The sequence below is a fragment of the Protopterus annectens genome, chromosome 1.part1 (genome assembly GCF_019279795.1).
Source record: "Protopterus annectens isolate FY-2018-M chromosome 1.part1, PAN1.0, whole genome shotgun sequence".
Classification (NCBI taxonomy): domain Eukaryota; kingdom Metazoa; phylum Chordata; order Ceratodontiformes; family Protopteridae; genus Protopterus; species Protopterus annectens.
In genome coordinates this window covers 1,231,552,750-1,231,696,928 of record NC_056726.1, presented here as the reverse complement: position 1 = coordinate 1,231,696,928, position 144,179 = coordinate 1,231,552,750, and positions in this window count along the sequence as shown.

Sequence of the window (144,179 nt, the reverse complement as noted above, 5' to 3'; positions counted from 1 at the left end):
TAGTCTTAGCTCCTTTAGGTCCCTGTGTAATGACCTTTGGGTCTGCAGCAGGATTTCTGTACAGGTATTTGTGCGAATCCAGTACTCTGTAGCACCTGTCAGGTTTACTGGGAGCAGGAGGGAGGGCATCAGGGGCTAAGTTGGATTCATGGAAAACATCATCCACCACTTCTAAAAATACAGGGGATGGCCAGGGGTCTGTGCTGGGGCAGGTCCAGAAACTCTCTAAGTCTTTTCTTAAACTGTGGGAAGTCCTGAGATTCCTATTGGAAATGTTCCCTGAGGGAGTGAAGGGTTTCCCCAAAGGAAAGGTCCTCTGGAGGGGAGGCAGAAGGGATGGATTCCTCTGCATCTGAATCCTCATAAGCAGTTAAGGGATGCTGTTCCTTCTCAAAAACTGAATAGTCAGATTCCTCAGAATCCTGTTCTGTCATAATTTCTGCAGAAGGATGCCTTTTCCTTTTAGAACTTGTGGCCTGACTACCACGGATAAGGGAGATGAGATCCTCCTTCATTTTAAGCATTTGTGCTTGGAGTGGTGGAGCAGTAGCAAAATGGTGGCTATAAGCAGACTTCCTAGGAGTGGCCTGGCTTCTAGGCCTGAGAGAATCCCTCAGTCTGAGAGAAATGGTAGTCGGATGCAAAGACGTCATTTTTCTGTCTAGATTTGGTAGTGTGAAAAGCCTCCTCAGAAGCCGGTGCCTGTGTCGGGGTTCCGGACCCAACCGAGGCAGAGACAGCCAAAGGCTCGGAAGATGAAGAAGACTTCTGTGGCATACCAGACTCTGAAAGGGTCTCGGTAGAGGCCTGCGTAAATATCAAATTGGGGATCAGGGGCTGCGAAAGCGCCTCACTGAATTCTGGAGAACTGACGACTTGCTTAGCAGTAGAGTCACTGGAAGGCTTAGCCTTGTGTGGTCTGTCTCTATCTTTATCTCTACATTTTTTTCAGAATGTCCACAGATTGTTGGCTGATGGATGCCATATCAGAAAGTGAAGACGGAATACTAAATAACTGTCTACAAAAGGAGCTCTATGGCAAATGGTTCTTTCATGGCACAGAACTGGTAACAGGGAACATCGTGGTCTAGGCCTAAACAAGTGATGCAGTAAGAATGGAAGTCTCAGTGTGGGATCTGCTTTCCACAGGAGAGACAACTATTAACTTTTTTGGACATCGGTTAGTGCAAGAAAAAAGGATCCCCAATGGGGTACTTAACTTTAGACGTTTTCAGCTGAAATTCAACTTCTGGTAGCAACCGACTGGCAATCATGCGAACTGCTTCTGCTACGGGCTCCACGGCAAGAAAGACTGGTATAATGATGTCGGCTGCCTTGCTTTATAGCACTGATGACCTGACGTCAGACTACAGGTGATGGCAGCCGACGCAAAAAAAATTGACTCTGGTATTCGGGCCAGCCGAGGGCTACCACAGCAGGGATAACCCAAAGGTGATGACTGCAACAGTGAAACACTAAGAACATCTTCCAGATGAGGGACACCCAGATGACAGACACAAGAAAGATGCCCATCGGAAATGGGCATCTTTCTGCCACAGTCCTTACACTGCTTAAACCTGGAGGTTTCCTTTTGCTTCTCTGCCATGTCATCCAGTCAAAGCACACAGAACGCCCACAAACTCGCTCGTAGAAACAAAAAGGTGGAAGAAAAAATTGTTTATAATAATAAAGGCCTTTTTTTTGAATATACCAACGATGGTATATGTAGACTAACAACACGGGTAAAGGAAAGAATGAAGGAGAAGAAAGATACCAACAATGGTATCAAGAGAGTTACCAACCGTAAGAGGGAAGGAGGCGCCTAATACCAGCAATGGTAAAGGAGAAATACCCTAAGGTAAAAATGTGGTAGAATGTTTCAGACACACACACACACACACACACACACACACACACACACACACACACACACACACACACACACACACACAAAGAGATAAACAACAATAAGAAATAAAGGAATTAAGGAATTTAAAGTAGAATAATAGACCAATTAGAAAAAAATCTTTGTGCACTTGGCTGAGAGCAATGGCTAACGCGTCCAATTTGCTATGCAGCAAACGAGATCTGAGGTAATGGGAAGAGAGGCAGTATGCGTAGAGTCTTAGCTCCAGAGTATTTGGCTGGAGTGAGCTTTGTGTAACAACCGAGTTGAGTTTAGAACTGAACCCATCAGTCAAGAATGAATGAAGACTGACAACATCAGATCAAACATTGTAGAGTAGATGCCTTTACCCCTTTGACCTAAAGGCACTGGTAGATTTCCTGATTGTGTAAAGATTAAAGAATCTGAAGAAAAAAACAGGTTTTGTTTCCCCTGAACACTGCATCCGTAAACCTCCTGCCTCACTTTCAACACCCATGAGTCTGAAAAAATCTTTTGCCAAATGTGAATGTTGAAGACAAGTTTTTGGGATAGATATGAAGAGGTACTGGCTGGAAAGAGGCATGGTCCTTTCTGAACTGGTAGTCTGCCCTTTTTTCCTGAAAAGGCTCATTTTTTGTTGTTTTCACCCTCTGACCATCTATTTTTTTTTGTATTTTGTTTTCCAGAAAAGAAGCTTGTTTTGTTTATTTGGCTTTTTCGTGCATTAGAGGGAAGACCCTAAGATCTGTATTGGGGTGCATGAAAAATCTTAGAAAGTCCCCGAATCAGTTTCCCTCTTTCTTCATATTGTTTGAGAACCTGGGTAGCAGAAGAAACCAACAATACCTCCTCTGGTAAACTAGAATTCTGATGGCTAAAATGGAAGAAGAAAACACATAAATGGTCCAAGACTTGTTCTTTATCACCAGGTCTAAAGTTAGTATTAAAGACCAGAATGTTGCCATCCAGAGACACTAGAGATAGCTGGTGGAACAGATGTACGCTGAGAGAAAAGAAATGTAGTAATCTGAGGTATACAGCTTATTTTTTATCTCTGCCCAAATTCTACAGGAATAACATTCTAGTGGTTGCCAATCTGTAAAGGCTTCTATGTATCAGGATTTACTGCCTATAATGCTTGTTTAGACAAAGTGAGGAACTCATCTTTTTAACAGTAATCATCTGAAGAATGATCTTTAACTTTTTTTTCTTAACAGGAGTTCCAGCAAAAAAATGACCAACCTGAAGGAGGTATATCTGCCTGGTCTAATGATCTCTTGTTCCAGTTGTCCCAAGAAGACTCTTCTGAAGATTCTCCCAGACCTGGAGAAGAGGGGTTCTCCTATGCCCATCTCAGACACTGGAAGAGTTGAGGAGGACATGGCTGACCTCTGGTTCATGTTGACTGAAAGGACTACAACAGAGGAATCTGATGAGGTAAGTGAATGGTCTGAGAAACAATCGATAAGCAGTGCAGGTTCACCCACTATCAGCTGAGGAATAGAGTCTACAGCAACGGCAAAAACCCCTTAGTAAGCAATTTTTTTTCTAGGTACTGCGGGAGAAAGCTAGAGTGGAGTGAGCATCCATCCTGTAACTCGAGAAGAAGCACCAAAAGCAGTAAGCACTGTTGGAGCAAGTATGACGGAAAGTAAGTTGTGATGAAGTATTCACAAACAGCGCACTTCTACTTGCATCTTCCCTAGTCCCTTAAGTTATTAAAAGCAAAAATATAGAACTTCTGTTAGTACTGTTAACACACACACAATCAAAATGGCAGGTATTTTGTCATGAAGTAATCATAAGCACTACAGTAACACTCAAAAACCTGTCCATTTCTCCATCTGTTCCACAAAGGTCAACGTTTACATTAACAGTATATAACTTTTCACAGAATTAGACCAAAACACAAACATTTTAAATGGCAACAGTGGTCCCTGACAGGCAATTTGAGATACTGTGAAAAATACAGTGTTTCTTAAAGGGGAAATACCACTTATGTCAAAAATTAGAAAATCTATGAGTAGATGGGTTCTCCAATGGTTACTTCTCTGCCAGCAGCGAAGCTCTTACATGATTGCTGTTCCTGTGAATCCAGACAGATGTTTTCTGTCGACAGGGCAAGAAATTAATGAAGAAAACTTCACAATGACTGCTGATTTTCCCATCAGCAGAGTGAATGAGTAGGGGAGCCTGAGCTTTTTGAACCTGGCTGGTTGTTACTCATTGAGCAGGAAGCAACCTGTACTACCTTCAGGCTTACTGCAGCAGTGGGAATGATGAACACTTTTACAGTTTTATTCTCTGAAAAAGGGAGATTGTAACTTAACTTCTTCACCTTTTCAAAGAAAGTCAGCAAAATCTTTTACCATGTGAACCTGGCAGATTACAATATTCAGATTGTATAGATGAGTACTATAGTGGCTAGCTCCCCTTGTAGACCATTTTGAGCCTAATTTCCTTTTCTGTGCTCAAAATAATCTGCCCTATTTGAGGGGACTCATGCATGGGATAAAGCATTTAAAAGCTAACTCTGCCCATCTGTGGTACAGGGACAGTTTGGGGGTGAACTGTAACATGAAGCAGAAAAGTAAACTTTTTTCCCCAAATCTATGTAAATTGTTGCCATCCTTATCAGGAAGAATGCAACTGGCATTTACACACTGTTCAATAGCAGAAGGTTTTGTCATAGAAACTGTTGCAGGGGCATATTTGGGATTAGAAAATATCTAGAAGTCTGATGAACTTTATATAAACTACCAAACTGACTGTTACACAAACTGCAAGCTGTCAGTATTTTCTTATGCTAGTAAAACAGGAGGAACAGCTGCAGGCTGAGGAAAGTCTAGCTGTAATAAATCATACTATTTTCCTGGGATAATGGAATTTCATTCTGTTTTCACTAAAACAATTTCATATTGGAAATGGTTTCAGAAACAGAGGACTCTTCTGCCTGGAGTTGGGGGTTAAAGTATCACTTTACTCAGAATCAGACTCTTAATTCTAGAGAATTCACAGACAAAATCCCTACCACAGCTCTCAACCAATAAGGGACATTTTTCAACAGAATCTAGGACAAATCCAGAAAAAAAAAAGGGACAATCAGGGACACTTTTAAAATATTGGTGCTAGTAACTTGAGACACTGACAGAATCAGGGCATATGAATTAATATACATTTTCTGAAATAAAAGAAAGTCTATAATTCTTAATGCATTATTCATTAAGTGTAATGCACTATCTTTCCTCCAAAAGTCACTAGTTTTAGGAGGGATTAAGAGGGACAGAGCTAAAATTAGAGTCAAAATCAGGAACAGTTGATGAGAGATATACCTACCAGTTAAACCTCTGCTCTTCTGAGTGGAAATCAGAGTAAGAAAGAGAGGGAAATCTTTATGTTCATCATTCTTACTGGTGCAGTAGCCAATTTTATTGATTTTAAGTAAATATATATAGACATTCACATGGTCTTTTAACACCAAAAATTTGTAACTCAAAAGGTGTTCACCTAGACATTCAAATAATATTTAACAAATAAAATGAAATTACTAAAACTATTTACAAAGACATCCATTGATTATCATTGTAATGACTAGTATCTGATTTGTCCATATATATAACACATAAAGAGGCTGAAATTTAATTTATATGATATCATTATCAATCTCTTTTCAACCGATTCTGTAAATTGACCCATAAATGATAAGTTTTTCTAGTTGTTCTAGATGTCATAGCTGCAATCTGTAATTGTCAAACTTCCATTAGAATTTTCTTAAAATCATTATAGGATGGAGAGGATTCAGATATCCAGTTCCTTGTTATAGTTTTCCTGGCTACTGACAGTATTGCCCAGAGTAAGGAATGTTTAACTTTTTTTACACAGCAAGGTATGGGCATACTGAAGAGTATTAAAGATTTGGTCAAAGTGAAATTGTCTGTGAATATTGCTTGTAGAAGTTCATTGATACTTTTCCAAAATAAACTTTTTGCAGGGCAGTCATAAAACATATGGGTCCAGTCAATGTTTATATTTGACTTACATCTGTTACATATGTTTTGTTTTCCATTAATTTTGTTCATTAGTTGAGGGATGTAGAAACATCTATATAAAAATCTCCAGGAATATATTTTCCATTTAAGTGAAAGTGTTGTTTTCCCTGCAGATTCTAATATATTTGTTTTATCTAGATTCCTTGGAAGTGTGTTACTTGTTATATAAAAGTAGTTCCAGAAATTAGCTGGACAACAATATATTTCTTCTCTAATAAGTCTGTATATAAATGATATTTTGTATGAATAAGTTTGTTTATGTTGGATAACTGAATTAAAAAAAAAGCTAGTAGCATGCTAGTGTCATGTTTGTTAGCTGGGTAATCAGGTTTATCTTATTTTGCAAGAATAATCTGAGGGATTGTATATTAAACCAAAGGGATTTGTCTAACTGTAATTCACTTATTATCTGATTTACGTCCTTAACCCTTTCATCTGTGATTAGTTGGAACCAATACAAAAGACCCTTTTGTTTAAACAAGGTGATTTTATCTATATCTGAGGATTGTAAGGATTCTTGAGTAAAGGCTATTGGGAAAATTATAAAGAAAAGTTCTTTGTATCTAGAGTGTTTATATATAAAATTTCTAAAATGTATTAATATTTTGTGTAAGTAGCTAAATTAATGTTTGGGTATGCTGTGTGTAGTGAAGTAATCTTTAAGTATTCATAATATTGGGTTATTTATTAATTCTAATTTGTAACGTTGTGGTTTCAATATTAGTAGTATAGCTGAAGATTCCCAGAATATTTTCCATTTGGCCTGATATAAGGTATCTAAGCGTTGTGCTATGGGTCTAAAAATAGCGGCGTTAGACTAAAGGTTCAATATTATTTTTTTGTTATTTGTTTGTTTTGTTCCAACTATAAAGATGGTGTTTGAGTTATATTCTAGGTTTCCTGGGAAACCAAAAAAATTTTAATAACAGGGAATTGAACTTGTTAATGAATACTTTATTGGGAAGTATTAAAATAGATTGTATAATATAGAGAATCTTAGGTAGAATTATCATTTTAATGATGGTTAATCTTTCCTCAGTTATAAATATAATTGTATTCCATTTCATTAATAAGGTTTGAATAGTTACATAACATTTATTATAGTTTAGTTTTGTGATTAATTTAATAGCTTTAGCAAGGATGATACCCAAGTATGTAATTTGATCTGTGATGAATTTGTTTGTATCATTGTTAATGTTTCTCTTATTATTGTTTGAATAAATAGGTAGGATCTTAGTTTTATCATCATTAAATGTCAGTCCAGATATATTTTGAAATGTGTTAACGGCTTCAAATAAGGCTGTTATGGAGGAATTATCTCCCTTAGTGGTGATGAGCACATCATCAGCAAATAACTGAATTTTAGAAGTTATTTTATCATTTATTTCCAAACCTCCTATATCATTAGCCCATGGTTCCATTATAAGTGTAAACCGTAAGGGGCGTAGGGGGCCTACTTGTTTTGCTCCCTTAGTGATGGGTATTTGAGTTGATGTGTATGTTCCAATTTTTATATAAGCCAGGATCCCTTTATAAAGATGTATTAGTAGGTTAATAAAATTATCTGAAAAGTTTAAACACTAATAATGTGAATAGATAATCCCAATGTATTGAGTCAAATACTGAATTAATGTCAAGACTAACCAGTGACAAGTATTTTTTCTTTCTGTGTGAACAATCAATTAAAATAAGAGACTGTTTAATGTTATCATAAGTACTTCTATTAGTTACAAAACCTGTCTGGTTATCATTAATTAACTGAGGTAATAATTTTTTAAATCTATCAGCATATATATTCATAAACATTTTATAACTAATATTTAAAAGAGATATGGGTCTATATGAAGTACATAATTTAGGGTCCTTACTAGATTTTTAGAATGGGCGATATAAATGTATATTTCTAGGATGGAGGCAATACCATGTCATTCTGGGCTATAGTAAATAAATTATGGAGTAAAGAAATAGCTATTTTAAGCATAATTTTATATAGTTCATGTATGATACCGTCATTGCCTGGTGCTTTGTTCTGTTTAAGCTTATTAATTTGAGTTTGTATGTTAACTAGAGAGATTTGTTTATCTATAATTTTCAACGGTTGTTTGTTGAGTTTGACATACAAGTTTTTTTTAATGTATTCTTTTATTTTATCTATAGGTTGAACGATATGTGAAGTTTGATTAATCATGCGAAAATTATGTCTGAATTAATCTATTATGTCTTGTATATTATAAATCTTTTTCTTCTTTCTCAACGAGCATATTTCTTTAATATGATTAGGTTTATTGATTCTTTTGGTTTTATTTGCAAGGTTAGTTAAATGTTTAGGGTTTGCTGAATAGGCACGGAATTTAAATTTTTCTAAGGAAATCATAGTCTTATGATGTAAGATACCACTATATTCCTCCTTAGTTTTGTTTATTTCATCTCTAATATTCTTAGGAGTGAACTTGTCGTAAATTTTGAGGTGTAACCTATCTAGTTTGTCTTGTATTTTTTTAAAATCTTCATCCCAGGACTGTCTTTTGTTATAATACCATTTATTTATTTGTCTGTATAAGTAAGCTTTTAATGCATCCCATACATATATATCATGAGAGTTGGATGTGAAGTTGATTTTTATAAAATTTTGTGTTTCTTCTTCAAAAAATGTTTGAAATTCTTTTGAGTTATGTATGCAGGAATTCTTCTTATATGAGTAATTGGGGTATCATTTAAGTTAAGCTCAAATATGATTGTATTATGATCTGTAATAGGGCAAGACACAATCTTGGTGTTTATTAAATCATTTATTATTTGCGTGGATATAATTATCCTATCTATTCTGGAGTATGTTTTGAATCTATTGGAATAGAATGTGAATTGAAGTGAGCTCAAATCTGTATAGTCATGTATATCTTTTAGATGATATGTATCCATGAATTGTATTAGTTGTTTAGCTTGTGAGGTTATCTTCCTTTTCCCTAAAGTACTAGAGTCTTTTTCGTTTAAAACACAGTTAAAATCTCCTGCCATAACAATATTACCCTCAGATTGAGATACAATTTGGTTCAATTGTTGTTTAATAGTGCTAATTCCAATGCCCGGTAACCAATAGTTGTTTACTAAAGTGAAAAGTTTTGTATTTATTTTGATTATCATGAAGCAAATCATCCCTTTATCATCCTGATAAGATTTAATAATTCTAGGTAAAGGGAGTTCTGTTCCAAATAATTGCTACTCCTCTTTTCTTTTTAGAATGTTCAGAACTAGCAATAACTATATATTTATTAGTATTTAAAAGAATAATATTTTCTTTTAATAAATGTGTTTCTTGTAAAAATATTATGTTTGGTTTGTGTATAGTTAAGTATTTAAATAAATTTCCTCTTTTAATAGGACTATTCAGACCATTTATGTTGATTGATAAACCTTTTAATGTGGTCATAATAGCATTATAATTGAGTAAGAAATTTTTGTGTTTTGTGTGTTGTCTTGTATATGTTTTATGTAATCCTCTCCAAAATATTTATTTAAATTACAGTCAATGTCTGTTACTATAAAATACACAGTATGTGTTACACAATTCTTGCAACTTACAATTATATATATTTGAATTATAATGGCTGTCAGGAAGAACTTAAGAAAATGTAGCAGATATGTCAAAAAACAATGGGGCAGCTACCCGTCTGGAGTTGTAAACTCCTTGTCCCAGTGACATCTGTCACTCGGATCAAACCCCTAAACAGCAGCAACAGAACACAGCCTCCACTATATATAAATGTTAAACAGACAAAACAGTAACTCTATATATGACTACATATTCATTAAAACAGGTAAAACAGAGTTGTAATCAGTGTAACTCATCTGGTATTGCTTTTACCATAGTCATGTTTCATGAGAATTATATAACTAAATATATCCTAGAATAGTATGACATTTGTTAGAAATCCTTTATTAATGAAGTCATTCTTTACGCTTGCAAACAATCCATATGAAAAAAAGGCACTTTAACTTCTATTGAACCACATGTTGTTAGATATAGTGAAAATTGCTGTTGCAATAGTTAATTTGCTAATACTCTCTGTTGAAATCAGAAGAACACATGACCCTTCGAGGGAATTAAACTAAGTTGGCATACAAATCTATTGTTATATTATTCTTGGTATAATTCAGAAGGAAGGATTCTGATATCTAAAATAAGCAACATTCTTATAAAGAAAAATGTCATTTGAAGTAACTGCTAGCCTTGTTAAAACAAATGCTATATATCAATATAGTATTCAAAACAGATTAATATATGTATCTTTAGAATGAAAGCTCAAATGACAGTTTAAGCACCAGAAGTAGAATATGCCATCATATCTTAAATGATCTTACTTTAACCCATGCTATTTTCATATCGATTATCAGCCTCTGAATGAAAATTAGTTATAATTTATAATAAAACTAATTTTATCAGGTTAAGCAAGGTACAGCAATATATATAGTATGACATTCATTAGTTAAAGTAAATGCACACTGACTTTTCCTTTTTTTTCTTCTAACAGAGACATGAATAAAAAGACACAGTTAAAAAATGATTTCCTTTCTTTAAAATCAAGATTTGTACAAACATTGTATTAAGCAGGCTTAAAAAACATTTCTAAAGTATATACTGCTGTTTTCAACATTTCTGAAGATTTTCGACGAAATTACATGTAATGACTTCCTGGTTAGGCTGGGCGACTAGCTCTGACGTCACCAAATCGCATAGCGATGTTGTGAAGCTCATTCGCGGTTGTACAGAGGATTTTTTGTGAAGATTCCCTCTATAACCTCTACTTAATTTAAACTAACAGCATTCAGATTAAATACAGTTTACATAGACATTAGTAAATAAGAGCTTACAACACATACATATATATAATTCTCTATCTTCCTTATTGGATACTGTTTTTTATCTCATAGTTTATATCTTAATAATTAATTTAAAGCTTTTATATATGTTAAATTCTTATGGTGATATTATGAAATAATAAGTTCTCTTGCAGTTTTAAATATAGTTTTTTTTTTGTTATGAGTTATGTGAATGTAAAATGGATTAATGGGGTTTTGTGATTTATTTAAATGCTTTTTGCTACAACAGAAGTTGTGTGGTACTGTTTAATAATAATGGGCAACACAAGCATTAGCTATACACTTGTGTAGGCTATAAAAAGCTTACAGATCTCACACACATGAACTTTCCCCATACTTAATGAAAACAAGTACATACAAGTTATTTTTGGCATTTTTTTCATGTAAAACGGTGAAACACAACTTCTAGTGAGTCTGTGAAGCTCGAGCTTGTTGTCCACGAACTTATTTCATCTTGAATTGCCTTTGACTGTTTTGATTGCTTACTACCTAGTAAGCAACACCTAGCCTGTTGGCTCCTTCCCTCTGGCTGGTGATTGGCCAGCACCAATCAGACAAACAGCAGTCAGAAGGAAGTGATTTCAGTACTTTCTTATATCACAGAAAGCATCAGGAGCAGCAGTCAGTCTACAGCTTCATTTTTGGCAGATAATTCCCTTTTGAGGAATCCTTCCACACACAATTCATTATTCCTTTTAAGATTAGAGTATGTTTTTTCTAAATTTTGACCAAAAACTGCTATTTTTCTTTAAGAAATACAGTATAATGTCTTTTCTTAGGGGCATTTTTTTGTATTACAAATGTACAGAGTCAGCAATTTTAGGTGTTACTGTTTTACTTAAATGAAGTGTTAAAACTATTGACATTGTAGTGTTTGTGTACTTCGTGAAGACACAGTTGGGATAACAGGTAATGTCTTTGCCTCCTATGCACAAGGTACAACGTTCAATCCTGGCCTCTTTCCAATGCCTGTATGGAATCTGCGTGTATTCCCTATGTCTCTGTGGGGTTACTTCCATCTTCCAAAACATGTTGAGTGTTTCTACCTCAAACCTACCCAAGAATGGAGTTGTAGACAGCAGCTTAGACTCTAGATTGTACCTATGGAGGAAGAGCTGTATACACTATTGCTTATGGCATCAACTCTGGTGCATAGACAGCAGAACATGGATCCACAGACAGTGCACAGTACCACAGGTAAATACTCATCAGTGCAAAAATTCACTCTAGGTGATTTGGTTTTGTTGACTCATGTTGACAGAAATGGGCATGGGTATTTGCTGAGGATAGGGTGTTGAGGACTCTGCCTGCTCTGATCTATGCCAGGGACACATGCTAAAGGTGGGAGGGTCTGTGTACCTCTACCTGGCCAATGTGTGCCCACCATAACTGCCAGCAACCCTGGCCAATAAGCTACTGGCTGGCTGATGTCCTGTTGCCCAGCGTAGGCTGCCTGAGATAGCTTTACGTGAAAGCAGGACATAAAACCAATCAACTTACCAAACTTGAAATAAAGACTGCTACACTCAGAACAGGTTTACTGACAGGGCACAGCTTGGAAGTGGATGGCATGAGGACAAGGCTGGACATCCTCTGTATCCAGGAGACTAGACGGAAGGGCAATGCAGCAAAGCCTTCTACTACTCAGGAGTAGGACAGACTAGAAAAGGTGTAGAGATTGCGGTGAGGGACAGGCTTAAGACGACAGTGAGGTATATCATAAGAATTAGAGAAAGTCTCATACCAATCAAACTCCAGTATAAGGCAGGGTAGTATTCATAATCTCAGCCTATGCCCCACAGCATGGTTGTGATAGTGAGGACAAGACTGCATTTAGGCAGCAGTCGCAGGACAACATGTGGAGGTGTTAATAATGGGGGACCTGAATACACACATCAGGATAGACAGAACAGGATATGAGGACTGGCCGGGTCCATGTGGGTGGAGAACAGGTATAAAGAAGCAGAGGTCATGCTAGACTTCTGTCTGGCAAATAGCGTGATGGTCTCTAACACATGACTCAACAAGACAGTCACAAGATCACTTATAAGAGTGGCCCACATGCAACTCAGGTAGACTTGCTCCTAGTAAGGAAAGGGTACTGGGGTAGAATCAGCGATTGCAAAGCCATGCCCAGTCAAAACGTCAGTCCACAGCATAAACCACTCACAATCAGCTGCAAGCAGTGATCAGAGAAGGTTGTAAAGTTAACAGAGATTAGGCTGAAGATGTGGAAGCTGACATGACAAAAAGCACAATAGTTCAAGGAAATACTCTGCGATCTATCAGCTTAGAAAAAGAGGAAATAGGTGGCACTGAAGAAGAATGGCATCATTTCATAAAAAGCTTGTATTAGGACTATAGAACAGATATGGAGATGAGCCAGGTATGGAAATATAGTACATAAAGAAACCTAGTGGAATGCAAAAGTCCAGGTAGTCATCAAAAAGGGGAATGCAAGAAAAAGTGGGAGATATCCTAGTTTGTCTTTTCCAAGAATTAATACTGGTTGGCTAACAAAGAGGCTTAAGGAGAAGTTGCAATGGCAAAGAACAAAGCATCAGAGGTACTCTACCAGCTTTTGGAAAGTGAATCAATAGATGCCCCCTCCCAAAAAACTATCAAGTTGCAAGAGAAAGACAGAAAGATAAAGATAGTTACCAGGCACCCTTTATACTGGATACCAGCAACAGCCTGTTTACCAGTCCACAGGACATCAAAGGCAAATGGAAGGAGAACTTTTAACAGCTTCTGAATGAAGAAACGTCACAAAAGCTGTACTGCCCCAGACATAGTCCACGATGAAAGAACAGCAGCCCACTCTACAAAGAATAGAGTTCAGAAAAGCAGCAGACTCAGATGAGGTCACAGCAGATATCATCAAGAAGTTGGATGAGATAGGGGAGAAATGGCTCTTGGGGGTACCAGTAACAGTATGGAGAGAAAGGCATATCATAAATGGGTGGAGAATAAGCATACTAGTGACATTGTATAAGAACATAGGGGAAATTCACAACTGTGGGCATTATAGAGGTATTAAACACCTGTCACGATGCATGAAAGTTCTGGTCAGGGTGATTGACACAAATATGCACAGTAGTAGAAAGTAAGATGGGAAAGGAGTAGTCTGGATTAAGATCAGAATGTAGCACAACCAACCCAATGGTTGCAGTGAGACAGTTCAGAATAAGCTAGAGGTGAGGAATGTCTCCAACTGGGCATTCCCATACTTGGTGAAACCATATGACAAGTTTCCAAACAACTGATGTGAGCAGGGCTGAATTGTCACAGAAACATTTAAAAAAGTTAGTGAATTATCACTTTTGGCACAGGCAAAGTAAAATTTAAATAAAAGTAATCAGACCATGTTAAGTTTACATTTACAAACATCATAAGAATAAATGTACTCACAGCAACATTAATTAGATGAATTGTTAAATCCCTGCTTCTCTTAAACCTTGTTTCTTTTCCAAAACATACTTCTGCATGCATTGTTTCCACAATTTCCATTTTTTCGATGTAATTTACTAATACCCTTTTGTAAGGACTCACTTCCTCTACTTTACCTCCGTTATAATATTCACTACTTCCCATTTTTCCATTTTTCTAGTAATTGCTTTTTCTTGGCAGCCACCAAATTTAAACCTAACAATGCCTCACCATGTCTAGGCAATCCAGATCCTGTATCCCAGCTAAAAAAAAAAAAAAACTAATTTCCTTAGTTACACGCATTTGTTTGCCCAGTATTTCTGATAGAGTACTCAGTAGGGATTTTTTAAAGGATGACAACTCATTACACTCTTATAACATATGCTCCCAGGCATCTCTTTCATCCAAATTATACCTCCAAAATTTCCCATCTACTTGAAGAAAAAGTCTTTGGAGTCTTCTTGAGCTTTAAGAATTTATGCAGACACTTCCAGGGAAAAAAAATCCTAAATCTTCTAGACTTTGTTGCATATTTGAGAATACATATACAATTAACAAATAAACAATGGGAGGGCATATCTAATCTCTCTCCTCAATCTTTTTCGACCGCTTCTGATGGATTCCTATAGTTACTGTGCAATATTGTATATACTCTACTAATTATGTCTTTAACAGTAGCTTCTGTTCTAGATTCAATTAAAAACTCAACCAGTGGGGAAGCATGACCAAGATGGCTAACAGAGCAGTATCTGGTGAAAGCTCTGTGAATGCAAACTTTTCTCTGACAGAAAACTTAATAAAAAATAGAATATGGGGTACTATTATTGAATATAAATAGTTATCAAATAAGAGAAAATATTTATACCTTTAAGTTTTTAAAACGGTGTAATTTTCCAGTCAGTTTCATCTGTTTGATTGAGACAGAAGAGACTTCAACATATGCCACTCAACCGGATTCTTCTGTTATAAAAAGATATCCATTCACTAACATCTAGCACACAGGATTTATTACTAAAACAGACAAAAAAGATTTAGAAATTCTTATGAAATAGTGTACAAATCAGAAGTATGGAAGTTTTAAATAACCATGAAGGGAGAATAACTGAAGAGGAGTCTCAGACTGAATTACTTTTAAAACAAAATAAAATGTTTATAAAGTTGATGACTTAGAAAATAGACTGCCATGAAATAATATCAAAATTTATGGCATACCTGAAAAATACGAGACATATAAAATAATAAACCTCTTAACCTAGCTACATAAAATGTTACCTGAAACTTTACTGTTTGGGATTGAAAGGGCACACAGATCCTTGAGAACACCTTCAAAGAATGAAAACTTACCTCCACATTCAATAATTAAAACAGCACAGTACAGCCCACATATTAAAACAGGTGAGCATGTAATCATATTTGACAATGACTATTCCAGTATAGTAATGAGTGAAAGGAAACCCTACTTGCCACTGATTAAAGAACTTAAAAGAACAATATAAAAGCTACATTGGTGTTTCCTGCAAAGATCAAAACTATTTCTTTCAGAAGGAATTAAACTATTTGATACACTGGAAGAGGCATCTACATTTGTCAATAAAAATAAAAACCTTAATAATGAAAAAAATGGACTGGAAGACCCTTAAAAGACAAAGTGAACTGAAATCATGGAAAACTGCTTTCTAAAGTTAAAAACTTAAAAACAAGTGACATTTATTTTCTGACTGCAGGACCTTTATTTTCTGAAACAATACATTTACCCACTAGTAAAGCATTTTAATTTTAAGCTTTAAACCACATGTTGTTTATGAAGGAATTAGCATTTAAAATAAGCTCAAGATCAAAAGAATGTTTTAGTTGTGTGAAACCTCGATTTTTACTTGCTTTATTTTCTGCCTGCTTAAGCTGTTTTGATGAAAATCCAGGTCCCAGAAGAGTTCAGAGTTCATCACTGATGTTTGTGAAAGCAGGAAGTGCCTGAATAGTGGCCATGATGGTAAGAGATTTGAACTTCTTTTCAAGAGTCTATTTGAGGAATCTGCTCAAAACATTTTAAAAAATATTTATTTAGAAGTGAAAACATTATAAACACAAAAGCTATAGTTATGTTTTACATTGTGCTGTCTTTGATGTATAATTTACTTGCATTTTACTGAATGTTAATAGCTTATGCCTCAGTGGTATTAACCCCTACTGTATATATTAATGGGAAAAAGTAAAATTAGATGTTTGTGACAGGTTAGAAGATTTTAGAGAAATTAAGAAGAATGAGAAACTTACAGAAGAGATTAGCAGCTGCTGTATGTTGTAAGTTGTCATTTTTCACATGCTGTAATCAAATATTAATGTCAGGATTTGAAACTCAGACCAGAACAGCAGTACACGATTGCTAAAAGACATCTAAATTACACATGCATAAATTCTTATATATATATATATATATATATATATATATATATAGATATATAGAGAGAGAGAGAGAATCAAAACTATATAGACTACTGGAATTAATAAGAAGCTTAAACACCATATGTATAATATTCAAATACACAAGAAAAAAGAAGTTATGTACTCACCACAATGTTCCATGTGAGTTGTTCATCTTGCCTTCATTCTTACTGATGGGTTCAGAGCCAAGTCGGCCAAATGCAAAAGCTCGAGATCTTCACCCAGCTCGTGGCCTACTCCCTATCCCATGATGCACTAATGCTTCCCTCAGATCTTGTTTGCTGCCAACTAAGGGGACTAGATAATTTCCCAATAGTAGTATCAAAGGACACACTAGATAAGGACTAAATACAACCAAGACTTGTCTCAACTTCTCGGTCCCCAAGAAAAACTGGTAGGGGGTTTGGAGGGTGGGACGCAAGAATGAAGGCGAGATGAACAACTCACATGGAACATTATGGTGAGAACATAACTTTTTATGTGAAGTTGTTCTATCTCGCCTTCATTCTTACTGATGGGTTAGCATCCCAAGCACCATCTTTTCTCGGGTGGCTCGTGGGAGTATATTCCTCAGGACAGTGGAACCAAAGGAAGCCCTGTCCCTGGAGGCCCTATCTACTTTGTAATGAGTGATAACGTATGCGGCCTTGACCAAGTAGCTGCTGCACAAATGGTATCTATTGGTAATTTAGCCAAAAAGGCTGAAGAAGTGAAGACAGCTCTAGCTGAATGGGCATTTATTTTGTGTTGTAATGGCACATTGACTGAACTGTAAATAAAGGGGATACAGTCTGATAACCATTTCGATAAAGTGGTTTTCACCACTGGAGCACCTTTCTTTGAATCTGAGAAGGAAATGAAGAGCTGTTCAGATTTTCTAAAATCCTTGGTTCTATCTAAATAAAAACGAAGCTGCCTGTGGACATCAAGCTTGTGCATCATATACTCCATCTTATTGCTATATTTAGGGAAGAATACAGGCAACTCTACAGCCCAATTGAGACTTGTGTCTGAGCATACTTTTGGTAAAAATGAGGGATTTGCCAAAGAGAAACTCTATCATTATGAAAAATCAAATATGGAGGTTTAATGGACAAGGCCTGTAACTCTGAAACCCTCCGAGCGGAAGTAATGGCTACTAGAAATATGTTTTTTCATGAGAGATATTTCAGGTCACAAGAGGAGGCTGGTTCAAATGGGAGTAGGATGATCCCTGAAAGAACAAGATTTAGATTCCATGGAGTAAGCGGGGGATTTAATGGGTGGTCTTAGATGTATGGTACCTTTGAGAAAAGCCTTGGGGAGTCTATGTGACATATTAGACCCTTGATCACCAAGATGAAAGTTTGAAATTGCCGCCAACTGAACTCAAATGGTTGCTGCAGCTGCCCCTTCACTGAACAGCTTAGTCAAAAACTCTAAAATGGATGACACTGAAGCCAGATAAGGAACAATATTTTTGAGACACACATATTGAGAACCTTTTCCATTTACTGCAATACAACTTCCTGGTAGATGATTTGTGAGAGGATGTTAAAATATGCTGAGCTGCAGCAGAAAGATTCTGAAACCTGGCTATATTTGGAATTGGAGCAGCCAAGCTGTCAATTTGAGGGACTTAAGTGCCCTCGATGAATGAACCAGAAGGTCTGGAACTGGGTCCAGGATCCAAGGTTCTTCAATAGATGAGGCCGGAGGAAGGGGAACCAAATCTGACGAGGCCAGTCAGGGGCTATTAAAATGATGGTCCTTCCCAGGGCACTGGGTTTCTGTAAAACTTTGGGCATCAGTGGTACAGGTAGAAAGGCATACAGGAGACCTGGGGGCCAATTGTGTACAAGTGCATCCTTTGGGGCATTTAGTGTCTGTGGGAGTTTCAAAGAGATTTCAACAAGGCTGGCCCCATCTGCGGAATATCCTTTCCACTACTTCTTTCTTCAGGGACCACTCGTGAGGCAATAGAATTGCCTTGCTTAGTTTGTCTGCTATCACGTTGGACCTCCCCAGCATGTGCATTGCTATCAGAAAGCGCTGGGTAATGTCGCCCACTGCCATACCCTCAGGGCCTCTCGACATAGGGGGTAAGATTTTGTCCCTCCTTGTTTATGTACCAGACTACTAACATATTGTCAGTCTGTATCGCAATAGTCCCTAGAGGAAGAGAGTCTTGAAAGGACTGCAATGCTAGAAGTACCGCTCTCGTCTCTAGTATGTTGATATGCAGGTTGGCCTCATGGTGTTTCCATGTGCCTTGGGCTATTCTTCCCTGATAATGTTCCTCCCACCCTATCAGGGAAGTGTCCATGGTCACTGTGGCAATCGGTGTAGGTAAAACAAAGGGACGGCCTATTGTCACCCAATGCAATGTTAGCCACCACTGAAGGTCCTTCTTGCAGGAGTTTGTAATCATAATGTGATGAGACATTGGGAGATCTTGAAAGGTCCATTACATGAAAAGGAGCCATTGTAGTATGCGCATGTGCATCCGACCCAATGGGATTGCAATGACTGCTGCTGCCATTGTCCAAACAATTTGAGAACCATAGACGCTGGGGCTTTTTTTTTGTTTTAACAGAAGAGTTTGAACCTGCTGACGAAGAGTAGACACGCTTTCTGGCAGAAGTTTTAAGGTCAGAGTGCTGGTATCTAAGTCTGCTCCTACAAAAATGGTATGCTGCGATGGCAATAAACCAGACTTTTTTAAATTTATGGTAATCCCCAACTGGTTGGATAGATTCATAGTGGTGTCCCTTGCTTGAATGAGTTGATGCCTGGTGGTTGCGGTAAGGAGCCAGTCATCTAGGTATGGAAACACCTGGAATCCTAAATGTCTCAGATGAGCTGTGACTACTGCCATGCATTTGAACAGTCTGGGGGCTGTAGTGAGACCAAAAGGCAGTGCTCAAAACTGGTAATGTCTGGCCCACAGCCAAAAGCGCAGATGATTCCTGCATGTTTTGGCCATTTTTATGTGGTAGTATGCATCCTAGAGATCTATCGAGCATATCCAATTGTCTTTCCCAGAAATGGGAGTATCGACTGTGGCATGACCATCTGGAACTTTGTCTTTTTCACTGATTTGTTCAGTCTGCTGAGATCCAGTATGGGCCTCCAGTCCCCTGTTTTCTTTGGAATTAAAAAATCTTGAGTAAGTTCTGGATCCCATTTGGTCTGCTGGGACTGGTTGGATGACTCTTTTTTTCCAGCAACCTTTGAATCTCTATGGTTGCTTGTTCCCTGTGACTGGGTGGAACGTCTGGGATTTTTCTTATTGAGGGAGGTGGGGTGGAAAAGGGAACAGAATAACATTTGGATATGATGCTTTGTACCCAGCTATCTTTTGTTATTTTTAGCCAGGTGTGTGGGTACAACGATAAGCATCCCCCGACTGCCTCCAGAGCTGGACAGACGGGCTTCCTCTCAGGAGCAATGATAGGGCTTCCCAAAGAACTGATCTCTGTCACCCTGGTTCTGTGGACCTCCTCTGCCGCATGGACGGCGTCTTCCATTATTACCCCCCTCCTCTGCCTCTGGAGGGCGGGGGGGGGGGGTTCACCACAAATGTCCTGAAAGGCTCTTTGAGTTTTATGGAACCACATCTTTCCTCCCTTCTGACCTTTGGGGTAAGGTCTGGTAGGTGTGGAAAAAAGGACTTCAATGGCAGACAAAGTTTTTCCATCTTGTTCACTCCTGGTAAGCGTTTCTTTCACTTTGGGTCCAAAAAGGGATGAGCCATTGAAAGGGGTGTTGATAAGGGCTCCACAAAGGGACATAAGCACATCCAGGAATGTTTCCTAAGGGCAATTCTTGTACCCGCTGCTCTGCTCGCTCCATCAGTTGCATACGAAAGCAGATGCATGGACGAGTTTGTTAGGGAATTGAGGGTAGAGAGTTGTGAGGATATTTTCTGTGAGACCCTCGCAGCTACTGTACCCTGTAGAGTATCTCCTAGCTCTTTTAGGAGATCTCTCTGCAATCTAGTGAAATGCATCAGATAATTCAGCGATCTAAGAGCAAAAGTCGCTGAAGTAAACATGCACTTTCCATATCTATCCATAATCCTAGAATCTTTATTAGGTGGATGGACAGACGTTAAAGTTTCGGATAACTCCTTTTTGGTGGCTGCTGCCACCATCATGGCATCAACGGGAACTCCTTTTGTTAGAAAAGCCTTGTCCTGGGACGAGGTAATAAACTTATTAGGCCTCCGAGGGACAGGTTCCATGGTATCTGGGGACTCCCACGACTTTTGACAAACCATTTCCATTAGCTAATCAAAAGGCGGAGACACCCAAGTGGTGGAGGGCTAAGACCCGAAAGCCTTCAGGTAGACTGACTCATCATCAGTAGGGTTGATGGGCTGCCAGCCACCCCTCTGTTTAAGAATTTCCAAGATATCTCCGAAAGAGATATCCTCAGAGGGGGACCGTGGGGACCCTTCTGACTCATCTAAGTCATTGTTTAAAGTGACAGATTATTGTGAGGAGTCCATATGCTTCCTCTTGCAAAGTCTCTTTCTGGGAACCTTCTCAAGTGGGAGCTTCTGGTGAGGTCGCGGAAGAAGCAGGACTCGCCCAATAGGGTGTCCTGAGGCTCTGGGTGTCTATGCTTTTGTGAAACCAGTGAAGCAGAGGTAGACACAGGCACTTTAGGGGAGGAGGTTGCTGATTCCAATGATATTGGTGCCGAGGGGACAACACCCTCCTCATGACATCGAAAGCCCCCTGGCTCTGATGTGAAGGAACCCCTGGATCCGAAGAAGCAGGTGATTCCCCCGGCACCAAAGTGGTGGGCTCCGAGCCAGAGGTAGGCAGCGTACTCACCCATGCCAAAGCCCTGAGAGGCAAATTCGGAATTAAAAGGTCGATTTGACTATCCTCCTCGGACCCGACCGGTTGGCACCGAGGAGGTCTGAGTAGTCGGAACCGACAGACCTGAAACAGGTGCCAGCTAAGACGGTTCCACGATAATCAGCTCCAAGCACTCCAGCTCCGAAGCCTCGAGTCGGATCAGAGGAGGAACGGAAGTAGCAGGCTGGGTCCTGGTCGGTTCTGAAGCTCCAAGGGATGGCCCCGACAACAGTTTGGCCAGCACTGGTGTCTGCAGAAGCCTCTGCACCACACGATCCACATCCATGTCAGAAAGTCTTGAGGCTCGAGAAGAAGCTACAGAAGAAGCCACCGATTGAAGAATGGGCAACTTAAGGGTAGGAGATACTGGCACCAAAACCAGGGACTGGCTCCTACCAACAAGCACAACCATCGGCTCCAATATTTGTGGCGCCAAGGTAGATGATTTGTCTTTGACTTTAGTAGTCGATGAGCTTTTCTTCAGCTCCGACTCAGAAGAAGAAATTTTTGAAGATTTTGGTTGTTTGTCCTGGGTATTGTCTTTATCTACCAACTCTTGAAAGGAGGACTTTACCAGACCTCTAGCAACCAATTTTCTCTTCCTTTCATGTAACACCCTAGTACTGAAAGAGTGGTATATCGAGCAGTCCTCTTGAAGGTGAACCTCACCCAAACAATACACACACTCAGAGTGTCCATCTGTGATGGACATCTTCTGCCCACATTTTGGACATTTTTTAAACCCAGATTTAGATTTTTCTTGCTGAGACACGTCTACAATTCGCAAGCAAAATTCACACACACGCAGTTTTATATATATATATATATATATATATATATATATATATATATATATATATGGATTCACTATACAATCTCGAAATACTGAAATGTCGAATTTTTGTATTTCGAGACTGAATAGTCGAAAAACCACATACACGAAAACCCACAATCACGAATACTACAATCACGACCATTCACAGACACACAAAAACCAGGACATAAACACACACACACACATACACATACACCTACCTAACTAAACAAACATAACAACACACACAAACACACCTAACTTACCTATAAGCAGGGGGGCAAGTCCACCTGTGCCCCCCACACCCCCCCCTACTTATATAATCTAACTCCGAGGTCACACTAAACACACAAAAAACACCACCGCACACACTCACAGACACTAAAATCCCTACTCATTATCCTCAAATACACAACACTTACCTGAAACCCCAGATAAATTCACAAACCGCACTACACATCACGAATGTGACACCACGATAGCGGCGGATTCGACATTTGCAGATTCGGCATACTGTAATTTTGGTTAACTGCACTTTCCACTATTCGGTCTCGACGTACTGAATTTCGACATTTCAGTACGTAGAGATTGTCTAGTGTATCTACATATATATATATATATATATATATATATATATATATATATATATATATATATATATATATGCATTAGATACCTAAAAAAAATACGGGCTTAAGAAAAACAATTATCCTACGGTCACTGAGTGAAGCAGCAACCAACAAATTTAATAGAAGACCAAATAAAATCTTTTAGCGTAAGTACCTGACTTCTTCAGAACAAACATACAGTAGATTGAAACATACCATTTTTTGGTATGGTATGTTTCAATCTACTGTATGTTTGTTCTGAAGAAGTCAGGTACTTACGCTGACGAAAAAGCGCTTTTAAAAGATTTTATTTGGTCTTCTATTAAATTTGTTGGTTGCTGCTTTACTCGGTTTCGTTTTTTCTTGGTTTGTCTGCCTTTCGTGGTTTGTGATCCTAAGGTCACCGCTATAACCATACACACAATAACAAATATTAGAAATTAAAGAATAAAGCCTTCTAATTTAACAGTCTATAACACTTAGCAAAACAGCCCTAAATAAACATGGGCTTAAGAAAGAAAGAAAGGGATAAGCCTTCTATCTTCAGGCTATCAAAACACTGTAATAACAAACATTAGCACACTAGGAAAAGGGTGTTAAACTAGGCCTAATTAAAGAAATGGCCACAAAGGAGAGAAGGTGTTTACTAACAAAAAAAGTGCACAAGCACATATGGATAACTCTCTTAACTAACTAAACTAAACCAAGCAACTGCTATATAAAAAATTTTTTTTCAATAAGAAGTAATAATTATCGAAATACTTATATTTCACTGGCCAGAGCTGGTGAAACGCCGATCTGTTGCAGGGGCAAACAAGATCTGAGGGAAGCACTAGTGCATCATGGGATAGGGAGTAGGCCACGAGCTGGTTGAAGACCTAGAGCTTTTACATTTGGCCGAGTCGGAGCCGAGGATCGGCTCCAAACCCATCAGTAAGAATGAAGGTGAGATAGAACAACTTCACATCATCTTTTATGTATTATTAAGACAATAATATTTTATTGGCCTACATGTATCCATAAAGATTTGAAAAGAAAAAGTAAAAGCATGAACATGCAGAAGTCATGCAGGTGAAACATTTGATATCCTTAAGGAGTCATTTGTATATATACCATGGGCCTATATTACAGGAGATTTAAGGTATCACACAGTGAAAATTCTAGCTTGGCTAGGTTTTTCTCGAATTTGAGGGGGAAAAGGACACCTCTGCCTCATTCCTCTGTTCAGACTCAACTTATCAGGGAGGAACCCTCCCACTTTGATTTTTGCATCAGATCCCTCATATATCATTCAAATTAACATTATTGTATCACAGAATGCAAATGCTTCCATTTCCCTACTCAAAATCCCAGATTATCTCTCAAATGCTTTCTCTGCATCAAGTCCCACCAACAACAATGGTATTTTCCTACATGCAGCCGCCCTCTGGTTAATCATTCTTCTACTAAAGTTGTGAAGATATTTGTTCCCTCCACACCACCACACTGGTCCACATCTGTCAATGATGGTATCCCCTTTGCCATTATTAGCCATTATAAACATAAACACTTTATAAGGACATTTTTTAATTATTGCTCTTACCAACTTAAAAGTAGATACAATAATGGGTTTTGCAGTAGTATGAATTTTAAGAAGGGTATAAAGTCTGACCCTCAAATGTCATTCTCTAACTTCAGTCTTTAATAATTTGCCACTAATTTGGCAGAAAACCACTATTTTATGAAAAGCAGATCAAAATATGAAATGGAAATCTTGACATTCTGTAAAAATCTGTATAGTTTAGACGTATGCTCTAACAGGATCTCTGGTTATTTTTGATAAAGGCTCCCCAAGTCTGGCAACAATCCTTTCTACTTTCTGTTCTTGATGTGTGACAGTGTAAAAGTTGCTTGTGCTCTGGAGTTATCAGAAAAGAGTTGCATAACAGCAGTCTTTCTAAAATCATGCCAATAAAACCATCCAAGTACTAGCTCATTTTCCCTACAGCTCCACCTCTTCTTGTTCTGTAGATGATTCTTTATTTTGTAATACTTTAACCTTTGTCAGCCCCTCTAAATAATTATTCTTACTTCTTAACCAGATCTTTTTCTTTTGTTTCTACCCTATTTTAAAAATGCACTTTCATTTTATCCCATTCACTAGCTATAACTTCCAAAATACTCTCTATAGTCCCTAATAACTCCCGGATAACGTCAACTAATTCCTTAAAATCATCTCTTTTTTTAAAGTTAGGTGGGAAAGTGCCAGTGTTTCATATTTACTTCACTACCTTTCATTTTTATCTTTTTTTTTTACATACCTTTACCGAATCACTTGTTACATAGGCACATTTGCATTTATAAAAAAGTAATCAAATTGTATTAAGTTAAAAATTAACAAATATTATGCTTCACATATATTGCTATACATCATATAACCTAAATGACATTACATAAATTATTCAATTCCAGCCACTTTTTTTTAAACAAGAAACATCTTTATTAAACCATTACTTACAACATAAGCAATCATACATTTATATAAATGAAACCAAACCACATTGACAATCTTAGTTGCAAGCATTTTACATCACAAACCATACTGACACGCTCCCAGTTGCAATTATACATCACTTATCAATCCAGCCGTTTTCAGTCAAACATTACATACCTCATTAAGTCCTTCCTTCTTTTAAACCTTATTCCTCCCCTGTATGTATTGTTCCCACAATTCCCATTTTTTCCTATGTAGTTTGCTCTTACCTTTTTCTAAAGATCTCAACTTCTAGTTTTATTTCTGTTACTATATTCACTATTCTACTATATTTGGTTTAGCTTTTGATTTCAATTTTCTAGTAGTTGCTTTTCTGGCAGCCACCATAGTTTGAGACAGAAAGGCCTTACCATGTTCTAGGCAATTCCAATTCTGTATCATAGTTCAGAAAAATCACCTCCCTCATCACATCAATCTGTCCACCCAGCATCTTGGACATTGCATCCCGCAGGGAATCCTTAAAGACTGCCAACTAACTGCACTCCCAGAAAATATATTCCCAATTACCTCCTATTTCCCCATCACACCTCCAACATTTGCTGTCTACCACAGTAAAATTTCTCTGGAGTCTACTTGGGGTATAAACATATCTATGTAACATTTCCAAGCAAAAATCTTAAATCTTCTATATTTTGTTGCATATTTGGGAAACATACATATATCCTCCTATTGTTTCTTTGTAAATTGGTTATCCAAATCTTCTAGATTTTGTTGCATATTTGGGAGACATACATATCTCCTCCTATTGTTTCTTTGTGAATTGGTTATCCAAACTCCCTTCCCAGGCCTTTCTAACCTTCTATGTTTGATCCTTATAGTCATGCAATATTTATATACTTTACTAATTATTTTTTTTAATGGCAGCTTCTGTTCTAGATTCTAATAAAAACTCTACCAGTGCTGGTCTTTCATTTAGAACCCCTCTATTTCTTTCCCTTTGCCTATACTCCAATATCAATCCTTGATAGGGAAAGCAATCTCTAACCTGCAATCCAAATAAATTCTTGACATTTTCACATTCTATCATCTCTAGTTATTTGTTCCCAATACCTTGGTTCCTTTGCCAGTTTTCTCCAATAAGGTTCAGCTCCCTCTTGCCTACTGTCAATATCCCTAACTGCAGTCAAACTTATCAGCAGAATCTCCTTTCTCCATTCCTGTGTTGGCTTAGTTCTTAGAATACTTTCTGCTACTTTACCCTTCATTTTATATTGGTAATTACTGGCACATGATCTGAAATAGTTAACTGACATGTGTCAAAGTTCTCAAATGCACATGTTCCTTTAAAATGTAATTTTGTCTAGCCCAGTTATTATATCTTGGGGAATAATATGTAAATTCTTTCCAACTTTCTACTACTTAATTCAGGTCTTTTATGCCAACTATTTTCATAAATTTCTTCAGAAATCTACCTTCGTGTGTTATATTTTCCCTTCTACGCCCCCCCCCGATACATACTCATTGGTGCAAATCAAAGTCTTGTCCTCACCAGTAACATTCCCTGTTAAAAGCCAATCACTTTTCCCAAATTTTAAGCTCCATAATAGCAGTTTTAGGTGAATATAAACATATGCCATCATAATCTTCATCCCTTGCCAGTAGCCCCTTACTGTCACAAATATGCAACTATATCGTCTCCTCTTCAGTCACTACAGGAGCGCCTCTAACAAGTAATATAAGTACTTCTATTTTCCTTTGTCCATGATATTCTGCAGAATATCCATCCTGAAATCCTATCAAATCAAATTCACATGCTCAGTTCATTCCAAACGTTTTTTCCTGTAGCACTGCTACTTGTACTCTGCATTTCTTAATATAAACATTATTTCCTTGTTATCTATATTTGCGAGACCATTCAAATTCCAAGATAATATTGGAAGTGTCACTATAAGGAAGTCATTATTCACACGTATTATATATGGCAGTTTTTTTAAATGTCTACTTTCATGTTTTGTGATACATACAGCAATTAATGTTTGGCAGGTTAATCCTTTATATGGTTTTGTTTTCTTATAATCAATATTGGAACCCATGTCACATTTTACAAGACATTTTGTTTTAATAAAAGTCTTCAAAAAACACCCCCATAACCTATTAAATTAATACAAACACACAGCTAGGTACATTTTCAAATAATGAAGTTTAACCCTCCTAATAGGAATATTTGTGCCAAACAGATAGCTGCTGGCAGAGGCCTTAACTAACCTGAAACTGAGGTTATCCATACTAAGATGCAGGTTACTGCCTGTGCTTCTACTTACATGAATTAACTGTTTATTTTTTTATCTTTATTCCCCCCAGAAATGAAAATAATTTGCATGCTTTCAGAAATAATTAACTTTTAGCCTTGAAGAAACTAGTGTTCTGTCTATTATTTCCCTATTATCAGCTTTCGTCCATGGCAATTTATGAGAAAAAAAATGTAGTCCTCTGCTGCAGCCTGAAAGACGAGCTGAAACATTTATTGTTAAAGGAAAACTTTTCATTATATTCTCTCTTCTCATATTTACTTGTTTCCACTTAAATGTGTTATTAGATTATGTCAGGGGTCTTAATTCAGACATTCACCTATGGAAAAGTAAGAAGAAAACATATCAGCTCCATGTTTATAATAATCTGTGTACTTTTACACCATACCTCAACAGCCACATATTACAGCTTATTAAATTAAACATGGTTTTGCCTAGCTCTTCTTTTTTTTGCACCCTAATGCCTACATTTCCTAATACCAAAGAAGAAAGAGAAATAAAAAGGGCATCTGTTTACTTTAACTTTATCACGTACAAATACTATAAAATTTGCAATTCATGATGTGAAGTGTTTCACAGAAATATTGTTAACAGAAATTGTTTTATTTACAGTTAACTTTTTCCTCCCCCTTTCCCTCCCCTCAGAGTCCTTCCAAACAATGACATGAAGTGGGGCAAATGCTTTTTTGTTCTAGTCCACTCTTTCCAGTTACTCTTATACAGCCATATTTCACAAAAGTTATTTATGCTTTGCAGTCTCAATTATTCACTAATTTCTGTGTTGCTTGCCTTCTTCCTATTCACCTCCATCTACCAACTCCACATTCAACTGAAAGGTACTTCAGATTCCTCTGGACAACTCCTGTGCTTTTTTCTCTCTCAAGCATTTTTCTTTGGACCAGTGGAATAGGTTTCACTGGTGGTTTCCCAGTGTGCTTTATTATCAGAATAATGAAAAGCAGAGTTTCCCTCTGCTTGACAGTTTACTTTTTGGACAAACTTCTGCATTTCCTCCTTAGCAGATTCTGGATAAAAAAATGGCTTTGATCCTCCAGGAAAAAAGTATTCTGAAAACAGCTGGATAGAGTAGCTTTAATCTCACACCTGCCTCTCGACACTCCCCGATTAACTGGAATACATTTGTTTCTCTTCTGCCTGGTATACAGTGAATAATCATTTTCCTCAAACACTCTGCTGTCTCCAATAACTGCCTTGCTCTTCTGTCATAATTTTATCAAGATCAACTCCTTCAGTTGGCATGTTTACATTTTTGCTCATAAATGTCTTGGCTGCTTTTTCATGGTCAGATTTGGAACATACATACAGAGTACCCTTTAAATTCAGAGCCCTTACAACAGAATACCAGTCCAGTTGCTTATTTGTGCTTTCATAATATCAGTACAGTCTGTTCCTTCTAGTTTCTCTGGTGCAGCAGGAAATCTCATTTTCTCTACATGCTCTGTCCTTTAATTCCACCATTTCTAAAACATTTCTTCTTGAGCAGTCTCATACTCTGCCAGCCTTTTCTTCATTTCAGTCTATGATTACTGCAGTTTTATTAGTTTATCTTAACATCTGTTTAAAGCTTCTTCCATTTTTACAGTCTTTTGAGTTAATATACTCCTTCAGTGTTTAGCACACTGACTTATTTTTCCTCTGGATTAATGGAAGCCATATCTTGCACCAAAGCTGGAGCTTGAACTGCTTTTTGCTGAACTGCTGCAGGATTCTCCCCAGTCAGATTCCTGTTCATCTTTTTTAGTTGATTTTCTTTCAGGCTCTCTTAGTTTCCTGAAATTCACAAACACCAACAACAAACTGTAAAATCCAGAATAAAAAGTGGCAGGACCCAGAAATGGCAACTAGTCCAACTTTACTCACTAAAATACGGTGATTCAGATCATAACCTGCTACAGGTCTCCAACCATGTCCAAAGACTTTCTCTCTACATTCCTAAGCACCCTGGAAACTACTAAGATCCAACCCAACATTCGCATACTAGGTGACTTCAGCTACCCCTCCAACGCTTCCTGGAATTCATCAATTCCAATGCCCTGGACCAGCTCATTCTTAGCTCCACTGGAGGAAGCAACATCCTCGACCTGGTTATTACTAACATGGGGAACCATAGCTCTATACCAATAGTCAATTCCTCCCTGGTTAGATCTGACCACAAACTAATCACCATGGAAATACACATCTCACCCACAGCCCCCTCAAAGGTATCCACCATGAAAAACTTCTCCCAAGCTGACTTTGGACTCCTAAAAACAGAGGTGGCTAACTTCACTGCACCCATGGCCGGCCTTAGGTATAGGCGAACTAGGCGACCGCCTAGGGCACCATACAGGTTGGCCTTGTAAAGGGCGCGCTTTTATTTATTTATTTTTCTTAATCCATAAGATAAAGTTTGTGCTCCTCTCAGCGCCTTGTCTCTGAGTCCGTCCCAACTGTACTGTTGCATTTGTGCCCTCCTCCCACTTCTGTAATCCTGCCCATTAAAGTTGCCAGAACCATAGGGTGAGGGGGTGGCGGGGGCTTTCACAGTTGCAGGTTGGCCAGCTTCAACAATTAAAAAAAGAAAACCCTTCTTCACGCCACAGTGCAAGCGTCTTCTCCTTTCAGGAGGACCATGAGTGTGATGCACGTCCACATGCCAAAGCGGGTGTAAATACATTCCACACTCGTACACGAAATATGAAGTTGGCAGATCGGTAAAGACCAAATTTGTGTGGGTGCGTGTGGCTGTTCAGTTGGGAAAGGTTAGTGTGCGTGTGTCGGTGTGTAATTCCTGAATCCCATCCATGTCCCGAACACAAAATAAGCTGGCTATGATCAGTAAACCGATCATAATTGTCTGTGTTAGACTTATTGATTTTGAATTTTCTTTTAGATCTTTCATAGTTTGGATTTGCTGCCTTACATTTAAAATTCTGGTGCCTTGGCATACTGTTTGACTTTAAAGTGATTTTACATTTGTTGTAGATTTACATTCCCTTAAACATATTTAAGAAGCCATGTTAAGTGCTCATTTAATATTGGATGCCACAAGTTAAAGAAAGAAGCAGCTTTTTGTTATTGTAGGGTTTGGGAATGGGGTCCTGTATCATTACAGTTTTGGTTCCTTTACTTCTATTTATTTTAACTTTTGAAGTGATGTTTAAGGCAAAAAAGCAGCCAAATTGCGTGCATGTAGATTATCTGCTAGTGTATTGCTAGCTTTTAAGTGTTTGTGTGCTGTTAACGTCTAGGTTTGAAGAGTAATGTGTACACATATATATATATATATATATATTTAGATATATATAAATATATATATATTTAGATATATATAAATATATATACACACACACACACACACACACACACACACACACACACACACACAGAGAGAACACCATTTGGAATGCAGACCTACATATGCTTTTTTTAGTTTTATATTTTACTTTGGAGGACAACGGATAATGTTAAAGTAGATGGAGTCCTGCTACTTAAAGCAGGTAAATATGGTATGATAGACCTAGCTCAGACCTGATAAATGGAAAAATACATGAAAAAGACCGTTTTACGTGGTTTTCAAGTGACTCTAATTTTGCTTTAACGATGATTTTTGACAGTTGTAGAGTAATGTTTTTGTGGTACAGCAGTAATTAAGTAAATACCACTAATAATTATTTTATGGTTTAGAAAATACACTTGAATGCAAATGATTAATAATATTGGTAGACATACTAAGAGTAATGGGGAAGGGAAATGACATTGGGGTGAAAGTAAAGCAGAATAGGGAAACCAGAGTGGACATAGGAGGATTAAGAGTCTTGAAGGAAAACCAGGGAAGCAGTTAATTCCAGAGACACAGATGAATTTAAAATCCTTCAAATTACTTGCATTACATGTTTGCTTTGTATGTGTGCATTGTATGATACTGTTGGCTTAGCTGGGATTAGTTTCTCTGCTGTGCACCCACTGAGCTTTGGTATTAGCCTCTGGCTTCTCTGTAGGTAGTGTTCTGTCCCTCCTTCCTACCCACTGATATCTTCTGTTGCTTTCCTTCCGACTGAGGAGTCTTACTTAAATTGTTTTTTCCTTTTTCCCTTCCTGGTTGTAAATGTTATTGCTTTCTTCTGGGACACTTCAGTTGTGAGGATTAGGTACTCGTATGTCATATACTTACTTTGCAGTTTGCATGTAGAACATAGCTTGATGTACATTGCCCAGAAGGTGTAAAGGCTTTGGTACACTGGTCAAACTTATGGCTATCCTCTGCAGGATATCCCAAGAATTAAGACTACTGCATTTTTTTAATTTCTCCAAATCTTTAAATTAAGAATACTGCAACTTTTTAATTTCTCCAAATCTTTTGGGTTTCTAATACCATGACAGGAATGGACCCCATTCCTAAGTCAAAGTACGATTAACGTTCATGAAATTAGCATGGTTTCAATCTTTGCCAGCCAAAAGTGCTCTTAGCAGCACCAGCAATGTGGCCAGTAATGACTCCTCCTGCAGTTCGTACAGGGTTACATGTATTGGTAACATATCTGAACACGATTGTAGGTTTAGGTTCTTTTTATTAAGACTTGTTGTTCCTACTACTATTGGAACTGTCTGGGCATCTTTATTCCACATTGCTCTCGTTTCTGCCTGCAGATCCTGATATTTTATGACTTTGTGTCTCTGTACACAAGACACTGTAGTCAGTGGGTGTGGTGATTTTCACTGATCAATACTACTGTTGTCTTCTTTTCATGGACCATTATATCCAGTTTCCTAGCATCTGTCTTTTGAAATATTGGTAATAGGCGATCCCATGTGATGTAAACTTCATCATTTTCTATGATGCTTTGTGGCTCATGTTTCCATCGTTTTTCAGCCACCTCAGTACCATAATGTTTGCACCATCCCCAGTGCAACAGCCTTGCCACATTACTATGCTTTTCAGTAGACAGTCCTTCTGCCATTAGTATGTTACAACCAGCAACGAGGTGTGTGACTGTTTCCAATTTGGTTTTACAAAACCTACATTTCTCTGTTCCTCCCACATGTTCAATTGACTTTGTAAACAAATGTGTACGTAGCCCACTATGTTGGGCTGCCAATATTAACCTTTCATCCCTTGGTTTGAATTTGCCTCTCCTTAACCATTCCTGCATTTGTTCCTGATCAACATGAGGTTCTTCCAGAAATGTTCTATACTTGCAACTATATTTATGCATCTTCTACATTTTTTGCCTTCTCATCTGGTCCTTCACTGTATATTCTTTCTTTTGTTTTTTGGGACATTCATTTCCTGCCTGACTTTTATTTACTTCTGGTTTGATTTCCATTCCTGCTTGACGCCGATAACTTCTCTGCTTAATGTAGCAGAAGCATATCTTTGATTTATCTGCGCATGTTGCAAAACTTTCACCATGTTTGGATCTTGTGATGTCAGCAGATATGTGTGGAGTTCCACGATTGCAGATCTGTACAAGTAATCAATTTCAAGGAGGCCCATCCCCCCTTTGGAACGGGGAATATATAATCTTGGTATGCACTGATTTTTTATAAATCATTTGGTGAGCATGAAGCATCCTTCTTGTTTTCCTATCTAATCTATTCAACACATTTTGGGGCCAGTCAGTCACTCTAAACTTTTAGTTATGTACTCACCATAACTTCAGATGTTTGGGATCCATCTCGCCTACATTCTGACTGATGGGTTCGGAGCAGATCCCTCGGCTCCGACTCGGCACGCTTATGCCAAAGAGCGAAGTCTTTTATTGGCTGAGCTTACTATATCCCAGGATGCACCACTACCAGTCCCCCAGATCTAGTTTGTCCGCATACATACACAGACACACACGCTGCTTATATAACATCGTCAGATGAAACAAGATAAAAAACAGTAGAACTCAAAACCGTTCAATCTCTTCTGATCTCCAAGGCAGGGGGAAGGAGGGTGGGTATTAGGAATGTAAGGCGAGATGGATCCCAAACATCTGAAGTTATGGTGAGTACATAACTAAAAGATGTTATGTGATCCTATCTCGCCTACATTCTGACTGATGGGACAGCGTCCCTAGTACCTGAATCCTGGGTGGCTCACTGGAAAACACTCCTGAGTACCGTGGAACCAAATGATGCTCGCCCTTTAGATGCCACATCCAATTTATAGTGGGAAATGAAAGTGTGCGGGTTGGACCAAGTAGCAGCACAAATCTCAGAGATAGCGAGCTTGGAATGAAAAGCAATAGAAGTAGCCATAGCTCTGGTAGAGTGAGCTTTGATAGATGTTGTAAGTTGCTTATTTGAAGAGGAATAAGCCTGAGTTATGCAATCTCTAATCCATTTGGAAATAGTAGCTTTCGTGATGGTTTGACCCAATTTATTATCTGAAAAGGACACAAACAACTGGTCTGTTTTTCGAATTTGTTGAGTCCTGTCTAGATAGAAGCGCAATTGCCTGTGAACATCCAATTTATGGAAGGTGTATTCTGCTTCATTTGAGAATTTTGGAAAGAAAACTGGTAGCTCTAGAGATTGTTGGAGGCAGAGATTAGAACAAACCTTTGGAACAAAGGATGGATTAGGCCTAAGTGATACTCTATCCTTGTGAAAAATCAAATGCGGTGGTTTGATAGATAGGGCTTGAAGCTCTGAAACTCTTCTTGCAGAGGTAATTGCAACTAAGAAGGCAGTTTTCCAAGACAGATATTTTAACTCACATGTAGCAGCCGGTTCGAAAGGTGAAGATGTTAAGGCACAAGTACCAAATCAAGATCCATGGGCAGGATGAAAAACTGGGGTCTTCACAGCACAGCACCTTTAATGAAAGTTTTGCATAATCTGCTACTCATCAACGGTGGATCCATGGATTCGTGAAATTTGGAGATAGCTGCTAGTTGGACTTTAATAGTAGAGACTGAAGATCCTTGAGTAAACAAGGATGTTAAAAATTTCAAGACCTCTGGTATCGGGGCAGTGATAGGGTCTAAGCCCCTGAGTTGAGCCCAGATAGCAAACCTCTTCCACTTACTGAGGTACAATTTCTTAGTGGCGGGTTTGTGGGCCGAAGATAAAATGTGAATAACTTCCGGGTCTAAGTTGTGATTTCTGACTAAAGTCGGAAGTGGAGGAGCCAAGCTGTTAATTTCAAAGTGTGAAGGAACTGGTGTTGTCGTCCCGACTGATGAATCAGCAGGTCCGGAGTTAGATCCATGTGATAATAGGCGTCCTTGAGATCTATGTAGCACATCCAAACATCCTTCTCCAACAATGGGAGAATGGATTGTAAAGTGACCATTCGGAATTTGGACTTCATGACGGACTGGTTTAGTTTGCTGAGATCCAATATTGGTCTCAGGTCCCCTGTCTTTTTTGGCACTAAAAAGAACCTTGAGTAATTTCCGGATCCGATCTGGTCTGTGGGGACCGGTTGGATGACTCCTTTTTCTAGCAGCTTTGAAGCTTCTGCAGCTGCAATTTCCCTTTGACTGGGTGGTGGGTCCGGGATTTTTTTGGACGGTGGGGGTGAGTGTGTGAAGGGAATGGTGTAACCTCCGGCAATAATCCGAAGCACCCATCTGTCCTGAGTGATAGACTCCCAGGCTTTTAGGTGCTTGGCAACACGGCACCCGACTGGCTCCGGAGCAGCACAGCCGGGCAATCCCTCATGAAGTGTGGGAGGCTGAAGAGCCACGAAAGGACTCGCGGTCTCCAGAATTGCGGGGCCCTCTGCCGCCTCTGGGACGGCGTCTCCCAGAAAAATTTCCCGTCCTCTGCCTCTGGAAGGGGAATCTTCCTGCTGTTGAGGAAAAACTTCCGTGATTTGGAACCACATCTTCCCTCCTCCTTTAGCCTTGGGATAAGGCCGAAGGGAGTGGAATAACGTGCACCTACGGCAGATAAAGTTTTTCCTCTTGCTCACAGCGGGTAAGAGTGTCTTTTACCTTAGGTCCGAACAAAGAGGACCCATCAAAGGGAGCGTCGGCGAAGGAAGACTTGAAGGCCTCTGCGAAATGACACAAACGGAGCCAGGCTTGTCTCCGTAGAGCTACGCCTGTGCCTGCCGCTCTGCCCGCCCCTTCGGCCGCATATGAAATGAGCCTCATGGACGAGTTAGAAATCGAGGTAAGGATAGCCAACTGAGAGCTAACCGACTGGGCTAGCTGCTCAGGTAGGTTACCTGAGAGGGAATCTGACAGCTCCTTGACCAGATCCCTCTGTAGCCTGGTAAAATGTGCCAAATAGTTCAGGGACCTTAGTGTAAAGGCCGCTGAAGTCAGGGTGCGCTTCCCGTATTGGTCCATGCTCCTAGACTCCTTATTAGGAGGATGGACGGACGTTGAAGCCTCTGCCACGTCCTGTTGTGTAGCAGATGCCACCACCATGGCATCTACAGCCACGCCTTTTGTCAAGAACTCCTTCTCGGGTGGGGCAGACAAAAATTTGTTAGGGCGAGAAGGCACTGGTTCCACAGTATCTGGATGTTCCCACGCCCTCCGACAAACTAAGTCCAGGAGCTCATCGAAGGGCGGAGACACCCAGGAGGCGGAGGGCTGAGCCCCAAAGGCCTTGAGAAGCACTGACTCATCAGCAGAGGGGGGTTTGGATATCCAGCCGCCTCGTTGTTTAAGGATCTCTAAAATGTCTGCGAATGAGACATCATCCGAGGACGACTTTGGGGACCCCTCCGCATCATCAAGATCAGTGTCCGATGTAAGAGACTCGGGGGAGTCCACGTGCTTCCTCTTGCACGATCTCTTCCTTGGGGGCTCCTCCGAAGACAACTCCGAAGAACCCTCAGGAGGAGGGGAACCCCCAGTGGGGGTAACCTCAGGCGCCGGGGCTCCGCTGCCTAGGGACAGGGGAACTGCCAAAGACCCAGTCTCCACGCCCAGGGAAGGTGCCGGTAAAGCCGTAGAGATGGCCGAAGAAGACTTGGCCAAGGCACTCCTCATAGCTCTGAAAGCCGGACCCCCAGAATCCTGGGAGTGTCCGGTCCCCGGAGCCATGACAGCAGACGGAAGTCCCGCAGCCGAAGCACCGAGAGGGAGGCTCGGAACCGACAACATTGGTCCCGAAACGTCACCCCTGGGTCCGGCCGAAGAAGTCCGCGTGCCAAACTCGGACCCGAAGGCCGGGGTTGGAGTAAGGGTCGGAGCCGACCCTAGGATCTCCACCGGCTCCAACAGCACCTGCTCCGACAGAGCCGAAGCGGTCGGAGGAGGAATGGCAATGGAATGGGCTATCGGCTCCAAAGCCAATTGGGTCGGAGCCGAAACAAATTTTTGAAAGACTGGGGACTGGAACAGTCTTTGGAGCACCCTGTCTATGTCCGAATCTGACATCCTCGATGACCTAGAGGAGACTGAACGGGTTCGAGTTGGCCTCTCCAACGGCCCCAAGGGGCTAGGGGACCGGCTCCGAGGCGACTCGATAACTATCGGCGCCGAAGGAATGCACAAACCAGTTTCCATCGGTGCCGAGGAGGACTTAGGCGCCGAGGAGGAAGTGTCTGAGTGGACAACCTTCATCGGCTCCGAGATCAGTGGAGCCGATGAAGGTGACCCGCCTCTCGATGCCCCAGCCATCGGCTCCGAAACCAGGGGAGTCGAGACTGGAGGCATCGAGGCAGACCGTTCCGCCCTCGGCTCCGAAGTCCTTGGAGCCGAAGGAGAAGCCTGTCTATGTCTTTTGGCGGTCGGGTCCGACGGACTGGTTGGAGCCGACGCCCTTTTCTTTTTAGCAGGAGAAGGAGAGGATGCTAAAGCTTCTTCAAAAGAGGGTTTTATAAGGCCTTTCAATATAAGCTTATTTTTCCTCTCCTGGAGGACCCTCGAGGAAAAAGCGTGACACACGCTGCAGGACTCCTGCAAATGTTTGGCGCCCAAACAATATACACAGAGAGAGTGGTCATCCGTGATAGACATTTTAAAACTACATTTAGAGCACTTTTTAAAGCCCGAAGGCCTAGGAGCCTGAGACATTATAAGTAGAACTGAGTAACTCTCTCACAGACAAAACTCTAAATGTAATAGACTGACACTACAATGATTAACTTGCCTTTAAGAATGACAGCCCGCAATAAAACTAAGGCCAACTGAAGACATACAATCAGTAAATATATCTAAGGGAATCCAAGAACCCCTAAAGGTTCAAAGGGATTGACTGACAGGGAAGGCCCTACAGATCAAGGGGGCCTGTAGCCAGAACAAACACCAATCACACACAAATTTTTCACAAAAAATTTTCAAAACACACACAACAGCACAGAGTAGCCGTTAAAACAGCTTTTGTTAAAGAATTAGCACATTTCTGACAGAAAAAGTTAGTGAAAAGACACTACTTAGCTCAGCCAGCTCGAGACCACGTCTTTGCTAGTTAGCGGCAAACGAGATCTGGGGGACTGGTAGTGGTGCATCCTGGGATATAGTAAGCTCAGCCAATAAGAGACTTCGCTCTTTGGCATAAGCGTGCCGAGTCGGAACCGAGGGATCGGCTCCGAACCCATCAGTCAGAATGTAGGCGAGATAGGATCACATAACATCTGTAAGTTACGACAGGAAGAGCAAAACTGGTTTATAGCCTGTATTTTGTTCCTCAATGTCAATGCTGTTTTCAGGATTAATTTAAGTCTTCTAAAGTATTCCTTACTAAGTTTTATATACATTTGTTCATGTTTTATTTTTGACCCTTCATCAATTCCCAAATATTTATACGTTCCCTCTTGCTCAAGTTCTTTTATATGACATTCTTGTTTCAAACTGGTGCTGCAGTTTTCCTGCTTTAAAGGTTGCTTTTGCACATTTATCAAGACCAAATGACATTCTTATATCACCTGAAAAAGCTTTGACAACTTGCAGTTGTACATTCAGTTCCTCATCTTATGAGCTATACAGTTTTAAATCACCAGCAAAGAGAAGATGAGAAGTATTTACATTTTGCTAAGTCAGTTTTCAGGGTAAAACTAACTGTTTTGTTTAGCAAATGATACACTGTGTTGTAGAATTTGAAAGTAGTGTTAGTAGCATAATTGTTTTTGATGCAGAAGGCTATGGATTCTGCTCCCACACCATGTAGATGGAGTATTGATAGTGCAGTGCCCATTTGATTGCTAATTATTTGGTGCATTTTATGGGTGGATAAGGGTTCTACACTCCTAAGTATGTCCTCCTTTGTATGAGATGCCTAGCAACTATGAACTTGTCAGTTTTAGTCATTTCCTATTGCAATATTACCAGTTTACCAATTTTTAATGTAATACAGGCAATTAATTCTTCAAGGGCAACAGGCACTGAATTTGTAGATGAAACATTGAGACGTAAAGTTGTTTGCCAGTGGCAATCTCTTCATTAGTTACAGATTTCTTTAATGTGGAATTGTTCAGATGATTTCTCTTCTGCAGTGATTGTTTATATTGAGTGATATTGGTGGATTGCAATGACAGAAGTCTGAGTGGACTTTTATGGTTGAAATTTTCTGAAATGGGTAGTTTTGTCATTATTGGTTTATACATTTTGTTTCTTTGCTTATTAAAAGAATGTTTAAAACACATTCTAACAAGTGGTGCTATATGACATAAATATAATTTAATGCAATCAGGAAGTTAAATCAAAGAACAAATATATGTATGCATGGCTGTAAAAATGTGTGTAAGGAGTCGCTTCTGAAAACAGCCCAAATGTACACTTAATCCTCCAATGACCGGATGCATTTTCTATAAATATGGGTTTTCATGCAGTTTCAGTGGCAGAGAATTGAACCGTTCATGCAAAGCCTATTTTCATTGTACTGTTTAGCAAATGGCTATCTGTGTTTGTGCTATTCTATCTTAAGCTTCTGTACACATGGAGGAGGGAGGTTGCTATTCTACTTTCACTGAGCTGTAAGGCTTGCTCTCGTACCCCAGCGTAAATTAAACTGTTTAGATTAACCTAAGCAACCTTTTGAACCAAGGCACATGGGCTTCTATTTCCTGAAGATATGACTTTTATAGTAAAGTATGTGTGAAGGAGAAGCAGATTAAAGCAGGTTTATTAAAGGAAATTTCCACCTTCACTTGCAGTTTAATCTACATTACAAGGTATTCTTTCTTCTATGCATTTAAATAATTAAAGGAAATGACTGGACTGGCTTTCTTGGAGTGAATGACTGGACTGGCTTTTCTGGGGAGTGACCTACCTGTGGGCATGGCTTGTAGGGGTGTTTCATGAGTATGGTGTGGGTGGAGCTTAAGGGGTGCCGGAGCACTACTTCGCCTAGGGCGCCATATCAGCTAAGGCCGGCCCTGACTGCACCCACACCAACGGAAAATAGATGCACAACTGCCGAATCATACACCAATACACTGTGCAAACACGTACATAAATGCATGGAACTAGCCATACCCAACAGAACCAAGACGCTCTCCTCCAAAATAAGGCAGCTAATCTGGTGGTCCCCTGCCATTAATAAACTTTACAACAGAAGAAAGAAACTGTTACAGAAAAAGGTGGAGTCCCAGAACTGGAAAAATTCCCTTATTAGCCTCAACAAAAAGTTGAGATCCCTCATCAAAACCTCCAAAGCCAGCTATGAAGGCAGAATTGCCACAGTTATATCAAGAATGTTCATGGCAACGCCTAGATTTACTCTGAGTTACTGCACAATGGTACCTCCTATACTGAGCCAACAGATATTGCCAACATACTGGCTGACAGATTCAGTGCCAACTTTACCCCTCTCTCCCCCCCTAAAGGACCAATCTCAATACTGGAAGAATGGCAGGCACCCAGCATTATTGCAGCAAGGCCAAGAATACAGCTTTCATGGGACATAACAATATCCCTGGCTGTGTTCTACATGAATTACAGAGTGAACTGGCACCACATCTGTGTGTCCTGTTCACTCACAGCCTCACCTCAAGCTTTGGTCCTATCGAATGGCGCACTCCTACAGTCATCCCTCTCCATAAAGGAGGAGAGACTACAGACCCTGGAAATTATAGCCCCATTAGCCTGACAAGTATGATATGTAAGGCTACGGAGCGCATCATCATCATGGACCTAATTAACAAGGATATAGGGAATCTCCAAACTCTAGATCTCACGAAATTTGGTTTTGTGAAAGGAAGATCATGCCTACTCAACCTGGTTGACTTCTTTGAGTCAGTCACCAGAGCTGTGGATGAAGGTAAGGCAGTTCATACAGCCTACCTCGATCTGGCCAAGGCTTGTGATACCATTCCTCACTCAGGAATTATTGATAAACTCACAAAACTAGGCATCAACCCCTACATTGTTAGGTGGGTTGCAAACTAGCTCACAGATAAAACCCACAGTGTGAAAGTAGCAGACTCCAAGTCAGACTGTCGACCAGTCACAAGCGGAGTCCCACAGGGATCAGTCCTGGGTCCTCTACTGTTTGGCATCTACTTCTCAGAAGTCCAGGCCAACATGGTGTCATTCAAAGGGGATCCAATGTCTGTCTGCCTGGGATGACATGCTGGACAAGCCACGCTGCTTCGCAAGGGACGGCTTGCACTTGTCACCCCTGGGATTCCGGATTTTGGCAAAGGCTCTTGCCACCCCCATAGTGCCTTTTTTAGGCAAGGCTCAAATTCTAAACCTACCACCCTAGAACAAAACAAAGAAAACAAACTAAGGGTAATGCTGCTCAATGCCAGAAGTCTCAACCTCAAGATGCACGCACTCGAGGCCCTCCTCAGTATGGAGAACATCGATGTCTGTGCTGTGACAGAAACCTGGTTCAAGGCTCCTGAGAGCACCCCAGCACTATCAGGTTTTACCTCATATCATGCGTTCCGGCCCCAAAACCAGGACAATACCAAGAAAGGAGGAGGGGTATCCATATTCATCAAGGACACCCACACCTCAAGATTGGTGGCATCGCACGATGCATCGAAAACCATCCAGGTGCAATTAACCATAGGCAAGACTGCTCTGCAATTTGTAGCATGTTACAGGCCACCCTCGCAAACTCAGGAACCTCATATGGCCATTCTGAAAACACTGGAGGGGATAAATGTATCTCCGAACACCATCATACTAGGTGACTTCAACTACCCTAATATAGACTGGGAACACTACTCAAGCCCAAACACTCTAGCCCAAAAGTTCCTGGAATTCATAAACTCAAATGCCATGGAACAACTAGTCACCATCCCCACAAGAGGAGAAAACATACTTGATCTCATCATCACGAACATGGGAGCACAATGTTCAACGCCGAAGTATACCCTCACTGGTGAGATCTGATCACAAACTAATCTCGCTGGAGGTCCTCATCCCGCCCCCACCGAAATGAAAAAGACCACAGTAAAGAACTTCTCGAAAGCCGACTTCACACTTCTAAAGACTAGTGTGGTCTCCTTTAAGGCCCCTGAGCCGGTGGTTAACATTACTCAAACCGCTGAATCACTTACAAATGCCTTCTACCAGCACCTGCAGGGCTGCATGGATCAGGCAATCCCAAGCAAAACAAAGACTCTTTGTACCAAAGGCAAGCGTCCAGTCTGGTGGACCCCAGCCATAAACAAACTCTACAACAAAAGGAGAAAGCTACTACAAGATAGAGCAAAATCCTTAAAAGGTAAGATACCGCTGATCACTATAAGTAAAAAGCTAAGAGCTCTCATAAAATCATCCAAAGCTAATTTTGAGAAAAAAATAGCTAAGGACTCTAAAGACAACCATAAGGCATTCTTTACCTATGTCAGAAACCTAGGAGGAAACTCCCAGATATGCTCAGAATTAGTTCAAAATGATGTGAAGATTACTGATCCCACAGACATTGTCAACATACTGGCTGACAGGTTCAGTGCAAACTTCTCCCCCCCCTCCCCCCCTAAAGGAGAGATATCTATACCAAATGATTGTAGCCCCCTAAACATCTCTAACGCCCAGGTGAGAACTGCTCTCTCCAAGGCAAAGAACACAGCATCCATGGGACCTGATGGTGTCCCCGGCTGTGTGCTCCATGAACTCAACGAGGAATTAAACCCACAGTTAGGACAGCTGTTTAATCTTAGTCTCACCTCCGGATACGTACCCAGGGAGTGGCGCACAGCGACTGTGGTCCCACTCCACAAAGGCGGTGCCTCCACCGACCCTGGAAATTACCGTCCCATTAGCTTGACAAGCCTTATCTGCAAAGCCATGGAGAGGATCATAATGGATCTCATAAATAAAGACATAGGGAACTTGCAGACTTTGGATCCAACCCAGTTTGGCTTTGTCAAAGGCAGATCATGCCTTCTAAACTTGGTTGACTTTTTTGAAACAGTCACCAAGGCCATTGACGAGGAAAGGCAGTCCATACAGCCTACCTAGACCTGGCGAAGGCTTTTGATACAATACCTCACTCGGGTATCATTGAAAAACTCATCAACTTAAATGTAAACCCATACATTACAAGATGGGTTGCAAACTGGCTGAGTGACAGAACCCACAGGGTCAGAGTTGCTGGCGCCATGTCAGACTCAAAGCCTGTCACAAGTGGTGTTCCACAGGGCTCAGTCCTGGGCCCACTCTTGTTTGGCATCTACTTTTCTGAAGTACAAGCAAACACAGGAGGGTTATGGCTGACAAAGTTTGCAGATGACTGCAAACTGGGCCGTAGTTGAAAACACATCCAACACAGATATCCTTCAGAAGGGTCTCACAGAAACGGACAACTGGTGCCAGAGCCATGGCCTAAAGTTAAATGCCAAGAAATGCATAGTCATACCCTTCGGGAAAAATAAGGTTACCCCTAGCTACCATATAGGTGGCAATCCCCCGAACACAGAAGAAGTTATTAGGGACCTGGGAACCCAGGTTGACAGTAGCCTTTCATTCGACACTCATATTGCTAAAGTAGTTAGGAAGACCTTCTACATTGCCCACCTTATCATGAAGGGATTCACATCTAGATCAAGGGAAGTCATAGTCTCCCTATACTCATCACTCATCAGACCAATGATCGAGTACAATGCCCCATTCGGAATGTAACTGACCCGACACTTGCAGCAGCTGGAGAGGCCACAAAAGTTCCTCACCAAAAGGATAAAGGGTCTCAAAAATCTGTCTTATGCTGCCCGACTGAAAGAACTCCAGTTATATTCAGTTGCTTACCGCTTGCTCAGAGGTGACCTATGCCTGACATACAAGGCCATGTCAAACCCAGATTTGATGAACATGCTTCATCTCAAAAATCTAGATCCCTCAGAGCCACAAGGGCGGAGACTTAAACCTCGACACGGTTATTAATAGGACGTGCTGGAGGGATAGATTCATCACCCAAAGACTCCCTATGCTGTGGAACAAAATCCCGGTTTATGTGAGGCAGAGCACCTCGCTGGCCTTGTTCAAGAGGAATCTTGACCAATGGATGGGAGATCGCAGATACACCCCAGGGGTTACCTCAGTGTCACTGCTCGACAGAGGCACAGCAAAATAATGGGCATAGTTTCTCCAAACTAAAGGGGTGGCGTAAGCCACAAAACTATGGACTAGGCTTATAAATGCCCTCGGGCAGATAGCCTAGTATGAACCTATGAACCTATGACTCTGGCTGACCAACTTCACAGATGACTGCAAGCTGGGAGCCATTATTAACTCCCCAAGTGATGCAGACATTCTACAGAAAGGCTTCACTGAGACCGATGACTGGTGTCGAAACCATGGCCTTAAGCTTAATGCCAAAAAATGTGTCATCCCCTTTGGAAAAATCTCGTTCCCACTAATTACCACATCGAAGAGAGCCCACTGAAGGTATTATAAGAGATTTGGGGACACAGGTTGACAGCAACCTCTCCTTTGACCACTATGTGGCACATCTCATTACCAGGGGTTCTGCATCCAGGCAAGAAATAGGTCATCATTTCTCTCTACTCTTCCCTCATTAGACCAGTCATAGAGTATAATGCCTTATTTGGCATGTACCTCACTAGACACATGCAACAGCTGGAAAGGCCACAAAAGTACCTCACAAAGAGGATCCCAGGCATTAAACACATGTCCTACATGGACAGACTAAAAAAACTCCAGCTATTCTCTGTCTCATATCGTCTACTACGAGCCGATCTCTGCTTGACTTACAAAGCAATGTCTGACCCAGCTCTGTTAGAAATGCTACATCTAAAGAAATCCCAGTCCCTCCACACCATACACTCCAGAGACCTCAACCTCATTATCACAATCAACAGAACATGCTGGAGGAACAGGTTCATAACCCAGAGACTGCCCATGCTCTGGAATAGACTTCCCATACATGTCAAGCAGAGCACCTCAATGGCTCTCTTCAAGAGAAATCTTGATGAGTGGATCTGAAATAGAAAGTTCACCCCGGGGATCACTCCAGTGGCTCTACTTGATAGAGGCACTGGGAACTAACGTCAGGCGGCACGATGCCAGGACACTTCTATGGGCTAGACTTGTAAAGGCTCCAGGGTCATTAGCCTTGTATACACCTATGAACCTATGAAAATAACCATGATTAGCGCTTTCGTCAGATAAACAGACTCCATCAGATCTCTCTTAGTTTCTTCTTTGCTAGCATCCAAGCAGTGTACTTACTAGGCAGTAAATGAATTTTACCCAAGTTGACAATATCACGGGCTGTTATTTCTCAGTTTCTGTTTTCATGCTGGGAGAGCTGAACTTAAGCTATTCAGTGTGCAGCCATCCAGGAAGTCCTCGAAGTCTAAGGAACTTTGGGAGAATTAAATCATGCTATGTACAAAAACCCAGTGACACAAGTGAAAAAAGAAGTAATGTACTTAACACAACATTTCATGTGTGTTGCCCATTTTCAGCTTTTCCTCACGGATGGGCTTGGATCCTACCCTCAGATTCAACTATGCCATTACTAAAGCTCATGGTCACAAACTTTGCTATTGGGCATCTCCCCTTTACCCAGAATGCACCTTACACATTACCTCAGATCTTGTTTACTACCTATACATAAAAGGAAAAAAGTAGGACCCACCAGAAAAAGGGAAAACATAGTCTTCAGAAATGAGATGAAGCCATTACAAGGTTATATCAAGTTAAAAGGAATGTATAATCCAGGATATCCCAATCCATCAGAAGCTTGGCTAGGGGGATGGAGGGTGAGTTGTGAGGAAAAGATGAAAATGGACCACACACATGGAACGTTATGGTAAGTACATAACTTTATGTGATGTCAGTTTTCACCTTATCCTCACTGATAGGACACAGTCCCTAACATCCTTTACTTTGGGTGGCTCATGGGATAATATTCCTTAGGACCATATACCCAAATGCAGTTCTACCCCTGGAAACCAAATCCAATTTTCAATGAGCAATAAGAGTATAGTCATTGGTCCATGTGGCTGCAACACACATGCTGCCCATTGAAACTCTAATGCAGAAGTAGCAGCTATGGCCTAGCAGAATGAGCTTTAGCAGGCCTGGGTAACAGTTTATTCTGTGAATGGTAAATGGAAGTAATGCACTGTGAGCTAAGTCACTTTAGACACAGGAAGACCTTTTCTAGTGTCTGAAAAGGCTACAAATAACTGCTCAGTTTTGTTCTATAAAGATAGAAACATAATTGTGAACATCTAGCAAATGTAAAGAATATTCCCACTTATTTTGAAAAATGGTAATTCAGTAGACTAATTCAACGTATTTTCTGCTTCCACTTTGGCTAAAAAGGAAAGGTTCGTATGGAGGGTGACCCTATCCTTATGAAATATCAAATAAGGTAGGTGAGACGACCCAAATGAAAATCTGATCTGGGATTCAGGTTACTAGCTAAGGCTCTTGCCACCTCTATAGTGCCTTTTTAAGGCAAAGTTCAAAGGACAAAACCACCATCATAACAGGTACAAGAAGCATGCAATATCTGAAGGTAATGCTGCTCAATGCTAGACGTCTAAACCTCAAAATGCACTCTCTCGAGGCATTCCTAAAAATGGAGAACATCGATATCTGTGCAGTAACTGAGACCTGGTTCAAGGCTCCAGAGAGCACCCCTGCAATATCAGGCTACAACTCTTACCACACTTTTCGGCCGCCAAACCAGGACCGAAACACTAAAGGTGGAGGAGTATCCATATTCACCAAGGATATTTACACCACCAGGCTAGTTGCCCAACACAATGCATTAGAAATTCTCCAGGTGCAACTAACACTAGGTAAGACTGCAATCCAAATTGTAGCTTGCTACCGATCCCCCACCATGCCCCAAGATTCTCACTACACCTTTCTAAACATACTAGAAATTATTAAGATGCAACCAAACACCCTAATACTGGGTGATTTCAACTACCCTGCCATTAACTGGGAAAACTACTCATGTACCAACACCTTTGCCCAACGGTTCTTGGAATTCATAAATTCCAGCACCCTGGATCAACTAATCCATAGTCCCACCAGGGGCTCCAATATCCTAGACCTGGCATTACCAACATGGGAAATCAAAGCTCCAAACCTATGGTCAACCCCCTCGTTGGTCAGGTCTGACCATAAGCTAATCACCCTTGACATCCACATCCAATCCCCCAGTAAGGAAACTTCCATAAAAAAACTCTCCAAAGCCAACTTCATGCTACTCAAGTCAGAAGTGACAAACTTCATGACACCCATGCAGACAGGAACTGAAAGTTCGACTGCTGAATCCTACACTAAGGCACTGTACGAGCACATCCACTCGTGAATCGTGCCATCCCAAATGGAACCAAGATGTTCTCCTCCAAAAAAGGAAGTCAATCTTGTGGTCCTCTGCCATAAACAAACTTTACAACAAAAGGAAGAAACTGTTGCAGAAAAGAGGAATATCACAGGATGCAAAAAACTCCCTTACCAGCCTCAGTAAAAAGCTGGGATCCCTCATAAAATCCTCCAAAGCTAGTTACGAAAATAAAAATTCCCAAAGATTCCAAAGACAGCCACAAGGCATTCTATAGCTATGTCAAGAATCTAAACGGCAATGCTCAGACCTGCTCTGAGCTACAACAGAATGGCATTAAATATACTGATCCCAAGGATATTGCCGATATCCTGGCAGATCAGTTCAGTGCCAACTTCACCCCCCTCTCACCCCCTAAAGGGCCCATCTCAGTACCGAAAGATTGCCAAATTCCAGTAATAACTGCCACACAAGTAAAAAACGCACTCTTCAAAGCTAAGAATACAGCAACCATGGGACCAGACGACATCCCGGGCCGTGTACTACATGAACTACAAAATGAACTGGCACCTCACCTAAGTGTCATGTTTAATCATAGCCTCACCTCAGGCTTTGTGCCCACTGAGTGGTGCACAGCTACAGTTATCCCACTCCACAAGGGGGGGATCCACCTTGGATCCTGGGAACTACCGCCCCATCAGTCTGACAAGCCTGATCTGCAAGGCCATGGAATGCATTACCATGGAATTTACAAACAAACTTTACTTTCCCGGTCAACAAATGTTAAATAAAAAAAAAATAAATAAAAAATAAAACAAAGACACTGGCAACCTTCAAACACTGGACCCCACCCAATTTGGGTTTGTGAAGGGCCAATCTTGTCTCCTGAACCTGACTTCTTCAAATCAGTCTCCAGAGCTGTGGACGAGGGTAAGGCGGTCCACACAGCCTATCTGGACTTCGCCAAGGCCTTTGACACCATCCCCCACTCTGGAATCACAGATAAACTTAATAAGCTGGGCATTAATCCCTACGTCACTCAATGGGTTGTCAACTGGCTTACTGACAGAACCCACACTGTAAACGTAGCAGACTCCAAATCCAGCTCCAGACAAGTGACAAAAGGAGTACCTCAAGGTTCAGTCCTGGGACCTCTCTTGTTTGGCATCTACTTCTCTGAAGTACAGGCCAACATTAAGGGACTCTGGCTAACAAAGTTCGCAGATGACTGCAAACTGGGAGCCATTACTGAATCCCCACATGATGTGGATATTCTACAAAAGGGCCTTACAGAAACAGATGCTTGGTGCCAGAGCCATGGGCTCAAGCTCAATGCCAAGAAATGTATAGTTATCCCCTTTAGGAAAAAACATGTGCCCGTGGATTACCACATAGGTGGCAGTACAATAAACACTAAAAGTGTGATAAGAGACTTAGGGACACAGGTGGACAGTGGTCTCACCTTCAATAACCACATCGCCACAACAGTCAGGAAATCCTTCGATGTGGAACACCTCATCACTAAGGCTTTTCATCCAGAAAAAAGGAGGTCATTGTCCCACTGTATTCATCCCTCATTAGACCCATTATAGAATACAATGCTCCGTTTGGTGTGTACCTCTCAAGACATCTTCAACAACTGGAAAGGCCGCAGAAATACCTCACTAAAAGAATCACAGGCCTAAAGCAGATGCCCTATGCTGACCGTCTAAAAAAACAGCTATACTCTGTTGTATATCATCTACTCAGAGGCGATCTCTGCTTAATATACAAGGCCATGTCAAACGCAGAGCTGTTGGACATGCTACACTTAAAGTAATCCCAATCCCTCAGAGCCACATGCTCCAGGGATCTAAACCTTGTCATCACAATGAACAAAACATGCTGGAAGGATAAGTTCCTGACCTAGAGACTCCCCAGACTCTGGAATAGACTGCCCATACATGTCAAGTAGAGCATCTCTTTGGCCCTCTTCAAAAGGAACCTTGATGTTTGGATGGGAGATAGGAAATGGGGATCACGTCAGTCACCCTGCTAGACAGGGGTCTAGGGAAGTAAATATTGTGGGAAGAAATAGCCAAGGAATTGTTATGGCTAGGCTTGTATAGGCCCTGGGGCCGATAGTCTAGTACCAACCTATGAACTTATGAACCTATGATATGGCTGCTAGTTGAACAATAACTGTAGCTGGAGCTGCACCTTCAAAAAGCTGTGCTACGAAATCCAAAGCTGCATGAATAGAAGCAGTGAAGGGAGCTATGTCAAGATTCTTTGCCCAACAAAATTCCACCTGCTCGGATAAATTTTACAGGTGGAGGGCTTGTGAGACCAAAGAATAATGTGTTGGACAGGAGAAGAGAGAAGGGCTTGCCTGGCTAAGACCGGAACTGGAGTAGCCAAGCTGCCAACTTGAGATTGTGTAAATTTGGATGAACCATATCTGCTGAATATGTCAGGAGATCTGGAACTGGGTTCAGAATCCAAGGTTCGTCTGGAAGAAGAGGCCACAGGAAGAGGAGCCAAATCTGTAAAGACCAGTGGGGTGCAATTAGGATTAATGTCCTCATCGACCAACTGGCTTTCCATAGGAATGCTGTGATCAAAGGGGTAGGGGGAAAGCATATAAAAGTCCAGGGGGCCAATCGTGGAGGACCGCATCCCTCGGTGATTACCCAGGAGGGGGAAATCAGGGCAAAATAGTTGCTGCATTTGTTGTTCATAGGTGAGGCAAAAAGGTCACAGCAAGGCTGGCCCCATCGATGGAAAATCATCTCCGCAACTTTTTATTAGAATAAGTCAGAATAGTCCTGCTCAGTTTGTCTGCTATCAAGTTGGACTTCCCCTGAATGTGCGTTGCTCTCAGAAAACGGTTGGACAAAATTGCCCATTACCAAACCCTGAGGGCTTCTTGACATAGGGGGTAAAATCTGGTTTTCCTTTGTTTGTTGATGTACCAGACTACTGACATATTGTCTCACTGAATTGCAATAGTCCCTTGAGGGAGAGAGTCCTGAAATGCATGAAACGCCAGAAGCACCGCTTTCATCTCTAGGACATTTATATGCATACTGGCCTCAATGGGGGACCAGGTGCCTTGGAATGTCTTCCCCAGATATTGCCTACCCAATCTGGGAAGCATCTGTGGTCACCGTGGCTTTGGGCTGTGGGAGAACAAATGGATGACCTTGAATCACTTGAGTGGATTGGAGCCACCAAAGAAGATCCTGCTTGCAAATGCTGTTGAGGTGAATCTTGAAGGACATGAGAAGCTCTAGAAAGGACCATTGTACTGATAGGAGCCATTGGAGGATTCTCATGTGGTAACGTGCTAAGGGAATCAGGACAATTGGAGCCATACACCCCACAGTCTGTAAGACCAAGCAAGCCGGTATGAAGTTTCTGTGAAGTAATACTCTGACCAGAGTCCTGATTGTCGTTAGTCTTGAGAGTAGAAGCTTGGCTACCATCTGATTTAAATTCAGGATTGCACCTATGAACTCAAGGTTTTGTGTGGGCTCTACAGTAGACTTTTCAAGATTTGCCATGATATCCAAGAATGCACAAATCTTTAGAACATAGTCTCTTGCCCGAATAAGATGATGCCTGGTCGAGGCAGTAATGAGCCAGTTGTCTAGATATGGAAACATCCAGAATCCCTGTTGTTTCAAGTGAGCTATTTCTATTGCCATGCATTTGGTAAACACTCTGGGGGCTAGTGACTGGCTCCCAACCAGAAGCGCAAATGCCTCTTGGACTGCCTATTTTTATGTAATAGTACGCACCCTTAAGGACTATAGAGCACGTCCAAAAGTCCTTTTTCAGGAAAGGAAGAATGGACTGAACCATGACCATCCAAAACTTTGAGTCTTTTTTACTGATTTGTTGAGTTTGCTGAAATACAGAATAGGTCTCCAGTCTCCTATTTTATATGGAATGAAAAAGACACGAGTAAGTTCCGGATTCTATCTAGTGTGGTGGGACTTCTTGGATGACTCTTTTTGTCGAGCAGCTTTTGAATTTGAATGGCTGCCTGTTTCCATTGACTGGGCGGAACATCCAGGATCTTTTTGATTATGGGAAGGGGTTGGGAAAAAGGGATAAGACAGCCCCTGCATATGACGTTCTGCACCCATTTGTTGTTTGTTATTGTTAGCCAGGCATGTAGGTGCAGAGACAGTTGTCCCCCGATTGCCTCCAGGGCAAAGCAATCGGGCCTCCTTTCAGGAGTGCTGGAAGGGCTTACCAAAGAACATTTCTCTGCAGCCTGGTTTTGCGGACCTCCTCTGCCTCGTGGGCAGTGTCTTCGTTATTGTTCTCACCTCTGCCTCTGGGTGAATTCTCACCATGCATGTCCTGGAAAGAATCCTGAGATTTTATGAGCCACATCTTTCCACTGCCCCTTTGACCCTTAGGTTAGGGTCTTTGAGGCGTGGAAAAATGTATGCCCACAGCAGACAGGGCCTTACCTTCCTGTTTACACCTGGTCAGAGTCTCTTTCATTTCAGACCCAAAATGAGATGAGCCATCAAAAGAGGCATTTACAAAGGAAGACTTAAAAAGTTCTGCAAATTCGCAAAGGTGCATCCAGGCCTGCCTCCTCACAGAAATGCCTGGACCCTGCCCTGCAAGTTCCATCCTCTGCATAGAAAATGAGAAGCATATGGGAAGCATTAGCAATAAAATGTAGGGTGGCGAGCTGAGAAGAAACTCTGTCTTGTGACTCCTCAGTTACTGCTTCTTTGAGGGAATCTGAAAGCTCTTTGATCAGATCCCTCTGCAACCTAGTAAAGTGAGTTAGGTAATTCAGGGACCGTACAGCAAAGGTCGGTGATGAAAAGACATGCTTCCCACATCTATCCATCATCCTGGAATCTTTATTAGGAGAATGGATAGTGGAACTAGTCTCAGACAGTTTCTTTTTGGTTGCTGCCACCACAATCATGGCATCCACCACAACCCCCTTGGTCCAAAACATTTTGTCTAGAGGGGATGCAATGTATTTATTTGGTCTCTGAGGGGTAGGCCTGAAGGAATCTGGGGTCTCCCACTCCTTCTTAGAAACTAATTCAATATGTTTTTCTGAAGGCAGAGTCACCCAAGAGGAGGAAGATCGAGAACCAAAGACCTTCAGGTATACAGACTCCTCAGGAGAAGGATTGCTGGACTGCCAGCCATCTCTCTGCTTCAATAATTCAATAATGCTTCGGGAGGTGACCGTGGGGATCCTTCTTCATCAAGACATGATGGACTCTTCAGGTGAGTCTAAATGCTTCCTCTTGCAAGTCCTGGGATACTCCGGGGAGGTTTTGGAAGAGGCGGGGGTACCAGCTGTGGTATCCTGAGGTCTAGGCTCTCCCTGTCCCAGTGGAAGAGGTGGCCCAGAAGGAAGACACCACAGCCGAACACATGGGGTCTGGGGATCTGAATAAGATCCAGTCTGAGAGGCTGGTGAAGCCATAGCCCTCTTCAGAACCCCAAAAGCAGTCTGCTCCCGAACCAAGAGGGACTCCAGATCTGACAAAGAAGCAGTCGCAGCCATCACCCCCTCGGCTCAAGAAGACAGAATATCTGAAGATGAAATGGGAGCCAAACTCACCTGAGCCAAAGCCCCGAGGATCAGGGACTGATCCGAAGGCCTTGGAGTAGATACCTGATCCCCTGACCCGACCAGTGCGAAATGGCTCCGAGAGTCTTCCGACTCTAACAGAGTGGAGAAACTCAAGGCAAATGCCTGATCGGAAGGAGAAGTCCTCTGATCTGATGTTGGACTGATCTGGACATTTGAATCTCTTTACTCTGAAGCTTGGAGAAAGTCAGAGGAGGAACAGTAATATGGGTAGGAGATTTGAAAGGATTCTAAGGCCAAGGGGTCAGAGCCGACAAAAGCTTGGCCAGCACCAGAGTACTTAGGAGCCTCTGTACTATTCTGTCCATGTCTTCATCTGAGAGGTTTCTGGTGGCTCGAGAAGATAAGGCTGGACACCCAGGCCTAGATCTGGAGGAGTAAATAATCTCAACCAATGTCAGACTACCTGTCCGATCAGACCTCGTCGAAGCTGTAGGACGGATCCGAACCCATCAGTGAGGATAAGGTGAAAACTGACATCACACACAGTGTCAAGACTCTCACACTGGTTCCCATTGAGAGTGGGTTTGCATCTGGGTTCATCCATGAGCTCACTACTGTTCATACTGGTGATGGACGGCATTGGTAAACAGGTAGAACAGGACAGATTAACAAGGTTAACTGTATGCAGATGATACTGTATTACAAGCAGAATCTGAACCATGACTTCAGCAAAAGATAGATGAATACAACACAAAGCTGAAGCCAGACAGAATGAAACTGAGCACACATAAGACAGTTGTTACAGCAGCAAATGGGGGAATCAGATGAAGCTGAGAATTGAGATAAAAGAAAATGGAACAGGTTAAAAGCTTCAAGTACCTGGGGGGAGGTTGAGAAGAAGGGAAGTCTGAATGAGGACGTCAAAGCTAGAATCAGTGGGGCTGCAGTCAACTGGCACAGAGTGTCAGAGAAATGAATGAGAGAATAATTCCAAAAAAGATGAAAAGTACACTGTACAAAACAGTGGTGCAACAAGTACAGAAACCTGGGCAGTGAAGGCAGAGCAGTTGAGGAAGCTGGAGGGGATGGAGATGAAGTAGCCTGTTTGGCATCTACTTCTTAGAAGTCCAGGCCAACACAGAAGGACTCTGGCTGACCAAGTTCGCTGATGACTGCAAGCTAAGAATCATTATCAACTCCCCAAGTGATGCAGACATCCTACAAAAGGGCCTCTCTGAGACCAATAACTGGTGTCAGAACCATGGCTTGAAGCTTAATGCCAAAAAATGCATTATCATCCCCTTTGGAAAAAACTCAGTTCCCATGAATTACCACATTGATGGGAGCCCACTGAACACGGAAAGGGCCATAAGAGATTTGGGCACCCAGGTTGACAGCCACCTCACCTTCGACCACCACATTACCACTGTGGTCAGAAAGTCCTTCTACGTGGCACACCTTATAACCAAAGGTTTCGCATCCAGGAAGAAAGAGGTCATCATCCCTCTCTATTCATCCCTCATTAGACCAATCATCGAATATAACGCCCCATTTGGCATGTACCTGACCAGACACCTACAACAGCTGGAGAGGCCACAAAAGTACCTCACAAAAAAGGATCCTAGGCCTTAAACACATGTCCAACAGGGACAGACTCAAGAAACTTCAGCTGTTCTCAGTCTCTTATTATTTACTTAGAGGTGAGCTCTGCTTGACTTACAAAGCCATGTCCGACCCAGCCCTACTTGAAAAGCTACAGCGAAATAAATCCCAATCCCCTGCGCCACATGCTCCAGAGATCACAACCTCATTACCACAATTAACAGAACATGCTGGAGGGACAGGTTCATCTCTCAAAGATTGCTCATAGTCTGGAACAAGCTTCCCATTCACGTCAAGCACAGCATCTCTCTGGCCCTCTTCAAGAGAAATCTTGACGAGTGGATGGGTACAGAAAGTTCACCCCAGGGATCACTCCAGTTGCCCTACTGGATAGGGGCAATGTGAACTAACATCAGGTGGCACAGTGCCTAGGCAATTATTTTGGGCTAGGCTTGTAAAGGCTTCAGGGCCATTAGCCTAGTACTCCCCTATGAACCTATGAGTGGTAGGATGTGCACCAAGGGGCAGAAAGAAATGAGGACATCCAGGTAGAAGCCCAAATAAGTTCCAATTGCAGAGGTGGTCAAAGAGAACAGATTACGATGGTTTGGGGACATGTACAGGAAAGCAAAATGCAGTCTGGTGATGATTTGGGACAGACAGGAAAAAAGCTAGAAAAAATGAGGGCTTCAGGAAAGATATGCATAGATTGCATGAGAGAAGCTCTATGACAGTCAGGCATGCCTATCAAGGAAGATAGGAGTGCAGCACTGAATCAAAAGAGGTGGTGATGACTGTTGCGATACCCTTACCCCATGTAGAAAATGGGAAAAAGGGTTTTTGATGATATACTCTCATAACTTACCTTACCATTTGTTTTCAGTCATGGCATTGCAGGGATAGGAGTTACTGTTCAGTCATTGACTCTGCATATAACTTGCTTTTGGGACTATTTGTAGGGTGTGTGTTTATGTTGCTTGTGAAAACTGACAGCTTAACTTTCAACAGACTATTTCCAGTACTGTTTATCAATTAGGCTTCTTTCTTGGTCACAGCATAGATATTTACTCTAGTCCTGCATGATGTTCTCCTACTGTTTCTAAAATGAAAAAAAATGTACTGACAAAGCAAGTCTTTGCAGTCAACCATGGGTTCAGTCTGTGTCTAAGCCACCGGTGGCAGAATCCTGTAACGGTCATTCATTGTTCCACAGGTCTTCTGCTACTGTCTCCAAGTTCCTCTGATGTTGCTTATTCTACCAACACAAACCAGAGATGAGACATCCTCTGGGGGTGTTTTGAGTGTCCGATAAGGGCATGGAAGAACCATCTTTCTTTTTGGGTCTGGGAAATGCTCTGAGAGATTCTTCTTGGGTTAACTGGGAAAAAGAGACCTCTTGCCAGGGATAGACAGCCATCCACCCAGTTGGTCTTCTTCCAGGGATACTTAGATAAAAGAAACAAAAGATTAAACACTGTTCATCTAAGAATACACATGATACTCTTACTTTAACCAGGAGTTTACTGCATGAAGTTGGTCCTGGAATTCAAAAATCCTTACGTGAGCACTATTATGATAAAGAAACTCCTGAAGATAGCCAGTCAGAACAGTCTGACATTAACAGAGTTCCCTCTCCTATCAGCTCCCAAGGCCAGGATTTTGATTCTGGGGAAAACACACATCCCTCATCTCTCTTGGAGGAGTTTTCTTTTTCTGAGTCTATTTCTGGAATGCATGCTGCATTATTGTGGGAACAAGTGGCGGTTCCTGAGTTATTACAAATATAGGTCTCGCATGTTACTCCTATTCCTCTTATTTAGCCATCTTTGAAGACTGTCTTTAATGTTTCCTGTAATAACCCTGATTCCTAGTCTTCAGTACTTAAAAAGGCAGAATTTAGAGGTTTCTCGGCTAACAAATTCTTGTTTTCTCACCTTCAATCTGACCCTGCAGTCATTTCTGCCTCAGCATCAGCTGGTAATTGGCTTTTGGTGAATCCTACCCATCTCCAAGGGATGGAGAAGGCAAGGTGCTGAATAGATTTGGGAAGATAATTTCTTATTCAGCCACTCTGGCTTTTAGAATTATTTATAAGGGCCATATGTGGAAGACTATGTTACATTATGCTGAATGTTAAGAGAAAAATCTATTAAATCACCTTCAGAGGACAAATCGTTTCTGAATCCCCTAATTAATATTCATCAGGTGTCTATATATGCTCTAAAAGTGTGTAAGGTTGTGCATATACCATGTGTTTATGGCTACTGATACTGTCTTAAAGAAGTATGCCTGGGTATGCAATCAAATGATTGCAAATGATGCTAAATCTGAGATTTTAAACTCTGCTTTAAATAAGTTATGTCTTACCATAAAACGTTTCATCTGTGTTGTTGATCTTCTTCCATTCATCACTGATGGGTTCGGTTCCGAGCCCCTTGGAACTGTGTCGGCCTAACACCAAGCTCGTGTACACCAAAAACTCTTGAGCTAAGCTGCTACTCACAAAGCTCTTCTCCCTGTTACCTCAGATTGAGTTTGCATAAGACATATAGAAGTAAAGCAGAGGCCATTTCTGCGCAAAAAACCCTGAAAACACCACAAGAACCCATGAGATCCACCAGGAGCCTTTGGTGGGGGACTGAGGGTGGGATGTGATGAATGGAAGAAGATCAACAACACAGATGGAATGTTATGGTAAGATATAACTTCTTTATCTCATGTTGTTAATCTTCTTCCCATTCATCACTGATGGGACAGAATCCCAAGCTATCTAAGAAACCTGGGTGGCCCTTATGGAAAAACATTCCTGAGCATCATTGAGCCGAAGGCCGTTCTCCCCCTCGAGACCATGTCCAACTTGCAATGTGCCAGACTTACCCACTCCTCTGGTTCCTGGAAAAAGAATGCTGGGGCTTGGAAAAATGTAGGCCAATGGCAGGCAAAGTCTTTCCATCCTGCTCGTACCTGGCCAGTGTGTCCTTCACTTTAGAACCAAATAAGGAAGATGGTTCAATAGGGGCTTTCAAAAAGGAGGACTTGAAGGAGTCCGCAATGTCACAGATGCGCATCCAGCATGACACCTCATGACTATGCCTGCACCCGCAGCTCTAGCCGCCCCTTCGGTTGCGTGGGAGAGGAGCCTTATGGACGAATTGGAAATAGATTCAAGGATGGCAAGTTGAGAGGCAACCTTGTCCCATGCCCCATCACAATCTTGACCTGCAAGGGCTCCAGAAAGTTTGGTAATCAAATCTGTTTGGAGCCTCATGAAATGTGCCAAGTAGTTCAGGGATCTGACAGCAAAGGTCGCTGAAGCAAAAACTTGCTTTCCCAACCTGTCCACTGCCCAGGACTCTCTGTTGGGTGGGTGAACAGTAGGACTTTCTTCCGCTAGATCCTTTTTAGTAGCCGCCGCCACCACCATAGCATCAACTGGCAAACCTCTGGACCAGTGGGGATGCTCTTCCTGGGGGAAAGAATCTTATCGGGTCTCTGGGGAATGGCCTCAATAGAGTTAGGGTTCTGCCAAGCACGCTGCATGACAAGCTGGATTAACTCGTCGGCAGGTGGGATCACCCAAGAGGTAAAAGGCTGGGAGCAAAAAGCCTGCAGGAAGATGGACTCCAAGGAAGGGTTAGAGGGCTTCCAGCCACCCCTCTCTTTTAATACTTCCAGGATGTCTCTGAAGGAGCTATCAGAGGGTGACCGTGGGGAACCCTCCCCATCATCTTAGTCCATGTCCTCTGTCAAAGACTCTTCAGGAGAGTCAATGTGCTTCCTCTTGCATGCCTTCTTCCAAGGAGGTTCCTCAGTGGGAATATCAGAGGGAGACTTGGAAGGATGGGTACCCAAAACTGGGGTTTCCTGAGGCTTCTGCTCCCAATTTACCAGGGAGGTGGCTCATGGTAGCTGTAGCTCAGAGGGAGCAGGGTGAAGATCTGAAGTCGGAGAAGCACTTGCCAAAGGAAGCAACCTCTCCTTCACCTGGAAAGCAGGCCTGCCCAAAGAGGAATGGGAGCCCAGAACTGAGGACAACCTCGGAACTGGGGTCACACCCCGTTCCATCTGACCCGCTCACGGGGATGGAGCCTCAAGCAGGATCGGGGCAGACGTTATCCCTGGATCCGAGGATGGAACCGATGAAACACTCGGAACCATGCCCTGGACCAAAGACTCTGCCCCCAACCACGAGTCTGAGGAAAGGACTGTTCCGATGGAACCGAAAACCAAAGGGGTGGCTTTGAAGCCTCAGTGACAGTCACTGTTAGCACCGAGAAACGGGGTCCCTCAAAGAACGTTGGAGCAATGGGTTTTGGAACTGAAGGATCTGAAGGAGGAGTATACGTCGGAGTCCTGGGAGAGATAGACCCAAACCCCAAAGGGGGGTGAGTCTTAAGAACATTTGTTATCCCTCTGGCTGTCAACAGCTGATCCAACAGGCGCATCACATCAAATTCGGAAAGACTCCTGGTGGACTTCGTGGACACTCCTGAAGGGGAGTTGGATCAGTCCAGAAAGAGGCTGTACGTCTGACCTAGGAACGGATCCAATGAAGGGGAGTATCAGGACTGTGGTGTCTGAGCTAGTGGCACCTTAGTCTCTAATTTGGAGACATGTAGTAAAGAGACTCGGTGCCGAAGAGACACTCAGGAGTCAATGTCATCGGTTCCAAAGGAATTGCATGGGTCAAAACCACTTTCAGTGCAGTAAAAGGCAAAGTCGGTGCCGTAGCTGTTGTCGAAGGTAAGGTCGGAGCCGTAGCTGAAATGGAAGGCAGGGTTGCTGCAGAGGGTGGCGCCAATGTCGAAAATCCAGTAATGTCCATGGCTTCGGTCAATATAGCAATTGGAGCAGAGCACGAAACAGTAGCAGTAGTAATAGCTGGAGCCAGAGCAGCAATTCTATGCTCTGAGGAAGATTTGTGGGCCTTGTGTTTGTGTGACTTACTTATATCACCAGCCGGTGAAGATCAGAATGGGGAAGTTTCTTGTCCTTCACTGGAGGGGTTAAGCCCTCGGACACAGAAAGGGCCTCTCAGAAAGGAGAAATGAGAAGGCCTTTCAGAATCATTTTATTTTTCCTTTCATTCAGCGTCCGCTGACTAAAACGTTGACAAATATGGCAAGGAGGTTTAACAGAGAGGTGAGAAACCCCCAGACAATAAACACAGTCATCATGAGAGTCTCTGTTAGGGAGTTTGCCATTGCAAGAGGTGCAATGTTTAAACCCCAAAGTCCCTTTTTTGTCAGACATTTCCATACATACACAAAAAAAAAATTAACAAAACTACTAAACATCTAAAATAGGTAAGAAAGGAAGAAGAAAGGGAAAGAAGATACCAAAGATGGTATCAAGCAATACCACAAGGGTAAGGAGAGGGCGTACCAACGATGGTAAAAGAATTACCCAATGGGTAGAGCTAGTTAGATATATTAATAGTAAAAGAGTGAAAAATAACAGAAATACTAAAAAATACACAATTATCAAGAAAAATCTAACACTTAGCTTGAGAGCTCGGTGAAACGCTGCTATATGGCTACACAGCAAACGAGATCTGAGGTAAAAGGGCATTGGGGGTAGCAGCTTAGCTCGAGAGATTTTGGTGTGCGCGAGCTTGGTATTAGGCCGACACAGTTCCAAGGGGCTCTGAACCGAACCCATCAGTGATGAATGGGAAGAAGATTAACAACAGTAGATGTTTTATATGGTCCTTTACCTATGCAAGTCCTCAAACAATATGATGAAAGTAAGAAATTATAATGGGGACCTGAAAAAGTACAACTCCCAAATTCAATCAAATAAATTCTCTACTTCCTTCAGAAAATTAACAGTCCCTGCCTACTGGCAAACAGGGCACAAAGAAGAGTTGGCAGGAGGGGATCAACATTAAGAAAACACAAGGCCCCAGAATTCAATAAACTCCCTGTACGCTTCGTGTTTATATGTGGGTGTGGTGCTGCATGCTGAACAGCAGCTCTCACTGCATATTCATGCTGCGTGAAGCCTTTAAACATAAATAAGCAAGGTTTTGTGGCTGGCAACAGTGTTGCCAGCCAGGAAACCATGTAAGCTAACACGGATAGCAGCCCTGTTTAAACCAGATGACTGAAGGTCTGTGGTTTTGCATGAAATTCCACAGTGATCAGGGCTTAACCGATAGCTCTCAATTTCTTAGTGCAAGATGTCTGGACAAAGAACAACAAGATGGGGGGGACAATGACCCAGAAATAGGGACATATTTGACATATTTGCTCTTTAGAAAAGTACTAGAATAACCAGGGGTTTGTGTTAAGATACATGTTCTAAAGGATTTTAAGTCTGAAACTCAAATGTATAGTCACACCAGTCCTGAGATCATCCCAGTGATATGGCAGAAAAAAAGAAGCCATGTTCTTACCATAATGTTCCACTGTGTTGTCGATCTTCATTCACTAATGATGGATGGGTTTTGGTTCCGTCCTCAGCACAGACTCTGCTCATATAACAAGCAAGCGACAGCCAGAAACTCTCGAGCTAAGGTTACCCATAGTGCTGTTCTCATCTCCTCAGATCGAGTTTGCCCGTAAGAATAAGAAGCAGAGGCTGTGACTGAGCAAGACTGAGCAAATATCCTATTATGTAACCAGGACCAAATCTGAACCTCCAGGAGTCTTTTGGAGGGGGGAAGGAGGCTGGGGTGTCATGAATGAATGAAGATCGACAACACAAATGGAACGTTACGGTAAGAACATAACTTAATCTTCATTCATTCATGACGGATGGGACAGAGTCCCTATCTACTTTATGTCTTGGGAGGCCCTATGGAAAGATATTCCTGAGCACCATTGAGACAAAGGATGCTCTTCCCTGGAGACCAAGTCCAATTTGTAATGAGTGATAAAGGTATGAGGGGTAGCCCAAGTAGCTGCTGCACAAATGTTATCCATAGAAGCTCTGGAATGAAAAGCTACCGAAGTATCAACTGATCTGGTTGAATGCGCTTTGATTTTAGTTGTCAAACGCATTTGATTTTGTTGATAGACAAAAGAGATGCAGTCTCTCAGCCATTTCGCCAAAGTGACTTTGGAAACAGATTTTACCAACTTGAGCCCTGAAAAAGACAGGAACAACTGGTCAGATTTATGGAAAGATTTAGTCCCAAGTAGAAATGTAACTGGCTATGTACATCCAATAAATGTAAACAATATTCTCCTTTGTTAGAAAAGTTTGGGAAGAAAACTGGCAGGTGAATGGACTGATTAATATTTAACTCCGAGACTACCTTGAGTAGAAAAGGAGGAGTTACTCTGAAGAGATACTTTCTCTTTGTGAAAAACTATATTGGGACACTTTATGCACAAGACCTGTAATTCTGATATTCTTCTCGCCGAGGTAATGGCTACTAAGAATAAAGTCTTCCAAGACAAAAATTTTATATCGCAAGTGGCAGATGGCTCAAAGTGATGATAAGTCAAAGTCTGTAGGACCAGCGTCAAATTCCTAGGTTCAATGGGCTCTTTGCAGGGCAGTTTTAGATGCATAACTCCTTTTAATAAAGTTTTCCAGAGATGGTGAGATAATAAAGGGGAATCTTGGAAACCATTATGGAAGTTTGAGATAGCTGCTAAATGGACCTGGATCGTAGAAGCTGAAGCTCCTGAATGGAGTTACGTTGAATTAATCGGAGCTAAAAAGGGGTCCAGTCCTTTTTCTTGAGACCAAAACACAAACCTGTTCCATTTACTATAATAAATTTTTCTTTCGTACAGGGGAAGACAGTTTATTTTGCCTGGCAATTACCGGAAATGGAGGTACCAAGCGATCAGCCTGAGGCTCGATAGCTTTGGATGGACCAACCCTTGTGGGTGTGACAGTAATTCTGGAGTTGGATCCAGAGTCCACTGGCGGTGAACTAGGTGAGGCCAAAGGAGGGGAAACCAGACTTGATGGGACTAATAGGGGGACAATGAGGATTACTTTGCTTCTCAACTGAAGTGCTTTCTATAAAAATTGTGGAATCAGAGGAAAGGGAGGGAAGGCATAAAGCAGTCCCGGGGGCCAATCATGTACGACAGCGTCCCTCGGGGACTCCCCCTGAGAGGAGATTAGGGCAAAGTAGCTGCTGCATTTGTGGTTGGTGGGAAACTCAAATAGATTGCATCAAGGCTGACCCCAGTGACGGAAAATCTCCATTGCTACTTTGGAATTGAGAGACCATTCGTGAAGCAGGAGAATGCATCTGCTGAGTTTGTTGGAATTCCCGGAATGTGTGTTGCTACCAGAAAGTGATTGGAGGCCATCACCCATTGCCATACTCTCATGGCTTCCCAACACAATGAGTAGGATCTGGTTTCCCCCTGGTTGTTGATGTACCAGACGACCAACATGTTGTCCGAATGGATAGCAGTTGTCCCTGACGGAAGGGCATCTTGGAATACTTGCAACGCCAGATGCACCGCCCTCAGTTCTAGGACATTGATATGCAAATTGGCCTCTAAAGGGGACCAAGTACCTTGGACTGTCTTTCCCTGAAAATGCCCACCCCACCCCATCAGGGATGTGTCCGTGGTCACTATGGCCTTGGGCTGAGAGGGTGAAAAGGGACAACTCCATAATTCCATTTCCGGCTTCATCCACCAATTCAGATCCTGCTTGAAGTGGTCCATTATGCAGATTGGGTGGGACATAGGAAATGTTAATAGGGACCACTGTGACACTAGGAGCCACTACCTCATATGGAGTCTTGCTAGAGGAACTACAGTAATTGTTGCTGCCATTGACCCTAGCAGTTGAAGGACTAAACAAGCTGGGACTTTGCCCTTTGCCCTGAGACAGTATTGCTCGAAGTTGAGATCTTAGTCTCTGAAGCCTGTGAAGAGGAAGAGTGACAAGGCAAGACCTTGTGTCGAATGTTGCTCCTATGAATTCTAAGTTTTGAGTAGGTACAAGTTTCGACTTCTCTTTGTTTATTGAGACCCCTAAGAGCCGTGCTAGCTGTAGAGTGTAGTGTAAGGCAAGAAGTAGTAGATGCTTGGTGGGGGCGGTAAGGAGCCAATCATCTAGATATGGAAACACCTGGAATCCTTGCAGTCTCAAGTGAGCTGTTACTGCTGCCATACATTTGGTGAACACTCTGGGGGCTCTGGAGAGACCAAAGGTCAGCGCTCGAAACTGGTAGTGATTTGCCTCCCAAATTATAAAAAAATAGTGACACAAGTACCACGATGCTCAATGAAACTCCATTTATTAACAGTGCACTAGTAACAATACTTTCATCTCTTAAGGCTTCTTCAGGCAGAAATACTGCATAAAGATATCAGCATGGTTTAAATACAATCTGATTCATATCATGTGACCTTAATTAAATACAATTAAAGGTATATATCATAGATATCAAATTATTTAAAAACAATATAAAACAACAAATAATACAAAAAACAGTTATAGTTTATTTCTTATGTCCTTCAAAACTGGTTTTAAACTAAAATAATCATTTAATCCAGGGTATTGATAAGCTTTAAAATGTAATATCCATTTATTCTCTAACAACTCTGTATAATTAAGTAGATCACCCCCTCTAACAGACTTATTAATATTCTGTAAAATAAGAAAATTAAATGTATGTGTATTATCAGTACTTTTAATATGTCGATATAAAGTATTAGTTTCTAACTTCCTTCTTATTTCTGAAAGATGTTCACATATCCTATCCTTCAGTTGCCTATTACTCTTGCCTACATAAAATGCATTACATTTGGAGCACTTAGCCATGTATACTATATCTGTGGTATTACAAGTACCATAAGTTCTCAAATAAAACATTTTTGATGTTACAGAATGAATGGAAGATGTTCATGTAAAATATATTTACAAAAAAGACAGTTATAGCATTTTTGTACACCATTTTTACTAAATGTACTGTGTGCATTATAATGTTGTTGTTCCTTGTAACATAACTGATATCTCAAATTTGTTTGGTTTTTATAGCCAAAAGACAAATGTTCCAAAGATGCATCTTTAAAGACTGGTACGTTTTATCATTTTCCAGTTTTTTTTATAATGTTCTGTATTTTATTGGTATTTACATCATATGGTAGAATACATCTAAAAGTGCTCATTTTATCTTTAGTCATTCTGGCCTGAAATGCATTACTATGCTGTTTGACATGAACTTCTGAAAAATAGGATATATATTATTACTATTAACTTCCTGTTTCAGGTCTGTAACTAGTTTTGTAACCATGTTTTCCGTATATCCTCAGTCTAGAAAATCTGTCATCATAGCTTGTATTTATGTATCCATTAGGTCTGTATTCGTATTTAAATGAATGACCTGTTTAGTTTGTTTTTTAACTATGTTTTTAAAAATATGCAGGGGGTGCATACTACCTCTGTGTAAATAGGTATTTTTCTTCACAGGCTTCTTAAACAGAGTAGTACATATTGTCCCATCTAATTGTTTAAAAAGTTTAATATCAAGAAATTCAATGTTGGTGTAATTAATATTACATTTAAACTGTAAAAATGTACCAGTGGAATGTAAACAATTAATAAACTCATCAAAAGCAGATAAGGGTCCATCACAAATAAGAAAAAGATCATGAACAAATCATTTATAAAATAAAATATTGTTACTAAATTTATTATTTACACTGTCAAACACATATTTAATTTCCCAGTTAACAACTAAATTGGCATAGCTATTAGCCATGGGCGTACCCATGGCTACCCCCCTGCACTGTTTGTATATAACATTCTGAAATAAGAAAACATTATTACTTAAAATTAAATCTATCAGAGCACAAATAGCTTCAATTTCTGTAGAGCTAAATATCGACAAAGGGGTTATATAGTCCCTAAAATAGTCAATTCCCACATCATTGGGGATAGATGTAAAAAGGCTATCCACATCTAAAGTAACAAAATAGCAATTAGAAATGTCATGTTCATCAGACCAGATGTACAATTGTTCTAAAAAAATCAGGCGTATCTTTTATAATAGTAGTGGAATGGCTTAAAGCTTTTTTTAGCTGTAGTTCTACATATTTAGACAAAGGTTCGGTAATCCAACCTGATGCAGAAACAATAGCTTGCAAGGGGGAGGGGGATAACTTTCTTGCGTGGCGTAAGCCATGGAATCTTGTTGGCTAGGCTTACATAGGCCCTTGGGCCGACAGCCTAGTACCTACCTATGAACCTATGAGAGATTTATGTATTTTGGGAATACCATAAATAAAAGGAGTTGTGTTTAGATGCACCCCTTCTTCTCAACAAACCGTACCCTTTACCTAAAGAAAAACGGAGCTATTACAGCAGCCGGGGCCACAGTCGCACCATGAACACAAGCCACAGGATGACATCTCGGAGTCAAAAGAGATTTTGAATGGTACTGTTTTTAACCTTTCAGATTATTTTTTGACCGATAAAGAAAGACAGTTACTAAATAAGGGTTTGGCTTTCATCCTGTGGCAGTTAGCTGACATTTCTGATATATTAATGAGCTTTAAGCCTATTTGACGTACTTTGAAGCTGAAATTAATACATGGAATGAACCAGCCAGATTTGGGGAATTCTTGTGATTTAACTGTAAGTAGAAAAAGTACTTTCATTCCTGCTAACAATCCATTAATTGCTGCATTTGAGAAAGTGGTTACAAATGAAATATATGATTTGTTACTGCATAATAAAAAAAGTTTTTATCCAGATAGGGAACAAAAGGATGCAGTTAAATCACTTATAGCTAATAAAAATATAGTAATTAAACCAGCGGACAAAGGAGGGGGAATAGTTACATTGAATCTATCAGACTATGTAACTGGCATGATGGAATTGTTGAATACTGAAGATTACATTATTCTGAATATTAATGAAGTAGATAATATTATACGGAATGTAAAGGCATGCGCATATAATATGCATTTAAATGGCCAGATTTCTTTAGATGTTTTACAATATTTTCATGTTATGCATTCCAAAACTCCTTTTATTTACGGTACTCCCAAAATACATAAATCTTTCACCCCCCCCCCCCTTTGCGACCTATTGTTTCTTTCTGCATCAGGTTGAATTACTGAACCTTTGTCTAAATATGTAGAACTACAGCTAAAGACAGCTTTAAGCCATTCTACTACTATTATAAAAGATACACCTGATTTGTTAGAACAATTGTACATCTGGTCTGATAACTATGATGTTTCTAATTGCTATTTTGTTACTTTAGATGTGGATAGCCTTTTTACATCTATCCCCAATGATGTGGGAATTGACTATTTAAGGGACTATACAACCCTTTTGTCGAAATTTAGCTCTACAGAAACTGAAGCTATTTGTGCTCCTTATAGATTTCATTTTAAATAATAATGTTTTCTTATTCCAGAATGTTATATACAAACAGTGCAGAGGGGTAGCCATGGGTACGCCCATGGCTAATAGCTATGCCAATTTAGTTGTTAACAACTGGGAAATTAAATATGTGTTTGACAGTGTAAATAATAAATTTAGTAACAATATTTCATTTTATAAACTATTTGTTGATGATCTTTTTCTTATTTGGGATGGAACCTTATCTGCTTTTGATGATTTTATTAATTATTTACATTCTACTACTACATTTTTACTGTTTAAATTTAATATTAATTACACCAACATTGAATTTCTTGATATTAAACTTTTTAAACAATTAGATGGGACAATAAGTACTACTCTGTTTAAGAAGCCTGTGAAGAAAAATACCTATTTGCACAGTGGTAGTATGCACCCCCCCACATATTTTTAAAAACATAGTTAAAAAAACAAACTAAATGGACCATTCATTTAAATATGAATACAGACTTAATGGATACACAAATACAAGCTATGACTACAGATTTTCTAGATAGGGGATATATGGAAAACAAGGTTACAAAACTAGTTACAGACCTGAAACAGGTTGTTAATAGTAATAATATATATCCTAATTTTTCAGAAGTTCACGTCAAACAGCATAGTAATAAATTTCATGCCAGAATGACTAAAGATAAAATGAGCACTTTTAGATGTACTCTACCATATGATGCAAATACCAACAAAATAGAGAACATTATAAAAAAATTGAAAAATGATAAAACATGTACCAGCCTTTAAAGATGTATCTTTGGAACATTTGTCTTTTGGCTGTAAGGTTCATACTAGGCTATCTGCCCTAGGGCATTTATAAGCCTAGCTAGAATGTGTTTGGCTTTCGCCACCCATTTACATTTGAGATATCAGTTATGTTAGAAACAACAACAACATTATAATACACACAGTACATTTAGTATAAATGGTACACAAAAATGCTATAACTGTCTTTTTTGTAAATATATTTTTACAGGAACACCTTTCATTCATCCTGTTACATCAAAAATGTTTTATTTGAGAACTTATGGCATCTGTAACACCACAGATACAATATATATGGCTAAGTGCTCCAAATGTAATGCATTTTATATAGGCAAGAGTAATAGGCAACTGAAGGATAGGCTATGTGAACATCTTTCAGAAATAAGAAGGAAGTTAGAAACTAATAATACACATACATTTAATTTTCTTATTTTACATAATATTAATAAATTTATTAGAGGGGTGATCTACTTAAATTATACAGAGTTGTCAGAGAATAAATGGATATTACGTTTTAAAGCTTATCAATACCCTGGGTTAAATTATTATTTTAGTTTAAAACTAGTTTTGAAGGACATAAGAAATAAATTATAAGTGTTTTTATATTAGTTGTTGTTTTATATTGTTTTTAAATAATTTGATATCTATGATACATACCTTTAATTGTACTTAATTAAAGTCACATGATATGAATCAGACTGTATTTAAATGCTGATATCTTTATGCAGTTTTTCAGCCTGAAGAAGCAAAGAGGTGAAAGTATTGTTACTAGCGCACTGTTACTAAACAGAATTTCATTGAGCATCGTGGTGCTTGTGTCACTATTTTTGCATAATTGACACTCTAGGTGACACTGGCTTTGTCTGCATGGTAACAGCTCTTTTTTGTAGTGATTGGCTGAGGCTCCCAGCCAGAAGTAGAGATACCTTTTGGAGCGTTTGTCCATTTTTATATGGTAATACCCATCCTGAAGATCTATCGAGTACATCCAATCGTCTTTTTCCAGAAACGGAAGGATAGGTTGAACCATGACCATCTGGAATTCAGTCTGTTTTACAAACTTGTTTAGGATGCTGAGGTCCAAAACTGGCCTCCAGTCCTCTGTGTTTTTTGGCACTAAAAAGAATCTTGTGTAAAATCTGGATTCTACTTGGTCTGGTGGGACTATTTGGATGATTCTTTTTAAGCATCTTTTGAATTTCTTGCACTGCTGCATCCCTCTGATTGGGGATTTGCCTAAACAGCATCGGGTAAAGATTGAAGGGAATGTGGTATCCTCTGGTAATTACTGTCTGCACCCATGAATCTGATGTTATTGAAAGCCAGGCTAAGTGGTGCAGAGAGAATCATTCCCCGACTGCTTCCAGAGGCAAGCAATCGGGCTGTTCTTCAGGAGCACTGGTAGGGCTGGTTGGAAAGGGCCCCCTCTGCCATGGGGGGGGGGGTGGCATCTTCCAGATGAGCCCCCCCCCCTGCCCCGGGGGAAAACTCAACACATGTCAGGAAAATGTCCTTGGAAATTCCTGAACCGCATCTTTCCACTTCTTTGATTCCTAGTGTAGAATCATGGGGAGTGGAAAAATGCAAGCCCACCAGCAGACAGGGTCAAACTGTCCTTCTCATACCTGACTAACATGTCTAACTTTTTAACTAAACAGACAGGAAGTGTCAACGGGAGCACTGACGAAGGAAGACTTGAAGGGGTACACAAAATCACATAAGTGCATCTAGGCGTGACGTCTCATGACAACACCTGCACTCGCTGCCCTGGCCATCCCTTTGGTTGTGTGCGCAATCAACCGCATGGATGAATTAGATATTGACTCTAGAGTAGCATGTTGTACCTCATCAAACACTGCTCCTGCTAAGGTTCCTGAAAGTTTTGTGATCAGGTCCCTTTGAAGACAGGTAAAATATGCCAAATAATTCAACGACTGTATGGCAAAGATTCTTCACGCATAAACCCACTTCCCTAATCTGTCCAAAGCCTGAGACTCTCTGTTTGGAGGATGGACAGTGGGACTTTCCTCTGTGAATTCTTTCTTTGTGGCTGCTGCTACCACCATAGCATCTACTGCCAAACCTTTGGACCAGTGTGGATGATCCTCTTGGGGTGGGGAGGGAAGTATTTTGTCTAGCCTCCGGGGGGGATTTGCTCAACTGTGTCAGAGGCCTTCCAAGCACGCTGTACAATGAGCTTGACCAACTCATCTGCAGGTGGGGTCACCCAGGAAGTAGACGGTTGGACACAGAAATCCTGCAGCAATACAGATTCCTCTGAGGAAGGGTTGGTGGGCTTCCAATCACTCCTCTGTTTTAATATCTCTAGTATGACTCCAAAGGAAACATCCTCAGAGTGCAGCCGTGGGGACCCTTCTCCCTCATCGTAATCTGCATCTTCGGAGAGAGATTCTTCAGATGAATCAATGTGCTTCCTCTTGCACAATCTCTTACGGGGTGGCTCATAAGGGAGAAGGTCTGAAGAGGACTCCGAAAAGAGGGTGCCCTGTGGTAGGGTATCTTGCTGCTCCTGTGCCCGATGTTAGAGTGTAGTGGATTGTGGCAGCTGTGAACCAGAGGACATGTATATATGACATTCTGGCACCGATGGAGCCAGCTGGGAGCCTGCTGAGGCGAGTGCTCTCTCCAAACCTTGGAAGGCAGGCCCACCCAAAGAGGGATGGGAGCCCGGAACAGAGAAAGACAGCCTCAGAACCGGGGTCACACCCTGCTTCAATGAGCCTGCCTCCAGGGAAAGAGCCACAAAAGGACTCGGAGCTGCCAAAGCAATCAGAACCGTAGACAGTGCCATAGAAAAAACAAGTTATGTTCTTACCATAACGTTCCATCTGTGTTGCTCATCTTCATTCATTCATTACTGATGGATGTCAGTTCCGACCTTGGAACCGAGTCGGCCTTATAACAAGCTCGTACCAGCCAAAAAACTCTTGAGCTAAGCTTTTACCCACAACCCCCTTCTCCCTGTTACCTCAGATTGAGTTTGCCTGTGATAAGGAAAGCAGAGGCTTTTTCTGAGCAGAAAAGCTAATGCAGGATTGGGACTCAATCTGATCCTCCAGGAGCCTCTGGAGGGGGAAGGGGAGTGGGACATAATGAATGAATGAAGATGAACAACACAGATAGAACGTTATGGTAAGAACATAAGTTCTTTATATGATGTTGTTAATCTTCATTCATTCCTTACTGATGGGACAGAGTCCCTAGCTACTTTATGCCCTGGGAGGCCCTTATTGATGGATGTTCCTGAGTACCACTGAACCAAAGGATGCTCTTCCCCTGGAGACCAGATCTAATTTGTAATGAGTAATAAAGGTATGAGTGGTAGACCAAGTTGCAGCTGCACAGATATCATCCACTGAAGTCTTTGAATGAAAAGCAACAGAAGTTGCTACTAATCTGGTGGAGTATGCATTGACCTTGTTCGGTAAAGGAATTTTGTTATAGGTTCTTAGGTTAGTACTAAGCTAACTGCCCTTGTCTGCCATTTTAAGCCTAGCCAATTAACCCTTATGAGACTCAAACCCTGCACCTTGTGTTTCTAAGGCAAACACCTTAACCATTAGGCCACCCTCCCAATCTTATGTTTGTAGACGAAGGATATACAGCTTCTCAACCACTTCGATAAGGTCACTTTAGAAACAGGATCTCCCAATTTAGGGCCTGAAAAGGAAAAAAAAAAAACAACTGGTCTGATTTGCTTACTGATTTTGTTCTGTGCAGATAAAATCATAATTATCTATGTACATCTAGCAAATGAATGCAGTATTCCCCTTTATTTAATAGTTAGGAAAAAAAGGACTGGTAGGTTAATTGTCTGGTTAACTGTCAATTCTGAAATAAATTTTGGTAGAAAGGAAGGGTTAGTCCGGAGTGATACTCTGTCCCCATGAAAGACCATGTAAGGGCAGTTGATGCATAAGGCCTGAAGCTCGGATATGTGTCTTGCTGAGGTGATAGCTACTAAAAATAGTGATTTCCAGGATAAGAACTTCATATTGCAAGTGTTTGCAGGTTCAAAAGATGGTCATGTCAGGGATTGCAGTACTAGTGTTAAACTCCAAGGGTCAATCGGTTCTTTGAAGGGTGGTCTGATATGCGAGACCCCTCTTAAAAAGGTTTTACAGAGGCAATGGGAGATTAAGGATGAGTCTCGGAATCCATTATGGAAGTTTGAGATGGCAGCTAAATGGACTCGAGTGGTGGAGGCTGCCACTCCTGACTGGAGAAAACCTGACAAATAATCCAAAACCACACTAACAGGAGCTGAGTAAGGGTCCAGTTTTCTTTTGTTGGGACCAAATAAGGAATCTTTTCCACTTGCTATGATAGATTTTCTTGGTGGATGGTTTATGTGACGCCAGAAGGATATGATGTACGGGAGAGGTAAGGTTACTCTGCCTGGTGATTACCAGAAGTGGAGAAACCAAACTGTCAGCTTGAGACTGGGAAGGTTGGAGTGAGTCAATCCTTGCGCGTGCGAGATCAATTCTTGAGTTGGATCCAGAATCCAGGGTTGGTGTACTAGGTGAGGCCAAAGAAAAGGAAACTAAATTTGTTGTGGCCAGTAAGAAGCAATGAGGATTACTTTGCTTCTCAGATGAAGGGCCTTCTTTAGAAACAGTGGAATCAGGGGGAAGGGAGGGAAGGCATATAGAAGCCCCGTGGGCCAATCGTGTATCAGACCGTCCCTCGGGGATTCCCCTAGGGGGGGATTAGGGCAAAGTAGCTGCTGCATTTGTGATTTGCTGAGAAGGTGAAAAGATTGCAGCAGGGCTGGCCCCAGTAGCTGACGATCTTCGCTGCCACAACTGAATCGAGGGACCACTCATGAGGCAGTAGGATGCATATCTGCTCAGCTTGCCTGCAATCACGTTGGAAATCCCAGGAATATGCATTGCTATTAGAAAGCGGTCTGACGCTATCGCACATTGCCAAATTCTCATGGCCTCTCGACATAACGGATAGGACTTGGTTCCTCCTTGCTTGTTGATGTACCAGACTACTGACATACTGTCAGACTGTACAGCATCTGTCCCCAATGGAAGGACAGATTGAAATGCTTGCAACACCAGAAGCACTGCCCTAAGTTCTAGGACACTGATATGCAGGTTCGCCTCTATGTCTGACCAAGGACTTTGGACCATCTTCCCCTGGAAAAGCCCCCTTACCTATCAGGGAAGCGTCCGTGGCCACTATGGCCCTGGGTTGAGGTGGGGAGAAAGAGCGACTCCATAATTCCTCATCTGGCTTCATCCAGCACATTAAATCTTGTTTGCATCGTTGTGTTATAAAGATTTGAAAGGAGATAGAATGGTACAAGGGATACCACTGTGTCAGCAGGAGCCATTGGAGAAGTTGCATGGGTAGTCTTGTTAAAGGAACCATTACAACTGATGCTGCCATCAAGCCCAGGAGTTGAAGGACTGCCCGAGATGAGACTTGGTTTTGACAGAGTATCACCTGGAGTTGGGATCTTATCCTTTGCAGTCTGTGATCCAGGAGAGAGACCAGACAAGCATGTGTATTGAAAACTGCTCCTATTAAATTTCAAGGTTTGAGATGGAGTTATGTTGCATTTCCCCCAATTTATTGAGATTCCTAGAAATTCTGCCAGTGCAAGAGTGTAGTTTAGGGCTGTCTCCAGTAGACACTTGGTGGGGCCGGTGAGGAGTCAATCATCTAAATATGGAAACACCCAGAATCCTTGAAGTCTCAAGTGAGCAGTTACCACTCCCATGCATTTGGTGAACACTCTGGGGGCTGTAGACAGTCCAAAGGGCAGTGCACAGAATTGGTAGTGATTGGCTCCTAGCCAGAAGTGAAGTAATCTTCTGGAGCGTTTGTCCATTTTTATGTGGTATTACACATCCTGAAAATCTACTGACCACATCCAACTGTCTTTCTCCAGAAACAGAAGGATAGACTGAACCATGACCATCTGGAAGTTTTCCTGTTTGACAAATTTGTTTAGGATGCTGAGATCCAGAATTGGTTTCCAGTCCCCTGTCCTGTTTGGCACTAAAATGAATCTCAAGTAGAATCTGAATCCTATTTGGTCTGGTGGGACTGTTTGGATGATTCTTTTTTGAAACAGCTTTCTTATCTTTAGAGCAGCTGCTTCCCTTTCACTGGGTGGAATGTCGGGAATTTGTCTTGATGACCTTGGGTAAATGTTGAATGGTATGTGGTAACCTCTGCCTATGATCTTCTGCACCCAAGAATCTGTGGTTATTTGCCAGGCAGGGTGGTGCAGAGAGAAATGTCCCCCGACTGCTTCCAGAGGAAAGCAATCAGGCAGATCTTCAGGAGCACTGGTAGGGCTGCCCAGAGAAAGAATCTCTGGACCCCTGGTTATGCAGATCCCCTCTGCCTCTGTAGGGGCTTCTTCCAGATTAGTTACCCTCTCTGCACTGGGGAGTAAACTTGTCATGTGTCACGGAAAGGGCCCTGAGATTTCCTGTGCCACATCTTTCCACTCCTCTGATTCCTAGAGTAAGTGTCATTGAGGGGTGGAAAAACATACGCCCACGGCAGAGCAGACAGGGTCTTGCCGTCCCTTTCACACCTGGCCAATGTGTCTTTCACTTTCGGGCCGAAAAGAGAAGAAGCTTCCACTGGAGCGTTAAGAAAGGAAGACTTAAAAAGGTCCACAAAGTCACAAAGGCACATCCAGGTGTGACGTCTCATGACAACGCCTGAACCTGCTGCTCTTGCCGCTCCTTCAGTAGCATGAGAAATCAACCGCATGGAGGAGTTGGATATGGATTCCATGTTCACAAGCTGCGAGGCAATTTTGTCAAGTGCCTCATCAGAAACTGCTCCTGCTAAGGTTTCAGAGAGTTCCGAGAATAGGTCTCTCTGAAGCCTAGTAAAGTGTGCCAGATAGTTCAAAGACCTAGGGGCAAAGGTCGAAGAGGTAAATACTCGCTTCCCCTAACCTGTCTACAGCCAGAGACTCCCTGTTTTGGGGGTGGACAGTCTGGCTCTTGGCGACCTCCTTCCTAGTGGCTGCCGCCACCACAATAGTGTCTTCAGGGTGGCCCTTGGACCAGTTTAGGTTTTGCTCGGGAGGGGGATAAAATTTTGTCTGGTCTCCATGGGATTGGTTCAACAATATCAGGACTCTTCCATGCGTGCTGCACGACAAGTTGGACTAGCTCGTCTGCAGGCAGGGTCAGCCAGGAAGAAGGGTCGAGCACGAAAAGCCTGCAAAAATACAGACTCCTCGGTGGAGGGTTTGGTGGACTTCCAGTCACCCTGCTGTTTCAGGATTTCCAGTATGTCTCCAAAGGAGACATCATCAAAGGGTAATCGTGGGGACCCCTCCCCTTCATCGTAGTCCATGTCTTCAGTGAGAGACTCCTCAGGGGAGTCCACGTGCTTCCTCTTGCATGGTACCTCTTTAGCGGGGGCTTCTGAAGAAGACTCTGAAGAGGGGGTATCCTGCAGTAGGGTATCTTGAGGCTTTTGTGCTCGATGTCCCAAAGCAGTGGCTTGTGTCAGCTGTGACTCAGAGGGAGGACATAACTGGTATTCCGATGCCGATGGTTTGCCTGCAGAGGCAAAGACCCTCTCCATTGCTTGAAAAGCTGGCCCGCCCGAAGAGGGATGGGAGCCCGGAACCAAGAAGGACAACTTCAGAACCGGGGTCACACTCCACTCCAACTGACCCCCTCCCAAGGAAGGAGAACCAAGAAGAATAGGTACTGTCAGGACTCCCGGAACCATAGCAGATGGCACTGTGGAAAAAACTAGCACTGTACTAGGGGTCACGGTGCCCACAGTGCAGTCACGATCCTGAGTATGGCCCTGCTCCAAGTGAGCCAAAGACCAAAGGGTTGGCTCCGGAACCATGGTGAGGTCCACCAGTGGAACTGAAGAAATGGGTACCAAAAGAGGCACTGGTGCCAAGGGCCTTGATGCCTGCATGGTGGTCAAAGGAGGAGAATATGTTGGATTCCGTGGAGATAGACTACCAACTCCAAATGGGAGGGGGGAGTTTTGGAAGGTGCTGTAATCCCTCTAGTCGTCAGCAGCTGATCGACACGAAGCACCACATCCAGTTCTGAGAGGCTCCTGGTTGATTGTGTCGATATTCCCGACGGGGAGTCAAGCCATTCTAAAAAAGGGCTAAACTGCTGCCCAAAGAAAGGATCCACCATGGGTGAGTATCGGATCTGAACACAATGGTCTATCAGAACCGAGGTCTCAACACTAGAGACATGTATGGGAAAAGTGTCCGGTGCCTGAGAAACTAACGCCAGCACTGGAACAGATGGAACAGATACTGGAGGCAGGCTTGGTGCCGTAGACATGGTCGGTGCCGGGGTCACAATTTGCAAAGATGGCACCGAAGTGAAGATCATCAATTTAGGCAAGGTCTGTGCCATAGACATTGTCTGTGCAGTGACTGGTGCCAAAGTCACAATTTTTGAAGACGGCACTGAAGTTGTTACCATAGATGGTGCCATGGATCCCAGTTGGGCCCTGGGGCCGAAGAAGTCAATTTGGGTACTTTTTGCCTGGGTTCCTGCTTCTTATCACCAGACAGTGAGGAAGGAACTGAATGAGGTCTCTTTTTGTGCTCTTTACTAGAAAGGGGTGAGCATCAGAAATAGCCTCTGAGAAGGGTGTCTTGAGAAGGCCCTTTAAAATCAACTTATTCTTTCTCTCATTAAGGGTTCAAGAGCTAAACCCTTTACAAATAGTACAAAGGAGGCTGAACTGAGAGATGAACGACACCCAGACAATACACACAGGATGCATGGGTGGCAGAATTTGGTATTTTGCAACCACACTGGTCGCATTGCTTAAAACCTGATGTTCCTTTTTTCTCCGACATGGCGAACAACAAGATTATCAACTAATACTACAATAAAGTCTAAAAGGAAAGATGGAGGACAGTTTTTTTTTTTTTTTTTTTATTTAATGAAAAAAGAAAAGGGAGTACCAACAATGGTATCAAAAATACCTCAAGGGTAAGGGAGAGAGAAAGGGCCTGTACCAACAATGGTACTCAAGGATTATTTAGTAGGTAAGGGAGACAGTAGACAAAAATGTTAAGAAAGTGGGTAAATGTTGGCAATTAACTAAAGAAGTACGTTAAAGGTTAAATCTTTACGGTTACACAGCAAACAAGATCTGAGGTAACAGGGAGAAGGGCACTGTGGGTAAAAGCGTAGCTCAAGATTTTTGTGACTGCAGACGAGCTTATTCTAAGGCTGACTCGGTTCAGAGGATGGACCCGACACCCATCAGTAAGGAATGAATGAAGATTAACATCATCAGATAAATCTGAGCCATACTAGCTGTCACGGTGCCGACAGACCAGACACTGTCTCGAGGGTGGGTCAGCTCTGACTGAGCCATGGTCCACAAGGTAGGTTCCAGAAAGTACAGTTTTGTACCTTCCATAAATGTAGATGTTCGAGTGCTAATACAGCTGCAGTCCTAACAGATGGGTTCTCCTGCCGTCAGGCGGGTCCTCAGTCGGCCGAATTCCAAAGTCTAGGTCCGGCGTCAGTTGTCGCTTCGTCCCTGACGTCAGTGCGACAGGGGTATAAAGGAACCAGCCGACGCCATTTTCTTCAGTTTTTCTTGCCCCAGATGTCAGGTGCCCCCAGAAGGAAGGCAATACATAAAATTAGGTAATAATGCAATGCAATATAATCAAAAAACAGTAGTTGCAAGCAAATACACCATAAAAGAATACCCCTACAGGGGAAGGAGGGAGGGAAACCTGGACTGCAGCTGTATTAGCACTCGAACATCTACATTTATGGTAGGTACAAAACTGTATTATGTTCATCGTGCATACAGCTGCAGTCCTAACAGATGGGTAGAATCCCAAAGCTAAGAAAGGGGTGGTAGGCACTAGGTGTAACTAGGAGGAGCCAAAATGCCCTGCAAGACTGCAGTGGCAAAGCCTGCTCTAGATTTGGAGAATAATGGTAAGTTGTAGTGCTTGGAGAAGGTATGCACAGAACTCCAAGTGGCTGCTTCCAAAATATCCTTGGTAGGAACTCCTCTGAGGAAGGCTGCAGAGGTGGCTGTGGCCCTGGTGGAATGAGTTCTAATGCCTGTAGGTACAGTTTTGCCATGAAAGGAATAGCAAAAGCGTATGCAGTGGGCTATCCATTTTGAAATTGTCTGTTTGGAAATTGGCTTTCCTTGAGCTCCTACTGCATAGGCCACAAAGAGCTGTTCTGATTTTCTGAAAGGCTTTGTTCTGTCCAAATAATAACACAGTTGTCTGTGGATGTCCAAGGAATGTAGTAATCTCTCCCCTTTGTTTTGAGGATTAGGATAAAAAGTAGGTAAGTGTATGGCCTGATTTAAAGCTACCCTGGATACCACTTTAGGCATAAAGGACGGGTTGGTTCGTAGGGAAACTCTGTCCTGATGGAAGATGATAAAATGCTGGACAGCCATGAGAGCCTGTAATTCTGAAACTCTACGAGCTGAGGTGATAGCCAGAAGGAAAGCTGTTTTCCAGGACAAATATTGCAAATCTGATGAAGCAGCTGGCTCAAAAGGAGGCAGGGTCAGTTTTTCCAGAATGAAATTAAGATCCCAAGCAGGTATTGGTTGTTTCCTTGGAGGTCTTAAATTCTTAGCCCCTCTGAGGAACTGTCTTAAGAGAGGGTGAGAGAATAAAGGTGGATCAGTGTTGTATTCTGCAGAAATGGCTGAGGCATGGATTTTGATGGAGGAGAAAGAAAGTCCACTGCTTAGCAGTTCAGTCAAATATTGTAGTATTTGTGGTAAATTCAGTTTTCCAGGTACAGAAACGTTTCCATTTTGCGGAGTAAGCTTTTCTAGTTGATGGCCTTCTGGCCTCCAAAATGACATCCTGCACCTCCTTGGTGAGTAGGGCCTGCTGTGATGCTAAGGAATCTTCCATGCGGCTAGATTGAGTGTTTTTAGCTGACTGTGAAGAGTTTTGAAGCTGTGTTGAGTCAGAAGAAGAGGCATTAGAGGCAGGGTCCATGGGTGGGGAATGCGTCAGGCTCCTCAGGAGTGGGTACCAGTGTTGTCTTGGCCAGTCCGGAGCAATGAGGATCATCATTGGTCTGTCTGCTCTGGTCTTCAATAGCACTTTGGGCAGCAGAAGAAGAGGTGGGAAGGCATAAACTGTCATTGATGCCCAGCTGAAAGAGAGAGTCCACTCTCCAGGCCTTTGGATGGAAGATCCTTGAGCAGAATTTTGTCAATTGATGATTTTTGTGGGAGGCAAATAGATCTATGTCTGGCCTTCCCCATTCTTGGATTATTTCTGTAAAAACTTTTGGATGCAACTTCCATTCGTGTGGATCTGTCATATTCCTGCTTAGGTTGTCTGCCAGCGTGTTTTCCTTGCCTGGCAAGTACTGTGCTTGTAGTTCCATTTGTAAGTCCATGGCCATGTTCCAAAGTGACATGGCCAGTCTGCATAGGGGGTAAGAATGTGTTCCTCCCTGCTTGTTTATGTACCACATAACTGTGGTGTTGTCCGTTCTTATCAAAAGTTGACCTGGTTGTAGAAAGTTCTTGAAAGCTATAATAGCATTTATTACTGCTAGCATTTCTTTTGATTGATGTGAAGGTGCTTTTCTTTTGGGACCATTTGCCCTGAATGCACCGATCTGTCATGTGCGCCCCCCAGGCATAGTCCGAGGCGTCTGTTGTGATGACTTGATTTGCTTGAGGCTTGCTGAAAGGAAGACCTGTGTTTGTTTGACATGCTTGAGCCCACCACAGAAATTCCTTTTGCAGACATGGAATTAGTGGTATTATCGTTTCCAAACTGTGGCTGTGTTGAGACCATATGTTTTTCAGGTACCATTGTAGTTTCCTCATATGCAGCTTTGCACATGGGATTAGTAAGATGCAAGATGCCATGAATCCCAGAGCCTGCAGGATTTTCCTTGCAGTAAGCCTGGTGCAATTTGCTAGTGCTCTGAAGTATTGAATTAGTTGCCCCTGCTTCTCTGGCGTGAGGTAGGCCATCTGGGTGTTTGTGTCCAAGTTGGCACCCAGGAAAATTATCTTCTGAGAGGGTATCAGTCTTGATTTCTTATTGTTGACTGTGTATCCCAGAGAGTTCAATAACATTATTACATAAGTCAGATGTTTCAGAAGAATGTGTTTGCTGTCCACTTGAATCAGGCAGTCGTCCAAATAGGGATATATTTGTATCCCTTGAAGTCTGCAGTAGGCAATTACTGATGCCAGGCATTTCGTGAATACTCTGGGCGCAGTAGATAAGCCAAAGGGCAATGCAGAGAATTGATAATGAGTTGAACCTGCAAGAAATCTGAGGTATCTTCTGCAATTTTGTCTGATTGGGACATGCAGGTATGCCTCCTTGAGGTCCAATGTTACCAGCCAAGACTCCTTGCCCAGCATGGGAAGAAGCTGCTGTAGAGTGAGCATCTTGAATTTTGGTACGAGTAGAAATGTGTTTAGGATGGATAGATCCAGAATAGGTCTCCAATCTTTTTCCTTCCTTGGCACCAGAAATAGCCTGGAATAAAACCCTTGACCTTGTTCCTGCGTAGGTACCTCTTGAATAGCTTTCATGCTTATGAGATCTGTTATTTGCCTTTGTGCCTCTGCCCTTTGATTGTGTGGCAGGTTTGGCATGCCTCTCATTTCTGGAAGGGTGTGAAAATGGAATTTGTAGCCTCTGTTTATAATGTCCAGGATCCATTTGTCCTTTGTGACAATATGCCAATTTTTTGAAAATAATGCTAGCTTTCCTCCCAAGGGGGCTGCCATTTGAGACCTGGTTGGCATGCAAAGGGGAAAGTCATTGGGTTTGCTTTCTGATAGATTGCGAGTTGTCCTCACCACCTCTTTGTGTAGGAGCTTGCCATTGTCTGCCTCTGTACGATCCTTGGGATTGTCCTCTGCCCCTCGGGCGCCTGTATCTGCCTCTTTGGGGTCTGTCTGTGGCAGGAAAGGACCAGTTTTTGGAAGGCCAATTTCTACTAAAACGTGGGGTTGAACCTGTAGAAATTCTTTCACAGTTTGCATTGATTTAGCCTTTTCCTCCATTTTCCTTAATACCTCCTCAGCATTAGCACCAAATAGTACATCCTTTTGAAGAGGAGCGTCTAGTAATTTAGCTTTGACATGATCAGGCAAGGCTTGTTCCTTGAGCCAGGCATGCCTACGTATGACTGATCCTGTAACAGCAGCTCTGCATGAGGCCTCTAGAGCATCAAAACCACATTGTAAGGTATGCTTACCCACTTGTTCTGCACTATGCATCAAGTCCTGCAACTCCTTCAAGTCTGGTTGTTCAGGTTGTGACATTTTACTTTTCAATTGTGATAACAAACTGTTGGTATTTTAGCATATGAAACTGACCGTTTAAGGCCCTCATGGATAAGGTAGCCGAGGTATATACCTTTTTCCCCACCTTTCTAAGGATCTGGAATCTCTCTCGGAAGGCAATGGATTTTTAGCAATGGAGGCCTTAACTCCCTTGGGGCCCTGTGAGATGATTTCTGGGTCAGCAGCATGGCTCTTGTATAGAAATTGGTGTGAGTCAGGGACCCTGTAGTACCTGTCAGGCTTAACTGGAGCTGGAGGTAGAGAGTCCGGGTTAAGGCAGGCCTCCGAGTAAACATCATCTAGGATGTCCAAGACAGGAGGTATAGCCAAAGGCCTGTGCTGAGGAAGTAAGAGAAATTCCCTGAGCCTTTTCTTGGAATCAGAATAATCCTGGCCTTCCCAGTGGAAGTGTTCCCTTAAGGTGTGCAAAGTTTCCCCAAATGAGTAATCCTCAGGGGATACAGAAGGATGGACTCCTCCGCATCAGAGTCTTCAAAAGGGGAGTAAGAATGTTCCTGATCATCAGAGTGCTCTGAAATAATGGAGCCCTGATCAGAGGAGGGGGAATCTTCCTCCACTCTAGGCCTTTTGTCCGGAGGGGGCTGAGAACCTCTGATAAGAGTAATTAAATCCTCAGCCATTTTAAGCATCTGTTTCTTAGGCATGGGGCCTGGAGATGGGCCCTGTGCAGCTGGTCTTTTAGAGTGCATGGTTGCTTTAGACTTAGTGAAAGCCTTGATAGAGAAAGAAGAGGAAGGTCTGAAGACACCTTGAGTGGAGGTGGACCTGTCCACATTCTGAGTTTCAACGCCAGCAGTGGCTTCGGTATCTGTAGTCGGGGTGTGGGCCGAGGAGCCTGCGACCTCGGGTACAGGAGCCACCGTCAAAGATAGGTTGTCGGTAGGCAGGGGCTGCGTAGGCGCCTCACTGAGAACTGGACCACGTGTAGCCGGCTTTGGCGTGGTGTCGGTAGAGGCCGCGGACCTCGCATGTCGGTCCTTTGTCTTTTCGTTTTTTAGACAGAACCGGAGTCGGAGTATCTGACGACATAGTATAGTTAAAAGCTTTCCCAAAATAATGCTGGGCGAACTCCGCCCGACGCTTAATAGTGCGTTTGTTGAATGTAGCACAAAAGCGGCAGGCCGAGACCTCGTGATCTGGGCCTAAACAAGGTATACAGAGGGAATGGAAATCCTTATGTGGTATTTGCTTCCCACAAGAAATACAATTATTAACTTTGTCTGACATCGGTCTGAGGCAAGAAAAGGTTCCCCAATGGGGTACTTAGCTTTTAAGAAGACTTCAGTTTCCAAATTTTCATAATCTCAGGAGCTGGCCGACTGGCACTTGCGAACTGCTTCTGCTTTGGGCACCGCGCGGCAAGAAAGACTGAAGAAAATGGCTCGGCTGGTTCCTTTATACCCCTGTCGCACTGACGTCAGGGAAGAAGCGACGACAACTGACGCCGGACCTAGACTTTGGAATTCGGCCGACCGAGGACCCGCCTGACGGCAGGAGAACCCATCTGTTAGGACTGCAGCTGTATGCACAATGAACATCCATGATAAGATCTACCAGTGGAACTGAAGAAGCTGGCACTAGAAGAGGTGTCGGCATCGAGGGCTTCAAGATCTGCGGGGAGGTTGAAGTAGGAATGTAAGTTGGAGTCTGTGGAAAAAATCCCTCTGCTCCGGGTGGGAGGGAGGTCCTAGATGGAGTTGGGATGCATCTGGCCCCTAGGAGCTGATCCACAAGTCTCACCACATCGAGCTCCAAAAGGCTCATGGTGGAACGAGTTTACATCCCCGATGGAGATTCAGGCTGGTCAAGGAATGGACTTATCTGTCCAACAAAGGGGTCAATGGACAGGGAATACAGAGTCCTGGCTAGTGTCTTGACCTTCGGCACCGTGGTCAGGAGACCAGAAAGTTGTGATGATGATGGGGGGGGTGACCAGTTTTAAGGGAGAAGCTATTGTTTGTGCCGAGAGGGTCTGTGGTACCGTGGAAGGGGTCGGTACCGTATGAATAATGGTAGTCTGTTACATAATCAAGGCTACCACCATGGCTGGAGTTTTATGCTCCGGTGCTAAGATAGTTTTCAGAGTCATTTTGGCATGTTTAGTTTTTGGTTCCGTATGAACCTGGGCCTTAGTAGTTTTTGGTTCCTGCGACTGAAATGATGATGGAACTGAATGGCTCCTCTTCTTTGTCTTTTTTTAGGAGAGGTTGAAACCTCTGCCTCAGAAAAAGCCTCTGAGAAAGAGGTTTTAGTATACCCTTTAAAATTAGTTTGTGTTTGTGCTCAGCTAAGGTGCGTGCACTAAAGCCCTTACAGAGCTTGCACAGAGGTTGAATCTTCAAATGTGGTACTCCTAAGCAATAAATGCAGGAGAGATACCCATTGGAATTTGGCATCTTCCTGCCACATTTGTCACACTGTTTAAACCCAGTAGTGCCTTTATCAGCCATTGTGAAGAATACAATTAACAGTTAAACAATAATGAAATATTCTGCTATGCGACCAGAGGTACACACATGCACACACAGTGAGAAAAAGATTTTTTTTTTTTTTGATAATTTACCAACACTGGTAAAAGAAAAATACCCAAAGGGTAAAAGAAAGGGAAGGAGAAATACCAACGATGGTATTAAGAATACCAAAAGGTAAAGAGAAGGGCGGGGCCTGTACCAACAATGGTACGAAGAAATACCAAGGTAAAAGGTAAAACAAAATCACTCACACATAAAGGGAACCACATCTAAATATATATATGACTAAGATATGGAAAGAATTATAGAAGAACAGAAGTCTAAATCTTCAAAATATTGTGAAAAATAGAACACTTAGCTTGACAGCCGGCCTGGCGTGTCTTGAAACTCTATGCGGCAAACGAGATCTCAGGAGATGAGGAGAGGGGCACTATGGGTAACCTTTGCTCGAGAGTTTCTGGCTGGAGTGAGCTTGTTATATCGGCCAAGTCGGTTCAGAGGATGGAACCGAAACTTATCCGTCATGAATGAATGAAGATCGACATCAGATCCACAAATTAGATGAGGAACACACCAAAAGATATAAAGGCAAAAATCTGGACAGTTGACAGGTAAGACTGTTAAGTATATGGTCCAGACATAGCACAGGACAGTGTATCTACAGTGCGGATTATTGTGAAATCCCATTCCTAGCATTCTATACTGAAGTTGTATAAATGATCTGTAAGGGTACATGGACTGCCATGTCAAATAAACACTCAGGGGAAGTGTGTGCATTGAAAAGCAACACACAGATAAACTGTAGGAATAAACACAAGGAAAGAGGGTAGCTGAAACAACCTAATGTACAGCAGATGAGAGTATGTCAATGGAAGACTGTTGTAGCAGCAACACCAATCGCATATCAATATGGCACAGTAGGGACTGCACAGTTAAAATGTGTATTATGTGACTGTCACACAAGGTGACATAACAATGGGAAGGATGTCTGTGTGAGATAAGTATCCTTACATGAACAATGCAGAGGATATCCACCAGGGATGTTGTATACAACTGGGGTGGGATGCATTCTGTGAAGCTGTAAAACCTGGTTTGCCTGAATGGGAGTGTAATCTCAGTAGAGGTCTCCGACAAGTGGGACACAGGTAAAGGCTCATGGACAATATCAGAATAATACCACCAGTAATCCCACATGTCTGACATAACATATATGATTTAGAGTGATCAGAGAGGGTTCTGCACAAACACACTTGTACAAATATTACGACATGTCTGCACTCTATGAGGGTAATCACGCACATCATCCTGACACTAAAATCTGCTGGAGGTGTTATGAGGGACACTGCTATACTTGTATGTGACATTATGATCAATACAGGCTAGTTGACTGGTGTGCATGGCACATTTTATATACATACATGTAAAAGGGCTTCGCCACCAGACCCCCCCTAACTTAATATTCCAACTCCGAGAACGCACTACCATGGGTATACAGAGCAAAGTTCAGGTGGATGGCCAAAAGGTAACTTACAGTGCAGGAAACTTCGGCTCTTAATTTTTCGATGTTCTGCCGTGTCAGTGAAGTGGAATTTGATGTAGTAGCCTTTCGACGTACTAAGGGTAACCCATATTATATATGTAAATGGCACAGTCCACAGGGTCACAAATTACCCGTGCCATTAATGTTGTCAAACAGCTATGCACGGTGTTCATCACAGGAGCAGATATCACACATGCATCTGGTGTAACATCTTGATTGGGTTTCTGCAACACCAGACAGTAATGCTTATGCCACAAAAAGAACAACTTGATATGGCCAATAAGATATGTGATGGTTCACTGTGACAAAGGTGGTACACTTCAGTTACACATCACAGGAAGATGTGTAGTGAGCTACATGAAGACAGGTGCATTGTACTCAGTTATTGGTGTGATGAGGGCTGTGAACTATGGAGGTATTATGGCCTGTCATGTGGATGCCCTTCACATACTCAGTAGTTGTGTCACAAAGAAGGTAGTAGTTGGCACTCTGGCCACATGCTGGTGAACACTCCACATACCATCTGCTCCAGGACAGAGGTCACATACTTATTAGTCTGATTATAGGGTGTGATGTCTACATTACACTTGGGTTGTGTGTTTGTTTTGACGGAAAAAATGCCCCATCTTTTTGTGTCACTGCAGGTGTTGTCATGGCTGTAGTAGCAACCTTTGGTGTGTGTTGATACTGTCTGTTCATAGGTAGGTACTAGGCTATCGGCCCTAGGGCCTATACAAGCCCAGCCAAAAAGGTACCCTGGTTTTTGCCACCCAAGAAAATTATTTTCCTGTGCCACTGTCGAGCAGAGCCACAGAAGTGATCCCTGGGGTGAATTTCCTATTTCCCATCCAATCATCAAGATTTTTCTTGAAGAGTACTAACGAGGAGCTTTGTTTGATATAGATAGGTAGTTTATTCCAGAATACGTGAAGTCTCTGGGACAGGAATCTATCCCTCTGGCATGTTCTGTTTATTGTGGTGACAAGGTTTAGGTCCCTACAGCGTGTAGCTCAGAGGGATTGGGACTACTTTAAGTGAAGCATGTCCAACAGCTCTGGGTTTGACATAGCTTTGCATGTTAAGCAGAGATCACCTCTGAGTAGGCGATAAGCGACGGAGTAAAGCTGGAGTTTTTTTGGGAAGGTCTGCGCAGGGCATCTGCTTGAGGCTGGTAATCCTCTTTGTGAGGTATTTCTGCAGCCTTTCCAGTTGTTGTAGATGTCTTGTGAGGTACATACCAAAAGGGGTGTTGTACTCTATAATGGGTCTAATGAGTGATGAGTAGAGGGGAACAATGACCTCTTTTTCTGGATGAGAAACCTTTTCTGATGAGGTGTGCCACATAGAAGGACTTCCTGACTACTGTGGCGATGTGATTATCAAAGGAGAGACTACTGTCCACCTGTGTCCCAAGGTCTCTTATCACACTTTTGGTGTTAAGTATACTACTGCCTATGTTGTAGTTCATGGGTACAAAGTTTTTACCAAAGGGGATGACAATGCACTTTTTGGCATTGAGCTTGAGGCCATGGCTTTGACACCAGGCATCTGTCTCAGTGAGGCCCTTTTGTAGGCTGTCCACATCATTAGGAGTTTCAATTATGGCTCCTAGTTTGCAGTCATCTGCAAACTTCATTAGCCAAAGACCTTCTGTGTTAGCCTGTACTTCAGAGAAGTAGATACCAAACAGGAGAGGACCCAAGACTGAACCCTGTGGTACTCCATTTGTCACTGGTCAGAAGTCGGATTTGGAGTCTGCTACTTTCACAGTGTGGGTTCTGTCAGTGAGCCAGTTGGGAAGCCATCTTGCGACATAGGGATTTATGCCTAGTTTAGTGAGTTTATCTATAATTCCAGAGTGGGGGCTGGTGTTGAAAGCCTTAGCAAGATCTAGATAGGCTGTGTGAACCACCTTACCCTCATCTACGGCTTTGCTGACTGCTTCAAAGAAGTCTATCAAGTTTAGGAGGCATGATCTGCCTTTTACAAACCTGAACTGGGTGCGGTCCAGAGTTTGGAGATTACCAATGTCTTTGTTTATAAGTTCCATGATGATACGTTCCATGGCCTTGCTGACCAGGCTCATCAGGCTAATGGGGCGGTGGTTCCCAGGGTCCGTGGTGGCTCCCCTCTTGTGGAGTGGGATAACCGTCGCCGTGACCATTCAGCGGGCACAAAGCCTGAGGTGAGGCTATGACTGAACATAGTACTTAGGTGGGGGTGCCAGTTCATTCTGTAGGTCATGTAGAACGCAGCTTGGGATGTCGTCTGGTCCCATGGATGCTGTGTTCTTGGCTTTGGAGAGTGTGGTTTTTACCTGGGCAGCCGTGATTACAGGAACTTTGCATTCTTCCGATACAGAGATGGGCTCTTTAGGGAGTGAGAGGGGGGTAAAGTTAGCAATGAACCTATCTGCCAGGATGTTGGCAATATCAGTTGGGTCTGTATATTTAGTGCCATTGTGCTGTAACTCACAGCAGATCCGAGTGTTGACATTGAGATTCCTGACATAGCTATGGAATGCTTTGTGGTTGTCTTTAGAATCATTGGCAATTTTGTTTTCGTAACTAGCTTTGGAGGATTTTATCAGGGATCGCAGCTTCTTACTGAGGCTGACCAGGGAGCTCCTCCACTCATGGGATTTTACTCTCTTTTGCAACAGTTTCTTCCTTCTGTTGTACAGTTTGTTTATGACAGGGGACCACCAGATTGGCTTCCTTTTTTTGGAGGATAGTGTCTTGGTTCTGTTTGGGATAGCATGATCCACGCACTTGTGTAAGTACTTATAAAGTGCAATTTTGTAGGATTCAGTAGTTGTAACTGTATTGTCCATCTGCATGGGTGTCATGAAGTTTACCACTTCTGTCTTAAGAAGCATGAAGTTGGCTTTAGAGAAATTTTTTACCGTGGTTTCCTTAATCGGGGGTGGGAGTAGGATGTGGATATCTAGAGTAATTAGCTTATGGTCAAATCGGACCAATGAGGCATTGACTTCAGGTGTTGAACACCAGTCACTCATGTTAGTAATGACTAGATCTAGGATATTGTTGCCCCTTTTGGGGGTGTAGATAAGTTGATCCAACGCATTGGAGTTTATGAATTCCAGAAAGTGCTGAGCGAAGGAGTTGGTACATGAGTATTTTTCCCAGTTAATGGTGGGGTAGTTGAAATCGCCCATTATTAGTGTGATTGTTTAAACCCTAATATTTTCCAGTACATCAAGAAAAGAGGAATGGGAATCCTAGGGCATGGTGGGGGATCTGTAGCAAACTACAATTTGGATTGCAGTTTTGCCCAGAGTTAGTTGCACTTGGATAACCTCGGCTGCATTATGCTGAGCAACTAGCCTGGAGGTGTGGATATCCTTAATGAATATGGACACACCTCCGCCTTTGGTGTTCCGCTCCAAGTTATATGGCTGAAAAGTGTGGTATGAGTTATAGCCTGGTAGTGTAGGGGTGCTCTCTCGAGCCTTGAACCAGGTCTCAGTCAATGCACAGATATCGATGTTCTCCATTTTAAGGAGTGCCTCGAGTGAGTGCATTTTGAGATTTAGACTTCTGGCATTGAGTAGCATCACTCTCAGGTTTTGCTTGCCTGTTCCTGTTACGGTGGTGAATTTGTCATTGAAATCTTGCCTAAAAAAGGCACTATAGGGGTGACAAGGACCTTAGCCAGTATCCGGAATCCCAGGGGTGATAGGTGCAGGCCATCTCTGGCAAAGCATCGTGGTCTGTCGGCCATGTCATCCCAGGCAGACAGATACTGGATCCCTTTAGAATGACACCAGAAGCTTAGCCAATTGTTGAAGTCAATCATCTTGTCCTTGTACTGCGGTATCATTCTGGGTGATGGCAGAATGCTACTCAGGGCTAGGGTCATACCTGCCTGGGCTACAAGATCAGAGAGCTCTTCCATGTCACTTTTCATGCAGTCCAGGGAGGTACGTCTCAGGTCGTTCACACCAACATGGACAATGACAGAGTCGTATTTGTACTTGTTGTGGAGTGACCTGAGTGCTTGGGTTATGTGGCGGATATTGGCACCCGACAAGCAGCTGACAGTAACAGTCTCCTTGTTTAGCCTGGTGAGTGGGACATCAGTGTGCCTAACTATAGAGTCACCTATGACTAGTGTGTTGGGCACGTTGTTTTGCCTTATTGGCTGTGGTTGAGTGGCACACTGAGTCTGCAGGCTATGTGTCATTTGGGTTGTGTTGGGGGGTGGAGGTTGCTTGCATTTCTGCTTTGGAGGTCCCTGTTGCTTGAGCAGATTATTACTGGGAGCCTCTGCGAATGTTTTTGTGTTTCTATGTGTAGATTTTGGTGGTGTAGATTTAGTGAGACTATGATGAGTGTGGTGTGGTGCGTTTACCTTCTCCTCTTGACTGTTCAGTCTTGGTTGGAGAGAGCTTTACCTCCAGTTTGGCTAGATAAGTGCATCTCTCACAGGTTGTAGTGTTGGGTGGTAGGAGGAGAGGGTTGTCTGTGTACATGAGGCAATTTCTACATTGCCCCAAGATGCCCAGATTCATCAGACAGGAGAGAACACTGGGAGATGACCCTTGGACATGCCTGAATAAAAAAAGTACAGTTTTGTACCTACCATAAATGTAGATGTTTGAAGATCCACATTGCTGCAGTCCTTACACTTGGGTAGTCCGCTGTCCTCGGTCGGCCCGAATATCAAAGTATAAGGCTGACGTCGGTCAAGGCGCATTTGACTGACATCAGGACGTCAGGGTACAAATGCGCATGACCGACGTCATATCCTCAGTCTTTTCTTGCCCCAGATGTCAGAAGACCCTAAAAATAAAGGTCAAAACCAAAAGACAGCAAACAAACAACCAACCATCCTAGCACTAAAAATATGTACAATATATACAATATATACAATATTGACAACCCAACCCACACAACCGCCTCTAACCACAGAGGGGAAGGAGGGAGGGTAAATTGGACTGCAGCAATGTGGATCTTCGAACATCTACATTTATGGTAGGTACAAAACTGTACTATGTTCTTCAATTGCTGCAGTCCTTACACTTGGGTAGAATCCCAAAGCAGAGGTAAGGGAGGATGGCCAAACTATAAGGAAGCAGGAGCTGCCAAAATGCCCTGCAAAACAGCAGTGGCAAAACCAGCCCTGGATTTAGAGTAAAGAGGTAGGTGATAATGCCTAGAGAAAGTATGCACTGAACTCCAAGTAGCTGCCTCCAAAATATCCTTAGTTGCCACTCCCCTCAAAAAAGCTGTCGCAGTGGCAGTAGCCCTAGTGGAATGAGGCCTAATCCCAGCTGGAATCTCCTTGCCATGATGGGAATAACAGAAAGCAATGCAAAACCCAATCCACTTAGAAATAGTTTGTTTTGACACAGGCTTGCCCTGAGAACTCAAAGCAAAAGAAACAAATAACTGCTGAGACTGCCTGAACCCCTTAGTTCTGTCCAAATAATATCGCAACTGCCTGTGTACATCTAAAGTGTGCAAAATCTTTTCCCCTTTATTTTGGGGATTTGCATAAAAAGTAGGCAAATGAATAGTTTGGTTTAAAGCCACACTAGAAACCACTTTAGGCATAAAGGAAGGATTAGTACGTAAAGATACCCTATCCTTATGGAAAATTAAGAAAGGCTCAACTGCCATAAGGGCCTGCAACTCAGAAACCCTTCTTGCAGAAGTAATAGCCAACAAAAAAGCAGTCTTCCATGATAAAAACTTTAACTCAGTAGTAGCTGCAGGCTCAAAAGGTTGTAGAGTGAGTTTCTCCAACACAAAATTGAGATCCCAAGCAGGAGTAGGAGCTCTTCGTGGGGTCTTATATTCTTTGCCCCTCTAAGAAATTGCTTGAACAAAGGATGAGAAAACAATGGTGGGTCACAATCATAGTGAGCCGAAATTGCTGCAGCATGAACCTTAATAGAAGAGAAGGACAAACCTTTGTCCAGTAACTCAGTGAGATATTGAAGAGCCACACTTAAATTAGGCTCAGAAACATCAAAATCCTTTGCTGCACTCCAAAATAAAAATCTCTTCCATTTATCTGCGTACACTTTCCGTGTACTAGGCCTTCTAGCTTCCAAAATAACATTCAAAACTTGCTGTGGAAGTGGAGGCCCACTATGGTTCAAAACAGAATATGCCAGGCTGTTAGGTGCAGAGAGTGAAGCTTGACATTGAGCAAATGACTGTCCTCCTGAGACAACAGGTGTGGAATCAAGGCAAAGGCCATGGAGGCTTCCGTACCAGGCTTCTCAGTAATGGGTACCAATGCTGTCGAGGCCAATCTGGAGCTATCAAAATCATCCTTGGCTTGTCTTGTCTGGCCTTCAGTAGTACCTTTGGGAGGAGAGGCAGAGGCGGAAAGGCATACACATGAAGATTGCTCCAATTGAAAGAAAGAGCATCCACTTTCCAAGCTGTGGGATGAAACCTTTTGTGCAAAACTTTGGCAGCTGGTGGTTTAGTGGAGAAGCGAACAGATCTATGTCTGGAGTTCCCCATGACACTGTCAATTTCTGAAATACATGAGGATCCAATTTCCACTCGTGAGGATCCATAATTTGTCTGCTCAACACATCTGCTAAGGAGTTCTGTGCTCCCGGCAGAAACCTTGCCTGAAGATTTAGCTGTAAACTGAGAGCAGTCTCCCACAAAATCATTGCTAGCCTGCATAGAGGATAAGAATGTGTTCCGCCTTGCTTGTTGATGTACCACATGACAGTTGTGTTGTCTGTTAGAATCAACACCTGCCCTGGAAGAAGTAAATCCTTGAAAGCTATTAATGCAAACTGGACTGCTAACATCTCTTTCAAGTTGATATGTAGATGTTGTAGTCTGGCAGGCCACTTGTCTTGTATCCACTTTCCATTCAGATGAGCTCCCCAAGCTTTGTCTGAGGCATCTGTCGTTAGAATCTGACTCGCCTCTGGCCGGGTCACAGAGAGTCCCTTGTTTAGGTGACATTCCTGAGCCCACCACAACAATTCCTTTTGAATGCAAGGTATTATTTGAATGACAGTGTCCAAATCCTGGCAGTGCTGTGTCCATACATTTTGAGATACCATTGTAGCTTCCTCATATGCAGTTTGGCATTGGGAAGCACCAGAATACAAGATGCCATGAACCCCAAGGCTTGAAGGACTGTCCTTGCAGTCAGCCTGGACTGATGAGACAACTGATGAAAGTAAAGAGAAAGATTCTTTTGTTTGTCCGGGGTCAAAAAGGCCATCTGGGATGCTGTATTCAGTCTCACACCCAGAAAGCACATGTCCTGAGAGGGTACTAGACTGGACTTTATTTCGTTCACAGAATACCCCAGGCATCTTAGCACTGCTATCACATAATCCAAATGATGAAGAAGCTCGTCCTTCCTTGAGCCAGAATCAGGCAATCGTCCAAATAAGGATAGATCTGTATTCCTTTTAACCTGAGGAAAGCTATCACCGGAGCCAGAACTTTCGTGAACACTCTGGGCGCAGTAGATAAGCCAAAGGGCAATGCAGAGAACTGATAATGAGAAGTCCCAGCTCGAAAACGCAGATACTTCCTGCAACTCAGTCTGATAGGAACATGAAGATAAGCCTCCTTGAGATCCAAAGTCACCATCCAATGATCTTTGCCCAGCAGAGGTAAAAGCTGCTGTAACGTCAACATTTTGAACTTGGGAATGTCCAGATAAGTGTTGAGGATAGATAAGTCCAAAATTGGTCTCCACGTGTTCCCTTTCTTTGGTACTAGGAACAGGCGAGAATAAAATCCTAGGCCCACTTCTGGCATAGGGACCGGCTGAATGGCCCCTATTTGGAGTAACATAGAAATCTGCTTGTGAGCCTCTATTCTTTGTTGAGGAGGAACGTCTGGCATGCCTTTGAAAGGAGGCAAGGTATGGAAATAAAACCTGTAACCGTGGTGTATGATATCCAATACCCATCTGTCTTGGGTAATTAAACTCCAATTTTCTTTGAAAAGTGCCAACCTTCCTCCCAAAGGTGCTGCCAGACGAGAAGGCTCTGGCAGCTGAAAAGGTAGGTCATTGGGTCTGTTTACGAAAGGACTGACCCCTGCCCTCACCCGAAGACTGTGCAGGAGAACTCCCTGTTCTAGGCCTGAAAGAGCCCTGAGCTCTGCCCCTACCACGTCTAGATCTACCCCTAGACTGGGAATCATAAGAAGGATAAGTCCACCCCTTAGAAGGCCAATTTCTACTAAACTTTGGAGGCTGAACCTGCAAAAAATCCTTAACAGTCTGCATAGACTTAGCCTTGTCTTCCATTTTCTTTAAAACTGCCTCAACAGGAGAACCAAACAACACATCAGATTGTAAAGGAGCATCTAAAATCCTTGTTTTAACATGGTCAGATAAATTCTGATCCCTCAGCCAGGCGTGCCTGCGAAGAACTGACCCAGTGGCAGCCACCCTAGACTAGGCCTGTACAGCATCAAAACCACATTGCAAAGAATGCTTACCCACCTGCTCAGAAACATGTACTAAATCTTGTAACTCTTTACAATCAATACCTTCCGCCAGAGCATCAACCTTAGACTTCAATTGTGAAAGGAGATAGTTTTGGTATTTCAACATGTGGAACTGGCAATTCAAAGCCCTCATAACTAGAGTGGAAGAAGTATAAACTTTCTTTCCCCATCTATCCAAAGCCCTGGCCTCTTTATCTGTAGGAACCGGATTCTTGACAACAGAAGCCTTAACACCTTTAGGCCCCTGACTAACAGTTTCTGGGTCTGCCCTAGGACTCTTAAAAAGATACTTATGAGCTTCAGGCACCCTGTAATACCTATCCGGTTTAACAGGAGCAGGAGGCAAAGAATCAGGATTAAGAGAAGCCTCTGTAAAACATCTTCTACCACATCCAAAACAGGAGGTATAGCCAAAGGCCTATGCTGGGGTAAAAACAAAAATTCCCTAAGCCTTTTCCTGGAATCAGAGAAGTCCTGACCTTCCCACTTAAAATGCTCCCTCATAGAATGAAGAGTTTCTGAAAAGAAAAATCCTCAGGAGGAGAAGCAGAAGGAGTAGAATCATCCACATCAGAATCAGAATAAGGAGAATACTCCTGCAAGTCTTCAGCCGAAGACTCTGAAACATCCGAAGCCTGCTCAAAGCTCCCTAGCTCAGGCTCCACCCTAGGTCTCTTATCAGGAGGGCAAAGAACCCTAATCAAAGTAATCAAATCTTCTGCCATTTTAAGCATATGCTTCTTGGGCACAGTTCCTGAAGAACTAGGGGTGACACCAACTGAAGCTAAACCTGGCCTGCCTCTGGGAGAAGCCTTGGAAACAGAAGGAGAGGGCCTAACCACCCTAGGAAGGGAGGGGAGAATAGTAACCGGAGAAGCCCCTTCAGCCTGACCTGCCTCCTGAGAGGCCACATCCTGCAATAACAAAGTCTCTCCCTGGGATCCCAAAGAAACCTCCGGTGGAACCACCGGCTCCACCGACACCTCTAAAGAACCGGCGTCCGCACGGACGGTTCTTCAAGCCTAGGCTTAACTGCTTTGTCCTTGCGCTTCTTCGAAGAAGCGGGCGTCGGAGCATCCGACGGCATTTTATAATTGCACCGCTTCGAAGACTAACCTGGCACAATCTAACCTTCTCTTTATAGTGCGCTTATTGAATCTAGCACAAGAGCGACACCCAACAACGTCGTGCTCAGGCCCTAAACAAGGAATACACAAAGTATGATAGTCTCTATTATCTGTTTCCCACAAGAAATACAATTATTCACTTTTTCTGACATCCGGTAAACCACTGAGGCAAGAAAAAACTAAAATATTCCCCAACGGGGTACTTAGCCAACTTTGACTCGGTCTGAAACTCCGAAATCGAAAAATTTCAGAACGCCAACCGGCACTTGCAATGCTGCTTCTGCATCGGACCATGCGGCAAAAAAGACTGAGGATATGACGTCGGTCATACGCATTTGTACCCTGACGTCCTGATGTCAGTCAAATGCGCCTTGACCGACGTCAGCCTTATACTTTGATATTCGGGCCGACCGAGGACAGCGGACTACCCAAGTGTAAGGACTGCAGCAATGTGAGATGAAGAACATCAATTTTCCTCTAGATAAGTGAGGAAAGTGAGTACAAGAGCTGTTTTTCTCTAAGCAAGTGAGGAAAGTAAGTACCAGAAACTGTTTTCCTCTAGGTAATGAGGAAGGTTGAGTGCTGCAGTAATTAGTAGGTTATTTAGTACTTAAGTTCTGAACAAGTGCTCATCACGAATAAGCAAATTCAAGTCCTACAACTAAGAATCTGTATCTGGACTGAACTAGTTACAGGATATTATACTAATATCACACAGTCAATGATTGCCCACAATCTGTAGTCCTTCACACCGTTGTTTGGACACCGTATGTGTATGTCGTTTGTGATGTCTGTGACTTAAATAATGGACAGGAAAGGGCATAGCAAAGAGTCCTAATGTATGGACATGACATATAGTTCACTTAACACGTATCAACATATTTCCATGCCATATATGTGATACAGTGGTCTCCTCACTTGGTGATAAAGGTGTTTATGGCCACATCTGACAGTGCTGAGTTAATACCTCAGTGTAGATTTGTATCAAATACCTTGGATTGTCATGCATGTCCTCTATGCATCTGAGGGCATCTAACAGATGTAACAGACATGATGTAGCATTAACAACTCACACAGGTCTGTTGCACACAGCTGGGATATTACTAGTGTCCATTTAGTAAAAGGTCCATGATGACATGTTGGTCTACCTCACAGAGGAGGAGTCAGGAGGCATCTACACATGCATGCATCAGGTACTATCCCCCCTCCGACTGACATGAATGCACGTCGATTTACACCCTTCTACAGGAATGCAGTTTGTGTGGAGGGTGTGCTGACATCTGTATCCAACCGTGTCCAGAAGGTGCATATGCTAAGTCACGTAACAGGCGATCTGTGATGTTGTCATAGCCAATTGATTCTGTGTGATAGGCCTGGATGAAGATAAGACTGTCCATACTGGCTATCCTGATCTGGCCTAGAGTTTGGACACAATCCCCCACACAGGTATCATTGAGAAACTCATCCAGCTGGGGATTAATCCTTATATCACTAGATGGGTAACTGACTAGACCACTGACAGAACACATACTGTAAAAGTTGTTGATTTAATCTGTACCAGTACAGCTGTCACCACTGGCGTACACCAAGGATCTGTGCTTGGCCCTTTACTCTTTGCTCTCTGACACTTCAGGCTAAGGTACACAGCCTTTGGCTTATCGCTTTTGCCGATTCTTGCATACTGGGTGCAGTCATTCATTCCACATATGATGATAACATACTACATTAGGGACTAACACAGATAAATGACTGTTGACAAAGCCACACTGTCTACAAATAAATACAAAAATGTGTCTTTATTTTGTACTTCTGCAAAGTGGAATTCCCTGCTAATTACAGCATTAACAACAGTCCCACTATGCTGAAACCCAGTGATACAAGCAATGGGAACACACAGATAGCAATCTGAACTTTGACCAAGTGTCCACACCGTTACTGAAAGCCTGTCTTGTGCACATCATGTGTCACTCATTCGTATTCAGATCTGAGGATTATATAACAGCACTGTACTCGAACCTCATCAGAATACTGAGTATGTTTGTTTGTTTGCCTTTTGGCTTTTTTCCGGTAAGGGGTTGCCTGGAGAGAAAAGGAGAAACTAATGATTGGCAGTAGATTTTTATGTAATGCCAAGGTGCCAGCTCGACACCCAACCTTCAATGAAGGCAAGCCCATTTACGCACGCATGTCATTCAAACGCTACCCAAAATACTGGGTATAATTCTCTCTTATTCATGTACCTCAGCAGACACATACAGCAGCTGGAGAGACAACAAGTATTTCTTACCAAGAAAACACAAGGTCTACAAACCATGCCATGATATATGTAGATAGACTGAATGCCATGTCACTGTAATCTGGATCGTATAGGATGAGGCAACTTCTGCCTGGCCTCCATGCCAGTCTCTGATCCTGCCCTGGTGGGAATAGTGCACATTCACAAATCAGATATAGCTGATGCATCAGCAGTGTCTGGTGAGAAGATTATGGTAATAACAGTGTGCCACATATGTTAGTGTAAAAGGCACCCTGTAATGTCAAGAGTGTGATGGAAGGAGGTAATGTCAGCACAGCTAGCTGGAATTTTGTAAATAATTACATGTCATTTGTGAACAGCAAACTGATTCATGCAAGATGCTGGTGTTACAGATGTATTAGACCAGTATGTCATGTGTATAACAAACTGCTTCGTACAGATGTTTGTGTTGAAAATGTATTTGTAAAGTGCTTTTTTTTTTAATCTATGCACAGTCTGCCTTACTGGAGAGAAGAGAAATGTACATCAAACTGGAGAGTTAACCTCAGTCCAGCAAACTTTAGAAAAATAACTGAAATTAAATCACTTTATAGGCTAGGCCATAAAGATGCTAGCTCACATTTCAAGGCAGCTAGAGACACAAAGTCTGTACTAGGAAGCTTTCTATATTGTCTTTGAGGTGAACTAACTGCCACTCTGGAAGAGTGGAAGTGTTTAAATTGCTTTATGACTTCCAGCACCTGCCAAAGATCTGAGCAAAAGGTCTTGTGTGTGTATTTTTACAGGTTGGTGCCAAGTCCTGCCTGCTTCCAGCAATGGGGCTTTTACATGGGAACTAGAAGTCAGATGACTAGAAATTATGACGTTCTGCAAACTATCCTAGAAGTAATATTTTAGATATCATTTTTAGAAATCTCTTAGTAAGACACAGCACTCTGTATTCTGTCTTGGAACTGACAACTAGAAGGACCATTCACCACATGATCTGCCTTGCAAGTTATTAGGGTACAGTATCATAGGAAGTTACTAAGCTATTGGCCTTGAGGCCTTTACAAGCCTAGCCAAGAATTTAGCCATGTTCCAACAAGTCAGCACCCTATGCCACTGTCCGGCAGGAACACAGATGGAATCCCAGGGGTGTATTTTCTGTTCCCCATCCAGTTATCCAGGTTGCGCATAAAAAGGGTTAATGAGGTACTCTGCTTGACGTGGACAGGGAGTCTATTCCACAAAAGGGGGAGTCTCTAGGACACAAATCTGTCCTGCCAACAAGTCCTATTGATGTCACAGACCAGGATGAGGTTGCACGTGTGGGTTATTCGAGTGGAACTTGACTTGCAGATATGCAGCAGTCCCATCAGGGTGGGGGCTGAGATTGCTTTGAATGCCAGACAAAGGTCACCTCTGAGAGTCTGTAGGATACTGAGTAGAGGGACAGGGCCTTTAGCCTAATTGTGTAGGGTAGATGTTTGAAGGCCCGGATTCTACTGGTGAGGAACCTCTGTGGTCTTTCCAGCTGCTGCAGGTGCTTTGTGAGGTACACACTGAAAGGGGCATTGTACTCAATGATGGGTCTTATAAGGGAAGAATACAGGGATGCTATGACCACTTTGTCCCTAGATGAGATACCCTTTCTAATGAGGTGGGCCATGTAGAAAGTTTTCCATACAATGGAGGCAATATGATGGTCAAAAGTTTGTTATTGAACTGGGTACCCAAGTCCCTCCCGACTGATTGTGTGCTTAGTAACTTATTATCAAAGTGATAATCATACCTCTCAACCTGGAAACATCAAAAATCTGGACAAGGCCCATGAAAAATAGGTACAAATCTGTATGCCGATTAACACAAAATTTGCATACATAATTATGTAACCCCGTCCACTCCAATGGAATTGTGGGATATCAACTTTCAAATGCAAACTTGAGTAACAGGCAACCAAAACATGGCACCAGAGTCCCCCTGCAGCAATTCCAATGTCCCATTGCCTGGCTATTTCACCCCATTTACCATAAACACTAATGTGTACATACTGCTTTACTTCTACTCTGATTATTTGGATTTTATTTTTACATTTTACAGCCCAATGCACAAACACCAGTAGACATCTGCTAAACAAAGCAACACTATCTCATAATGAAAATAGACTTGGCAATAAAACTTCTCTGCCCTTGAAACCTCACATTCATTGAAATAGCAGTGAAAGGGTGGTTTGGTCACATATGCAGGAAAGATGAAGATATTTTGGTAAGGCAGATTTGGGAGAGACAGGATGAATGCAAGTGGAGACAAGGACATCCAGCAAAGATATGGATAGATCGCATGACAGATGGTCAGTGCCATCAACATGACTGTAGAAAAAGGTGGGAAAGAGTCTCTGAATCAAGAGAGATGGAAACAGTTGACACACAACTCTAGTCCCCATGTAAAAATAGCCAGAACATTTATGAAGACCACATTAAAACACTCCCTTAAGGGATGCCTTTGTATAAATATAATCACTAGGAATTACCAAACAAGAAATAAAATGTGAAATTTCATTTACTATGCAGTTTACACTGCAATATTCTAACAGTATTGGCCAGTCTTTACTGAATGACCAGATGTCTTCACATTAAATGTCGTTTTTGATTTTTTTTTCCAAAATACTTTAGGAACAACTACTCTCTATAAATTATTTTTTCATTCTGTTCTTAATGTTGAAATAATAAATACAGTATGCAAAGGTATAGTGTCTTAATGTCTTCCCAGTGTTAGAAACCATATCTGAGGGCATTTTGGTAATTTTAGATAAAGTAGAACTTATGATGACATGTATATTGTAAGGTAGGAGTTAGGTTTCTGGGCTCTAAAATAAAACAAAAGAAAAGTTCACAATGTATAAAGCCAGGCTCATAGCTGCTCTGCTAAATATTAGTATATAAACTAAAGGGAGAATTAAATCACTTGCCTAAAGCTACACAGTAGCACAGGGGACTGACTGGGAGGGACTACAATCCAGAGTGTTTACGCCTTATTTTAAAAGTGAGCTATTCCATAAACACAAACTGAGAAATGTAACATACAGAGGTACAGGAAAATAAATAAAATAATAAAAGAACCAGAGATGGCTACATCATTGTATGTAGAGGATCTAAATCTTGTTCAAGACGAAAAACATAAATGTCCAGACAGATATTTTAACCTGGAATGGTATACCCCTTTGACAATGCTGAAGTAGCATTGATAGGCTTTGGAAAGATTGCCAGAGCAAAGAATGGCAAAACACATTAAGATACACACTTAAGTCTTAGCAGTGTATAACCCAAGGAAATTGAATCTTAAAATATGAGATAAAGTGGTAGAGACCTGTATAGGCAGAATGTGATCTCTGAATATCATTCTGTCAATAGTCATTGTAAAGTATTCACTCAAACTGACAATAGCCATAGGGAAACAGCGCCACACAGACCAGTGATATATTTATTACTAATGAAAAGTTTATGAGAACCATTTCCACATATGTGTAACTCTCTTGGTTAAAAAAAAAATACTAACCGAAGAATATGAAATATACAGGGATACAAGTACAGAGGGAATAGTCATCAACCAGTGAAACATTATTGATTTGTTATTAAACTCCAAAGACAGGTAAAATATCTAACAATAAACAAAGGTCTGCATGCTGTGATTTTTTGCCATGCTTTACAAATATTTTAAATCATTAGTTGTCAAAGAAGAATATGATACAGACAGTTATACAAGTACTGGATAAGCAATGGGCTAGTGAAATGTTATTAATTCACTGTAATGGTAAAGCAAATGAAATATCCAATGGACGAGTTACGGACCAACTAAGTCATACATTTACCCTGCTTTCTGTAGCTCCTTCAGGTAGGCAAGCATGTTGCAAATCCTCCAGCAAATAATAATGATGCAGAAAGAATACAGTAGTGGATTATCCCAGCTATCCAGACCAGCTTCCAATTCCAAATCAAATATCGCTGACAGGCACTGATATATAATACAACCGCATGGTTCTTCACCAAACACTATCTCACAACCTGTTAGTATAACTGAGAAGATATAACTAGCCAATACTAAGTAAATATTATTAGCAATTATATTAATGAAGCAAGATAAGTTCTTAATGTCAGTGGATACACACTCCAACTAGTCAAAGGTAATTCACATGCAGTTAGCCCTGAAAAGGTTACTGCACTGTTACAAATAATTTTTGACAATGAGTGGCCTGCTAGGAGAGATTGCTAGTGATTGTGAGGCTTAGTGTTCTTCAGAAAAAGCTCAAAACCTTCACAAATCAAAATGTTATAAAGCATTTCACATCTCTTAAGTATGTAGACACAGATGGGTTAGCAGAAAGATTTTTTAGATAAACAAACTAAAATATTTGCTATTTGAAAATATGAATAGCAAACCATTAATCCACAAAGGTGGTGCCTCAATGGATCCTAGAAACTATCGCCCCATAAGCCTGACTAGCTTGGTCTGCAAAGCTATGGAAAGGATCATCATGGACCTCATAAATAAAGATATTGGGGACCTACAGACACTGGATCCTACCCAGTTTGGCTTTGTTAAGGGCAGATCCTGCCTCTTAAACCTGGTTGATTTCTTTGAAACAGTCACCAAGGCCATTGACGAGGGGAAGGTGGTCCACACAGCCTATCTGGACCTCGCAAAAGCCTTCGATACAATACCCCACTCCGGCATTATAGATAAGCTCACCAGCTTAAATATAAACCCCTATGTCACTAGATGGGTTGCAAACTGGCTCAAGGACAGAACCCATAATTGCTGGAGCCATGTCAGACTCCAAACCAGTTACAAGTAGCGTCCCACAAGGCTCAGTCCTGGGACCTCTCTTGTTCCGTATATATTTCTCGGAGGTACAGGCCAACACGGAAAGACTGTGGCTGACCAAGTTCGCAGATGACTGCAAACTGGGTGGCATAATCGACTCTCCAGCCGACACAAGCATCCTCCAAAAGGGCCTCATAGAAACAGACAACTGGTGCCAGAGCCATGACCTCAAGCCAAACGCCAAAAAGTGTATAGTCATCCACTTTGGCAAAAACAAAGTGCCCACAAATTACCACATAGGTGGCAATCCATTAAGTACAGAAGAAGTAATTAGGGACCTGGGGACCCAAATTGATAGCAATCTCTCATTTGACAACCACGTGGCCAAAGTGGTTAGAAAAACATTTTATATAGCCCAGCTAATCATGAAGAGATTCACATCTAGATCAGGGGAGGTCATCGTGCCTCTTTACTCATCCCTCATCAGGCCCATAATTGAGTACAATGCCCCTTTTGGGATGTACCTTACCAGACACCTGCAGCAACTGGAAAGACCCCAAAAGTACCTCACCAAGTGGATCAAAGGGCTCAATCATATGCCATATGCTGCCCGGTTAAAGAAACTCCAGCTCTACTCAGTGGCATACCGCCTGCTCAGAGGAGATCTGTGCCTGACGTATAAAGCCATGTCCAACCCGGAATTAATGGACATGCTGCACCTCAGAAATCCAAATCCCATCGAGCTACACGCTCGAGAGACTTGGACCTCAGCACTGAAATAAATAGGACGTGCTGGAGGGACAGATTTCATAACCCAGAGGCTCCCTTCACTCTGGAATAAAATCCCAGTCCAGGTTAGGCAGAGTCCCTCATTGACTCTCTTCAAGAGGAATCTTGATGAGTGGATGGGAGATCATAGGTTTACCCCGGATATCACTTCTGTGTCACTATTAGACAGAGGCACAGTATACTAACCTCGAAAAAGGGCAGAGCAAAATTAATTTAAAATGGGTGGCGAAAGCCAAACACACTCTGGCTAGGCTTATAAATGCCCTAGGGCAGATAGCCTAGTATGAACCTATAAACCTATTAGACTGAGTGCTGCCTGACACATCAGCTTTGTTTTTAGCTTTATTTTCAGATTCACCAATAATATACAGGAAACCAGACCACATGGTTCATCCACAGGAATTACCAGCCTTCTCTTATCACACTGTAAAAAGTCTATTCACTTTTCTATTTCTTGCCCTAAACTAATTTTCCCCACCTACAGGATTTTTTCCACTGGTAACTTTGGTGGCCCTCCGCTCTGCACATCTGACAACTCTCTGTAGTTGTTTGAACAAAGATGATAGCAGAGCATTGCACATCTAACGTATGAACGTGTGGTAAGCAAATACGCAGCTGTCATTTACAGTTTCATTGCACAGGCATAAGCACTAAATATAAACAAACTTAGCATTCAATATTTTTTGCTTCAGACAAACTAAATGTTCTCTTCCCTTGCAACAGCTGATTCTCCATTTTATTTTGGCATGCACCCAAACCATTTAGTAGGCTACCTTAACTGAAAGGATAGCAAAAGCAGCCCATGGTAGTGCTGCTGAGAAGAGGTCCCTGCATTAACACAACCATTGTTACATGGAAGGATATCTGCCATTTTGTGGATTCCCTACCTGTGAACCTCCAGGCCAGTAGCTGGTTAATTCCTGCCCCCGCCGCCAATACCTGTGCTGCACAGCTCACCATTTCCCTCTCAGTCCCAATCTACTATGTTGTACTCTTCACTCAGATTTTCCTTCTAGTATTCACTAAAAGACATAGGGGGTTAAACCACAGCCACAAGCTGACAAACGTGAATATAAATATACATTCTCTACAGAACAAGTACTTAAAGACCATCACCCCACACTGCCTGCTTTCAGCTGATTCCTTCCTATCACTGTGGATTTATCCTCTCCTCCCAGGGGCTGCCTCTCAACCAAGCACTGATTGATTTCTGGACAGACCTTACAGGGCAGAGGTGGGATAGCTGTGCTTTGCTCTCCTACCTCTAGTCTAACTCCTCAATTAATTTCTTTTATATCTATTAGACACTCCCACTGTACTCACCCCCACTCTGTATTACACCTTTGCAACCGCATTCCAGCAACACATGTTATTTAACTAAAAGAACCACAAAATATTCTACCTATCAGATCCTCAAAGCCAATTTATTGGTAAGTTTTCCTTCAGTCATCGGACATTTATTATAACAATTCCTTTGCAGACATAGGTAAATAGACACAGTGATAATTATTCCATCTCTACTTACTTGATAGCATTGATTTCAAAACTAATGTCCAAACTACTATACCTATTAGGGCTCTCCTAATTATACTAAACTAACTCAGTATGGCCCACTGGCTTACAACCCCTTCCTTCTTGGGTAAAGCAGGCCCAAATATACAAGACTTCCCTCCATACTGCACAATCAATATAACAGTCTTCAGGTGGCAGAGTCAACATCTTTGCCATATTCCCAACATCAATAGGAGATCATACAACATGATAGTAAAACTACTGACTACACATGTATTGACTTCAACTGTAAAGAATGTCCATACTTACCTTCACTTGTCTACTAACACTACTTGCAGACAATATCCAGCTGTACCTTGAGCCACTCCCCTGCTTCCATATAAATGCCAACAGCTTAAATCTTGTTACATCACCCCAAAGCTTAAAAGTTTAAGTAAGGTACATGAGCATAGCCATTACAAATAACACATGGGAAAATTACAAGTGTGTCCAGTACTACCGCTATGACGTTGGACTTCCTGGGGATGTGCGTTGCTATCAGAAACCACTGAGAAGAGATCGCCCATTGCCAGAGTCTGAGTGCTTCTCGACACAGGGGATAGGACTTGGTTCCACCCTGCTTGTTGATATACCATACTACGGACATGTTGTCCTTTTGAATTGCAATAGTCCCCAGGGGAAGAGAGTCTTGGAGGGCTTGCAACGTTAAAAGCACTGCTCTCATCTCCAGGACGTTTATGTGCAAGTGGCATTCGAAGGGTTGCCATGTGCCATGGATTGTCCTGCCCTGAAAATGCCCCTCCCACCCAATCAGGGAGGCGTCCGTTGTGACTGTGGCGACCGGGGGGGGGGGGAGTAAATGGTCTGCCTTGATGGACTTGAGGAAAGACCATCCACCAAGATAGATGTTTTCTGCAAGATAGAGTTATTAAGATCTTGTGTGTCATAGGGAGCTGTTGGAAGGACCACTGGGAGAAAAGCATCCATTGAAGAAGCTGCATGTAAAAGCGGGCAAGGGGAAGAAGGGTGATGGCTGTCGCCATGAGACCTAATACATTCAGAACATACCTGGCCTGAATTTTGTTGCTCTGAAGGAGGACGTGAACATGATTTTGAATATCCAAGACCCTCTGCTTTGTTAACTTTGCTGAGAGCTGAACGGTGTCCAAGGTGGCGCCTATGAAGGTAATAGATTGACAAGGCGACAAGGCAGACTTTTCTAAATTTAGAGAGATACCTAGCTCTTTGCAAATGTGAATGGTGTAATCTCTGGCTAGAAGTTGACGCCTGGTGGTGGCAGTGAGGAGCCAGTCGTCTAGATATGGAAACACCTGGAATCCTTAACGTCTCAGGTGAGCCGTAACCGCTGCCATACATTTGGTGAACACTTGGGGGGCTGTAGTGAGACCAAAGGGCAGGGCTCTGAACTGGTAGTGACTGGCTCCCAGCTGGAAGCGGAGAAACCTTCTGGAGCGCCTGTGCATTTTGATGCGATAGTACGCATCCTGAAGATCCACTGAGCACATCCAATTGTCCTTGCCCAGAAGGGGCAAAATGGACTGAAGCGTGACCATCCGGAACCTCGTTCTTTTTACAAACTTGTTTAGTTTGCTGAGATCCAATATTGGCCTCCAGTCCCCTGTTTTTTTTGGTACCAAAAAGAACTTTGAGTAGACTCCGGATCCTAGTTGGTCTGCTGGGACTGGCTGGATGGCTCTCTTTTTTTAGCAGTTTTGATATTTCTAGTGCTGCTTGTTCCCTTAGACTGGGTGGAACGTCTGGAAGAGACCCCATGTGAATCATTGGGGTTTGAATAAAGGGGATTTTGTAACCCTCGGATATGATCGACTGCACCCATTTGTCTTGAGTGAGGGAGAGCTGGGCTTGTGGGTAGAGCGATAATCTTCCCCCGACTGCCTCCGAAGGTGGCCAGTCGGGCAGCGCCTCAGGGATGCTGGAAGGGTTTGTCAGAGAGGGTTTCTCTGCTACCCTGATTCTGTGGATCCCCTCTGCCTCTTGGATGGTGTCTGTTGTTGTTGTTGTTCCCCCCTCTGCCTCTAGGGGTGAACTGACCTCTTGCGTCAGGCGTGACTCCCTGTGATTTGCGGAACCACATTTTTCCACCCTTTTGACCCTTAGAATATGGTCTAGATGGAGTTGAAAAACAGACTTCTATGGCAAAAAGAGTCCTGCCATCTTGTTCGCATCTGGTCAAAGTATCTTTCACTTGAGGTCCAAACAATGCTGAACCATCAAAGGGGGAGTTAGTGAAAGATGCCTTGAAGCGGGTCTGCGAAGTTGCAAAGCCGCATCCAGGCGTGACGCCTCAAAGCCACACCTGTGCCTGCGGCCCTACTCGCCCCATCGGCTGCATACGAAATAAGCCACATGGAGGAGTTGACAATGGAATTCAGGTTTCCTAGCCGTGAGTTAATTTTGTCCTGAGACCCAGCAGCTGATGGATCCTGTAGGACCTCACCCAGTTCTTTAAGAATGTCTCTTTGAAGACGGGTGAAGTGGCATAAGTAATTCAGCGACCGCATGGCAAAGGTTGCTGATGAGAACATCCGCTTGCCGTACCTATCCATTGTCCTAGATTCCTTATTAGGCGGATGGATAGGCATTGAAGGATCAGCCAGTTCCTTCTTGGTGGCTGCTGCCACCACCATGGCATCAACTGGGACACCTTTAGATAAAAATTGCTTATCAGAAGGGGCTGTTATAAATTTGGAAGGCCTCCGTGGGGTGGGTTCCATCGAATCAGGGGCTGTCCACGCCTTCCATGCCACCACTTCCATAAGGGGGTCGAAGGGCGGAGACACCCAGGAGGTGGAGGGTCGAGAACCAAAAGCCTCCAGGTAAACCGACTCGTCCTTGGAAGGATTAAGGGAAGACCAGTTCCCCCTTTGTTTAAGGATTTCAAGGATGTTAGAGAAGGAGACATCCTCAGAGGGGGACCTTGGGGATCCTTCCGACTCATCCAAGTCGGTGTCAGATGTGACGGACTCAGGGGAGTCCACATGCTTCCTCTTACGCGGGGGTTCACCTGACGGATCAGGAGAAACCTCGGAAGAGGAGGATATTCCCAATGGGGAAACCTGAGGCGTTGGATCTCTGTGGCTGGGGGCGAGAGAGTCGGAAGAGACCTCAGCAGGCACTACAGTGGGAGGAGCTGATGGAGCTGACCGTAGAGCTGGCACTGGAGCCAGTACGCTCCTCATGACCTCGAAGGTGCTCCTATCAGGCAGGCTAGAGAGCTCCCACTCCGAAGAGCTAAGAACCCCAGCCGGCACCGACTGGGACGGCTCCGAAGCCGATGTCGGGGCCGAACTCACCAACGCCGACGCTCCGAGAGGGAGAACGGGGTCGGACAAGGGTCCGATGCCACTCGCCCCCTCGGAGCCGTCGAGAGTCCAAGCGCCCGGCTCCCTTCAAGGATGGCACCCACCATGGACGAGATCGGAGCAGACGACGGAGCCGAAGGGGGAGGTATCGGCTCTGATGTCACAACTGCCTCTTAAACCTGGTTGATTTCTTTGAAACAGTCACCAAGGCCATTGACGAGGGGAAGGTGGTCCACACAGCCTACCTGGACCTCGCAAAAGCCTTCGATACAATACCCCACTCGGGCATTATAGATAAGCTCACCAGCTTAAATATAAATCCCTATGTCACTAGATGAATTGCAAACTGGCTCAAGGACAGAACCCACATGGTTAGAATTGCTGGAGCCATGTCAGACTCCAAACCAGTTACAAGTGGAGTCCCACAAGGCTCAGTCCTGGGACCTCTCTTGTTCGGTATATATTTCTTGGAGGTACAGGCCAACACGGAAGGACTGTGGCTGACCAAGTTCACAGATGACTGCAAACTGGGCGCCATAATCGACTCTCCAGTCGACACAAGCATCCTTTAAAAGGGCCTCATAGAAACAGACAACTGGTGCCAGAGCCATGGCCTCAAGCTAAATGCCAAAAAGTGTATAGTCATCCCCTTTGGCAAAAACAAAGTGCCCACAAATTACCACATAGGTGGTAATCCATTAAGTACAGAAGAAGTAATTAGGGACCTGGGGACCCAAGTTGATAGCAATCTCTCATTTGACAACCACGTGGCCAAAGTGGTTAGAAAAACATTTTATATAGCCAACCTAATCATGAAGGGATTCACATCTAGATCAGGGACGTCATCGTGCCTCTTTACTCATCCCTCATCAGGCCCATAATTGAGTACAGTGCCCCTTTTGGGATGTACCTTACCAGACACCTGCAGCAACTGGAAAGACCCCAAAAGTACCTCACCAAGAGGATCAAAGGGCTCAAACAGATGCCATATGCTGCCCGGTTAAAGAAACTCCAGCTCTACTCAGTGGCATACCGCCTGTTCAGAGGCGATCTGTGCCTGACGATAAAGCCATGTCCAACCCGAATTAATGGACATGCTGCACCTCAGAAAATCCAAATCCCATTGAGCTACGCTCGAGAGACTTGAACCTCAGCACTGAAATAAATAGGACATGCTGGGGACAGATTCATAACCCAGAGGCTCCCTTCACTCTGGAATAAAATCCCAGTCCAGGTTAGGCAGAGTCCCTCATTGACTCTCTTCAAGAGGAATCTTGATGAGTGGATGGGAGATCGTAGGTTTACCCCGGGTATCACTTCTGTGTCACTGTTAGACAGAGGCACAGTATACTAACCTCGAAAAAGGGCATAGAAAAATAAATTTAGAATGGGTGGCGAAAGCCAAACACATTCTGGCTAGGCTTATAAATGCCCTAGGGCAGATAGCCTAGTATGAACCTATGAACGGTCACGGCTCAGAGGAGCTCTGGCTCCGAACACTGGGGCAGAGTTGAAGGAGGAACAGTATGTTGTATGGACGTAGCCGCTGTCTGATGAGATGGGCTGTGAAGCATTTGGGCCAGTGCCTGAGACTTTAATAGTCTGCTTACCACCCTCTCAAGGTCATGGTCGGAAAGCCTGGAAGACCAAGAGGAATGGCTCCAATGGCTCCGCTCCGAGAGTAAATGTGACCTCGGAGCCGAATGGATAGATTCCAGAGATGGAGATCTGGGCCTCTTGTGTGTGGAGGGCATGAAGGTTGATGGAGCCGATGGAGCTGTAGACACATCGGCTCCAGCTGGAGCCGACTTTGAAGATAGAGTCTTAGAGGCATAGGCTCCGGCCGGAGCCGATAGTGTCGCAGAAGGTGAGCCACCATCCGAAGGCTTAGAGCTCGGAGCCGACGGTTTAGGTGGCTTCGAAGGCTTCCCCGGCATGGACTTAGCTGTGGAACCTTCGGGCTTTAATAAGCCCCTCAGGATCAACTTATTCCTGCGGTCCTGCAGGACTCCTGGGCTGAATGCATGGCACACCGAGCAAGAGTCCTGCAGGTGCAGGGGTCCCAGGCAATAAACACAAGAAGTGTGACCGTCTGTCAGAGACATCTTCTGACAGCACAAGTCACACTTCTTGAAGCCTGAGACCTTTGTCTCCTTCGCCATATTGCTGTCGAAAGGAAAACGACAATTGTAAAGATAGAAAAAAAACACACACACACACTCAAACAGATAGGGATACAGGGATACTAAAGGTACACTCACATAGCTACGAATCCCTGTGAGGGACCTAAGAATAAAACGGAAGGGCCTAAGGCCTAACCTAGGGTAGGGCGTATGACTGGGATAAGGGATAAGTATAGGAACTAAAAATTTAAAATAACCGAAAAACTAGCCTATTTAGAAATATATATTACTATATTAGGGTAAAACTAAGTAGAAAACTAAGATTTTTCTGAAAATTATTCACTAACCTGTGAGCCGGTAAAAAGAGCACCTCGCTAGCGAAAGCGGCAAACGAGATCTGGGTAGTTACCGCCTAGCACCATGGGATATAGGGTTGCCTCAAGCCGGTAAAATTAGCTCTCGAGCTTTAGTAAAGGCCGAGTCGGAGCCGAGGTTCGGCTCTGAACCCATCCAGCAAGAATGAAGGCGAGATTGACAACTTAACATCATACCATGTCTGATGTCTGAACAGTGATCTAAGTAACCAGACCAAGTTCCCAGTTCAAGTTCCCAAAGTATGGTCTGAATGGGAAGCAAATAAACTGAGCAAATTAGATTACTATCTGAAATTAAAAAAAAAAAACTGTGAGAAAGAATAAACACTAACAAAGCAAAAAATAACTAATTCCAAAATCGGCAGAGATACAACATCAGTGAACCTGAAAGAGTCTGACAGTCCATTAAACAAATAGGCACTAAAGTTATTTCCAAAACTAGCCTCTGAAAGTTAGTTCAGTCTGCAGAATCTAAAAGGAATAAAGGACAATATTTCATCACTTTCACAACCCTCCAGAAAACGTTTTGACGATCTCTCTCCACCTATCCCACTTGTCCTCGCCATACTGCCTTCACAACCTTTTCTATTTTAAAATCATTACACAAAATGAAATTCAAAACTTAATAGACGTCATAGTGGCAGATCTACTAACCTTCCAGTGCTGTTCCTGCAGAGCTTTAATAGACAGAAATATAAATTACACTGCCTGGATTTTAATTGTTTCTATTTTAAATCATTTTAATTTCATTTCTAGGTGTTTGATTTAGTTAGGCAGTGACAGTGGAATTCTAAGGTCAGATGTCCAAAGGCCACAGCAAGAGGGTTGTTTGGCACATGAACTAATCTTCTCCTCCATGTCCGTCCCACTCACAGGCAGCTAGATCCATTTAAAAATGTGTGTGTCTTCTTGCAGGCAGCCAGAATCTAAAATACAGTTGTTACGTTTCCTTCCCGCTCGCATGCATTCAAAATAATACTGCCAGCAGGGAATGCGTGCACGTCACGAAGTACAGGAGAGCTGAGTTCCAACAGGTTGATGGTGCTGATGTCATTGCACACACGTGATGAAGTCAGCAAAATGCAGAATAATTTAAAATGAAAAAAAAAAAAACAAATGCTGGGAAAATCGGAAATGAAGGGGTGCCAATTGGGAATCGTGGCACCCCATTTTTTGACCCCAAAACCCGGTATAATATGGGTTATTCGGGAAGTTTGGGAGGTATGGTGATAATTTGTGGGGATGTCACTCTCCCCAAAGGGGATGATGCATTTTTTGGCATTCAGTTTGAGGCCATGTTTCTGGTACCAGTCATTTGTTTTGGTGAGACCCTCTTGGAGGATGTCCACATCATTAGGGGAATTGATGACAGCACCCAGCTTGCAGTCATCTGGAAGCTTCATAACCATATCCCACTGGTTTTGGCATGCACCTCAGAAAATTATATCCCAAACAGCAAAGGCCCCAAGACCGATCCCTGGGGTACACCGCTTATTATTTATCTACTGCTTGAGGTGGCTTCCCTTATTTTGACTAGGTGGGTTCTATCAGTGAGCCAATTTGCTACCCATCTGGTAACATATGGATTGACTGTGCGCACCATCTTCCCCTCTTCCATGGGAATGGTGACTGTCTCAAAGAAGTCAACCAAATTTAACAGGCATGACCTCCCCTTGACAAAACCAAACTGTGTGGGATCACGTCTCTGGAGGTTGCCAATGTCCTTGTTAAGAATGTCTAAGATAATCTGCTCCATGGCCTTGCAGATCAGGCTATTTAGGCTGATGGGTCTAGAATTTCATGCATTGGTGGATGCTACACCTTTGAGCTAAGGGATGATTGGTTGAATAGGGTGCTTAATGGTGCTGCAAGTTCCTGCCAGAGTTCATGTAGGATGCAGCCTGGTATGTTATCGGGTCCCATGGAAGCTGTATTTTTTGCCTTTGAGAGGGCAGTGATGACATGCTACCCAGAGATAAAGGGGGGCAAGGTACTGGGGGATGTCCTGTTTTACCGATTGGGGGGGATAGAGGGGTGAAATTTTCACTGAAACTGTCTGCCAGCAGGTTGGCTATATCTACAGCGTTTATGTATGTGGTGTCCTTGACCACCAGTTCTGAGCAGATCTGTGTCCTTCCCTTGAGATTGTGGACATATGTGAAGAAGGCCTTATGATTGTCTTTGGACTTGAACATTGCTTTGGAGGATTTCACTAGTGCTCTTATTTGCTTGTTCAGGCTAAGGAGAGATTCCTTCCAATTAGGTACTTGTTCCTTCTTGGTCATGGACAGCGATTTTTTCCTTTTATTATAGAGTTTATTTATTGCAGATATCCACCAGACAGGTATACACTTCCTTGAGGAGGAGGATTTCATCCAGTCTGGTATTGCTGATTCCATGCAGCTATATAAATGCTTATATAGCACTTTGGTGTAGAGCCTTGGGGTGGGGGTTGGGGGAAATGGCGACTTCGGAAGTGACTGCTTTGTGGTCAGATCTTACTAGGGATGATGACACTGTAGGGATGCCGCTGTGGTTACTCGTGTTGGTTAATACCAAGTTAAAGATATTTTCACCTCTTGTAGGGGTAAAGAAGTGAATACTTCTAGATTAGAATCATCAACACCATCACACATGCTAACATACCTTGTCCACTGAAACTTAGATACAGTCAGGAATATAGTGAAGCTTAGTTTAGATATTGTTTTTCTTTATTTGTCTGAGCCTGTCCTGCCATGTTATTTTAAATATTTCCTGTGGTGTTGAACTCTGATGTCACTGTGAATATATACTTAGTATTTTCTTGTTCTTTTATTATGTATTATTAAATATATTTAAACCTTTCATTGTGGCTGATCTTTGTAGAGATATTTAAGGTCAGAGTACTTGCATATTTATTTGGTGACACTGTGTGGGCCACTACTAATAGCTTTGCTCTTGGTCAAACTACCATTTGTATTAGTATTAATATTACACAGTAAAATTGGACACCCTTTGTTAAGGGCCTTAAAGTAGCTGGTTCTGGTGGCAGTAGTAACTACCTTAAAGTCTGTGAAGAAGGAGACATAGCTAGTAAACCTGTGCCAGTCTTTTCCAGGAGTGTTTCTGTGTGTAAAACAAAGTCCAAGAGAATGTGTGTGTGTGTGTCAGCCACTAGGGCAGGGACACGGAGTACTGGATAGACAGAGTGTTGGAGGACTTGGCTTGGAACCCTGGCTACAGCTGTGTCAGTGGGGAGTCTTATTGGGGATCTGGAAAACGAGAGAGAGACCAGAGCTGGATTGACTGTGGTCTCTGTACACTCTTAAGGGAAATTGCACTTGATGCAGAGACCTGCATCTGGAAATACTGTGTGTGTACCTGTTATCCTCCCATTGAATGTTCTCCACAGGTGCCAGTGGTGAGGATTGAGGCTCCCTGATTACTAGTCCAGTGGTGGATCGTCACAAAGAGCACATACATACATACACACACACTTGACTACAGTGAGAATAGAACCCATACCTAAGTTCACAGACTACAGAACTCTGTATTTAAGGCAAGCACCATAGCTCAAGTCTGACTTGGAGTGTCTCTGACAACACTTTATAGCTGATGACTTCAGCAGTGATGTCTGGTGAGGAAAATATGGTTAATAACAGTGTTCCACATGCTGGTGTAACATGCTTTCTAATGTCAAGCAAGAGCACAACCCCCCCCCCCACAGTTGACTGCAGTGAGAATACAACTCCTACCCAAGTACACAGACTACAGTATTTTATGCAAGCGCCACTGCACAAGTCTGACTTCTACAAGACGACCAGTCTACTTATTGTGGATGACATTAGCAGGGCATGTTGGAGAGAAAATGTTGGGAGGCCTGCATGGAAATGATGTGTAGACGTGTCCAAGTATCAAGACACAGTCAGTCCATGGGACTGGAGTGGAAACTGTAGAATACACACTTCTGCTCTTCCGGGCTAGACAGACAGACAGACAGACAGACACACACACACACACACACACACACACACACACACACATACAGTCGACTGCGGTGAGAATAGAATCTCTACCTAAGTAAAGAGACTACAGAACTCAGTACGTTATGCAAGAGCTACAGCACAAGTCTGACTTTTACAAGACTGCAGGTCAACTTATAGTGAATGACATCAGCAGGGCATGTTATACAGAAGCTGCTGAGAGGCCTGCATACCTTCATTGGAGGTTACTAGGCTAATGGCCCTAGGGCATTTACAAGCATGGCTGTGTAAAAACACAAGTACCCTTTTTGAGCATAGTTAAATGGTCATCATTAGAGCAATTTTGTGATAGCAGAGCACCAAACAGCCTTGTCCATAAGGGACATAGGTGCCACCCCAGGTGTGAATGTACAATCACCCATCCAGCTGTCAAGGTTGTTCTTGTATATGGTCATTGAGAAGCACTGCTTCACCTGCAGTGGGAGCCTGTTACATAGGAGTGGTAATCACTGGGAGATATTTCTGTCTTCCCAGCATGTTCTGATTATGTCCCAGGCTAGGCTGAGATCCCTGGAGCAAGTTATTCTTCTCCCATTTGATTTGCAGATGTCTAGTATTTCCAGTACGGTAGGTCACCTCTCATCAGCCTGCATGATACCGAGTACAATAACAGGTCTTTCAGTCTTTCCATGTTTGTCATGTTTTGGAGGCCCTGGATGCTTCCAGTCACAAACCTCTGTTTTCTCTAGTTGCTGCAGTTGTCTGGTGAGATAAAGACAGAAGAGAGCACTGTACTCAATTAGTGGCCTGGCAAGGGGCCTTCCTGATCTTGGATATGATGGCCTTATTTATGATGTGCACAATGTAAAATATGTGTCTCACCACTATGGACACACAGCGATTGAAGTACAGATTGCTATCAACATGTGTTCCACGTCTTGCAACACTGTGTTTGAACTTAGAGGGGTGTGATGTACATCATAATTTGCAGGGGTACTTCACTGCCAAAGGGGACAATGAGGCATCTTTTGCTTTAAGGATCAGTCTGTGAGTTTGGCACACCAATCATTTATGTCAGCCCCTTTTGTAATATGTTAACATAGTTGTGGGACTCTATATAACTGCATCCAGTTGATAGCCATCTGTAAACTTGGTAAGCCACAGGTCATCTACCTTTACCTGGACTTCAGAGAAAGTTTCCAAACAGTTGTGGGCCTACCACAAATCCTTGTGGTATTCCACTGGTAAGTGGTCTAGTGGTGGAGGTGCAGTCCCCAACTCTAAAAGTGTGTGTTCTGTCAGTCAGCCACCTGGCTATCCATCTAGTAATATATGAGTTAATCCCCAGGCGAGATATTTTCTCTATGACACCTGAATGGGGGATAATGTAAGAGCCTTGGATAACAACATAGGTAGTATGCCCTGTTATCCCTCATCAAGGTCTTTGCAGTCAGTATCAAAGAAGTCCACTAGGCTGAATATGCAAGATCTACCCTTGACAAAATATAAATGGGTCAGGTCAAGTGTGTTGAAGATCACCTATGTACCTGTGGATAATGTCTATGCTGATTCCTTCCCCAAGCCTTGCAGATGAGTTTTTTTAGGCTTAAGGGTCAATAGTACTAGTTCTGCATGTTAACAGATTGATGTGCATTGCATATTACACTACATTTGGTAATAATTTCTGTAGTGTAGGTGATATATTTGTGAAAAAAGTACTGAGACACCAGGGCTGCAGTGCTTGGGGGTAGGCAACACATGGCTGTATTGTACATAACTGACATACTGTTGTTACGTTTCCACATGTAATTTCATATCATAGACAAGAAATGGACAGTAAACAGCAGTAATATATAATATAATATTTATTTTTCCACACAGCAGCAGGTTGGTGCGATGGCTGACAAAGTGCGCAAGCGATATGTACTTTCCCTGTTTGCAAGTAGTTAAGCAGTGAGCAAACACGAGCCACACTGTTAAAGTCTAACAGTTAGTACTGAGTTTATGAAACACACCTGCTGCTTAACCGACTCTGTGGCAGCAGGTGTAAATGCATTGACACATTTTTTTTTTTTTGAGGCCAGATGACACTAGGTTTGAATCTAGGTGTATGTAAAATTTTTAAATAAAACAGTGTAAGAAACTTCTCTGTGTAGAAGATTTTCAGTCCATATATTTCTAGTTAATCACTGTATATTAATCAGATCAGACAATGGTAGTAGAAGTAGCGAACATAAACTCGTCTTAAGTCAAAACAAAACAAAAAGTAATAATAGAAAATATATAATTGTACAGCATTACTAAGTATTCGAAAGTAATCTAAGCAAGGCAGGCAGTCTGTTTCCAGTCGAAAATCCTTTATTAAGTACACAGACAAGCGATCCAAGTAAAACAAAACTAGAGTAATAATTTCCTCACAAGCTTTCTAAATATATATATATATATATATATATATATATATATATATATATATACACTTTTTATCAGGCATGGGAGTGGTTTATTGTGCTGTAAAACAAAGTGTTATTGGTACACATGTTAAATTCACATCCCTTCCCCCCATCAGCCCTACTAACACAGAGGCCAAAATGTAAAGGGACCCATTGCTTTTTCTGCTACTTATGTGTGTTTTGTGTGATTCTATTATTTGAACAGATTATACAGCAGGTGTTAAAGTAGGGTAGATAGGAAAGTGATGAAATGGGGGGCAAGCAGGGGGAAGAACAAAGGGAAAGCAATAAAGGAATGTGCAGGAGGAAGGTAGGAAAGAACCACAACTATCCATTTTTTCAACAGTGAAAATGAAAACTGATCATATGTGCAGAATATTAGCTGAATTTGGACAGTCACCTCCAGAGAGAGGGGTGACAACAATGTAACCACATTTGTATAGTCAACTTGACAGAATCAAGTGCGTCAAGAAGACACATGTGAAATGGACAGCTTTGCATGGGACAATTTTTATTTATTTATTTTTTGTGGGGACAGGTGCCCATTTTTTAATTCAGTAAGACAGGATGTCTGGGTCAGTTAAGTTGGGTAGGTGAGGAAGCAAATGTAAGACAAGAGACAGGGATGGTGATGGAAACAAAAGGTTGGGGGACACCATGATTGGGGTGAGGGAGGGGACAAAAAAGGTTCATGGACATTAAGCTTGGAGACCATGAGAATCGAGTCACCATCAGACTGTCATCAGTGTCCCCTTACTCTATGAGTGGCTGGAGTGCTTGACATCTTCTTCCCCTACAGACCATTAGGGAGAGTAGCCTTTCCATCTGGCAAAGGCATACACCGGTGGTGTGATGCACAATCCTATGCACCATCCCTGCAGGTGATGAAATCACCATTCCTCCCAGAGGGTACCATTGCACCAGCTTCCAGGACAGTACTACCTGAAGGTACCTGAAGGTACAGGTAGTACAGGGGCAGCAAAGGCAGTGCTTCCAGACATACTGCTCATCAGTGCTTGAACCGATGAAGCGGGGAAAGGCTGATTGACTGGGGCTGCCTGACCTCACTGTGCTGTGTAGCATTTACTGATGTGGTACACATGGATGACAGACACATTTTGATGACGCACAATAGAAAATAAAAAGAGTGACAATGGTTGGGGTGAGAGAAAAAAAATAAAATTATTACCATCATAGTACCATCACATGTGACATACAATGCATTAACACAATTATACAACTCTTTTACTTGAAGTATTACATTTGAGTACACATCCTAACAGATACACAGTATCCTACAGATTGCCGAAAGTAATGACTGAAATGTGCATATACTGTACATATGCATGTTCTGATTATGCAGATTATAGTTTATAGCATTTGTGGCACTGATATACAGTTTGCAATTTAATGTAAATATTATTGAAGAAACAGCCGTACTGTATAGTTGGGACTCATGGTATTTGAACCCACAACCCACAACCTCTGACTACATTCCAGTACTAGACTCTTACAATTGGTTTATGATACAAGAGTTATGCATGCATACTTGCTTTTACAGTGGGAATATGCATGCTCAACTTGATACAACTGTACAAAAGACCAAAATAGCTACCTTTAACTTTTAATAATACAATAACACCTTTCTTCTGTTGTATACATAAAAGCAACATGAGCCTGCCAATTTAACTCACGTTTACTGGGAGCTGGGGAAAGAACAGAAATGAACAGAGGATAATTATACATACTAGTCAAGGTAACTGCTAGTCGTGTTAAGTTTGCAGATATACAATGGGGGCATAAAAGCAAAAACCTGACTTTTTTATGTCTTTATACACCGAGGAAAATTGATTTTTTACAGTGTGGGATTCAAACCTAGGCATAAGGGACAAAACATTTTCTTCCACAGTGTTGATTTCCCATCTTTGCCACAGAAGTGCTGCTCAGACTGTCAGGAATCATACACAAATACATGTGCCACAGTTTGAGCTGTTACACATGTATGTAAAATCTAGTTGTGTACATGTCTTAGGTACTTGTATAGGCCAAACAAGTCCAGAGAGCAGAATTATACTTACAGAAATATAGTAGACAATATACCCTCAATCACACATCTGAAAACACAATAAAGGTGTCGCATTCCTTATACATATAATTCATGTCAGCTCCACTAAGTATTATAAGTGGGAGTGAATATAATGTGAAGAGGAACAACAGTAAAGGTGTATGGAATATCCTGTATTAGAACCCAGGGCCATGTGTATGGCAGTCCTACACTTACACCTGTTGCCACAAGAATGATGAAACACTTATCTGTTTTTCAGTTCATTGCTATAAACTGCACTGTCACAACCGTAAAAAAGGTTGCACACCCTGTACTAGTACCCAATACCATCTGTACTCCAGCCCTACACTTACACCTGCTGCCACAGGAATAGTTTCATGATATTCTCTAATTTCCTAATCATTCTTAAGGTCTCTGATGTTGAGCAGCACCCAACAGAATTAATTGAATGTATCTGGTTTCAATTATTGGCAGAGTCTTGTCTCAAGGTGCTCGATGGCTGCCGGTGAACCTTACTAACTGCAGTGCAACTCTCTAAGGCAGTTAAGCAATGAAATACAGAAATTGCAACAATGTATTGCTTTTTGACCTTTGCTCATTTACAGACACCCTGTTTGCAGGTGTTTTGTCTGGTTCCTGGGTGGGCAACTAGTCCAGTTAACACATTGCCGTGCTTCATGTAAGTGAGATAAGGACGGCCAAACCTGGCATTCACTTTCTCTGTTTCCTGTGCTTGCTCCAAGCAGTGCATCATGCAAATAATGCCCCCCCCCAAAAAAAAACACAAGAAAAAAAATGAAAATCAATCTATGACATACACATTACAAAATGTTAGTATACATTACAAATTTCTACATAGGTCTGGATTTGAACTCTCACTCCAGTGAACCCACAGAACACAGTAAGGGTGCCTTATCCCTCTTTGCCACACAGCTTTGCAGCAAGGAACTGAAATCATTCTGCATACAACCAACTGCAACAACATCAACAGTAATATGAAACCATACTGTCATTTGTACATTTATTATTTCTGGATGTATTGCACTAAGTGATCACACAACCAGTTCTAAGTATTACTTAGAAATATGTACCTTTATCTTACCTCTCTGTGTTTGTTTGTCATTCTTCTCTTACCTGACCAGTAATCTGAAACACACAGTCTGTAAACCATTGTGTATCATTGTCCTTAAAATGTGTGAGGATATTAAATGGCAATAATATAATATGCAGTTGCCAACAAATGAAGGGGAGGTTGGATGTTAATGAACAGAACATGTGAATTGTGTGCTGCTTACTTACATATCCAACCTTGACAAAATTACATCTAACACTTTGCAAGTCTAACCTGACACACCCACTGGATGTAGGGCAGTCTGCATTGCTGTTGGGTTTTCCTTATCCCTACCAGGCGTCATTCACAGTTGCAATCCATTAAAAACACTTTGGGAGTGCCTGCACTATATTTACATCTGCTACATGGATCCAAGTATTTGAGATTCAGAAATTCTAATGAGTTCACACCTCATTTCCATCTTCACCGTGATGACAGCCCTAAATCTACACCATAAAAAAGCAACTGTGCAACTAGGGATAATGAAGGTGAGGAGACTTGTTTATGTGAAGAACACAGAAAAGAGGCTATTACTTTGGGATGTATCTGCACAGAGGATTACTGAATTTGAGAAGGTATGCTTGCATTTCACCAGCTACATACTGCATATGCTGAAATGTAATTAAGAAAAATCTGTATAATAGTTTAATATATATGTTTTGATTAGCAAAGGTTTTTACACTTATCTGTATGCATTAGTTAGAACTGTACTGATGCCCTTTGGCATGTTTACCAGGGCATTTCAGAGGGATACATGCATGGCAATACATGGAATCTTCTGTGTTAAAGATGTACATATTTCAGGGACAGTTCATTTGATAGCACTTTTAGCATTTCAAAGATGGTTTGTTAGCAAAATGTGTCATTTGCCTGTTCTTTTGGGGGTGGGGGAGCAAAGCTGCATTTCTGCTGTGGCACAGAGATATGTTGCTATTGTTACTCTTTTCTGCATACAGTTTGTTTGCATTTCAAATCTTTTGTCTCTCCAGTGGGTAATACTGAAATCCTACCTTTACTGTTTTATCTGGGAACAGTTATTTTGTAGTTATGGGATACTTATCCCTCTGTTGTCTTTTAGGATACCTAAAAATATGCCAGACAGGCATCTCACTCCTCAAAAATCACCCTTCACTGACCCTGAGAATTGGGTAATTGTTGAAGCTTTTAGGTGACATTGTGCCTTCCCGCTTGAGAGAGGATGTAAAGATGTGTCAGGCAAAATGCAGATTTTGCAGATCACTGCAGACATTAATGCAGTGGGGGACCACAGGAGGACATATGAACAGGTGGCCACTGACATGATCTCATCTGCACGGAAGGGAGCAGCTGCAGTGGGTCATGATTGGATGGGTATGGGGGACCTGCTACACAGCCACCACTAACAGCAAATTAAGAGTTTCTGTCCACTGCCAGGGATCCAGACAGCTCCCAGGAAAGTGCAGAACAACACGTCCTTGACACTGGTGCTACTGTTTCAGGGACAGCAATCATGCCCCAGGAGGAGTTTCCAGGTAGGCTTTTGTATCTCAATTGTTAAATACTGTTGTATAGTAAAACAATTTACATCAATACATTAGTTCTGTCTAACAAGATTTTTTTTTTTTGTTGGGGGGGGGGTTGAAGATTAATACAGTTAACACAATCTGATTGACTACACATGGGCTTAGGCTTCAGATGTCATCCAAGTCCTTGTTGAAAGTACAGTTAAAGGACATACAAAGGGGAAAAAGTATTACCACATGTGTTACTGTTAACTGTGATGAAGTTGTTCTTACCTTTTGCTTAACTTCTTCCAGGACCATCTGGCATACAGAGGATACCATCATCTGCACATGGTAAGCCAAACATTTTTATGTCAGTAATACTGAGCAATTCAAAGAAATATTTTAGTGTGTGATGCTGACGTCAGGACTGTTGTGTGCATTGCTGTACTGTCTAATAGTGGCAGCACTGTTATTTTTGTTAGCATATACTGGACTACAGTTGTGTAGGTATTAAATGTTCCTGTGTTTGTTGCTTATTATCACAGGTGATCCTGGCTGTGGAAATATGGGACTTCTACCACCTGTCAGAGCATCAGCAGACTCTGATGATTAAGGTGGCCAAACAGAGGCACAGTGGTTGAATCTGACACCAAGGTTGACATACAGTCAACCCCTGAAATTCCATCAGACACAGCCAGTAGGTCTATGCCTACCCATTCCAGTGAGCCCACAGATATTGGACAGGTGGAGGGTGAGGCAATTAATTATGGAAGTGGGTTACTGCAGTTTCAGTGGCTATTGACTCTGGCTGTAGCCAAAGTGCGGGCAAGGTGCTACGCATGAGGGTTGTAGGGGTGCTTGGAGGAAGCTTGCTGTCCATCCTACACGAGATCCAGGTGTCTCTTCCCGTGCCACTAAATGTATGTTTATGGCTATCATGGAGGCACAGGCATCATTCCCATAAATGTTCCAGATGAATGCTTAGTGTTGTAGATGTGACACAGGCTGACATGCTTGATTGCTTCCATCTTGCCGATTCAATGGATTGGATGAATGGCACATTGGGAAGAGCAATGTCTGTGATGGAATGCCTGCTGGGAGGGGGACAGCATCCTCGTGGGCGTAGGTCAGTCACATCATCTGCTGTTAGCCAATGTGGTCATGCCCGATCACACTCCCATAGTGGCAGTACTTCCACTGCCCCATCAGTGAGTGAGCTGTTCACACTCAGATGTGGCAGGCCATGGGGTCGTGGTCCTGGGAGTACTTATGAGGGGAGCTACTTGTGTATCTCTGCTACCTTTAAACTAAAACAAAACAAAAAAAAAAAACAAAAACAAAAAAAAAAAAAAAATTCTTGCTTTTTTCCCACTTTCTAAAATTTAAGAAAGTTCAGTTACAGATTTGCTGTTCTGAACTGTTTGTAAGTTTCTTGGAGGCCAGTGCTTGTTGGGCTAAAGGGAAGTCTCTGTGTTCACCAGAGGCAGTGGTTAACACTGAGCAGCCTGCCTGTCCCTGTAGGAGTGGTTACTGCCTAGAAGCCTTAGTTTTATTGGCCATTTTGGGTCAATTCCATACTCCTTGATCTCTCTCTCTTAAAACCCTGCAACTCTCTTTTTGCGCAGTCTTGCGCACAGAGCAGCGTCGGTCAGCACCGCTTAAACAGGTTTAAACTATTAACAAGCAGTCCAAGTAGAAATCCAATAAACAAAATAATCCCAAAAGCAGAAAAACAGCGTAGTTCAGCTAAAAATGCAGTCGTAAAGTAGATGGCACAAATGCACTTAAAAGTAGCCCAAAACAGCAACAGTTGCAATTCCGATAACTGGTGTAAATCCTTTATTTTCAGCAAACAGCAGATCACTTCGAACAAGCGCTTTCGCCTGGTTATACCAGGCTTTCTCAAGTTAAATTAAATTAATGAATCTTGTCCTTTTTATATTTAAAAGTTGGTCATGTGATCTTTTTAGCACTTGCTAATTGAAATCATTAACCAAACTCTTGCTATTGTAAAAATATAGCTAAAAGGTACTACTGGTTCGTTAAAACTGCAAGCCTAAATTAAATGTATGCTTGCATATTCTTCTAAAATCTACCATGTTAAAACATATATATGCTCATTCAATTATATCCTAAAACATATTCTAAAATATGAATATAAAATAAGAATATTTTATACATAAGTTTCAAATGCTGTCAATTGTATTACACTGTAGAGGCCATTAAAACCAAAACTTGATCAGAATGTTCATAGCATACTTAAATTGGTTACCTATAGTTCTCTCCTTCTATATAGTCAATAAAAATACAAAAATACAAAAAATAAAGCTTACAGTGTTAACAGTTCCAAGTTACAGTGAAAAATCAAACCATGTCTCTGTAAGGTAAAAAAGTAAATAGTAAATGAATAAAGCCCTTTAAAAACCTGTAGGTGCCTTTTACTGATGTGATTAATGTAATTTGTCTCTATTCATTTTTAGTACACTCCTCAGGCTAATACTATCATTCAGGCCAGGGGGTTGGGTGGCATTTAACTTAATCTGCCAAATTAATTCCCGGTTTTCTAAGCGAGATTCCCAATCCCCACCCCTGGCATCCTGCATGACCTGATCAATCACAAAAAACTTAAGTTGCATGTCAGAACAACTTAAAAAGTGTTTGTAAAATGCATTTGTCTCCCTTTTTCTTTCAATATCATTGAGGTGCTCGTAAATCCGTCTTTTAAGCATCCTCTCTGTCTTCCCTATGTAAAAACTGCCGCAGGACATGCAGACTCCCAAGTAAACCACTCCTTTTGTTGTGCATGTATATCGGCCATGGGAGTGCAAATGTGTCTTTCTAGCAGCTAGATAGTAACTTTCCTTTTCTATCATGTAGCAGCACTGGTTGCAGGCACCACATTTATGTGTGCCAAGTTTCTTTAATGTTTTCCCTGTGGTTCTGGAGTTGTTGTTCCCTTTTCTAAATTCAAATAGCCCTTTAAGGTTAATATCTCTCTTCCTAGTATAACTCACTTTGTCAGGTAAAAACTGGTGAATATCATTATTTGAAGCTAGAATAGGCCAAAAAGTATTAATAGTACTTTCCACGACATCTGAGTCTCCATTAAAAGTGTAGACAAAATTGTTTTTTAGGGGTGAATTACGTTGTTCATTATTAGGTTGTGTTAAGGCAGTCCTTTTCCTAGTAGAGGGGGGTACAAAGATTCTCTTTTTTCTGCTACCTCTGATGCTAATGTTTTTACTAGAGTACACGGATATCCCCTTTGCAGGAACATGTTTTCTAGGATGTTCATCTCTTGCAAAAACAATTCCTTTGTACTGGACATCCTCGAGGCTCTTATAAATTGCCCCTTTACTATGCATCTCTTAGTGTAATAGGGATGTCCACTATCATAGTGTAAAAAGGTGTTAGAGTGTGTCTTTCTGTAAATGCATGTTTGAAAACACCCTGCTGCCATGTCCTTGCTCAACAGTCCAACATCCAAATAGTGTAAAGAGCAATCACTGATTTCATGTGTGAAAGACAAAAATGTAGTAGTCGAGTTCAAATAACTAAAAAATTCTCTGAACTCGTCCTTATTACCCTTCCATAAAATACATATATCATCTAGGTAACGTTTGTAAAATATGATGTGTTCTTTCCATTTCGTGGTGTGGATAAAAACCTTCTCCCATCTGTAGAGGACAATATTAGCATAAGACGAAGCGCATGAAGCACCCATGGCCACCCCTTTCTTCTGTTGGAAAATTTCCCCATTAAAGTAAATGAAGTTGTTTAATAATACAGTTTCCATAAACTGGACAATTAAGTTAATCAGACTTCCATTCAAGCCAGATTCACTAGCCAAAATTTCGTTGAACCAATCCAAACCTGTGTTATGTGGTATACTAGGGAACAGTTCTATGACATCTATAGTGATCAATAAAAGGTCAGGATCAAACAAATTGGGTGTAATACTGCTTATAAATTCCCATGAGTCCTTACAGATATACGTAATAGTCGAGATTAGATGTTTCAAATTTTGATCTATGAATATTCCTATGGGCTCTTGTAATGCTCCCAGCCCCTGCTACTATGGGTCTAAATTTGAGAGGTGTTAAGCCCTTATGCACCTTAGGTATCCCAAACATAACCGGGATTTTGGGTTTAGGTACAGAGAGGAAGTTGTACAGTTTTTCGTTGATGCCCCCCTGATTGAGGTAGTCCTTAAGCATGTAATGTATCTTAGAAATAGCTAGATTGTATTCATTTCTTGAGATAAGCTCGTAAGTCTCTGCATCTTGCAGGATGTTATGTATATAAATGTCATATTCTAAGTTGTACATAAGGACTACCCCTCCCCCTTTATCGGGTTTCATCACCCTGATGGTTTAAACTATTCCTGGCTCCACAAAGTCTGCTTTTCACTTTTTCCCTTAGAACTGCTCTAAATCTCAAAATAAGCAGTCTATTTGCATTCTAAAGCCCTGCACTTGCTCGTACAAGTAATCTCATAGGTAAACAATAATAAACTTAAGCACTACATCCTCTTATACTCCTTTTAAGCACTTGCTCCCTATTGGTTCTTTCTAATCAGTCAATAAGTAGTTCCCTATATTATTCAGGCATGTCCAAAGGTCAGTTTCGGGTTTACTCTCCAGTCCAGCTGGTGAATCTGGGAATCTTGAGGCAATGTTACAACTGCCTTATGTATACAGACCACCCTCTCTTCCTCCCAACAAGCTCAAATATATGTGAGAGATGCAACTATATAGCCAAACTGGAGGCTAAGCTCTCTCAACCCAGTACTGGCACAGCCTGTCAGGAGAAGGTAACCACACACACCACATATCCAGTCTCACATAGACCTAGCGCATCAGCAAACCAAACACATACACACACAAAAACATACTTGGAGGCTCTAAATAAAAATCTGCCTAAGCAGCAGAGACCTCCAAAGCAGACATCCAAGCAACCCCTACCACGAAACAATACCCACATAGCACATAGCTCACAAAGTCAGTGTGGCACACAGTCACAGCCCTTAAGGATAAACAACTCACCTAATACACTTGTAATAGGTGACTCCATTGTCAGACACAATGACGTCCCACTCAACAGGCTGAACAAGGAGAAGGTCACTGTAAGCTGCCTGTCGGGTGCCAGGATCCGCCACATAGCACAAGCACTCAGGTCACTCCAAAGCAAGTACAAATATGACTCCGTCATTGTCCATGCTGGTGTGAATGACCTGAGACGTACCTCCCTGGACTACATGAAAAAAGACATAGAGGAGCTCTTTGATCATGTAGCCCAGGCCGGTATGACCCTGACCTTGAGTAGCATCTTACCCTCACCAAGAATGATGCCACAGTATAAAGACAAAATGATCAATTTTAACAATTGGCTAAAGTATTGGTGTCATTCAAAGGGGATCCAGTGTCTGTCAGCCTGGGATGACATGCTCGACAAGCCACGTTGCTTCGCTAGGGACGGCTTGCAACTGTCACCCCTGGGTTTTCAAATACTGGCAAAGGCTCTTGCCTCCCCATAGTGCCTTTTTTAGGCAAGGCTCAAAAGACAAACCCACCTCCATAGACAACACAAAGAAAAAACAACTAAGGGTAATGCTGCTCAACGCCGGAAGTCTAAACCTCAAGATGCATGCACATGAGACTCTCCTCAGTATGGAGAATATCGATATCTGTGCAGTAACAGAAACCTGGTTCAAGGCTCCCGAGAGCACCCCAGCACCAACAGGTTATACTTCATACCATGCTTTCCGGCCCCAAAACTCGGACCGAACCACAAAAGGAGGGGGAGTATCCATATTTATCAAAGATACCCACACCTCCAGGTTAGTGGCACTGCATGAAGCATCGGAGACCATCCATGTGCAACTAACAGTGGACAAAACTGCCTTTCAGTTTGTAGCCTGCTACAGACCACCCTCCCAAACACAGGAACCTCACTCGGCTTTCCTGAGAACACTGGAGAATATGAAGGTCTCTCCAAACACCATTATATTGGGTGACTTCAACTACCCAAACATTGATTGTGAAAACTACTCAAGCCCAAACACCCTCGCCCAACGGTTCCTAGAATTTATAAACTCAAATGCTATGGAACAACTGGTCACCACTCCCACAAGAGGGGAAAACGTATTGGATCTGGTCATCACCAACTTGGGGTCTCTATGTTCCACTCCAGAGGAATACCCCTCATTGGTAAGATAGTACAGTTTTGTACCTACCATAAATGTAGATGTCCGATAGGCATGCATCTGCAGTCCTTACAAATGGGTTGTCCTGTCGTCAGGCAGCCCTTCGGTCGGCCGGATTCCAAAGTCTGGGTCTGGCCTCGGCTGGTGTCGCACTTCACCCGACGTCATAGCTGCAGTTATTCGGGTATAAAGGCATCAGCCGACGCCATTTTCCTCAGTGTTTCTTGCCCCAGATGCCAGGTGCCCTCTAGGAAGGCTAAATTTGGATAAATGCAAATGGTTCCAAATAGTAGAGAGCAAACAAAAAATAAGCATGTATGTACATATATACAAACAAATACACCATAATAGATTCCCCAGCTAGCTACAAGATGGGCAAATACCCTAGGAGTACCACAGAGGGAAGGAGGGTGGGTAATCCTGACTGCAGATGCATGCCTATCGGACATCTACATTTATGGTAGGTACAAAACTGTACTATGTCCTTCAAGGATGCATCTGCAGTCCTTACAAATGGGTAGAATACCATAGCCAAACTGGGGGAGGAGGAGAAATAAGATTATGGTGTAGTTAAGATCCCTTGCAAAACAGCAGTGGCAAAACCTGCTCGGGATCTGGAGTATAAAGGTAAATTATAATGCTTGGCAAATGTATGCACAGAGCTCCAAGTAGCAGCCTCTAAAATGTCTTTGGTAGCCACTCCTCGTAAGAAAAGCTGTGGTAGTGGCTGTAGCCCTTGTAGAGTGAGGCCTGATGTTTTCTGGAGTTTTTTTCCCATGGTAGGAGTAACAAAATCTAATGCAATTTCCTATCCACTTAGAGATTGTCTGTTTTGAAATTGCTTTTCCTTCCATTCCTGTTGCATATGCTACCAGTAGCTGGTCAGTTTTTCTATTGCCTTTGGTCCTGTCCAGGTAGTAGCGTAATTGTCTATCCAAGGTGTGCAACAGTCTTTCTCCCCTGTTCTGTGGGTTGGGGAAGAATGTAGGTAGGTGGATAGCCTGATTTAAAGATACTCTGGAGACCACCTTTGGCATAAAAGTAGGATTTGTTCTCATGGACACTCTATCTTGATGGAAGATCAGGAAGGGCTGTACTGCCATTAATGCCTGTAGCTCAGATACCCTTCTTGCTGAAGTGATTGCAAGCAGGAAAGCAGTTTTCCATGATAAGTATTGTAATTCTGCTGTTGCTGCTGGTTCGAAAGGAGGGAGTGTCAACTTTTCTAGCACAAAGTTCAAGTCCCATGCTGGCAATGGTGGCTTCCTAGGTGGTTTTACATTTTTAATTCCTCTCAGAAACTGCCTGAGCAGAGGATGTGAGAAGACTGGAGGATCCAAGTCGTATTCTGCTGAAATAGCTGATGCATGAATCTTAATGGAAGAATAGGACAGGCCGTTGTGGAAGAGGTCTGCCAAGTATTCCAGGATGTTGGCTATGTTTACCAGTGACACATTTTCTCCTTTTGCAGAACTCCAAATGTGATATCTTTTCCATTTTACTGAATAATTTTTCCTTGTTGAGGGTCTGCGAGCCTCCAAGATAATGTCTTTAATCCTTTGGGATAAATTTGGGTTATTTGGTCTTATGCAATGTTCCAGGCAGTCAGCTGCAGTGTTTTCAGGTTTGGATGCAGGGTGTTGTAGTTGTTCTGTGTTAACAGCAAGGGAACTAGGGGTAGGGGCCATATCTGTTCCCGAGACATGCTCCTCAGTAATGGGTACCAATGTTGTCTTGGCCAGTCTGGAGCTATCAGAATGATCCTTGGACGGTCCTCTTTGATCTTCAATAGCACCTTGTGCATCAAAGGAAGTGGTGGGAATGCATATGCTGTCAGGTTTTTCCAACTGAAAGATAGGGAGTCCACTTTCCAAGCAAGTGGGTGGTACGTCCTTGTGCAGAATTTCTTCAGTTGGTGATTGCGTGGGGATGCAAACAAGTCTATTTCTGGTAGGCCCCATTTTCTTGTAATGGTTTTGAAGATGTCCGGATGCAGCATCCATTCGTGGGTATCCGTGGTAGTTCTGCTTAGTATGTCTGCTAGAATGTTTTCTATTCCTGGTACAAAAATTGCCTGTAACTGAATGTTGAAGCTCAGGGCCACATTCCAGAGGTCCATTGCCATCCGGCATAGAGGGTACGAATGTGTGCCTCCCTGTTTGTTGATGTACCACATAACTGTGGTGTTGTCTGTCCTTATCAACAGTTAACCTTGTCGAAGAAATGGTCTGAATGTCTGAATTGCCAGTTTTACTGCCAGCATTTCCTTTTGATTTATGTGCAGGTGCAGCTGGTCTTGAGTCCATAAACCTTGTATGCACTTGTCCAGCATGTGGGCCCCCCAACCAAGGTCTGAGGCGTCCGTTGTGATGGTTTGGCTTGGTTGAGTGCTGTGGAAGGGCAGTCCTTTGTTTGATTGACAGGCCTGAGCCCACCATTGGAATTCTTGCTTCAGGCATGGGATTATTGGAATTTGGGTTTCTAGGCTGTGCTTGTGCTGAGACCATAAATTCCTTAGGTACCACTGTAACTTTCTCATATGCAGTCTGGCATGTGGAACCAATATTATGCAGGATGCCATGAAACCCAAGGCTTGCAGGACTTTTCTTGCTGTTAGCTGGTTCTGCTTTGTTAATGCCAAGAAGTAGAGAGGGAGTTGCTCCTGTTTTTCTACTGTTAGGAATGCCATTTGTTTTGATGTGTCCAGCTCTGCACCCAAAAAGGTTATCCTTTGGGATGGTATCAGCCTTGACTTTTTTATATTGACTGTGTATCCCAGGGCTTGCAGTAGATAAATGACCCTTTTCAAGTCTTCTGCTAGCTTGTTCTTGTTGTCCGCTTGTAACAGGCAGTCGTCCAGGTAAGGGTAGATTTGGATTCCCTGAAGCCTGCAATGAGCAATTACTGATGCCAGGCATTTCGTGAACACTCTGGGCGCAGTAGATAAGCCAAAGGGCAATGCTGAGAATTGATAATGCTCTGATCCTGCAAGAAATCTGAGGTATCTTCTGCAATTTGGTCGTATGGGGACGTGCAGGTATGCCTCCTTGAGATCTAGAGTTACCAGCCAAGACTCCTTGCCCAACATGGGAAGAAGCTGCTGTAGGGTCAGCATTTTGAATTTTGGGACAATGAGGTATGTGTTTAAAGCGGACAGGTCGAGAATAGGTCTCCATTGGTTTTCTTTTCTTGGTACCAGGAAGAGCCTGGAGTAAAATCCTTGACCTTGCTCGATAGATGGTACTTTTTCTACAGCTCTCATCCTTAGTAAGTGAGTCATTTGTTTTAGAGCTTCTGCCTTTTGATTTGGAGGTAGGTTTGGTATTCCTCTCTTCCTTGGTAGAGTATGGAAGTGAAAGCTGTAACCTTGGTCTATTGTCTGCAAAATCCACTTGTCTCCTGTGATGTAATGCCAGTTTATTGAAAATAAGGCTAGCTTCCCGCCTAAGGGTGCTACTAGTTGTTCCCTGGTAGGCGGTGCCAGAGCCAAGTCACTGTGATTGTCCTGTAGTAGTGGTGGTGGCTGTATCTGTGGCTGTACCTCGCTGGTTGTTAGCCTGCCACTGACGTCCCCTGTAGGCACCTCTGGATTGACCTCTGCCTCTTGAGCGTCTATTCCTGCCTCTCTGAGCTCTGGAGGTGTCTGGAAAGGACCAATTCTTGGAGGGCCAATTCCTGCTAAACCTTGGAGGTTGGACCTGTAAGAAATCTTTAACTGTCTGGACCGATTTTGCTTTCTCTTCCATCTTCTTCAGCACCTGTTGTGCAGGAGAGCCAAACAAATTGATCTTGTCCATGGGAGCATCTAGTAGCTTTGATTTGACATGGTCTGGTAAGGCCTGCTCTTTTAACCATGCATGTCTTCTGACCACTGTGCCAGTCATGGCTGATCTGAAGGAAGCCTCCAGTGCATCATAGCCGCATTTTAAGGAATGATTACTGACCTGCTGAATGTTAAGTACCACTTCCTGAACAGATTTTTTGTCTAATGGTTCATCTGAGGACAGCTTTTTATTTAACTGGTCTAACATAAATTCCTGATACTGGATCATGTGGAACTGACAGTTCAAGGCCCTAGCTGAAAGAGTTGCAGAAGTGTAAACTTTTTTACCCCACCTCTCTAAGGCTCTGGATTCCCTTTCAGAGGGGAGGGGGTTTTTGGCAGAGGTAGCTGCTACAGCCTTAGGTCCCTGGGAGATAGTTTCGGGATCTGCAAAGGGAGCCTTATATAAATGATAATGTGTGTCCGGGACCCTGTAGTATCCATCGGGCTTAGCAGGGGCCGGAGGAAGTGAATCAGGAGCAGTACAAGCATCATTAAATGCATCATCTACAACAGTAAGAACTGGAGGGATGGCTAAAGGCCTATGCTGTGGTAAATGCAGAAAGGTTCTAAGCCTTTTTCTAGAGTCTGAAAAATCCTGGCCCTGCCACTGAAATTGTTCCCTCATAGCATGTAAGGTTTCCCCAAAGGAAAATTCCTCAGGCGGAGAGGCAGAAGGAATGGACTCTTCAGCATCAGAGTCTTCATAAGGGGAGAAAGGGCCCTCTGGAGGGTTTGAATTATCTGAATCATCAGAGGAGTCATCTGTAGAAACTGGCTCAGGGGGCTCTGCTCTAGGCCTCTTCTCTGGAGGTGGGTGAGAGGCCCTGTCTGGGTGAGGTTGGGATCCCCAGATCAAAGAAATGAGATCCTCTGTTAGACTGAGCATTTGTGAACTAGAACTAGGCCTGTGAGAGGGGGTCTTAGCAGGCACAGTTTTGGTAGATCTAGCTGCTTTAGCCCTGGCAAAGGCCTTAATCGACATGGTTGCTGGTGGCCTAGCAGCTCCACGTGCAGGGGTTGAAATATCCAAGGGGATAGTATCAGATAAATCCTGGGAACCTGCAAGAGCAGGTGGGATTTCAGTAGCCGATTCCACCAGGTTGGATGAGGCCTCGGTAGTAGGTAAGCTTTCGGCTGAAGGAAGAACCATGAGCTCGGTTTCAGCGAAACCGAGACACTCGCGGTTGGCTTAACCGCGGTTTCGGCGAAACCGCGGACCGAGTGTCGGTCCTTTCCTGCGCTTTTAGATATTTGCGTAGTCGGAGGATCCGACGGCATAATGTAAGCAAAAGCGGAGCCGAAAAACTCCTCAGCAAATTCCGACCGACATCTAAGCGTCCGTCGGTTAAAAGAAGCACAGGCTAGACAAGCTGCTACGTCGTAGTCTGGGCCTAAACAAGGTAAGCAGTAAGAGTGGAAATCTTTATGAGGTATTTGTTTCCCACAAGTTAAACAGTTATTCACTTTTTCTGACATCGGCTGAGGCAAGAAAGAGTCCCCAACGGGGTACTTAGCTTTTTAGAAGTCTTCGGTAGTAGTAGAAGTATTCGGTAGTAGTAATCTCTGGTTCTGACCGACCGGCACTTGCGAACAGCTTCTGCTTCTGGCGCCACGCGGCAAGAAAGACTGAGGAAAATGGCGTCGGCTGATGCCTTTATACCCGAATAACTGCAGCTATGACGGGTGAAGTGCGACACCAGCCGAGGCCAGACCCAGACTTTGGAATCCGGTCGACCGAAGGGCTGCCTGATGACAGGACAACCCATTTGTAAGGACTGCAGATGCATCCTTGAAGGACATCAGACCATAAACTAATCTCACTGGACATCCATATTCCGTCCCCACCCCTAGCCAAGGAAACCACGGTGAAGAACTTCTCAAAAGCAAACTTCACACTTCTCAAAACCGATGTGGAATCCTTCAAAGCCCCCGGGCCAGTGGAAAATACGGCCCAAAATGCAGACTCCTTTACAAAAGCATTCTATGGACACCTACAGGAATGCATGGAGCATGCTATCCCAAATAAAACCAAGACTCACTCCTCCAAAGGCAGGAGACCTGTCAGGTGGACCCTGGCTATAAATAAGCTATACAACAGAAGGAGAAAGCTACTACATGATAGAGCAAAATCCCAAAAAGGGAAGGCATCTCTGATCAGTACTAGCAAGAAACTACGATCTCTCATAAAATCATCTAAGGCCTGATTCGAAAGAAAAATTGCACAAGACACTAAAGATAATCACAAGGCCTTCTTTAGTTATGTCAGAAACCTGGGAGGCAACTTCCAGATATGCTCTGAGTTAGTGCAAAATGACAAAAAATACACTGAACCCACAGACATTGCCAACATCCTGGCAGAAAGTTTCAGTGCAAACTCCCCCCCCCCCCCCCAAAAGAGCAAATGTCTATCCCAACAGAGTGTAGCCTTCCTGAGATCAGATGCACAGGTGAGAGCTGCCCTCTCCAAAGCAAAAAACACAGCATCAATGGGACCACACGGTGTCCCGGGCTGCATCTTACATGAGCTCCAAGAAGAACTAAACCCTCATATAAAGTCACTGTTCAATCTCAGCCTTACTACAGGATATGTACCCAAGGAATGGCATACAGCAACAGTGGTCCCACTCCACAAAGGTGGTGCCACAACAGACCCCGGAAACTATCGCCCTATAAGCCTGACTAGCCTGGTCTGCAAAGCTATGGAGTGTATCATCATGGAAATCATAAACAAAGCCATTGGGAACCTCCAGACACTAAATCCTACCCAATTCGGCTTTGTTAAGGGCAGATCTTGCCTCTTGAACCTGGTTGACTTCTTTGAAACAGTTACCAAAGCCATAGATGAAGGGAAGGTAGTCCACACAGCCTACCTGGACCTCGCAAAAGCCTTTGACACAATACCCCATTCGGGCATCATAAATAAGCTCACCAGCTTAAATATCAACCCCTATGTCACAAGATGGGTTGCAAACTGGCTCAGGGATAGAACCCACATGGTCAGAATAGCAGGTGCCATGTCAGACTCTAAACCAGTTACAAGTGGTGTCCCACAAGGCTCAGTCCTGGGACCTCTCTTGTTCGGTATATATTTCTCAGAGGTACAGGCTAACACGGGTGGACTATGGCTGACCAAGTTAGCAGATGACTGCAAACTGGGTGCCGTAATTGACTCTCCGGCTGACACAAGCATCCTCCAAAAGGGTCTCACAGAGACGGATAACTGGTGCCAGAGCCATGGCTTATAGCTAAATGCCAAAAAGTGCATAGTCATCCCCTTTGGGAAAAACAAAGTGCCCGCAAATTACCACATATGTGGTAATCCATTAAGTACGGAAGAAGTAATTAGGGACTTGGGGACCCAAGTAGATAGCAATCTCTCCTCTGACAATCACGTTGCCAAAGTGGTTAGAAAGACCTTCTATATAGCCCACCTTATCATGAAAGGATTCACATCTAGATCAAGAGAGGTCATTGTGCCTCTCTACTCATCACTTATCAGGCCCATAATTGAATACAATCACCCATTTGTGATGTACCTTACCAGACACCTGCAGCAAATGGAAAGACCCCAAAAGTACCTCACCAAGAGGATCAAGGGGCTCAAACAGATACCCTATGCAGCTCGGCTAAAGAAACACCAGCTCTACTCAGTTGCGTACTGCCTACTCAGAGGCGATCTGTGTCTAACGTATAAAGCCATGTCCTACCCAGAATTAATGGGCATACTTCACCTCAGGAAATCCAAATCCCTTAGAGCTACACGCTCCAGGGACTTGAACCTCAGCACAGAAATGAATAGGACATGCTGGAGGGACAGATTCATATCCCAGAGGCTCCCCTCACTCTGGAATAAAATCCCAATCCATGTTAGGCACAGCCCCCTCACTGACCCTCTTCAAGAGAAATCTTGACGAGTGGATGGGAGATCGTAAGTTTACCCCTGGGATCTCTTCTGTGTCCCTGCTTGACAGAGGTACAGTAAACTAACCTTAAAAGGGCTACCTTCTGTGACCTACTATACAGAGGCACAGTCAACTAATCTAAAAGGGTGGCGAAAGCCAAACACATTCTGGCTAGGCTTATAAATGCCCTAGGGCAGATAGCCTAGTATCAACCTATGAACCTATGAGCTCGTCCAGACATCAGTCACATTCAGGTGGCAGCAGTGCATCTGACCGCGGGCATGGACATCCCACTAAAACTCCTGGCAGAGCTAGTTCTCATGGCTGGGCATGACAAAATATGAACTGCCACCTCTACCATGCACAGCTCACACCTGTCTGAGATACCAGGACAAAGAGCAAGCACAGAGTTTGGCTGTGTTCATGCACACATTCACACACCAATTTTACCTGGAGGACTCCTACAGACACACACACGCACAACAGTTACATGGTTCAGCCATGCAGCTTAAAACTCTTTTGTCTCACTGCCTTAGTTGCTTTATCCAATATCTGCCTGCTTCTCTTTCTTACTCACACACACTCAATGACCTAGGCTTCCTGCCCCCCCAACACCCTGTGCAAGTGATGATAAAGAATTGAGTAAAACATTACCATAACCATAGATGTACTTCTCTTCCATGTTGCAGCATTCATAACTTGAGGGAGGTTCTACCTAGGTGACCCGAATGTCAGACCAGTATACCAAAGACTTGTGCTACTGCAAGGTACGTGTGATGCTGCACACAGAACAGTTGTGCGTCTGCCATAAAATTAATATCTACAAACACCATTCTCAGAACTTCTCTGCCGCCAGTCCGAACATCTTCCAGCCATCTGTCTGATTGCCGAAAGTTTTTTTTTCTTTCAAATAAGTGCCCCATTGGGGAATCTCTTTTATGCTTTTGCCCCTCAGTTTGCCCTGCCTCTGAATTGAGGAAAGCAGAGGTTGCAGAGTTCCTTTTTGCATCTCTAGCCACCCTGTAGTGCTCTACAATTTCTACATAATGTTAAGTTACCCGCGGTCTGAAAACACATCTTCTTGGCCTTGCTCTATTAGCAGGAGCAGCAGTATAGACTTCAGACTGTTGCACATAAACATAAATTAAACAAACAGCAGCCCCTATCACTGTTTCTGTGTAGACTCCTTTCCATGGCTATATTCCAATAGGTTTTGGAACTCTCAGAACAAACAGCACTGAGTCTACATGATTGCTTTACAGCTTGATGAATAGCTCCTCCATCTTGGATTGCTATATTAGCATACATTTCAGCTACTTCTGCTGTAATTCGCATGCCCCAGTGTCTATCTTGTTTCTGCGGCTGGGCACAGCTCTATAGACCATGTAGAGCCACTTACTGAATCCAACGGACCATGTAAGCTTTACTGAATCTGGACGAAGAATCTTTTCAGAAAAGGGTCAAGTTACACCTTTAAAATAACTATCTGCATTTTCTCCCACCCCTACTGCCACTATATCTCTAACACTATATATCTCCCTTTGCAGTGACATACTCCTCTTCTTTTTTCGGCTGTTCACATTAGGGGTCGCCACAGTGGATCACCTGTTTCCATTTCTTCCTCTCCTCTGCATCTTGCTTAGTCACACCAACCACCTGCATGTCCCGTCTCACCACATCCATAAACCTTGTCTTAGGCCTTCCTCTTTTCCTCTTACCTGGCAGCTCCATCCTTAGCCTCCTTTTACCAAAATACTAAGCATCCCTCCTCAGCACATGTCCAAACCAACGCAATCTTGCCCATCTCCAAACCATCCAACCGGAGCTGATCCTCTAATATACGGATTCCTAAGCCTGTCCATCCTTGTCACACCCAATGCAAATCTTAACATCTATAAATCTTTTAAAAATATATTGGAAGGCTCCAATGACAGTGGGTATGTAAATAGAAAGTTAGGTATATTGTCCCTATATCTTGGAGACAGGAGAGGTGTTTCATTTTTTAATTGGAAAAAGAATATATATTAAATGACACTATAATTGTAATAGTACTAATGTGGTCTATATGGCCGTGTCAGGTCTGTACCACATTTTACATAAGAAAAACTAGTAGACGCTTAAGGGATAGGGTGTATGAGCATCTTATGGATATGAGAAAATGTAACATGACTAATGCACTTAGTAGACACAAGAAATAATTCCCTAGTCATAATTTTAAGTTTCTTGTTTTACAATAATTGGTTAAAGATGCACGAGGAAAAATGCTTGACATTTACCTGGATATATGTGAGTTAAGATGGCAGTTGCAGTTGGATGCTACACAATACCCAGGAATAAATGAAAATGTAAGTATATCTAGTGTTTTAAAATTAAGGAATATTTTGGGGTAAAGAATAATATAATATAAATATTCACTGAATGCTTGTAAACCATCTGGATTAAATATTATTTTTATTGCAATTTTATATTTTTTAACAAGTATTTGTGCTGCTGGATCTTGCTTAGAAAAGACAATGTTAGGAATTGGTCCTTTCACTTTAAATGGTTAATTTATGGGTTATGGAATGTAGTAATGGGTGGAGTAGGATGCATATAAATGGCTGGGTATGCAAGTTTAGTTTGTTTTGATGAAGTCCCATATTTTATGGGAAGAAAGTGCTTAACTTGAAGTTTTATTGGCAACGTGTTTCTACATTCATTTGTATTGTGAATAAATCATATTCAACTACTGCAGTGGTTCCAGTTTGTGGTTACAAGTTTGAACTGTTTGGTACTTTTTGGTTGGTGCTGATCTGGGCATAGCAGGATGGAAAATCCGACTTCCAGTTCGAGTAATGAAATGGCAAGTCTATTAGAGCGGATTAATCAGCAGTTAGCTGAGCATACAACACAAATTAAATCTATTATGGACAGACAGTAAGGTGCAGTGATTGTGCTGCGGTAGCATTGTCGCCTCACAGTACAACGTTGTCCTGTTCGATTCTCAGCTAGAGCATCTACTGTGTGGAGACATGCGTGAATGGGCATACCTTCGTTGAAGGTTGTGCGTCAGAGCTGGCAACTCGGCACGTAAAAATCTACTGCCAATCATTAGCGGACCGGAGTTCCGCTGTGGCGACCCCTAACCGGGAAAAGCCGAAAGACACAACAACATGGACAGACAGCAAGGTACTAATAATATTTTGGTAGCTTAGGCTACCCTCCTACCCAGCCAACACAGCCTTTGGAAGGAATTTTATTCGGGCAGTCAGCTCCAAGTGAAGAGGAGGCACTTTCAATGGTCAACCAGGGCAGACCACAAGAGATGAACTTTAGTGGTGGTGAATGGCTGAAAGCCTAGAAAAAGAAAAACTTTGACTTTTGTGGGGACAAGGGTGCAACTACACAAGGTATGCAACAGCTTCAGTCTCTAACAGATAGACAAAGTATTTGAAAAAGACTTGTTGTCCTTTAAGAAGTTGCAGTTAGAAAATTCTTATTTGGAAAGGCACACTGAATTAAAACAGGTGCCCCGTGGTTTGCGGATATGGAAGTACCCTAATGGTGCTGAAATCAACAGTGACCCTATTAATGATTTGCAATTTTTGTTTGCCCAAATGGATGTAGAGCTTATGAAAATAATGGTCAACCATAACAGACTGGCAATGGATGTGTTAATGAAAGAGCTTGATGAGAAAAATAACTTTAATAAAAGTGACTTGATGTTCGAGAACTATCACACCAACTATGACAACATCTTTAAAACTGAAGACAATATATTTGCATTAACATATTTTATAGGAAAGCTAACAAAATAAAGAGAGATGTAATGGAGTATTCCAAAAATAGAGTGTACCCGCTGTCCCCGGGTAATCAAGGTAACCATGACAACGGAAGCAGTGGGGAACTAATGGAAGGAGTGGAAGTGACGTCCAATCAGACGGTATTTCATGGTCAGCATGGTTTTGTGCATGAATACCCTTTAGAGAATGGCGTACAATGGTCGGAGAGACTACGGGGGAAGGAGCAATAGAATCATCAAGTAGGAAACAACTAGAGAGACTATATGGCACAGGGGGCAAGACCAAAAAATGCCAATTACCGCAATCAACAGCGGAGGACTTAATGGACTTGGTGAATGATTTTTGTCCAGTGAAATGCATTGAAAGTGAACTATTACATGACATTTTTGAAACAGAGGGTGGGGATGTACAAGAACTTTGTGAGGGGTTTGATATATTACAAATGTCAAGGAAAAACCAAACAGACTTTACAATGGACTTCATGGTTGATTGTATTGAACAAAATAAGTCTTGTAAAATGTTTTGAAAATGAAATAATGTGTGATATGTTCAAAAGAGAAAGTGGGGAAGTACAACAAATTTGGCAAGGGCTGTATAACATCGCGATTGTCAATGAAAAATTAAATGGAATTTGTAAATGATTTTTTTAGGGTAACTAGTAGTAGTTTTGATAGGAATTCTAATGCAATGAATGACAATGAGGGAATTGTTAGTCAAGATGTGCAAAAAGTGGGCACTGACGAAAACAATGTTTTAAATCCAGTAAATACTAATGAAATAGAAGGTAGTTATGACAACAGTGAAGACTTGCAATATGTGAGTCTATACTTGAATTGTGATGTATTCAATGATGAAAATGTTGAAATAAGTATTTTGTTAGATCACTTGAAAAGTTATGACATTATTTTGGAAGAAATGGATAGAGGGGTAACATCTAAGAGGTCTGGTGAACCATATATAATTACTAATTCAGCAGCAGATTTTAAAGTGTATAACTATTTGAGTAAAAGTATAGATTGTAAGCATGCAAATTTACTGGCTAAAGGGCTTACGTTTGTTCCAGGTAGGAGGGGTAATGTGGCTGAAGCAATAATTGACTTAAAAACGTTTACTCGTAAACTAAATCTGAAGGTTTTGTTTGGTGAAATGAATGGGGAGTCAAATTGTAATGAAACAAAGTTAAAAAAGCCAAGTAGTTTTAACCCTCCTATTAATAACATAATAGGAATGTACGAGAAAATGTGTGAGAGGGACATTAGAAGAGGATACAGAAGGGTACCTCGATCAATTAATATGAATTTGATTCAAGATGAGCAAACTGTGTTACATAACCTAATTAATGACATGAGCATTCATATTATGAAGCCCGATAAGGGAAATGGTATAGTCATTATGGATGGTGGAGACTATTGTAATGGAATTAATATATTGCTAATGGATGGATCAAATGTAGAAAGCTCTATTAATGAAATACACATCACAAATAAAAAAGTGGATTTATTACTTGATGACATGCTGTATCAGGGGCAAATAGATGAGGAAGAATATCAATATATGAAAAATGATTACCCAATGGTATCTAATATTTTTGGAATACCTAAGATACATAAGGGTTTGAAAGATGTGAGATTTAGGCCCATTGTGGATGGTAAGCGATACAAAACATTTTTCATCAGTAAATATTTGGTTGTTCAGATGCAGAAAGGGCTGAAAATATTTTCTTACATATGCAAGGACTCATGGTAATTTTTAGAAAATCTACACAAAATCCAAATAGGGGATGATGTGATAATAGTCACTATTGATGCATGTAATTTGTTCTCTGTGATACCCCATGAGCAAGGTCTTAACTGGTTAGAGGTTCAACTACTTAAAACTGGAATTTATGATCAAGATCAAGTTAATAAATATATTATCTTAATGGAAATAGTTTAAAAAAAATAACCATGTATTTTAAGGGCCAATATTACAGGCAGGTTACGGTTGTGGCAATGGAGCCCGCATGTGCCCCCATTTTTACCAATTATGTCATGTCATTTTGGGAGTAGGAATATGTGATGGCTAGTGAATATTGGCAATATATAGAGTACAACGCCAGGTTTTTGGATGATGTTTTTTAATGTGGAAAAGGGCAGAAGCCCAGTTGAAAATTTCCTAGATTACATAAATATGACAAGGGACTTTTTAAAGTTCATATATACTTATAGTAAAACTAGTATATCATATTTGGATGTGGATTTGGGAATCAGTGATGAAACTAGTTTGGTTTCCATGATTTACAGGAAACCAATGTTTTCAAGCTCCTACTTAGAATTTGGAAGTTGGCACCCGTACCATCAAAAAAAGTCCATTGTTAAAGGACAGATGGTACGGGCGGCCAGAATGGTCACTAGAGAGAAGTAAGATTTATTATGGAAATGTGTGCCAAGAGGGGTTACCCAGAAATGCTTTTAAACAATATTAGAGATGAGATTGTGAAAAAGCGACAGGAGGGTGTGTACCAACCATTATTAGGGGGAAAAGAAAATGGATATATAGTAATGTGTAAAAGGGTAAGATGGACAAGAGAGGGAGTATGTTTCATCACAACTCACAATTTGGACTCTCACCACATGGTTGAGGTTATAAGGAATAACTGGGAAATCTTACAGTTTGATCAATTGGTGGGCCACAAAGTTGGTAAAGTACCTATAGTATAGTATAGGAAGGATAGAAATTTTAAAAATATATTGGAAGGCTCCCTTGACGGTGGGTATGTAAACAGAAAGTTAGGTTACTGTAAATGTGTATGTGCCCATATTGCCCCTATATCTTGGAGACAGGAGAGGTGTTTCATTTTTTAAATGGAAAAAGAACATATATTAAAGGATACTATAATTGTAATAGTACTAATGTGGTATATATGGCCATGTGTCAGGGATGTACCACATTTTATATAGGAAAAACTAGTAGATGCTTAAGGGATAGGATGTATGAGCATCTTATGGATATGAAAAAATGTAAAATGACTAATGCACTTAGTAGACATAAGAAAGAATTCCCTAGTCATAATTTTAAGTTTCTTGTTTTACACAATTGGTTAAAGATGCACAAGGAAAAATGCTTGACATTTACCTAGACATATGTGAGTTAAGATGGCGGTTGCAGTTGGATGCTACACAATACCCAGGAATAAATAAAAATGTAAGCATATCTAGTGTTTTAAAATTAAGGAATATTATGGGGTAAAGAATAATATAATAAAAATATTCATTGAATGCTTGTAAACCATCTGGATTAAATGTTATTTTTATTGTAATTTTATATTTTTAAGAAGTATTTGTGCTGTTGGATCTTGCTTAGAAAAGACTGAATGTTAGGAATTGGTCCTTTCACTTTAAATGGCTAATTTATGGGTCATGGAATGTAATAATGGGTGGAGTAGGATGTGACTGGGTATGTAAGTTTAGTTTGTTCTGATGAAGTCCCATATTTTATGGGAAGAAAGTGCTTAACTTGAAGTTTTATTGGCAATGTGTTTTTACATTCATTTGTATTGTGAATAAATCGTCTTCAACTACTGCAGTGGTTCCAGTTTGTGGTTACAAATCTTAACATCTTTAACTCTGCCACCTCCAGCTTTGACTCTTATCTTTTTATCAATGCCATAGTCTCCAAACCATATAACATAGCTGGTCTCACTACCCTCTTGTAGAACTTCCCTTTCACTCTTACTGGTACCCGTCTGTCACAAATCAATCCTGACAAACTTTTCCACTACTCCACCCTGCCTGTACTCTGTTCTTCACCTCTCTTCCACTCACCATTATTCTGAACTGTTGATCCCAAATATTTAAGCTCATCCACCTTCTCCAACTCTACTCCCTGCATCCTCACCATTCCTCTATCCTCCCTCTCACTCACACACATATACTCTTAGTCCTACTGACCTTCAGTCCTCTCCACTCTAGAGCACATCTCCACCTCTCCAGGGTCTCCTCAAACTGTTTCCTACTCTCACTACAGATCACAATGTCATCCGCAATCATACTCCACAGAGACTTCTGTCTGATCTTGTCTGTCGACCTGTCCATCATTAATGCAAATAAGAAAGAGCTCAGACGTGATCCTTAATGTAATCCCACATCCACCTTAAACGCATCTGTCACTCCTACAGCAGACCTCACCACTGTCACACTACCCTCATACATATCCTGCACCACTCTTGCATACTTCTCTGCCATGCCTGACTTCCTCATACAATACCACAACCCCACTCTAGGCACACTATCATATGCTTTCTCCAAGTCCACAAATAAATAATGCAACTGCTTCTGACCTTCTCTATACTTCTCCATCAACACCCTCAAAGCAAACATTGCACCTTTAGTGCTCTTTCCCGGCATGAAACCATACTGCTGCTCACTAATCATCATCTCCCTTCTTAACCTGGCTTCTTCTACTCTTTCCCATAACTTCATGCTGTGACTGATCAATTTTATCCTTCTGGAGTTACTACAACTCTGCACATCACCCTTATTCTTAAAAACCGGTACCAAAACACTTCTCCACTCCTCAGGCATCCTCAAACTTTCCAAAATTTCATTAAACAATCTGGTCAAAAATTCCACTGCCATCTCTCCTAAACACCTCCATGCTTCCACAGGTATGTCATCTGGACTAGTCTTTCCATTCTTCATCTTCTTCATAGCTGTCCTTGCTTCCTCCTTGCTAATTCACTGCACTTCTTGATTCACTATTCCCACATCATCTAACCTTCTCTCTCTCTCATTCTCTTCATTCATTAGCCCCTCAAAGTACTCTTTCCATTTGCTCAACACATGCTTGATTGTGAGTACGTTTGCCTCGTTATCCTTTATCACCCTTACCTACTGCTGCACATCTTTCCCAGCTTGGTTCCTTTATCTAGCCAATTGGCACAGGTCCTATTCTCTCTCCTTGGTGTCCAACCTTTCATACAACTTTCCATAAGCCTTATCCTTCGCCATCTCTCTTCGGCATACACCTCATCTCCTTAAACTCCTATCTTCATCTCTCTGATACTCCCCCTCTTTGCCAACCTCTTTCTCTGTACACTCTCCTGTACTTCCTCGTTCCAGCCTCAGGTCTCCTTGTCCTCCCTTCCTCTGTCCAGTTGTCACACCAAGCACCATTCTGTCTCCCTTACCAGCTCTGCTGTAGTTACCCAGTTATTCGGTACTTCTTCACTGCACCCAGAGCCTGTCTTAACTCTTCCCTGAACTCCACCTCACAATCATTCTTCTTCAACTTTCACCATTTGATCCTTGGCACTGCCCTCACTCTCCTCCACCTCTTCTTGATCACCGTCCTCCTACAGACCATCATCCTATGCTGCTTAACTACTCTTTCCCCTGTCACCACTTTACAGTCTCCAATCTCCTTCAGACTGGCCCTCCTGCATAGGATATAATCCACCTTTGAGCATCTTCCTCCACTCTTGTACATCACCCTATGCTCCTCCCTCTTCTAAAATATGTATTCATCACAGCCATGTCCATCCTTTTCACAAAATCCACTACCATTTGACATTCTGCATTCCTCT